Source organism: Impatiens glandulifera, chromosome 7 (genome assembly GCF_907164915.1).
Source record: "Impatiens glandulifera chromosome 7, dImpGla2.1, whole genome shotgun sequence".
Lineage (NCBI taxonomy): Eukaryota > Viridiplantae > Streptophyta > Magnoliopsida > Ericales > Balsaminaceae > Impatiens > Impatiens glandulifera.
In genome coordinates this window covers 36,231,584-36,353,046 of record NC_061868.1, presented here as the reverse complement: position 1 = coordinate 36,353,046, position 121,463 = coordinate 36,231,584, and the positions used below count along the sequence as shown (strand labels likewise).

The following is a 121,463-nucleotide window of genomic DNA, read 5'->3' as shown; positions in this document are numbered from 1 at the left end:
TCTTATACTTAAATTTTATACTATCTATCAAACAAAAAAATTATAAACCTATATAATTTATATAATGTCTTATACTTCCAACCAAACAATAATAGTCTATATAAATTATACTCTTTTATACCTCTTTATAATTTATATCTCCTTATAGTTTATACCTAATATGTTGTATCTCGTACCAAACGCAGCCTAAGTACACAATGTTGTTGTTGCTACTACAAATAAGACTTAGTAGCTATTTTCAAATTAAATTGTCTTAGAATTATCGTTTTTGTTGTGGTGTCTAAAGATTGTAGTGCTATTTTAACATTTTTATCATAATAATAAAACTTTTAACATGTTTAAAAAAATCGATGAGAGAGAAAATAAATAATATGAGTGCATCAAACAAAATTTATGTTTATTTAAATTATTACTTTAGTGAAGCTAACTTCATTTTTATTAACAAAGCGCAAATGAGTGAACGTAGATTCACTTTTATTTATAATGTAAATAAAGTGAAATAAATAGGCATATGAAAAAATTTGAGTCACAAGATAAAGGTCAATTGAGGGGTTAAGTTGGTGTCGAGGGGATAAAATATATGTTAATATTAATTTTATATTATACTTCATTTTTTACCAACTAAAAACAATTTTAAATTAATTAGATTTGAATGATATTAATTTTATCTAAAATATTTAAAAATAAATAATATTTTCTATATATTTTTATCTGCACTGGATTCATGCTGGTGGACATAAAATTTTGCCATAAGAGTATAAATGTTTCTTATTTTATTCCGAATAAAAGCCTCTTAAATTTAAGTAAGATCGTGTTAACTTTCTCAAATTAAAATATAAGTATTATTAATAAACAAAATTGTAAGTAGAGCTATAGAGATAAGTATTTATCTTTATTTTATATATTAATGGGTTTTAGATATTAACAATTTTATCTATTTTGAAGTGTTTCAAACATGACACTATTTCATTTATTAAAATTGTATTATTTATTTATATATATATGATTGATAGACAAAAGATATTTGAGGAGAAAATTGTCGTGTCATAATATTGCTGAAAAAAACGAATGAGTTGAAAGAGAAAATAAATAAATTTTATTAATTTTTGAGTTAATTAGATTAAGCTAGGGTGCAAATGAGTCGAGTCGAGCTCGAACCAGCTTGAGCTTGAGCTCGAGCTCGACTCGATTTAGTATTTATTAGCTCGATTCGAACTCGAGCTCGAACGAGTTTATAAATTTGAGCTCGAGCTCGACTCGACTATTTACCTACAAGCTCGACTCGACTCGAAAAGTTTGAACTAAAATTAATTTTTTCAAACTCAAGTTCGAGTTTGAACTCTAACTCGAGCTCGAGCTCAAACCAAAGTTTATTTTCAAAATAAAATTATCAAACTTTCATACATATTCAACATTTAAAACATGATATTTTAAAATAAAAATGTGAAATAATCATGACTATTCAAAAAGTTTAAAATAATAGTCCAAACTCCAAAAACATCACACCACAATTATTAATCAAAATTCTAAAACATAAAATTCCAAAATTAAAGTACAAAACAATATAAATTGTTTGAACATTTAATATATTAATCATTTTTAAGTCTGTTCTTCAAGCATAACACGTGCAACTACCTACATTCAATAATATAAAATACTTAAGTTTAAAAATAATTAATATAAAAAATAAATGTTAAATCAAATAACTAAAATTTAACTTATACTTTAAGAGGTAGATACGAGACAAAAAAAAATTGACATGTTTTATATAAAATATTATTATATATATTTAAATTAGGAAAAAAAACTAATTTAGACGTATGTATTTCAATTAGAGGTATGAACTAATAGGAGTTTATTTAAACGTACATACTATTAAAAAAAATTGGCCATATAGCTTAGTAGTTAATTTTATTTTTTTAAATAATATTTATTAATTTAATAATCATTTTTCTCTTTTTTATTTATTAATTAATCAATTTATTTATTTTTACTATTTTTTTCAATTCTTTTATTTATTAATTAATTAAGTCTCCTTTTACTATTTCTTTTGTTTTGTTATTTGATTATTTTTATTTTTTCTATTATTTTACTTCTTACTCTATCAACATAGATTATTTTAAAATTATTTGGTCTCTTTGAGAGACTAATACTTGAATATTGTAATTTATAAAATAGTTTAATATTTATTATAATATTTAATTAGCTAGTTTATAGAAAATATTCATTTGTTCTCTAATGTGATTTTTACTCCAATTTGCATAAATATGACGAGTACATAATTTGTGTTCAACTTGTGGAATAATAGTTTGCACAAAGTTACTTGAAAAAAAGATTATACAAGTAATTATTTAATAAAAATATTTAAATAAAATATAAAAATATTAGTGTATCAAATATTTGAACTACTTTATAAATTATAATATTCAAGTATTAATCCATAAAAGAGACCAATTAATTTTAAAATAATTTATATTAATATAGAAAAAACAGAATAATCAAATAACAAAAGAATGAATAATAAAAAGAGATAAATATATTAATTAACTAATAAAAAAAATAAAAAAAAAATTATAAAAAGAGATAAATGAATTAATAAAAAAGAATGAGAGAGAAAAAATGAATATTAAATTAATAAATATTAAAAATTTTAAAAACAGTTAACAATGATGGCTAAAAAATGCTAAATGAGCCAATTTGTAATAGTATATAAGTTTAAATGAATTTTTATTAATTTATACGTCTAACTAGCTTAGTATACCTACGATCTAAATAAACTTTTTTCCTTTAAATTATTTGGGTGCAGGTATAATAAAAATTTATTAACAAATAATCTATTAATTTTTTTATATATTAAAATATATTATTAATCTTATAAATTTATTTTTACTCTCAACCTATTATATATAATATATATACTAATATTTTTTTTGTTATCCCTTCATATTATATATAAAATATATATTAATATTTTTTTATCTTTTATTATATATAATATATTAATATTTTTTTATCTCTTTCAATATTATATATAATATATTAACCTTTTTTATCTCCTTTAATATTATATATATATCTACACATTTTTTTCTATTATTAATCGAACACTAATATAAATTAAAAATAATTATATATCAACCCTAATATAAATTAAAAATCATTATATATAATAATATTTAATATATTTATCCAACCTCTAATATAAATTGAAAATCATTATATATAATAATATTTTTTTCATTCCTTAAACATAAATTTCTCATAATACAAAAGGAAATCAAAGTTATCCAAAAGCAGAAACAATAACTATAATGAAAATAAAAATAGATAGATTTTAATTTACCGGCCTTGAGAGAAATATTGTAGATGAAAAATTACATGAAAAATTGAATCAATCTATAATGAATGAGCGAAAAAAAATAGTAAAAACAAAAAAAAAGATGAAATGGTGAAGAAGAAGATGAAATGATGATGATGAAGAAGGAATTTCGATAACCGAAGAAAAAGAACAAAAAGAGACGAAGAGTCGGTAGATTGTTACACCTTTAATATAATAATATAGATTGAGTCTACTACATGGGCTTTGAGAGAAAAGGGAAAAAATATTGTTTTAAATATTAATATTAAATATATAAAAAAAATATATATATTATATTATCAAACTCGAAAAAGTTCGACAAACTATCGAGCAAGAGCTCGAGTTCGGTTCGAATAAAAAATGAGTGAGCTCGGCTCGAACTCGATCAAAGTCAAGTTTGACTCAAGTCGAGCTTTGACCAAGCGGCTCACGAGTAGTTTATAAGCGGCTTGACTCATTTGAGGCCACATCTCTCCCTCAAATTCTCAATCTCTATATTTCTCATATATATATATATATATATATATATATATATATATATATATATATATATATATATAAATAATATGTTGTCTTTCTTTTACTTATAAAGATCATATTTAATTATAATTTTGAAATAAAAAATGGTACCAACATTGAAAATTAACCATTATTCGAGTACATTACTGAAAGAAAGAAAAAAAAATGACCCATCTTCCCAACACCAAAAGAGAAGTTTCATAGACAGAATTTTGTAAGCATGAATCAGCTTTTGAATGATCCCAAAGATTTAATATATAGCTGCGGCCCTAAGAACAATCTGGTGGTAGAAAGCTGCTATGGCCGCTCCGATGAAGGGTCCAACCCAGAAGATCCATTGATCATCCCAAGCTTTGTCTTTTCCATAAATCACCGCCGCCCCAAAACTCCGAGCTGGGTTAATCCCGGTGCCGGTTATTGGGATCGTTGCCAAGTGAACCATAAAGACAGCGAATCCAATAGGAAGCGGCGCCAGAATCGGAACGTGGGCTTTTCTCTTACGGTCGGCTGCAGAGAAAACAGTGTAAACAAGGACGAAAGTCCCAATAATTTCGGCTCCAAGTCCGGTGCCGGTGCTGTAGCCGTCAGCAAGCTCGTTGGCGCCGCCACCATGTTTGATATAGTAAGCCTTCTGAAAGGCCTTAACCAAGCCACAACCGCAAATTGCTCCCAAGCATTGAGCCACTATGTACATTACGGCTCTGATCAAGGACACCTTACGAGCCAATAATAGCCCGAATGTGACTGCTGGGTTTATGTGTCCACCTGTAAAATTATATTTAATTTAACTATTTTAGCCATATAGTTTTTTTGAAATTAAATATGCGACTGACTGACCGGAGATGCCTGCGGTGCAGTAAACGAGGACGAAAATCATGCCGCCGAAAGCCCAGGCAATGCCGAGGATCCCGACGCCGCCGCATTGGTCGGTGGCAGATTGGTTTTTGTAGCCGATGACGGTGAGGACAGTGATGTAGAGGAAAAGCAAAGTGGCTACAAATTCGGCAATGGCGGCTCTGTATAATGACCATTTTGTTAGCTCCTCCGGGTCAAACAGGGGTACCGGCGGTGGGTCTTGGTAATCTTGATCTCCTACTTCCATGTCTTTACCCATAGGAAGAGGAGAGAGTACTGATGAATCTTTGAAATCTTGAGTTACAATGAATTATAAATAAATGGTTACTATTTATAATATGTTTTTTTACCCACTCTTCTATTCTAGAATAGAGCTATCTTTCTATTTTTGTTCATTTCAATAATTAAATAAATCAATATATAATAGAGGAATTCTTTTTTTGATTTTAGTCTCATGCTCTTATCATTGAAAGAATAACTTTATTTTTATATCTTTATAATATTTTTCTTAATTTGGTTTGATTAGTTGTTTTACATTAGTTTAAATCATGTTTTAATTGAATTTTATCGTTAAATGTCTAAACAATTATCAAATAGATATAAGATTTGATACAGATAATCCGTCGGCAGAGATTTAGACCCAGTATAATTAATCACGCAGTAAGATTAAAAATTTATGAAATAATTGTTCTGTCAATGAGATTTTTATATTTATATATATATAATGCTTAATTTTTAAATTGTCTGAATTGCTGTTCGAGAATTATGATCGTTAATTTGGATATATATGTGGTAAATGTATATTTGAGTCTGATTATGGGTTGACCTACCTATAAACTGTTAAAAAAAAATTTAAAATGTTGTAGATATATTTCGAACTTGCAACCTAACAAAATAAATACAACTCTTTAACCAAATAAACTAATACAACTTTATATTTTAAATTCAATACTAAATTTGATAAACACGGAACATTTTAACAATATAAGTTCAACATTTTAACTAACTAATATATATATATATCAGTGTTCTAAATGGCGGTAGGCGGTGGCGGTGCGGTAAGTGACTACCTACTGCATAGGCGGTGCCTAAGCGGTTGAATATAAATATAAATAAATTTAAATATAAATATAATAAAGATGTTCTATGATTATTATTTTACAAAAAAGACATATTAATATTCTCTAGCATAGTAATATTTAACAAAAATAAGTATGTAAACATGATTAATCTTTTAAATCATCTATGTATGCACCATCAGTTACATTCATAATTCTCTTATCTTCAGACTCAAAATCAACATTTTTTTCATGCTCTACTGAAGAAGAGGTGAGGTGAATAAGATGAGAAACGGAAAAGAATAAGAGAAATGAATTGGAATGTAAAGAGTTGTCTCAAAATTTAAATAAATAATAGGAAATAAAGAGTTTTTTTATTAAATTTATATATATATTAATATTAGTAATTAATTATTTAAAAAATAATAAATAATTAAATAATCTGACCGCCTCATGTATAGGCGGAGCGGTGTTGGACCGCCTACCGCCTAGGCGCCGCCTATAATGATGCTTAATTTTCAAAGTGTCCGAATTGTCAGGTCGATAGCTGTAGTTAATTTGGATATATATGTGGGAGTAAATTAAAAATGTTATCACATTTTAATCTTAATTTTTTTTCCAACTTTTATATCATTAATTTTGCAATTGAAAGGGCTAGATGTTAGAGCATCTCTAGTGCATGACTTATGCCTGCATCGACATGGAAAAGGGCAGGTCATTGTTTTTTTTAATTTTATGCACGGTATGTAAAAGCAAAAAGAAGGCAGTGCCCTCAATGCCGGTCATGCCCAACTCTGACATTGTCATTATTATATAATATACTCTATAATATATGAATATTAGTTATATATTTAATTATACTAATTTTTTCTACTGTTTTTTTTTAAACATTATAATAATATTAAATAAATATATATTTTAAAATTTTCGAATAATATAGGAATATTAGTTATAATAGTATAAATTAGTTATTTATTTAAAATAATATAAATAAAATTCACATTTAAATTATTTAGAGAAAAGGGCGGGCAGAAACATTGAAGTGTTTTGCTCAAGTACAACATGTGCTCGCTTTCTGCTGAGGTGGAAGATTGATTTAACAAAATAAGAGGGCAAAAGTCTTGTGCGCGTTGGAGATGCTCTTAGTGCAATATGAGTTTTATTTTAAATCAATGAATAATAATAAATGCTTTTCTTTACCTAGTCTTCTATTCTCTACTAATTTATTCTACAACTATCTTTCTATTTTTGCTTTTTTAACTATATACATGTATATAAATAATGATAAAATTTCTATAAAAACCTTGACCCAAGATAGAAATCTGAAGATTTAAGAATCATTTATTTTTAATATATAATATACATAGATATAACTAATCATTTATTACTCAATATATAATATAAAATATTTTTTCCTTTTAATTAATTTATTAATATACAATATATATATATATATATATATATTTATAAATATTCTCTACTCATAATTCTATATATAACATTTCATACTTACCATAATTAGAAAAAAGATTTATTTCTTAATATATAATATAAATTCATTAAAAAATAATTTATGTGTTAATTTATTTTTCAATATTTCAATATATATATATATATATATATATATATATATATATATATATATATATATATATATATATATTATCTAATCATAATTATACATATATAACCTTTCATATATAATAGAAAAAAATATATCACTCACAATAATTAAATATATATATTTTATATTTATTTATTTCTCAATTTAATATATATATATATATATATTTCTTCATAATTATATAACTATAAAAATCCATATATAATAAATATTTTTTCTCAATTATTTTTATTTCTTTATATATATTGTTACATCAGATTAAAAAATTCTTTGATTCTGGAACAAGTTTGAGATTCGAGAATTTTAACCTCGATTTGCGTGTCAGGATTTATTTAAAAAAAACGTTATTTTATAAGATTCTAAATCATTTCTGATATATTTTAAAATTATTAAAAATAATTAATTTATATTCAAATTTAAATAATTTGAGAATTTGCGATAATCAAGTTACAAATTAATTTTTAAGAAACCGTTATTTAAATTAACTAAAAATAATTAATTTAAAAGATTATTTATTTGAAAATAGATCGCCAATTGATTTTTCAACTGGTATATGTGTACAAACATATATTAATCAGAGTTTTTTTAAGTTCGTAATTTGATGATACTCAGGAAAAAAGTTTTGTTTTTCATCCTCCTTACCCGTTTTAAAAACGGTCTCTACTTATAAATTTGTTTTTGAAAATTGGTTGTATAATGATAATTCTTCTGGTCATAGACATGTATAAATTTGTACGTATTTAAAGATTTATAACAATAATTATTTAAATGTTGGTACTTTATGTTTAAAATATGTCTTAAATCAATTAAAAAAATACAAAGAGAACATAGTTATCAATTAATCTAAGTCCAATGGTTGCAGAGAAATCAATCTTTTTTTTAAATAAAACGGTCAGGCATGCCCTTGTAGTAAGATCTCATATTAAGATTTCAGTCAATAGATGTTTTAGACCCTTCCAAATTGTTATTATATTAATAGTTTTTTCAATTAATTAGTCTCAATAGTAATAAATAATGAATGAAACTTATAAACATGCATTGACATGAGTGGGTCATGACAGCAAACCGGCCGCATTGATATGGACACTCGTTAGGTTGGATTGTACGCAACTCATTTTGTTCCATTTCTTTTTTTTTTTTTTTTTAGAAAGATTGAATTTTTATGATTCAAATAAAGTTAGTAGCTGAAAATTATGACAAAAAACAAAAGAAAATGAGCATCAAATTAATTTTTATTTTTACAAAAAGAAAGGTACATCTTACAAAAAAAAAAAAAAAAAATCTAGCCAAAACTGACTTACTAATTCGACTAAATAAATCAATTAAGAATCCTCATAATTTTCAGTAAAAAAAAAAAGCAAAGTTCTAAATTGAATATTTTTGAAAAAAAAAATATAGCCACAAGGTTAAGCACATAACTTACCTAATTTGCAAACACACTTAATTATTTAGCCAAACGTAAAAATTGTCGTTTGACAGGTTTGAACTCAGGACCTCTCAAGGAGACTCGAGATATCCACATTTTATTGTCGTTAGACTAGAAGAGATTTCAAATTGAATATTTTTTTTGGAAAAACGGTTTAACAAAATTTCATTAAAAAGACTAAAAATTAGGAGGGTTAAGAATCAAAACTAGACAAACCCTAGTTTTGATTATAAGATGACAAGCCCAACAAGTTATTTGGATAACCGCAAACCGAACAAGCCGTAACTTAATAAAGAATAAACTATATATATAAAAAAAAAAAAGCCTAAATTCTAAAAATGAGTAAAGAAAGTCCAAACTCAACAAATAGTTTTGCCCAAAATAATAATAAATTGGGTCACTTGTTGCAACTCATTGCATAGCTTATTTTTCTTGTTAATTTAGATTCTATATATACCCAAGATGTATTTATTTGATGTTTAATGCAAGATGTAGTTTTCATGTCACGGAAAATACATTCTACTACTATTTATAGTAGTTTTTTTTTTTTTGAAAAACGGGTAATTCTATAATAGTTATTTATTGTAATTTGGTATCATATTTTTATGACCAAGCATTCGTTATGGAAAAATAAGTCTCCCCTGTCATCTAGTTGGATGAATAAAATTTCCCAATTATGGAGCCATAGGGAACACATTATACAAATGTGTCATAAATACATATTTGACTTATTTTGTGACCAGTTATTCCTTCTTACTTGATTTTATAAAAGATATTACTCATTTTAGTTTTGAATTTTATTTTGATAAATATAATAAGTTATTTGAGATTGGTGTAGGAGCTATGTCTTTAATTATTATTTAAAATTTAATAAAAGTAAAATAAATATATTTTAATTGATGATTAAAATAATAATTAATTATGTGATAAAAATATATTAAATGAAACATATAAATAATTGAAAAAACCCAATATCAATTGAATTTTAGTAAACAAACTTGCATTTTAATTTTAAAAATATATTGATTAAAATTTAATATAATTTTTAAAATATTTTAAATAACTCAATTTATTTTTATAGCTCCAAACTAATTAAGATTAGTCAAATATAAATTATTTTTTATAATATAATGGAGGACAATATAATTTTATTTTCTTTCACTGAACTAAAGGGCTTGTTTAACATGGATTATTTAAGAGTTTTTATTGATTATTTTCAAAAATAATTATTTCATATATATAAGTTATTTGAGTTTTTAATTAATTAATTATTATAATATTTTTTATATTTGAAATTTATATAAATAAAATTAAATTATTTTAATATTTTCATTTATTAAATAAAAAATATATACGTAATAAGAAATATATGAAATTAGGATAAAAAATTTCAATTTATATATATAAATATATATATAATAATAATAATAATGCTTAATTTTCAAAGTATTTGGATTCTCGGGTCGAGAGCGGTAGTTAATTTGGATATATATGTGAGAGTAAATGAATATTTGGGTCGAATTGTCGGTTGACCCACCTATAAACTTAAAACTGTTAAAAATAAAATAAAAAATGTTATAAGTATGTTTCGAACTTGCAACCTAACAAAAACAAATAAACCTTTTAACCAACTAGGCTAATAAGATTTTATATTTTTAATTCAATATCAAATTTGATGAACGCGTGACATTTTAACCATATAAGTTCAACTTTATAAGTAACCAATCTCTATATATATAATGATACTTAATTTTCAAAGTGTCCGGATTGTTGGGTCGAGAGATGTGTTTAATTTGGATATATATGTGAGAGTAAATGAATACTTGAGTCGACTTGTAGATTGACTCGCCCATAAACTTAAAACGGTTAAAAATATAATTAAAAATGATATATGTATGTTTCGAACTTGCGAACATAACAAAACAAGTGCAACTCTTTAACCAACTAGACTAATAAAATTTTATATTTTAAATTCAACACCAAATTTGATGAGCACGCGACATTTTAACAATATAAGTTCAACTTTTTAACTAACTAATATATATATATATATATATATATATATATATATATATATATTATGATGCTTAATTTCAAAAGTGTCCAGATTGCCGGGTCGAGAGCTGTGATTAATTTAAATATATATGTGAGAGTAAATGGATATTTGGGTCGGATTGTGGGTTGACTATATATATATAATGATGCTTAATTATTAAAGTGTCTGAATTGTCAGGTCGAGAATTGTGGTTAATTATGATATATATGTGAAAATAAATAGATACTTATGTCGGATTGTGAGTTGACCGGTCCATAAATTTAAAACTGTTAAAAATAAAATTAAAAATGTTATATGTATGTTCTTAACAAAAACAAGTACACATCTTTAACCAATTAGGCTAATAAAATTTTATAATTTTAATTCAACATCAAATATAATGAATGTAGGACATTCTTAACCATATAAGTTCAATTTTGTAACTAAATATAAATATATATAATGATGCAAATGTGTGAAGATTGTTTATATATATAATTATAATATATATATATATATATATATATATATTAGTTAGTTAAAAAGTTGAACTTATATTTTTAAAAATGTCATGCGTTTATTAAATTTGGTGTTGATTAAAAATATAAATTCTTATTAACTTAGTTGATTAAAAAATTGTACTTATTTTGTTAGGTTATAAGTTCGAAACATACATATAATATTTTTTTAAACTGTTTTAAATTTATGGGCAGGTCAACCCACAATCTAACCCAAGTACCAATTTACTCTCACATATATATATCCAAATCAACCACAGATCTCGACCCGACAATATAAATACTTTGAAAATTAAGCATCATTATATATATATATATATATATATTAGTTAGTTAAAAAGTTGAATTTATATTGTTAAAACGTCCCGCGTTCATCAAATTTGGTGTTGAATTTAAAATATAAAGTTTTATTAGTTTAGTTGGTTAAATGATTGTACTTGTTTTGTTATGTTGCAAGTTCGAACACATGCATATATCATTTTTAATTTTATTTTTAACCATGTTAAGTTTATGAGCGGGTCAACCCACAATCTGACTAAAGTATCCATTACTCTCACGTATATATCTAAATTAACCACAACTCTCGACCCGACAGTTCGGACACTTTAAAAATTAAGCATAATTATATATATATATATAGAGAGAGAGTTTATGGGCGGGTCAACCCACAATCCAACTCAAGTATCCATTACTCTCACATATATATTTAAATTAACCACAACTCTCGACCCGACAATCCCGACACTTTAAAAATTAAGCATCATTATATATAGATATAGATTAGTTAGTTAAAAAGTTAAACTTATAAAAAATTGTTCCGCGTTCATCAAATTTGGTGTTAAATTTAAAATATAAAGTCTTAATAGCTTAGTTGTTAAAGAATTATACTTGTTTTTGTTAGGTTGCAAGTTCGAAACATACTTATAACATTTTTAATTTTATTTTTAACCGTTTTAAGTTTATGGGCAGGTCAACCCACAATCCGACTCAAATATTAATTTACTCTCACATATATATCAAAATTAACCACAACTATCGACTCGATCAACAATCCGATCACTTTAAAATTAAGGATTATATATAGATTACATATTAAGATGTACTAATTTGGTTTATAAATTTAATTAATTATAACGTTACAACTGAATTTGTTATTATTATTTAAACATTCTTCAATAATGAACAGCTCAATGGAATTTCAAACCTACATGTAATGACCAAAGAATGACAGCTAGAATAATGACACTCTAGGAACAGGGCCCGGCCCTAGGTAAAACAACCAATACACTTGCATATGGCCCCCACTTTTATAGGGCCCCAATTTTTTTTTTTATATTTAGTAATATTATATTATTAATATTATTTTTTCCTCTTTTTTCTCCTTTAATATTAAATATATATTATAAAAATAATTTTTTATCTCCTTTTTATCTCGTATTATAATATACTAATTATTTATATTTTATTTTATTAATTTAAATTTAAATTTTTTTTAATATTTTAGGGCCCCATAATTTAAATTTGCATATGGCCCTCAAAATCTCAGGGCCGGCCCTATCTAGGACGAGGTCAATACTAAGTATAACATTGAGTTACTAAATTATAGATTTTGTACTTGTGGATCAAGATGTTGCAGTAGTGTTGGTTGAGTTTAGATGATATTTATTGCTAAATGTTACTTGTTAAATTTGTGTAATTTGAATGAAAAGTGTCCACATTTTTGTTTTCTTTTAAAGGTGTAACCATTCACCATAGCATACAACACCAATATTCTAGTAGATTTAGACGAATCATTATTGAAGGACATGTATATATTCTTAAAAACTTTCGAGTTATCTTAACTAGTTCGAGCTAAAACATGTTGAAAATAATTTAATTTTTTATTCACATATACAAAGATGCGTCATGTTGATGACGTTCTCAAAATAACCAGGTTTAACTTTCAATTATCTGACTACAAATATGTAGTTGATGCACTAAAACAAATGATTTGACAGGTTTATGAGTTTTTAGTCTAACTAAAAAATTGATCATGTAAATTGATAATAGACTTTTGATCTTTATTTGTTTGATGTAGTGATTCTTGTTCGATTAACAAATGTTGAAAGTGAAGCTATAAGTCCTATTGTGACCGTTGTCTATAAGAGTCAATGGCTTACCGTTTGAAATGTATTTACATCGTTGTTATCTAAGCTTATTATTTATCTAAATTATATTATTTTGTTTATATGTGTTCTTATAGTGTCAAGGAAATTCAACTTATATTGTGGGGGAAATGCATCGTCAAGTTTTGATTTATCTAATTATGGTGAAGAAAATACGAATATAATTGTGATTCTTAGAGGATTATTGGTCAAAAATTATAAAAGTAGTTGCTTTGTATTCTAAGTTTATCCATATTTTTCCTAACTGTATCTCACAAAATTTTTATGATTTGCAATGTGAGTTTTTGTTTTCTTCAACTTCAACCACTAAAATTTATTATAATATTCAACACAAGTTAACTAACTACTAAAAAAAGTTTGCTTTAACTATTAAAAAAATGTTACAAAATACTTGTGTATTGTGCAGTATATTTTGGGAAGTTAATATTTAAATATTTAGTGCATATTTGAGTTTGGTCCAAACTCTCTTAAGATATTAGGTGAGAGATCAATAAGTGTGCTGCAACTTCAAAATTAAAAACTCTTAAATAATAAAACAATTGAAGATTTATATGCGTTTTTATTAGACAAATGGTGTACATGTATTTTCATTAAACATTATATTTGTGCTCTTAGTACATAATGTTTATATACATGTCTAGCTTACTTTATATAAATATATTTTAATCAGTAATGCACCATCATAGTGGAAAAACTGCAATAAAATTTGGTTATATTATTCATGCATTTTTTATCGTAAAAAGTTTCTCAAAATAGAAAGGGGTTTTATTGAGAATGAAGTTTTATTGTGATGCGTTGACTCAGATTTTGAATGAACCAACTCTAAGATATGTTACGAATTTTGTGTTTATATAGCAATTAAAAGTATCAAATGTTATGTTGTGTATGATGTAATTGTTTGTTATTTTATAAATCAGGTATAAAGTTGATTTTGAAGTAAATGAATTAATTGAAATTGCTATGTTTATGTTTGTGTTATTCGATGAAGTATGGAACAACTTCTAGACATATTAGCGTCATGTTTGTTATTTTTGAACTGTTAGGACAAAGTTATGCATCAAGTAGAACTATCCACATTGGCATGGGGACTAGGGTGGGCTTAAGCCCACCCCAAATTTTGTAATTTTTGTATATATAACCCATATAAGTTTTTTAATATATATATATATATATATATTTGAGAGAGATTATTATTTTGATTTGAGGGAGAGGGAGAGGGAGAGGGAGAGGGAGAGGGAGAATATTAGAGCTTGTTTAATTATTTTATGTTATTTTATTTGAGTTTTTGGATAAAATATTTATTTAATTTAACATTTACATCAATTAATTTTTTAACATTAATTAATTATTTTATCCTTTAAACTTTAAATATACTAGAGAGAAAAATTAAAGATTATATTAAATAAATGATATTTTATTATTTCATTATTAAAATAAATGATGAGATAGATGAACTCAAATGTAAGAAAATATTTAAATTTTGGATAAAATTATAAAATACATAATATCAAACAAGTTCTAGATGTATTCATTTTCTAAGAGTTTGTTTGATTATAATTATTTGGATGATAATTATTTTTATGATGGATTTGATATGGTTATTTGAGTATTTTGTAATTTTTAGATATTTTTTCTCTCAAACTATGTTTATTTATTTTATGTAAAATAATAGTTTATGATAAATAATTAATTTATTAAAATAATTAATAATATCGTAAGATATATTTTAACTAGGTAAAATCACATTATTGTACTTATTATTTTATTTTTTTTGGTTTTACAAAATATTAAAAAAAAATTAAGCCCACCTTTACAATAATTTGTGGGTTGTCCCTGCACATTGGCCACAAAAAATATGTTTTTTCAAATAAAATTAACAACCTACAATTTGAAGCTCAACTCACCTAACTTTACAGTTACAAATGATTTCAAAACTAAACAATAAAAAAAATAATGTCTAAGGTCATAATCATATTTTATACTTACAATTTGAATGATATTATTATAATTGTAAATATTTTATTTCAAAAGTTCATTTTATTTTTCTTTTGATAGCCTATTCATAAAACCAGGGTAGATAGCGCAAGTTCATCCAATCATGTGTAGAATAACTATTTACATGATATTTAAACTTATAACATTTTGGTCTTTATATTATTTATTTTGTAGGTTGTCCTGAATGTAATGCTAACTATGTTTGTAGTGCAAAATGATGAGTGCATTCTTATTTATAAGAGGCACAAAATATAACTTATATTTTATTTATAAGAAAAGTTGTTTGAAGGTTTTTTGTTTTTCATAGATTTAGTGATTCGTATATGTATCGTGTTCTCTATTTTATTTTATAAATATTTTATAGGTTTAAGATACAGATTTTCACGTTTTATGTTTCTACTTTATTCTTATGAATTTATTTTAAATTTATATATTTTTCTTCCGTTCTGTTTTGCAACTTAGATTCAACCTAGTTACATATAAAAAAAATAATATTAACCAGAATCAATTTAATTATAATTTTTTTGTTAGTTTTTTTTCTTCTAAAAATAAATATATAATAAAATATTATTTTTTTTATATATTTTTTATAATCATATAACTCAATTTATGAATTAAAATATTAAAATATTTTTATTTAAAAAATATAAATATTTTATCATTATATATTAATATATTTTTAATTTTTTTTATAAAAAATACCCACTTTCTCGGGAAATTGGACGAAATGACCCTAAAAATAGGCCTATTTGCCTCCGTGGTCATGTTTAATAAAATTTGATCTGATGACCACTTTTTTTTTTTTTTGACGAATTTACCCTTTTCGCGTAACGCTAAGTCACTTAGCGTTACGCTAAGTGGATTAAGTTTTATATAAAAACTCAAATTTTTTCATTTCCTTAATTTCTTTTCTCTCTCTTCTATCTTCTCTTGTTCGACGGTGGCGGCGAAGCGACGGCGAGGGCGCCTACGGAAAACAACATCAAATGAAAGATAAGTAAACTTAACCTAACCTGAATCGATTTTCATCATACACATCCATGTTTCAAACCCAAACTCTAACCCTAAATCGTTTAATCTATTCATATTGGTTAATATTTGTTTATATTTGGTTGATATTGGTTGATATTTGTTGGTATTTGTTGATATTTGTTGATATTGGTTGATATTTGGTTCATTATTCTTCATATTGGTTGATATTTTGGTTCATTATTGTTCATGATGATATTTGCAGCTCATTAGAGTTCCGTTTTAGGGAAGATTCGCGTCTCCCGTCTCGCTAAGCACTTAGCGATTCGTTAAGCACTTAGCGTTACGCAAAGCACTTAACGTTTCGTTAAGCACTTAGTGTAACGCTAAGGCGCGCATATGAAGAGGTTTGACTGGTTATCAAAGAAGAATCTCAGAGCAGGATATTTCTTATGGGCAATGATTGCATATGGATTAGGTATTTGTCACTATCTCTATCATCATACTCACAAATTCACAATCTTGTTGGAAAATTACCAAACATAAAATTAAAAGTGATTTTTCTTCCTTTGGTTATGATCCAGATAGTGTAGTTTTGGTTACTTCATTTGGTTATACTCATTCAGCTTATTTGTACTTTCATAATCAAGATCTTATTGGAAAATTACCAATTATTTTCTCTTATCAAGATCTAAATTATAGTTTTTCCTTTTTTACTTCATTTGATACCTCATAATTCATGGGTTGTTGTTGTCTATGCAGGCACTTTGTTCACATTGGGAAGAAAACGAGGAGATCTCATAATCATGTGGACTAGAGGAGAACCGGAGAGGCCTTGCCCACACCATCAACTTGAAACCTCTCAATAAAGATCATTCCTAACCACGAATGAGAATACTACTACTAGGCTGATGTAACTCTTAGAACATGTTCTCATTATATATACTTATATAGGTAGTTATATAACCTCTGTAATTTTGTGTCCAACAGTGTCCAAATATGCTTCTTTTTAAAAAAATTTTTTCATAAAAACAATGCTAAACACAAAGATTACATCGACTATATCTAGAGTTGTTATTTGTTAATCTGAAAAAAATACTGAATTCCAATCCAGAATGCTACACCAAGACAAGATGCTAGTAAAATAGCAACAAGAAAATTGAAAGTTTTGTTTAGTAATATAACATATATTTAAAAGTTTGGTTTAAAACATCATTAGGAACACTATGAATAAAGTTTGGTTTAAAACATCATTATGATTGTAATGAAAGTATGCAAAAAAAAAACTTTTAACTTGAAACATTGCATATGATCAAAGTAATTGTATCACAATTCACAACCAATTACTACAATTTATATTAACAAGTGCAATAGTTAGTTCCACCCTTTAAATTACTAGCAATATTGATGTCCCTTCACCATCTTAATGATAAAACCTGCCACCTTTCCTTCTGCCATTGCTGTCCAATAATGACCAAAATGCATTTGTGTCTTTAGCATGTGTACTAGGAGCAGCAGCAACAGCCGATGTTGTAGGTGAAACAACTTCCCATTCTACTCCACAAAGTGCGTTCGATTCCACCTCATTATTTGCCATTTATCGAGGCTTGAAGAGCACTCTAGATATAAGACCCCATAGAAAACAAAGAGAGTGACATATAAGATCTCAAAATGGTTTAGTACATATAACAATCTGAACAAAGATACAATTCAATCATGCAAGAAAGCACAAGATTTCCCTATAAAACATACCACTTGAAGCTTTCCATCTCTCTAAAGAGGAAAGTAAGACATCATCTAAAGCATAAGAAAAAAAACTGGTAAGGTATTAGTTGAAGAAACAATTAAAGGAACCACATTTATTTCATAATCTGGACCTTCCTCAGGTTTCAACTGACACATTAATTGAATAAACAATATTTCAATCTAGACTCTGCTTTTGGCCATAAAAGTCAGCATAAGATTTAGCTAAAACTGCAGATCGGGGTAAATAGATGTGATTGATGATTAAGAAAGAAATGAGAAGGTCTTAGCGAAACGCTAAGGCTTAGCGAAACGCTAAGGCTTAGCGAAACGCTAAGTCTCATCGTGGTGCAGATGCAGATTCAAAAACAAAAACAGTGATTCGAAAATGCAGATGTGAAGATGATAAACGAACAACAAAAACATGAAGATATGCTTGAAGAGAATAAACGTACCAAGTGGGATGCTCGTGCTCGTCGTGGTGCTCGTCGTGGTGCTCATCGTCGCCGCAGAAGCCGCCTCCTATAGAGAGAAGGAGGAGAAGAGGGGAGAAGAGAGAAGAAGAAAAAAAGAAATGAAAAAAATGGCTGGATTGTATTATATAGTAAGGGTATTCTGGACTTTTCACAGCGTCTCACTTCGCGAAACGCGAACTCCCTTCGCGTTACGCGAAAAGGGTAAATTTGTCAAAAAAAAAATAAGTGGTCACCAAATCAAATATTATTAAACCTGACCACGGAGACAAATAGGCCTATTTTTAGGGTCATTTCGTCCAATTTCCCCACTTTCTCAATATCAATAAAAATCCAAACTTTGTAAATAGTCTAGATTTATTCAAATAACTCCTAACCAGACTTGTTTTTTTAATAATAAATAATATTTGATATTTTAAAAATGTTTAGGGTTCATTTGATATTTTCAAAAGATAAGGAAGCCAATAAATATTAGAGTAAAGAATAAGAACTATTTTATTATTTTCCCAATAATTAAGAACTATATTTTATTGTTGAATAATTAATTTTGTTAGTAAAAATGCATAATTGACTTAAAACGACATCGCACCCACGATTTTTTCAAGCAAAAATGTTTTTTCAGACATTTCAAAAAAGACCAGAAAATGGAAATAAAAACAAAAACATCGGGGAATTGAGTCAATAAGAACCCTAACTAGCAGTCTCTCTCCTTTCTCTTTTCTCTTTCCTTCATCCAGCCATGTCTTCTCGTAGATTGTTATCATCTCTCCTCCGTTCATCAGCTCTTCGATCACCATCTAGATCTGTTCTTAGATCTCCTTCACCATCTTCAACAACTCGCGCTTCTCCCAAAGGATTCCTACTTAATCGTGTGTTGGATTATGCTAGTTCCGCCGCTGCTCAATCGAAGCCAGCTGATTCACCGCCTCCAAGTAAGTCTGATGGATCAAAGGGAAAGATCACTGATGAGTTTACTGGCGCCGGATCTATTGGAAAGGTCTGTCAAGTCATTGGTGCTGTTGTTGACGTGAGGTTTGACGAAGGTCTTCCTCCTATTTTGACGGCGTTAGAGGTTAAGGATCACTCGATCCGGCTTGTGCTTGAAGTGGCTCAACATTTGGGAGAGAATATGGTGAGGACTATTGCTATGGATGGTACTGAAGGTCTTGTGCGTGGACAGAAAGTGCTTAACACTGGTTCTCCAATCACTGTAAGTTGTATTCTTAATCTGTATTGAATGCTGATCTACTATAATTTATGGATCTTCACAATAAAGAATAAATTCTGGTCATATTTGCTAATGCTATATACATCTGTGTTGAATTTCGAGTCTGTATGTTAGTGTATATGTGTATGTCTTTTAGGAAATTGTTATTTTGATTATCTGCATATGCATTGGTTGCTGCTGTTCATTTGTTATTGCCTGCGGCATCAAAGAACAATTCAATTGGGTCCTTTCTCTAGATCTTCATCACTTTTTATTTATTTTGCAAGCATTTTTTGGTTCAGAAAATTCAAATATGAACATATGAGAAGAAGATTGCAAGAAATTCATGTATCATTGGCTTCCTATTGCACCCAATTTTTGAATATCAATATAAATTGTCTTTTAATTGTCAAAAGGATATGTATCCAAAATCAAATTTGAATATCAATAGGTTAATTGTTCCCCATTTCATATAGTGGTGGTTGTGGTTTATATATCTAATGTAACTTTCCAATTGGTTTCTTGTAGGTACCTGTTGGCAGAGCTACTCTTGGTCGTATCATCAATGTTATTGGAGAGCCTATTGATGAAAAGGGCGATCTCAGTAAGTAGCATACTTTTGGGACTATAAAATAAATAAATCATGTGTTGTTCTTCTCAGCCCTGTGTTGTTGTCTAATTATTGCTTGACCTTGTTCTTGGGTGCTCCTGTAGATACTGATCACTATTTGCCTATTCATCGGGAGGCTCCTTCTTTTGTGGACCAAGCCACTGAACAGCAGATTCTTGTTACTGGAATTAAGGTAATCCTATGCAGGGAAATGCTTCCACTTGCATTTTATAAATATTTATTCTCTCAGTTTCTTCCACATGTTTCTTTTCCAGTTGCATTTTTCTTCAAGCTATTATTGTTCTAAAATGTTAATGTTTGTATAAATAATGTTGAATGGGACTTCAAATAATAGGGACTGTGCACATAATAAGTACTTGTTTGATCTGCATTTCCATCAAAATAACTTATTAGATGTAAAGGGGAGTTATTCGGGTTATTTTAACCAACATATATTTTAGTTTTTAATATTTAAAATGTTATAAAGACTAAAAAATGCTATTTGGGGGTTTGTTTGACCTTTTCTTTCCCTAAATAAAGCGTTTAATCTATTTTACAAAAAGTCTTGTATAATGTAGAAGTGAATTGTTTGTGCTACTTGACTAAAATGTTCTTACTATTTAATATTTTAAAATTATAAAGAATAAAATAAGGGTTTGGTATTTTTGTTGATATGATTAGGAAGAAGTGATGGATGATTGAATCATATAATCTACATCAATCAAGAGCTGGTATTTCATTTAATCATTTGATGGAATAAGTGGTTGATAATTAAATTGGTTTATTTGGATTTAAATCCACATAAAAAGTCCCAAGTCTCGAACTTGTGACCTGAATCTACAACTCAATCATATGACATGTTGAATTATTGCTATTGATAACAAGTCTTGAGATTTACCAATGTACCCTTTGTAGGTTGTTGATCTCCTTGCTCCCTATCAAAGAGGTGGAAAAATTGGGCTTTTTGGCGGTGCTGGTGTCGGAAAGACAGTGCTTATTATGGAACTTATTAACAATGTTGCCAAAGCTCATGGTATATTTCTTTTGTATTATGCATGCTTTTATATTGTTTTTTTGCTTGATTGATACCCAAGTTGATCTAATTGATTACTTGCATAATTATATTATCCATCCACTAGGTGGTTTCTCCGTTTTCGCTGGTGTTGGTGAACGAACACGTGAGGGTAATGATTTGTACAGGGAAATGATTGAGAGTGGTGTCATTAAGATTGGTGAAAAGCAGGTGACTGCAAACTTTTTAATTTTCAGTTTCTCAATTGAATCATACGTCCCACTTTTTACTTATTAGATTGTTCACAATGTAATCATCAGGCTGAAAGCAAATGTGCTTTGGTGTATGGACAAATGAATGAGCCTCCAGGTGCTCGTGCCCGTGTTGGTCTTACTGGATTGACTGTTGCAGAACACTTTCGTGATGCTGAAGGCCAGGATGTGTTGTTATTTATTGACAACATTTTCCGTTTCACCCAGGTACTTTATGTTGTTTTAGTAAAACGGTTTAAAGGAGGAGAAAAATATTGAAACATTAACAAGATTATTTTTGAATTGTTTTTTATTAAACGGTTACAATACATCTTTATACAGGAGTTTTACACTAGAATGACAGCTAAATTCTATTAAGAGAACAAATACTAAACTGATTCTAACAAATCATCAGTTATTTATGTAATTTCTACATCCACTCCTCAAGTGGTAAGAGTCTTTAACAAAGAGGCTATGTTAGCCTCCTCCAGAAAAAGTCCTAAGTATTGTTTGGATTGGGTTATTTGAATAATCTTAAATAACCCACCATCTTTCCATCAATCCCCTGATCAATCACATCAATCAAACTATCAACCAAATTAGCTTTATCACTTTCTAAGAAAATATTTGTTACCCTTGAGTCTTTTTACCCAATACCCAAATATCCTCTATTTCTTAAAAAAATATTTGCCATTATATATTTGTACTTTCAAGTCTTTTTACCCAATTAACCTACTATTTCATAACCTCAATCCCAGCAAAGTCCTAGTAAAAAAAATTATTTGTCGTTTTCAGGCATTGACTATAACTGCTTTTGTTTTATTTTTCCTGACATTAATGATAATGACAATTACAGGCTAACTCTGAAGTGTCTGCTTTGCTTGGGCGTATTCCATCTGCTGTTGGTTACCAACCAACTTTGGCTACTGATTTGGGAGGTCTTCAAGAGAGGATCACTACAACCAAAAAGGGTTCGATTACATCGGTCCAGGCTATCTATGTTCCAGCCGATGACTTGACCGATCCTGCTCCAGCAACCACTTTTGCTCACTTGGATGCAACAACAGTGTTATCGCGTCAAATATCCGAGCTTGGTATTTATCCTGCAGTGGATCCTCTGGATTCAACATCGCGTATGCTTTCCCCACATATATTGGGAGAGGATCACTACAATACTGCTCGTGACATACAGAAGGTGCTTCAGAACTATAAGAATCTTCAGGATATCATTGCTATTCTTGGAATGGACGAGCTAAGTGAAGATGATAAGTTGACTGTTGCACGTGCACGAAAAATTCAGAGGTTCTTGAGCCAACCGTTCCATGTTGCTGAAGTTTTCACCGGTGCTCCAGGAAAATATGTCGAGCTGAAAGAAAGCATTGCCAGCTTCCAGGTCATTCATTCTTCTTCTTCTTCTTATTATTATTATCTCTTTTCTATGATTTCTTTTTGGTTGCCTTGCTTGATATGGGTTATTTGAAATTAATTCAAAATATTCCACTTATCAGTCGCATGAACCAAAATACACTTCCCTTTTTCTAATTTCGTTTCATAATCCCTAATGCTTTTTTACCCATATAATGAGCTTGTTTGATGTTGGATTATTTGAACATTAACTAAAATAATAATCCACTATCCCATCATCAATCAAATGATTCAATTCATCAACTAAAGTATAAAGTACCCCTCTATTCAATTATTTGGGTTAAATGACTAAAATATCCTTTTTATATTTAATATTTTAGATAAAAGAGTTAAATTGAATGACATTTTGATGGTATGTGATTTGATTTGGAACAGGGAGTATTGGATGGGAAGTATGATGATTTATCAGAGCAGGCATTTTACATGGTTGGAGGAATTGATGAAGTTATTGCCAAGTCAGAGAAAATTGCTAAGGAAAATGCATAAATTTAAACTTTCCTTTCTTTTCCTTGTCATTTCTGGTTTTCCATAATTAAATTCTCACTACTATAATAATTCAATGGGTAGGCAATGATTTTGCCTACAACCAAAAGTGTTCATTTTTTTGAGATGAAATTAGTTCTGCCTTATTTTTTCTCCCCATTTGTTTTTGCCTTCTCTCAGAATCTTTAAGAAAACAGAGAGTATGATAGTTGAGGCACCTTTTTCTATCTGCTTGTTACAGAATAATTAAAGGGAAGGAGAGAAACAAGGTGGTAACTCTGTAAATTATTAAACATTTTGTTTGTATTAATAGTGGTGTGTTACTTCTATTAATATAAGCAAACAATGTCTAATTGGTGGTCACACCTCATTATGGAGCAAGTGTTGTCATTTTTATTTTCTTGTTCAATTTTACTATATATTTGATATTCTCTTGTAAGTTAGGATGACAATTTTAATCATTTCCGCAGTTTTTTTTTTTTTTATCTAAATTGTCTAGTTTGAGGCGATTTCAGGTCAATGAGGGATAGTATTGATGTCCTCCGTTCCCAACACATCTTCGAAATAAAGAATAGGGTATAAAAAGAATTCCCTAAGTGGAACAAGATGGGAATGCCTGCATGTGTTGAGAATTTCAGATGCCTTTCCTTCATGATTTGTTTGAAATTGAAAAATCGTGTTATGAAGAGTCTGATACAGGTAATGGACTCATATATGAAGAAGATATGTTTCGTCCCAACCGAGTTTGAAAGCCAAAGCTTCAACTTGAACTTGAAAACTGCGGTGTGAAGAATATTTTTTTGAAAGCGAGAGCTTCGACCTCCTGCTGTTAGTATTTGATATGTGAATTGCACTTCATAATATTCCAATCTAGCTGAGTGGTTAATAATAGTTACATGTAGAAAGAAAAAGTAACATGATAGAAGAAGACAATTCAAAAAACCAAATTCATAATATTTATGAATCAATAACAATGGAAAGAAAGATATAAGACACAAATTCTCTATATTTCACTCTCAAAAGTAAACAAATGGTGTAACATTTCCTCCTTTTCCTCTCAAACAAACATGACCCATGATCATTGACAACCCTTTCCACTTTATATTTTCTATCCCTAAATCTCATCCACCTCTTCTAACCCAATCTCCCCGCCATTCAACGACGATGGTGACTTACAACAAAAGTAAAAAACAGCCCAATTCATATAATCAATAAGCAACACAAACGAGTACATCAATACCAGAAGTGGCCCTTCCCATATTCTAGAAGAACCATCTCCATAGCTAACCGTCTTCACTCTATGATCAAACAACCATTCAATCAACAACATTCCAATCGTCGATATCAAAAATAACGAAACACCCACTCTAATCTTACCTTCAATCACCCTTCTAGATTCAATCAATGCCTGAGAACCTGAAACCTCCTCCTCCAACACAGATACAACAATGGCCATGCTGCAAATTACTATAGCCATCGCCAAAACTATACAGAATACAATCCCCATCACCAATGCAACAAAAATAATGAAACCCGAACCAAACCCTGCAACTGATAAAGAAGTTCCTGCAGCTAGAAATAGTACGATGAACGAAACAAGGCAGCCGGAGATCACCATACATGTCCATATATACGTCGAAAGGATTGTTTTCCAGAGATTGGAGATTGTCGAGTAAAACATTGACCAGTCGAATTTCTTTCTCGAATAAGTGCAGTCAACTGAATAAACAACAGCTGCTTTTGATAATAGAGATACTGTGATGTTAAGAGGAAAACAAGCTACCCAAGATATAATCATCACTGCTAACTTTTGGCAAGTCTGTTGGATGAAAAGACTAGTGGGAAGTCCACTGGTTTTAGCAAGCGTGAACAAACTTATACTCAAGTTCTTTACTTTGGATCGATCGACTAAAAATTCTGATAATATAACAGCAGATACAGGGCATATGAACAATGCCATGATACTCATGAAACCAATCGAATTGAACCGGAGAATTCGAACTGTTTCTCTCAAAATATCTAATGCATCCATTGAATGTAGTAGATGTTCGGATCGGCCTACTACTACTACTGGGTTTAATGATTCCAACTCAAGATTTCGAATTTCTGAATTCTCATCCACCTTATCGAATCCTTCACTAACAGAACTAGTTCTAGGATTCAACTCCGCCATATTTAACGAGAATTCTCAAGCAATTCGCTAAGATCTCAGTAATGCAGAATAGTAAATAAATCTGAGGCAGATTAATCTATGATCGTACCTCAAAAGGAAGCAAATCCCGCGGTAATCAAGGCGAATATTCCAAAACCCTAATTGGTTTCTTACACACACGCAAATTGATCAATTCTTAATGGAAAATGGATCTGAAAAATGGGAATAAAAGGGTTACCTTGCGCGGCGATTGGGAAGAAATAATATATATTATTTGAGAAAGAACAATGTACACATATAACGGCGAAGATTCGGACGAAAGGGTTGCCGGATTTGACAAAGAGAGAGAGAAAGAAAGTCTTGAGTTAATCACCGACAGATTTTGCTATCTCTTTCTAAAGGAATTAATTGTCTTTTATTTTATTTTTAGAAATTCATTTTATTATTTACATACAACAATCAAACAATTATAATCATTTATAATATTTTGTGTATCCATGGTTAAATAAATGAGAAATTTGATTAGATGGTCTAGATTAGTTTTTTTTTGACTTTTTGATCCATTCATATAGAAAAAAAAAAACATAAACTGATGACACTTTTATATTTTATTTACGAAATTGTCTCTATCGCGAGACGCAATCGGCATTAGCGAGACGATTTTTTTTTTCGTCTCACGATTGCCGGTTGCGTCTCGTGAATGCCGGCGTTTCGCAACGGGGTATTTTCGTCCAAAAAAAATAAAATGTCACTAGCGCTTTTTTTTTTTTTTGGTTAAGGATTGACACTTTTTGCAATTAAGGAATATCTTCCAATCTCATCAAATTTCCCAAATAAATTAGGGCTAGTTTTAAGTACATAATACAAATATTCTAATCATGAGTAATTTGAGATTCATTCTATTATTCTAGTTTCATTATTTGTTTTATAAGTAAAAATAGAACTTTATGTTAACTATTATGTAAATAAATTTAATGTTTTTTTTTGTTAATATTAAAAAAATGTGAGGGTAAATACTGAAAAGTTAAAAACCCTTTGACTAACTTATAATGTCTTCTATCAACTAAAAAGTTATTGAAAAAAGACCTGATCCACGCACACGCACGAACCAGACCCAGGTGCTCAACAGGCAACCGGACCCAGACACGGAAGCCCGAACGGAAACTCTCATCGTGCGTCTGAAGGAACTCCGAATGCGGCTTCGTCTTCCTCACTTAAGCTCCTCGTTGACAAGTACAAGTAAAAACGGACAAGGCAAAATGAAGAAAAATTTAATTTTGCTTATAATTGACTTAGATGTGATGATTCAAAAGCCAAAATATAAAAATATGGTATTCATTTTCCGGTAGGGGCGGAGCCAGGATTTGAAACCTATCCGGACTAATTTTTTATTAAAAAAATTTATCCGGACTAGTTTTGTCGCCAATACCTTTTAGCGACGGGAAATAATCAATAACGACGGTAATATACCGTCGTTATTGATTAAATACATATAGTCTGTTTGGGGCTACCCGGACTACAGCCCGGGCCGGCTTGTACTTGGCTCCTCCCTTGCCTATAGGCAGTGTGAATTACTCAAATGATAAGTTTCAAGTTAAGGAGAGACCCACCATTAAAATTTTTTTGTCTTAAATTCAACTGCTTTAGTCATTTGTTTGAAGAAGGCTAACGATAAAAGGGACACTAATATCGTTTTGAAAAAGATAATAAAAGTAATAAACTAATAGTTATCTTGGGTTTTCTTTATATGATTGGTCTAATTAATATATTGGAGATCTTTAGATTAGTGGCTAGATTAGTGGATCTCAATGTTATAATCGTGTATATATATAGTTTACACTTTGGATTGAATAGAACAACAAATTGTATTCATGCATGGTATTAGAACCTATGGTTTTTCTCTCTTCCGTCGCGCCCTTAATCGTCCATTTTCTAATATATTATCTTCAATCACTATTTTACGTCGTCCCCAACAATTCATCTTCTGTTTATCTTCTCTTCAATCACTTTTCTTTTCCGATGACGAGTAACAAACAAGGATCTCACTTGGTCATTATCGTCTCCAACATCAAGAATCACGTCTCTATTGTTCTTGAGTTAAAAAACGTTCAATACACGACATGGGCAGAGTTGTTCAAGATCAATGCCCGTTCTCATCAGGTCATTCATCATATCATCCCATCGGTCCCTATAATACTACCTCCATCGACGGATGAAGAGAAAGATATATGGTTAACTCTCGATGTCACTGTCCTTTAGTAGATCTATGCAACAATCTCATAGGATCTCCTTCACACAATCTTAGAACTAGACTCTATAGTCGAGCAAGCCTGGACACGGCTACGTGGGATTTTCAAGATAATTGTCATTCTTGTGCAGTTTCCCTCAAGCAAGAGTTTTCCACCACCATCATGAAGGATTTTCTTGGGGTCTCGACTTATTGTCAACATCTCAAAGTCCCGACTGGTCATTTGCAGGACGTTAGTAGCCTAGTCTTGAACGACCGCCTCATATTACAGTTGGTCGCGGGCCTAGCGGAGGCGTACAACGGGGTGGCGACGTTACTCCGACATAGTGATCCTTTGCCTCAATTCTACCAAGCGTGATCCATCTTGATTTTAGAGGAATCTAGCTTGGCGAAGCAGGTGGCCTTTGGTTCGGCACCGACGTTGGGTGTAGTTTTTGTCTCCGACGCGTTTGGAACAAATGGGTCAGAATGTATTTCATCGTGAGGATCTCGATAGAAACAAAAGAAGAAGGGCTCTCGTAATGGAGTTGATCGGGGCAGTCTCAGTAACAAGTCTAAAGTTAGTCTCATTCTCTTTGGCCGCAACAATGGGATGGTCATTCAGGCCCACCATCATAGTCTTGGCAATGGCCATGGGCTTCTCCTCCATGCTCGTATCCAACGACTCTGTTAGAATATAAGATAAAATATATATAAGATATCATCACAATATTATATAAATTGTTATAATATCATTAGTATATTATATTATATTGTTAGTTTCCTTATAAACTCAATATAATGTCTATATAATAGACATAACTTATGTAATTCAATATAACATTATAATACAATCTCTCTTTATTCTTACATGGTATCAAAGCCAACATTTTGTCATTGAACACAAATTTAGTCTTCTGCTGTCTCCATCAATGGTTACCTTAGCCATTGATCGAGGGCTCTAATCATTATTATTATTATATTTTTTTAATAATATATTTTTCTTTCAAATAATTCTCTTAATATTTTTTTTTCAAATAATTATGTTGATGTTCTTACTTTCTTTGGAAATCGTATTCTCTAAATTTGTTTTCAGTTGTTGCTTTATCCCAGTAGTTAATGCCATATTTTTATTGGTGTAAATCCAATCATATGTGCTCTTTTACTAGTTATTTAGTCAAAACACCGACATTCTCTCGTTAGAATGTGTTTTACAGGTGTTGTTTCACTCAACATTCTATTCTCATGGGATTCTACCTTTTTTGCTAGTTTTTTAATACAACACACTTCCATCCCGTTGTTGGATGGATTTCGAGACTCGCGAGTAACTTCGGAGTTTATTCGGTTGTTGTTTCACCACAACATTTAATGCCAATGAGATTCTACCTCTTCACTGGTTTATTAGTCAACACACTGTCAGCCTGTTACTGGATGGAGCTTAAGACTTTATGAAGTTTGAAGAATACACCATCAACATTTCAATATCTCGTCTTCAACCTCAAATTGTTCAAGTATTTTCCATCTTGAGTTTGAGGATGGATGTTAGAATATAAGATAAAATATATATAAGATATTATCACAATATTATATAAATTGTGATAATATCATTAGTATATTATATTATATTATTAATTTACTTATAAACTCAATGTAATGTCTATATAATAGACATAACTTATATAATTCAATATAACATTCTAATACAATCTCTCTTTATTCTTACAGGCTCAATGAAATATACCTCCTTTCAGCTCTCGTCCGTCAATGCCACAACAGCAGTCGGGTCTCCTTGACCCGCGTCCGTAAGAATACATGGCTTAGTCTCCACCAACTCCGACGAACAATGAAGCAACCATATATATCCTTTTTATTACGTCTCCTGATCCGACATGGTATATGGAAACTAGTGCAACATCCTACATGACATATCAATAAGGTACTCTCTCATCTTATTTTAATTCAAGCATTAAACATGATACGATTCCAGTTTCGGGTATTGGACATTATTTCTTCATTGAATCATAAACTTACCTTGAATAATGTTCTCCATACTCCTACTCTTGTTAAAAATCTAGATTTTGTTTGTAAATTCACTACGGATAATTTTGTGTCTGTTGAGTTTGATCCTTTTGGGTTTTCTATTAAGGATTTTTGGACAGGGACGCGTCTAATGAGATGTGATAGTAGGGAGAATCTATATTCGATCACAATTAGGAGTCAGGTGTCGTCTTCTATTTTTGTTGCTTTGTCGCCATCCTTGTGAAATAGTCGCCTAAGTCATCTTGACAACTCTAGTTTTGAATCTCTTAAATTAAATAAATTAATTTATTGTAATAAACATGTTTCTCATATTTGTCATTCGTGTTTATTGGAAAAACATGTTCGTTTTCCGTTTAAGGCTTCTACTTCGATTTCTTTATTATCGATTTCTTTATTACAATTAGGGAGAATCTATATTCGATCACAATTAGGAGTCAGGTGTCGTCTTCTATTTTTGTTGCTTTGTCGCCATCCTTGTGAAATAGTCGCCTGAGTCATCTTGACAACTCTAGTTTTGAATCTCTTAGATTAAATAAATTAATTTATTGTAATAAACATGTTTATCATATTTGTCATTCGTGTTTATTGGAAAAACATGTTCGTTTTCCGTTTAATGCTTCTACTTCGATTTCTTTATTATCGTTTGACATTATTCATAGTGATATACGTACGTCTAATGTGTTAAGTTCTATGTGCCATATATATTATGTTTATTTCTCGATATTGAGATGGACATTCACATTTTGTTCATGAGAATGTCTCACGCGGTCAGACTCGAGTTCTTCATGTCCCAACTCGTTTTTAACTTGCGAATATCTTCACGAAGGGGTTTCTGAGAGTTCTGTTTACAGAATTTTAATCCAATCTCAGCATACATCATCCATCTACTTCGATTGTAGGGGTGTAATAAATGTAATGAACTAATAGTAGTTGGCCTAATTAATATATTAGAGATCTCTAGATTAGTGGCTAGATTAGTGGATCTCAATATTATAATCTTGTATATATAATTTACACTTTGTAATGAATAGAACACAATAAGTTTCTAACAAACTCTAAAAGATGTTAGTAACATTTTCCAATGAATCTCAAGAGATTTGGTTAAGTTTTCACCAAATTCATAAAACTCCTCAAGCTCTTGGATTTTAAAATTAATGAATAACTATTTTAGGCTAGTTGTGGTCAATTGGATAGTTCTAATAATCTATTACAAAATAAAATTAAGAAGATTAAACGGATGTTAATGATACACGTGGAACCTAGGAAGCTGTTGGATCAAGTAAGCAACTTATCTCTTTTTATCTTTTTTTTTTCTTTTTAAATAAGCACTTGTTTATTTTAGTTAGGGGTGAGCATAATATGGGTTTACCCAAACCCAACCCTAACCCAAACCCAAAATATTAATTTGGGTTGGTTAATATGGGTTGGGTTGAATATGGGTTGGGTTGAGTATGAGTTGAGTTTAATTTGGGTTGGGTTAGGGTTACCCAAATTACCCAAATTATATAAATTTAGTTTAATTCTCTATTATTAATCCAATATAAACTAATCATCTTCCAACTTTAAGTTAAACACGTTTTTGACATGTTTAACATATTTTTCATACGTTTAACACGGTTTGCACACATCTAACACGTTTTTAATATTTTTAACACGTTTCACTTATAACATATTTTTCACACGTTTAACACGTTTTTCACACGTTTAACACGTTTTTCACACATTTAACACGTTTTTCACACGTTTAATACGTTTTTCATACGTTTAACACGTTTTTCACACGTTTTCACATTTTAACACGTTTTCACGTTTTGACACGTTTTCACGTTTTGACACGTTTTCACATTTTTGACACGTTTTCACGTTTTTGACATGTTTAACACATTTTCACACTAATAACACGTTTTTCACGTTTTTGTCACGTTGAACACGTTTTTGACATTTTAAGTACGTTAAACGCGTTTTTGACAAGTTTAACACGTTTCTTTTACGTTTTTGGCACGTTTAACACGTTTTTAACATATGTAACACGTTAACACGTTTTTATAAGTTTAACACGATTTTCACGTTTTTGGCACGTTTAACACGTTTTAAACATATTTAACACGTTTTTGATAAGTTTAACACGATTTTCACGTTTTTGGCACGTTTAACATGTTTTTGACATTTTAACACGTTTTTGATATGTTTAACACATTTTTCACACGTTTAACACGTTTTTAATATTTATATCACGTTTTCACATTTAAAACATGTATTTCACACGTTTAACACGTTTTTACGTTTTTGGCACGTTTACCAAGTTTTTGACATGTTTTACACGTTTTCATACTAATAACACGTTTTTGTCACGTTTAACACGTTTTTAACATGTTTAATACGTTTAACGCGTTTTTGACAAATTAAGTACGTTCTTTTTACGTTTTTAGCACGTTTAACACGTTTTTAACATAAATAACACGTTAACACGTTTTTGATAAGTTTAACACGATTTTTACGTTTTTGGCACGTTTAACACGTTTTTAACATTTTAACACGTTTGTGATATGTTTAACACGTTTTTCACACGTTTAACACGTGTTTCACACATTTAATATATTTTTCACGTTTTTGGCATGTTAAACACGTTTTTGACATATTTGACACGTTTTTCACACATTAACATGTTTTTCACATTTTGGTACGTTTAATATGTTTTTGACATGTTTTTCACGTTTTTCACACGTTTAACATGTTCTTAACATGTTTAATACGTTTGTAACATTATTAACACGTTTTCACGTTTTTGGCACGTTTAACACGTTTTTGACATTTTAACACGTTTTACACATTTAACATATTTTTATCATGTTTAACATATTTTTTTGCACATTAACACGTTTTTGTCACGTTTAACACGTTTTTGGCATTTTTGACACGTTTAATATGTTTTTCACACGTTTGACATTAAACGTGTGAAAATGTATTAAACGTGTCAAAAATGTGAAAAACATGTTAAACATGTCAAAACATGTTAAACGTATCAAAATGTGCCAAAATGAGGAAAACGTGTTAAACGTGCCAAAAACGTGGAATATTTGTCAAAACGTGTTAAACGTGCCAAAAACGTGAAAAACGTGTGAAAACATGTTAAACATGTTACAAACGTGTTAAACATGTTACAAACGTGTTAAACGTGTTAATAATGTGAAAAACGTGAGAAACATGTTAAACATGTCAAAACGTGTTAAACGTGCCAAAAACGTGAAAAATGTGTCAAAATGTGTCGTAATCGTGAAAAATGTGTTAAACATGTTAAAAACGTGTTAAATATGTCAAAACATGAAAATAGTGTCGAACGTGTCAAATGTGTTAAACGTGTTGAATGTGTGAAAAACGTATTAAACGTGTCGAAAACGTATTAAACGTGTCAAAAACGTGAAAAATGTGTCAAAAACGTATTATACGTCTCAAAACGTGGAAAACGTGTTAAACATGTCAAAACGTGCCAAAAACGTGTTAAACGTGTCAAAACGTGCCAAAAACGTGAAAAACGTGTAAAACGTGTTAAAAATGTGAAAAACATGTTAAACGTGTCAAAACGTGTTAAACGTGCCAAAAATGTGTTAAAATATGTTAATCGTGTCGAAAACGTGTCAAATGTGTCAAAAACGTGTCAAACGTGTCAAAAACGTGTCAAACGTGTCAAAACGTGTCAAACGTGTCAAAACGTGTTAAAAACGTGTTAAACATGCCAAAAACATGAAAAACATGTTCAACGTGTCAAAAATGTGTTAAATGTGCCAAAAACGTGTTAAACGTGTCAAAACGTGTTAAACGTGTGAAAAATGTATTAAAAATGTCAAAAAACGTGTTAAACGAATAAAAATGTGTTAAATGAGTCAAATACATGTTAAATAAAAAAAATAAAAATAAAATAATTTGGGTTACCCAACCCATACTCAACCCAACCCATACCCAACCCATATTAGTAAATAATATGGGTTGAATTATGGGTTGGGTAAATTTAATTTGGGTTGAATATGGGTTGGGTAATACGGGTTGGGTTTACCCGTTTGCTCACCCCTAATTTTAGTTTTTCCCTTTCTGCATTTTTATCCCTGTACCTTTTATCTTTCTGTAAATTGATCATTGGTTTGTTAGGCCACATCAATAATTTGTTTGTAATAGAATTGATTGAGAATCTTCTAAGCACGATATACTCAGATAGATTTCTCACATAATTGGTATATTGAATGTTAAAGGAGAGTAGCTCCTTCTTTTCTCTCATCTTCCTTCTATAAAAAAATCAAGCTCACTTCATCTTCTTCGGTGAAGCATCATCTTCTCTTCTCATCTTTTTCTCATTATTGTATTAATTGGTATCAGAGTCACTGTTTCTAACAATGGTCAAAACCAGACATCAAGTAGAAAATGACTCCTTGCGTATATCCGTAGACTCGGTGGCACAGACTCTTGAGGAGGTACGAAATGGATTGAAACTAAACTTGGGTCGATTAAAGAATAGTTACATGTATTAACCAAGCGAGAAGGTCTAGACCACCCTAAAGAATCGGTAGAAACGTCAAGAGTAGGTCAATATAGAGAACGACAATATGTACCATTAACGAGGCTGACATAAGTGGACTTCCCTAAGTTCGATGGAGTGGACGTTGAAAGTTGAATTATATATGTAGAACAATTATTTAGGGTCGATCGTACCACATATGCATCTAAGGTACATATCACTCCTATTCATTTCTCGGAGATGCTCGAACTTGATACAGATCTTTTCTGTAGACCATAATTAAATAGTAGCGTTAACAGGGATAAATCTCAAGAAGTCGCTACTTAAGTAATTTGGTCTATCGATTTTTGATATCTCGATTAGGCAACTAATGAATCTGTAACAAACCAAAATTGTTCAAGATTACAATCTAAGGTACATGGTTATTTCTCATAAACTTATACACATAACTGATGAATATGTACTTGACTGTTATTTAAGTGGTATTAGAGAAGAGATTGCTAACTCAGTACGGTTGTTGCAACCACATTCACTAAACGATGTTATGAAAGTAGCTAAGATTCAAGAATACACTTACAAATCCCTTATGAGTATTGGTTACTTATACAACTCGAGTTCACCAATCTTACCCACACCCTCATACCCGAAATCTACCTTGTCTAATCATCTCAAACCACATCAACCTAACTCCTCTTACTCCTCCCCTTTCAACACGAATCCCAAACAGAGGTATATGCAGTAGATGGATCCCAAAGTCCTTGATGATAGAAGGAAGAAAGGTCTATGTTATACTTGTGATGAAAAATACGATTCAAATCATAGGTTTAAATAAAATTTGTTTATGATACTAGTGAATGAAACTAGGGAGTGTAAGAACATACCTGAAACCACTAATATGAACACTCTTATATATGTACATGCCAAACTATGAAGAACCTTCTATATCTCTCCATGCCATGTCTGGATCGAAAACTTTCAAATCCTAGGAATTAGTACAAACAAGGAACTCTCTGTACAAAGATCAACATAATGGAGGGTAATAGATTGCCTAAATTACTTTATAAATGAAATATGGCAGCATTAGTACAAGTAAGGAACTCACCCGATGAATGAGAATAATTCTTCGCGACTGCTGCTGTGAGTTTTCATGAGGTCCCCAAAGGCTTGACTAGAATTTTGGCTTCGTTTGAAGACCTATTTTAGAAACTCACTGAACTTCCACTAGCCGAAACTATGATCACCAAATTCCTTTAAAAGTATGTATGGAACAAATATGTTTAAGATTATATCGTTATCCTACATTACAAAAAGTAGAAATTGAGACCATTGTGGATTAAATATTGGGAAAATGATTCATTCAACACAGTCATGGTGCATTTGTTGCACCATTTGTCCTAGTAAGAAAGAAAGACTTATCTTGGAGGTGTGTACACTATCGCCAACTAAATACAACTACAGTCAATGACAAATTCCCTATTCCCATCATCGAAGAGTTGCTAAAAGAACTTCATGGTTCTAATTTTTTTTATCAAAATCGACTTCTGTTTGGGCTATCATCAAATTCCTATGAAAACAATCAAATGCCACAAGACAACATTCCACACACATAAATGGTTGTATGAATTCTTGGTAATGCCCTTCGGGTTAACTAATGCCCCATCCACCTTTCAGGTCTAATTAACTCTATACATAAACTATTTTTGAGGAAGTTCTTATTGGTATTCTTTTATGATATTTTGGTATATAGTCGCACTGGGAAGATCACACGATGCATGTTACTCAAATCTAGAGATTCTAAGAAACCACACTCTGTTTCTCAACTAAGGGAAATGTGAGTTTAAATGTATCTAGATAGCCTATTTGGGACATATCATAAGTAAGGAGGGAGTAACAGCTGACCTTGGAAAGTTGAAAGCTATGGAAATGTGGCCACCTCCTACGACGATCAATCAACTTAGAGGATTCTTGGGTCTACGGGATATTATCGTCGATGCATTCGAAAATATGGGTAGATATAAACTTATTAACAGTTTTACTAAAAAAGAGGAATTTTAATTGGACTAAAGAAGTAGGGATGACTTTTGAACACCTTAAACAATTGTGACATCTCCTCCTATTCTAGCATTACATGACTTTGTTATTCCATTTTTAGTTGAAATAAATGCTAGTGAAAGTAAAATCGGAGCAACACTAATGCAGGAAAAGTGACCCATTACATTTATAATCAAAACCCTACCAAGTGATAATAGCATTTCTTCAACTTATGAAAGGAGTTGTTAGCCCTCACATTTGATGTCGAGAAATGGATACCCTACATGCGATATAAATCATTCATATTTAAGACATATCATTAATCACTCAAATATCTACTAGAACAAAGAGTACAAACACTCATTCAAGAAAAGTGGCTCTACAAACTAGTTAGTTATGATTTTACAGTACAATTCAAATGTGGCAAAGATAATGTAGTAGCGAATGTTTTGTCTAGAAGGGGTTATGAAGTGCAAGGTGCTGGTATTTCACTTACCACTCACCGGTCATCTAGAGGATTAACCAAACATGGGCCACTAATCGTAATCTAATTAAAATTATCTAAGAAATCAAGGAAAGTGAGGAAGTTCATAAGGATTTTACCTTCATAGATGGAACATTGAGGAAAAATGGTAAGCTGGTGGTGGGCTATGATCCTGAATTTCGAACGATACTCATTGTTGCAATGCATTCTAATTTCTAGCCTACTGGTGGTCACTCAGGTATGCTTGTCACTTATAAAAAAAATTATAGCTTGTATATTATTGGGCAGGAATAGCACGAGACATTAAGGAATATATCTAGTCATACGATGTATGTCAAAAAATAAAGGAATAACGTAGGCTCCAAAGGGTCTTCTACAACAACTCCATATTCCTAATAAATTATAGGAATCAATATTTATGGATTTCATAGAACATTTACCTAAAGTCGGGGGAACTGTGATTTTTGTGGTGGTTGATCGCTTATCCAAAATGGCACACTTCGTGTGCTTACACCACCCTTTCACGGCTAAAAATATTGCAGAAGTATTTTGGACAACGTCTTCAAACTCCATGGAATGCCGTTATCAATAATAAGTGACCGAGACAAAAAAATTATCAGCATGTTCTAGCGGGAGTTCCTCAAAATGTAAGGTGTGCACCAAGCCCTTTTTTTAGCTTACTACCCACAATCTAACGGGAAAACGAAAGTCGTCAACCATTACCTTGGGGTTCATTCGATGTTAACCCTCTAGGCAGTGCCCCCATTCCATTTATTAGCTAACACGTGTATCATTATGTTTAACCATTAACCCAAGTAAAAAGTAACTATAATTTATCTTCTTCTTCAGTTAAACTTAGTAAAGGTAAATATCAACTTTTAGCCTCGCCTATACTTCTTCTTCTTCAGCTAACTCTCCGTCTGCTACTGCTCCCGTTCGCCGCTGCTCTAGAATCGACTTCGTCTTCAGTTAACCTGTCTATCGTCTATCGCTGCACCAGAAGCGGGATTCGGGATTCTTCGTTGCTGCAATAGAATCGTCGTCCGTTGTCGATCGTCTTCGAATCACCGCTAGATGATGATCAATATAGAACTCATATGTACGTATCATCTCTTAATGATGTTTTTTAATTAACTAGTTTCCTAATCTATCAAACAATTTAATATTATTGTCTTGTTTTAGGGATTTCTATTTTTATGGGCATTTCCGTTGAAAGAATATAGATGTAGATAGGATCTCAACAAAGTGAAAGGTATATTTATCTCTATTTATCTTTGAATGTCTTAATGAATGAGTTTTATCTCCTTGTGATGAAGCTTTTAGGGGAATTTCATATCTGATTTGTAAAAAATTGAATTAGATTTGATTTATAGGTTGTTTATTATGTGATTAATTTTTTTCATTTTAAGTTTTTATGTTTTAAATTTTTGTATGATTTCAGAAAATCAATTGATTTCTTACTGAAGATGTATCTAATGTTCTAGATTGTTATTACATAGACCATTTGTTAATTTGTTGATTTAGTTGTTACTTATTTTGAATAATGCTTACATAAATATATAAATTGAGATCTCAAATGCACATTTAGATGGAATAATGTTTGTATAGGGCATAATCAGTTGGTAAGATCTTGATTTCTATCTGATTTTCTTGCAATGTTTGTTTATAGATGGAATATTGTTTACATAAATAAATAAATTGTTGCCATTCCAGCCTATTATGCACATTTAGTGGAGCCAGATTTTATACTGAACCAGAGATCCATGAGAATGGGACCAAGGGTGGTTCACAACTGCCAAACGGTGTGTCAGGAATTCGGCATCTACCGACCCTTAAGGAGAATGTGAAGAGAGTTATGTTTTGCTATAGAGGACTTTGTGTGTATATTATTTATATATGTAATGTAGTGGATACGAGCTATTAATTAATAGTTACAGGTTCTTTTTGTTTAACAGCACTGGTTTTTAATTTTTCATATTTTTGCATTCATCTTTTTTGTTTAGCAGCACTCTCTACATTTAATGAATTGAGCATTTTCAGAAATGAGATGTTTTGTAGTATAAATTTTAGAAACTATATAAGTTTTGATCATTTAATAACTGGTAATAATAAAAGAACCATCATCACTATTAACATGATCAAATGAGAAAAATGCTAGGAAAACCCAAACTATGACAAGTTCATAATTTTTGCTACATAAATATGACAAGTATTACAAATCCAGCTACATAAATATAACAAGTATTACAAATCCAACTACACAAATATGACATAAATATAATAGAAATATGACAAGTTCATAATTTTGTTTCATAGCTACACAAAAATCTAGCTGCAAAAGTAGAATAACATGTTTATAAATTTTAGCTGATAGGTATGCAAATCCTAAAGTAACACATATTAAAAAAAAAGATATTGTTGATGATAGTAATTTAAATAGAAGGTAATAGTAATCAAACTATAAATACCTCACACAATTTTAGAGAGCACTAAGAATAATACTAATACGCTTCTTCAGTTATCAGGATTGTGCCCTTAAACATTAAAAAAAATACTCATATTTAAATAAGTTTAATTTTTTTACAACATTTCTTATTTGTGATGAATGAGAACCCCCAAAGTGATATGAAGACCTCAAAAATTGTGATGGATGAAAACTCCCAAAATGAGGACCGCCAAGCTGCATTTAAAATAAAAAATAAATAAATATAAATTTTGATTGTGCCCAAATTCATCATTAAAATTGAAAATTATAAAAAATTAGTTACCATATTGAAATGATAATTGTGTCCATATGGAGATATAAATTGAGGAGGTGTCGACATATATTGCAATAAAGTGGAATTTGAGTGTTGTTGTGATGATATATAATTCATTTCATGTGTGTTTGCGGCATCTTGTGAATTTTAACTCTTCTTTTTTTTGTTCTTTTTGCACCTAACAAATCAAAGAAAATTACAAAATTAATGGTAGATTAACTATATGATGAGTACATGAATAAAGTTATGAAAATGAAAACTTACTTGAAATTTGAGATTTTCCCTTTCCTTTTCCTTTTCCTTTTCCTTTTTTGCTTTTAATATCTCAATGTCAGTGTAATATTTGCATTTGTAACTCCTTTTGCTTTAGCAGTGAGTGACTTTTTTGCATATGATATATTGTGTGCTGATCTTAACAAATGAATTTGATCAGGTGCAAATATCTCATGGTTATGCTCCATAAAAAATCTATTCACCTTCCATTCACCCTCTTTCTCCCTTGTAATTTTCAATTTGGATTTGCAGTTAGTTCTAGTGACCAGTTTTTGATAAACTGTAACTTTATTACTAGACCTTTTTTCGTCTTTCAACCCTTGACATGAACAATTAAATTCCTTTGATTGAAGCTCGTTAGTATGAGGAAAACATCTTTGATCACCCTTTCTCACACTAAATCATTTGGCATGTGCATATTAACAATATAATAAATAAACATCTTCAAGATTACTCACAATCGTACCCACTAATAGTTTACTCTTCAAGACATCAACAACAGAGTTCTCAGTTTTTCCTTCAATATTGTATGGCATGGATAAATTTGAGGCTTCTTGACTATAATGTCTCTCCAACTTTTCAAGTGACACTAAGTTATCTTCCATTTTAAATCAAGAAATCAATTGATTTTCTGAAATCATACAAAAAATTAAAACATAAGAACTTAAAATGAAAAAATTCAATCACATAATAAACAAGTTGTAAATCAAATCTAATTCAATTTTTTACAAATCAGATATGAAATTCCCCTAAAAGCTTCATCATAAGGAGATAAAACTCATTCATTAAGACATTCAAGGATAAACAAAGATAAACATACCTTTCACTTTGTTGAGATCCTATCTGTATTTATATTCCTTCAACGGATATGCCCATAAAAATAAAAATCCTTAAAACAGACAATAACATTAAATTGTTTGATAAATTAGGAAATTAGTTAACTAAAAAACAGTATTAAGAGATGATACGTACATATGAGCTCTATATTGATCATCATCTAGCGGTGATTCGAAGACGACCGGAAACGGACGACGATTCTATTGCAGCAACGAAGAATCCTGAATCCCGCTTCTGGTGCAGCAACAGACAGGAGACAGGTTAACTGAAGACGAAGTCGATTCTAGAGTAGCGGCGAACGGGAGCAGCAATAGACTGAGGGTTAGCTGAAGAAGAAGAAGCATAGGCGAGGTAAAAAAATATATTTACCTTTACATGAGTTTAACCGAAGAAGAATACAAATTATAGTTACTTTTTACTTGGATTAAGGGTTAAACATAATGATACACGTGTAGGGAATGGAGCACTTCCCAGAGGGATAACTTCGAATGAACCTACCTTGGGACATATCTGCGTTGTATGATAGGACAACGCCTGCATAAGTATGATAAATGGATTCTCCTTGCGGAATGGTGGTACACCGCCAATTTGGACTCTTAAACTCTTTCGTAGTCCAATTTCTACCTCAAATTTTCGATTTTAATTAAAATTAAAATTCTCAAGTTCTCAAACCTTCTTACCACATTCAAGTGAGCCTATGGACTTCATTTTCATTCAATTTTGACCTCAAAGTCCCAATTTCAAATTATTTTAACATCCTTAAGACCAGTTTGGTTCATTCTTTCACCAAACGGCTTCTTCAATTAATTTGAACCTCTAAATCATTTTAGAAAAATATAAAACATACAAAGTGGTCAAGAATATTATTCTTAACTAAAATAAATAAATAAAAATTGACGTTTTATAGGACTTGTTTGGGAAATTCTTTGATATCATAACTCAAGTTCTTCAACTGTAAAAATCACAAAGCAAATTTATGCATGCTCTTAAAAATATTCTTGACCACCACAAAAAATTTCAGAATTTTTGGGATACGTTTGAAAAAACACCTAACTTGGCGGTGTCAAAAACATAATTCTACAACTCCAAAAATTTCATGGAAAATTCCTACGTGCTTCTAAAATTATTTTTTGCCATTACATGCACAGATCTTTAATCATACAAACTTGAAAATTTCATTTCTCTTTCTTGATGGCGAAACGTTCTCAACTTTTTTATTTTAACATTGTCTAATATTAATGGACTCCTAGACTTACTTCTAGGAAAGGAATAAAGATATCCCATTTTAGATATGGGTTACGATACTCACGAGAGTAAAGAGTTCTGAACTCAGAACATAAGTGTAACAATCTTTCAAAACATCCAAAAGGCCAACTACTTCAGAGTGTATAGACGGTTCATTTAGGATGGGCGTGTGGGCCATAATGCCGATGTCATTTCTCACACGTAATCAAATACTGAACTCTCAAAATACGAATACTATAACCTTTTTTCCTAGTTTCTTTGAAAAGAAAACTAATGTGTCGACTCTAAAGTCAATTAGATCGATCCAATCAACAAATATTTTCTTTAGAAAATTATATTTTTGGTTTTTCATCTTATTTTAAGACGAGACAACTTTTGAGATAGTGATTTTCTCGTTAAATTTTTACGAGATTCGAAAAAAATGTATGCCAAAAGATTATCTAACAAAGCAAGACAAACAAAAACAATGTTTTCTAAAATAGTACTTGGGATCCCCTCTTCTAGCCTAGCGGCAACAAATGTGGATATCCCCAGCCTCCCTGAGGTCTTGGGTTCGAGCTCATCAGGCGACAAGTTATATACTAATTTGGAGTATAAACTGCCTTAAAGACGATGTCTCTAAAATGTTATGGTAATTTTTTTTATATATTTTGATAATTATTCTAGAGAATTATATTTTTATCTTGTTATTAAAATATTAATAAAAAATTTGTGAGAAAACACCATATTCCATTTATATTGGAATATAGGGAATTATTTTTGGCTTAAAACAAGATTAGAGGGGACACGTGGAGCATATAAGTGGTTGAGAAGTTTATACACCCGCGGTGCACATTATCAACCGGCAGTTAGACAGACTTCCACCTCTCCTACCTTCTTCCACATCTGGCGGCGCCGGCGACGGCGATCTGTAGACTAGACTCCGGCGGCCGACTTCTCTATTATTATTACAATGACCGTTACTCTCTCTCTATCTCCCTCTCTTCCTCACCTCAGTTCCCATGCGAATTTCAAGGGTTTCCCATCTCCACCCATGGCTTTTCTTCGCCACCTAAATCGCAATCGTCGCCGCTTCTTTTCAATCGCCGCTTCCGTCCGCGAGGACACCACCGTCTGGACACCCGCTTCCCTCACCGGCGTCTACCCCGCTGCCGATTCTCTGTTCCATATCACCATTAACGTGTCCGATTCGCCTGATATAGTCTCATCTCACACTAGGGCTGGTCAATACCTCCAGCTCCGTCTCCCTGACATCGCCAAACCATCATTTCTCGCTATTGCCTCGCCACCGAAGCTGGCGGAGGCGAAAGGGGAGTTTGAATTTCTGGTGAAGAGTATTCCTGGATCGATAGCCGAGCTTCTTTGCGGACTTAGGAAAGGGGATGTAGTTGAATTGACTCAAGCTATGGGTAGAGGATTTGATATTGATCAGATAACGCCTGCTGAGGAGTACCCAACTGTTCTTATTTTTGCCACTGGTTCTGGAATCAGGTCAGCTTTCTAACTTCTCCTTCAGTTTTTCTCCTAATTCCAATTTCAACGCCTATGCAGTTTCTTTTTGTCAAATATGTATAATGGGAGAGATTCATATGAGAGGTCAAAGGTTCGATCTTCATATGTGAAGAAAGAAACCTGATCATTATTGGTATTACTTGACTACATAATCTATGAAATTGATTCTATTTAGGTATGTTAATGTAATGTTTTTGACCCAATACTTAATAAGATAGTTATAACTAAATAGTCAAAGTTCTTATGTGATTTTCTTTCTGTTTGGGCTTCATCCTGGACTTTAGAGTTGTCTTTCGCAATTCAAACATGACTACATTGGTGTTTTAGGGTTTTTGTTTGCATGAATATTAAAGTTCAAGTTTCTGCGAGAATTTCTTTCAAAAACTGATTCTACTTTCTTTAATATCAGTAGAAACTCGAAAGTAAGATCAGTAATGACAATAAGAAGAAAGAAATAGCCTAAAGAAATCAATCTAGTTGTGCACCTGATTTTTGAATAGTTAGGCTGGTGATGATTCTTTTTGAGGATTGATAGCCTGACTTATTCAGGATTTTATTTGCGGGTGATGTTCCTTTGAAAGTATTCTATCGATATCATTATATACTTGGTTGAATTTGATGATTTGATGTGTTTCTTAAGATTTGTGTAATTTTGGAGAAAGAGAGGACTTGTGTTTTGTTCTTCACACCTCCCATTTTTTTGATATGAGCTTTTGTTGAACTTGTTAAGGAAGTATTATGGTCTGTTTGCAGCCCAATTAGATCACTGGTTGAGTCAGGGTTAGGTGCAAATAAAAGGGCTGATGTGAGGTTATTCTATGGAGCTAGAAACCTTGAGAGGATGGCTTATCAGGTAGAATCTATTGATTCTTTGTTTGTTTCTTAAAGCAGAATTCATGTTTTTTCTTTGTGGGTTAATATAGGAGAAATTCAAAGAATGGGAATCTTCTGGTGTTAAAATTGTACCAGTATTGTCACAACCTGATGATAATTGGTCAGGTGAACGTGGATATGTACAGGTTAGCCATTTTTTTTACCAATTGAGAGCTAATTTAGCTGTTTCATTGATTGTAAATTGTTTTAGTATGTAGTAATTGTTGTTATGTCGACAGGCTGCTTTTGCTAGAGCTAAAAACATCTCTACTCCTCACGGCACTGGAGCAGTTCTCTGTGGTCACAAACAGATGGCCGAGGTTTGTGTTTGTTAATGTCCCCATTTGGAAAAAGAGACAAAAGTTAGAGACAAATTTAAAAATTGATCTTCAATTTATGCAACTTCAAATGTTTTGCTTCTCCGATTGTTCAAATAATTGCTGTTTCTTCTTGGTTGCAGGAAGTAACTTCTCTCCTTGTAGCTGATGGGGTTTCAACCGAGAAGATATTAAAGAATTTTTGACAAATATCTGGCGGCCATGATCAAGATCATCATTAATTGTGTTGTTGTTCATTAGCATCAAGACGAAGATAGAATTCCCCCTTCATTCATTCATTCTCTCATATAAATTATGACAATTGATAGTCCCCAAAGCAAAGTTTTGTATTTCTCCCAAAATGTTAATTGTATCTTAAAAAATTATTTAAAGTTTCTAAATACAGTCTTTGCAATAAATCAACCTGAGATTCATATCATGATATAACTAATATATGTAGCTAGAATACATGATGTCTTACAAAAGCTTCAACAATAGATTTACTCTATAAACAGATTAAAACTCCACCAAAGAATACAAAAACATCAACAAATCTTGGTGGGGAGACTTGAATGATTACTGAGTTATATCTAAATTGTCAAACAACAAGGAATGGCTAAGAAATTGTCACTTATTTGATTTCATGAATAATTGTGCATTATTTAATTGGAGCTGAAAATACCTAAATTTACTTGATCAAATAAGTCATTTCAGCCAGGTTAAAGCGAATAAGCGATGCGGAACAAATGATTTCCAAATGACATAAAAGCGAAGATGAAGTTAGCAAAATGAATGTTAAACTTGATAATTTACTATGTTTTTGAGAAATCAAGAAAACAATCTTCAGTATCAGTTTGATAAAGGTATCATATCATGATGATTTTAGAGGAATGTTTTCCATAACTTCTAAGACATAGAGGAATCGGTATTATGTTGCATCGTGGTGAAAGTGTTTAGAACGAGTACAATGAAATAAGATAAGTAACTCACGTATAAAATGCTTCAAAAAGAGAGCAAAAGGGATCCCGATCAATTGTAATGTACAGAGCTCGGGCGTGGCTTGGCCCGGATTCTGGTAGATCTTTGTCACTGAAGCTGATTCGGATAAGCCAAAGTAACGTCCATTTGGAAAGGGTTTGGAATTTGACCTCCCCGCGGGTCATGGACTCCTTTTTCTGCAGCATTGCTTCAATGATCTTAGGAGCACTGGCCGCCATAGCCCAAACGAAAGTGAAAAGACTTTTAGCTCATAGTTCTTCAGAAAGGCATGGGACTTTATGGGCATTGCTTGAGCATTTTTAAGTAAAGACTGACGAACTCAAGTCCAATTCTTCTACGTGATGGTACACTTTCTTAACCCGCTACTTTTGCATTAGCTCCTAACGGTTTAAAAATGATCACAAACCAATTTTAATTGAAAAATGTTTTTGTACACAAAAATAAATTTAAGATAATTAGTTTGTTTAGTTCATATTTTTATCAAACATTTTTAAAAGAAGAATCAAGATGAAAATTTCAATTTTGTTAATGAGAATTGATATAAAACAAATGTAGAAAGTTATTTTGATATTTAAATTTATAAAATAATATATTTGAATTTCAAAATAAAAAAATGGATAAATGGAAGGGTAAAAGAGTAAAATCACCAGTCTTTCGTCTCCTTCTTCAAGACTATGAAGCTTCCTTCCTTACTCCATAAGAAAAAAAGAGTACAGTGTTTGAATTTAGATACAGATCAAAGTTTTAGTATTCTCAATTCATTACAAAACTCAATCTATTACCGATCGATCGATCATGGCAACTTCATCATCTTCAACAGCGATATCAAACATCATGCTATCCATCAACGAGAAGAAAACTCAACAATTAGATCTCTACCGACCTCTCAGAAACTACATCGTCTTCAATTACTCCGAACGCGAAGCACAAAACGTCGACGACGATCTCCAAACCCTAAAACAGATGCGTTCCGAACTCGAACGCGGAATCGGTGCTACAAACGACTCTATTTCCTCCCGTCGCGACCTTCTCCAAAGCTACTACCGTGCTCTCTGTGCAGTCGAATCTAGATTTCCAATCTCCCCTGATAAAGACCATGTCAACGCTCTCACTTTCATATGGCATGATGCTTTTAAAAACAAACAGAAAGCTTCGCAGCAGAATATTCATCTTGAGAAGGCTGCTGTTTTGTTTAATCTTGGAGCTGTGCAGAGTCAGGCTGGGTTAACTTATGATCGGTCGTCGATTGAAGGGAGAAGGTTGGCGTCTCATGCGTTTATTGCGGCAGCGGGAGCTTTTGCTTTCTTGAGGGATAATGAGTCGTCTAAGGCTTCGATTGGGAGTTCAACTACGGTGGATATATCGGTTGAGTGTGCTGGGATGTTGGAGAGATTAATGTTGGCTCAAGCACAGGAATGTGTGTTTGAAAATACTATTGCTAAGGGAAGTACGCCAAGCGTTTGTGCTAAAATCTCTAGACAGGTCAGTGTTTTTCTCTATTGTTCATCGATTATATGATGTCAATTTGGTATTCATTATGTTTAGATGTCAATGCTGGAGGTAGAAATGTCAAATATTGAATTTTCATGACTTTATTAATTTAGCCTATTTGGAATCATGTAATTTTCCTTGTTTGTGACTACTGTTGAGTTTGAAGCAGAAGCAACTTTTTCTTCAGTAGCGGTTATTAACTCCATTGGCGCATATTCTCGTTGAAAAACATCATTTCACTTTGTTCCCATTTTGTCTCCTCTCCATCAAGTGTGGGATTAGTTGGCGGAAGGGTAAATGGGTAATTAATGAAAGGATCGTTGGAGCCTTAGAGGGCGATAAGGCTAAGTGGAATGAGAAAGGTTTCCTATGAGATGGGAAATGAACTTTTAGCCCCATATGGGGGTTGTGAATAAGTGATTGTCTAATGAGCAAGGAGTATCTGTTATGTATTTGATAACCAAAGTCATTATTTGATAAATAATACCTATGATTCAGACTCAATAGAATTTGATCAATCCAGGAATTTTCTGGTAATATTTTCTAGATCCGAAACATATTAGAAGCAAGTAATCTTTTTCAAACTGATTTTAAGGTAGGAGCAGATTTTCAAACAGAAGATGCTTTTGATGTAGCTTCCAAATAAACCAAATTACTAGCTATATCTGTTTTGACTGGTTCAATACTTCACTGACATTATAATGCTATAAAATGGATTTTACAGGTTGGAATATACTATGAAGAAGCTTTGGGAGCCCTGAATGTCGCCCCCCTGAATCAGCATTTTGACAAGTCTTGGATCTCTCATGTTCAATTAAAAGCTTCTATATTTTATGCAGAGGCTTGTTATAGGTATGGTATAGAGCTTCACGAGAAAGAAGAGATAGCTGAGGAAATTTCTAGGTTGAAGAGTGGGGTTAGTGTTTTATCTGAGGCAAAAAAGGCATATGCCAAAGGTGCTGCACAACAGCTTTTGGATGCTATCAGTAAGTTGGAAGCAAATTTGAATAGGGATTTGGAGAGAGCGTTGAAGGAAAATGACAGGGTTTATCTCATGAGAGTTCCACTTCATAGTTCTTTGGCACCTTTACCTTCATTCTCACTTGTGAAGCCTTTGGCAATGAACGAGGTATTGGATCCAAGCAAAGACAAGATGTTTGCTTCTCTTGTTCCCGATAATAGCGCAAAGGCTCTATCGAGATACACTCAAATGGTTGACGATGTTATTCGAACACAAGCTGAGAAACTGCAAGAGGGGAGTGAGCTAACTCGTGTGAGGTTGAAGGAAATGGACTTGCCCGATTCAATCCTTGCTTTGGAAGGGCATAGTACTCTTCCAACTACTCTTAAAGAAGATGTGGAGGCTGTTCAGATAAGTGGGGGTCCGGCTGGCTTGGAGTCTGAGTTACAACAACTTAGAGATTTAAAAAGGGTAAACCAGGAGTTTTTGGTGCAGACTGAAGAGATATTACAGAAAGAAGCTACAGAAGATGCCCAGTTTAGAAGCCAATTCGGAACACGATGGACTAGGCCTCAGTCAAGTACACTTACCAAGAACTTGCTTGACAGGCTAAATAGATTTGCTGGAAATTTGAAGCAAGCTTCAGAAAGTGATGTCCGCATTGAGCGATCAGTTAGAGATCATTTACCTCTTATGTCAATCCTTAACAAGCATCCGGTAAATATTTATATTTTACAGTGAGAGCTTTCTTCAATCTCTCTCTTGACCTTCAAATTCAATTTGAAAGGATCAATATCTGTATTTCGTATTGATAGTGGAGAAATATCGTACTAACATATACACCCAAAGTAGCTCAAATGGTTAAAGTCTTGAACTAAGAGGTTGAAGTCTTAGGTTCAATTCTCAATAAGAACATCATGATTAAAGTGGGGTGGGGTCACGGCAGTGTGATGTTGTGATAGCCTTCTCCAAGAAAAGACGCCGGTCAAAAAAATAATACTAACATGTCTAAATTGATGTTTTCAGATTGAATCTGCCCTTCCTACATTGTCGAGGCCCATTATGTCACTAGATGCAAATGAAGATGCTGTGATTGGGGCCTTAAAGCAGAGCTTGGTATGTTCAATTTACTCCATATTTTTAGTCCACAAAATGCAGTATTAATATTTTTCTAATGAAGATTGCTGCCCTTTGTTTGTGATGATTTCGATCATTATCTTTTACAAAATAATTTCTTCAAAATGAAAATGACTTCATTTTACCCTCAGCCCTCTTATACCTCTTATACAATTGATGGTCCAAAATCACTCATAACCTTGATCTCTTTATTTATTTCAATTTTGTTTAACTTTATTACCATCTCTTACAACAAAAAATCACATAACAAAATTAACCAGAATACAGAACAAACAACCTTCCAGATTCAGGGATATCCTTATTCTGAATTGTATTACATACTTCTGTACTGATACAGACTGGGATGGTTGAATATTTTCATGTAATACTGATGATCCACATAAGAGTAATTTGATAAGAATTAGGGAAATGTTATGAAACCCTAGATATGAAGGGTTGATTGTTTAGAATATAGTATTAACCCATATATAATGCATAACAATTGTAAACAAATAAGTTTTGGAATAACAAAGAATCACAGTTTCTGACTCTCTCCTCCTAAGTCTCTCTTCTTTTTCCTCAACTTGTTTTTTGAAACCCTAAAATCCTAATGTGTCTTTTTCCTCAACTTCTTTTACACAATTTAGAATTCAGAATCACAGTATATGAGTTGCTACAGTATTATTCTTGGAACACTTTGTAATTAAGTGAGGTTCTAGGGAAGTGAAAACACTTAGGACCAAGATACCTTTCGAAAGAATGTTGATTGGTACTTATATGATGAAAGAGAAAATATTTTTATTGGAATGATAAGATGTAGATAAGGGTAGTTTAGAGATGGTAGAGTCGTAGAGTTTAAAAGTGACCGGAAAGACCCAAGTGGTCTTATAATTTGGACGTTCATTTGATAGTAATGATGGAGGGAGTAAATGAGAAGTTCCATGAAGATCTATTGATACAATCGCCTGTTTCCTAATATAACTTATCAACCTTGTAGTTTTGCTGAAATTGTCCTTCAGAAACTTAGAATTCATGTTCTAGAGTTTAACTTCCTCAGAACTTATCATCTAAGTTGGTAAAATCATAAGAATTGCAGCTTGTTGCTTCTCTACAAATATAGCAATAAAACCAATTATGATTCATTTGACTCAGGGATCTTGTTAATTTTACGGGTAGTAATTATCCAAATTAAACATATGGGTTTCAATTATTGTAAGTTGTTAAACGTGACCTCCTTATTTGGTGGAAATAGTGCTAACAATTAAAATTATATTTGGCATTTTCTTTTGCTTTTCCTGTATTGAACAGTGATTCTCCATTTTGACTATTTCTTTCATGTTTTGACTACTTTCCCTTCTTATTGTAGAGGCAACTGGAGAATCTTGGTGCTCAACGAGCAGGGATTGAAGACATGCTTAAAGAGATGAAGAGGAAGGTATATTTATTACACATTTCTCCCCGACCCTGCTTTTCTTAATAGGAGTGCTATGATTCCATTCTTTGTTCTTTCTCCGTTCGTTCTGATGAAAATCATTTAATAACAGTTGTTTAAAATCACTTAATTATTTAGATTTTAGTTCAAATTAAGCTAAAAACATTGTACTTATTTTTTAAGTTACAAATGAATTAAATCGGTAATTTATTTAGAGCGTCTAATCGAAAAATTAGAAGAGTAAATAGACTTTAAGTATTTTTCGAGTACTTGGAGTTTAGACAACATTTATTGTTTAGAGACGTAACAGATTCGGCACTTACAATTCAACATTAACACCTAATTTTCAGTTTTATCAAACACATTTTTTGTTTAAAGGTTCAAATGTGGCTACCTTATATCTTTCACTTTCAGGAGTGCCAATATTTTGTAGCTATAAATTTGAAACTGGGTAGGAGCAATTGTTTTTAGTTTACAGCTTGCAGTTCTCTTTACTTCTAATCTGCACGCCTGGAAAGTTAATACTATCATTATCATTTCTCAGCTGTTAACATTCTAGTCTATGTTGTTAGCTACAAGTAACTGTATGTTGTTAGCTACAAGTTAGGAATGTTAATTGCTTGGCTGCTCTAAGATGTGATGTTAAATCCATCATCATGCATGACTTTTTATTGTTTATATTCTGGACTGCAACTTTGATATATTGACATGTATCTGGGGCTTCAGGATGATATATTGCCGAAGTTGATGTCCTCAACTGGATCACATGATGATCTTTTCAGAAAGGAGATAGCAAAATATGATCCAATTTGTAATGAAATTGCCCAAAATATCGAGGCACAGGAACAACTGTTGCGGCAGATTCAGGTTCTTATTTATTCTTTCTCCATATCTGAAAATACTTCTTTTAGGTTAGCTAGCATGCTTAGTTTATTTTTGTTTTTATGTATGTTTTATGATTTCCTTTTTTTTTGTGTGTTTCCAATAATGTAGGCCCAAAATGATGAGTTTGCTGCTGTGTTTAACCTTGAAGATTACAAGGGTATGTACTGAAGTTTATCTGCATGCTATTTTATATCTGAAATAAATATCCTAAGAAGTGATGATGGAAACACTTATAACTTATGTTTTTGTATCTGGATCTGGATGAAAAACAACAATCAAACAATTTCAGTCATTGTTTTTTTTATACATATAAAATGCTAAGTTGCTACACTGTTGGTAAATTATTGTCAGCATCTAGAGAGAAGAGCTACAAGCAAATTGAGGCAGGGATAGCGAAATACCGCGAGATTAAAGAGAACATTAACGAGGGGCTGAAGTTCTATGTTACTCTTCAGGCATGATCTGAACACCTATTTATTTCAGAACGAGAAACTACTTTTCATGGCATGAACTGATAACAGTATTTAATTTTGTGTAAATTTGCAAACCAGGACGCAATCACAAACGTGAAACAACAGTGCAATGATTATGTGATGACTAGGAATATCCAATGCAAAGAAATGATTGAAGACGTACAAAGACAAATGGCAGGCTTCAGTTTCCAAGACAAGAACAACAATAACAATAACTATCCTCATCCAGTGGGACAATCTCATCAAAACGCAAGATCATCACCACATCCAATAGATATTGGGAATAATCCTAGCCGTCCCATAACATCATACTTTCAACAGCCACAAGCACCTCGTTACGTCCCTCAGCAGCCGCCTCCACCTCAGCAGCATGAGTATGGAGCGGCACCGCCACATCATCAGCAGCAGCCTCCTCCACCTCCTTATCATTTGCCATCTGGCGGTCCTCCCTACCCTCCTCCACCTCAGCAGCAGCAGCAACAGCCGGCAGTGAGTAATCATCATGAGTATGGGCAACCTGCATATCCTGGTTGGAGAGGCCCTTACTATAATAATAATAGTAATGTTCTTCCTCAGCAGCAACAATCGTCGGGTTCTTTACCTCGACCTCCTTACACTTATCCTCCTCCACCACAGAACCAAGGCGGCAGCGGTTATTATAGGTAAAACTCGAGGTATGATTCTGTCTGTCTGTTTGTATTAACTATTACCCCAGTGTTCATATTAAGTTGTGTTAATGGATTTTGGCTCACTGCCTACTTTTCTTTGTATATTTACAATTTGAGTGATACCTAACAATCATATTTCAGATAGTATTTTAGTTTAGTATTTCAATCTCTTTTTAACAGTTGTCTAGTTTGATTTGATGCTTTATGATAATAATAAGTTGAAGGGATCAAACTCAACCTGATTTAATTTGATTGTTCATTTACATAATTATAATTCCTTGATCATTTGTTTAATCTAGGGTTTGTATGTTTTTGGGGGTCCCACACGTAACTGCAGCTCTCTTTCTTATTAATCATTTTTAGGTTTAGTTGCCTAACGTACGCTACGCGTACCCTTTGAGGGATTCTGTTTTGTTTCTTTCTTAACCAGCTATCAAATATTACTAAATAATACACTTTCTCATCATTGCACTTCAATATATCTAATTCATTAATCAATCAATTTTAAATATTATCATCAATTTCTATTTTCATCTCTCTAATATTAATATTAATATTAATATATATATATATATATATTATTGTTTTGCCTTTCCTATGAGAGAATAAGGATCCTGGAACATAATTACTTCACTAGGATGTCAAGGGTCTTTAATTAATTAAGGATGACAATTTGAAACCTCCCTATACTAATCGAATAAAACTGTCTCGTTTGAGGCAATTTTTTTCCGGTTTAATCGGTAATTGACTGGGGTGGGACGAGGATGGTATTTGTGTCCCCGTCTCGATTTCACTTCGATTATTTCGATCATGTCTTGAACACTAAAAATATAATTAAATATATTAAATCAATAATATATTAATTTATTTATTATATTTTATAAGAGTTTAAAGTTTATTTTTTTTATAATAATATAAAATTTTAATATATTAAAATATATATTATATTAAAAAGACTGTTTATATAATTTAATTATATAAAAAAAATATTTATTTTTGAGAATATGATATAAACGGTGTCCCGCGGAGGAATGAGACGGGAATGAAACTAAAAAAATTTCCGAAATAAAAATGGGACGGAAATGTTAAATGCATTTCTCACTCTGAACCGCCTCGTTATCATCTCTATCCAGAAATGTTTTTCTTGACACAAAACTATAATTTAGTATGATTTTTTAATGATATATATAATTAGTTTCAATTTTAATTATTATTTTTTAAATGTGATAAGAATTGTTACAAAACATTAACTTGAAAAAGTTTCATTATTTTTAAATATATATTCCTATTAGTAAGTCAAATAAAAAGGTTAATAAACATGTAAATTATAATGTTTTAATGTAACATTATAAGATTTATTGAGAGGTGAATAAAGACAAAAGAAGCCGAGTCAATTACTTCACATCCAAACACACCACGTTTCACTAGACATCCCGGCAAGATAGTTAATGTATGTTTTTTTTCTTCATTATTTTGTTAATATTTAGTATTATATATATGATTGTGTATTTTAACATAAAAGACACATTATAGTAAAAAAAATAAAACAAAACTCAAATGAAACCCAAATAATTTAGTATTATAAGTTTGCAAAAAAATCTTTACAAAACAAAATTTCATTAACAACAACAAACTATATATTTATTGAAATCAATAAAAATGAAAAAGTATCTAATAATAATAAATTTTGAATAAGAACCCAAGTGACAAGTACGTACGGTGTTTATTACTCAATAATAATAATAATAATAATTAATGGTAGGAGGAATTGAAGACGGTGGTGGTTGAAGAACACGTTAAGATGTTTACTATATAATTTGGAACTTACTTTAACTATGATCCCTTAATATTAATTACTACTCACTAACTATCATATTCATGTTATTTCGAACTGAGTGGGCTTTAAAAAAATTTAGAATAGGCTTAAAATAATAACGAGAAAAATTTGAAAAAAACAAGTATATAAAAATAAAGTTTTATCATTTTTTTAATAATTAGATAAAAAAATCAATAAATTATATTAAATTTTTTCAAGAAATTAAAGATAATTTCATATTTCTACAAAAAAAAAAATTCGGGGTGGGCTTCAGCTCACCCGAGCCCCTACATAGATTCGTCCCTGGTCACATTCATTGTTATAGTTTTTATTTATCACAATCTCCCTTTACCAATTATATTTCAAAATTCTCAAAATAAAAATACAATTTTTTAATATTTAATATAAATTAAACTGTTTCCAAAATTATTATATTTTTATTTAAATTAATAATAATTAATGTGACAAAAAAATATACTTAAAAGACTGCTAGAATATTGACTTAATACACTATATTAAAAATAAAAATGAAATGAATTGCTGGTATAATTGCAATATATATATATATATGTTAGGTTTTGGGCACTTTAAGGTAATTGCTGGTATAATTGCAGATTATAGAGAGACCTGTGAGATATAACCACACTCTTTTGTTTGATAAGGTTATTTGACTTTTTATTTTATATAATTCATGGGTATTATTATTTTATCAGCAAATTATATTTATTTTCTTTATATTTAAACAATATTTTTTAAATAATTAACATCAAGATATGTTTGACTTACACATTTAATTTTTTAAAATTAATAATAATTATATTAGGTGCTTAGTGGGTTAATGTTTTTAAATCACATTCTTAGTTCGATTTATTTAGATACATATTCCTTCAATATTTTTATTGTTATAAGTCTACTCAAAAAAATATATAATTATCAAGTCAACCATATATTTAATTTATGAATTCATCCATTAGTATAATAACTCTTTGACATAATTTTTATAAAAAAATATTTAATCACTTCATTCACATTTTTATTTATATCTTTACTCAATTTATTAACTAAAAAGATTTTCTAATTTTTTTTATATTTATTATTATATATTAACTCTTTAAAATTTTATACCAAAAATATCAACATCCCCATAACTACTGCCAAACAAGTTTATGCATTTTTCTGATATTAATTTATTTTTATTTAAGGGGTAAACGGTTTGGTTTGATCGATTTATTGATCGAAATGAACATCCAAATTATTGACGTCGGTTTACAAAATTTCGCTGGTTTTGTCGATTTAATCGATTTAATCTATTAACAGATTTGTTTAATTATATATATATATATATATATATATATATATATATATATATATTTGAAAATTATGCTAGTAATTAATGAATTATGTTACCGTATTTTATTCATAATATTTGTATTTGTTCATGTAATGAAAATATGTTATATGAATAAATACAAATATTATGAATAAGATCCGGTAACATAATTCATTAATCACTAGCATAATTTTCAAAAACACAAATCTAGTATACCTAGTTTTTTTTTTTTACTAACCATCACATTAAAAATGAGTCAACAATTTTACAATTAAATTTGTCTACCACTCATAATAGTTAATATTTTTAATAGTGCAGTAGCAAGTCTTTAAGTTCATTATATTATCTAATTAATTATTTTGTTTAAATATATTTTATAACATAATAGTTATATTATATTATTCATCATTATCGGTTTAAAATTCGACTTTTTTATTGTCTTATTTAATATTACTTTTCAAATATTTGATCGGTTTAAACCGTCTTAATGGCATGGAATCGACAAACCAAACCGTTGGAATCAGTACAATAAAAAGAAAACTGTAATGAATTTGGGTTTGGCTGGTTCGGTTTGATCGATTTATTTATCCCTTAATATTATCCAATCAACTTAAATATTAAGTACTTAAAATTTAAATATATTTATTTCGTTAATTCAATTTTTTTTATTTATATGAAGTCATTCCATACTTAAAATTAAATATTTTAATTTTATCAAACACTGAGTACAAATTTCAAATTCTAAAAATGTCAGGAAAAGTAGTTTATGATTATTAAAATTTATGAGTTTTTAAATTTTGTTTTAAAATGTTAGTTTTAAGTTGATTTAAATATAATAATCTTTAATGACAATTTCAAGAGTATATATCAGTCACAATTAAAGATAAACCCAATAAATATTTACAATGCATCTCTAAATAAATAGTAATACTCATGGCCTTCATAGTATGACTAGTCTACTTATTTAAATATATATTATTCATAATATAATATGACTAGTCTATATTGATTTATTTATTTATTATTAAATTTTATGGACATATATATATTTATGGTAGGCATAATATGACCCGTTTCAGCCTGTAACCGCGTCTACCTAAAACATAAGACATGTGGGTTTTTCATCTTTTTCCTTTTTTATTCTTTTTTTTTTTAGAATTAATTTTTGGGATAGAATTTTCATTGTCATCTACCCAAGCTCAATTTCTTCTCTTTTTCCTCCACCATTCTCTCTCTATATAACTTAGAAAAAAACCGATCTTTCTTTCAATTGAAATAAAAAACCAATCTTTCTTTCTCTCTCTAAAAAAAACAAGAAATGGGTAACTATTTGTCATGCACTTACATCTCTCCAAAAATGAGGATACCAAAAGCAATCCGCGTGATTCTTCCCGGCGGCGAAATCAGGCAGTTCCGGCAGGTCATGAAGGCGGCGGAGATGATGGTTGAATTTCCAAGTTTCTTCTTGGTCAACTCTAGGTCGTTGACTATTGGCCGGAGATTTCAGCCGCTGGCGGCGGATGACGATTTACAGTTTGGTAATATCTATACAATGTTTCCCATGAGAAGGGCACATTCGATGGTTATGGCAGCTGATATGGCCGTGTTTTTCATGGCCGGAAATGCACCGGCGAAGAGGATATTGGGAAAAGTGTCGCCGGAGACGGAGGTGGTGGCGGCGCCGGAGAAGGAGGAGGAAGTTAGTCAGCCACGGCTGAGCTTGGATGGATGTGAGGGGTTTCCGATGCCGGAGTTAAAGTATAAATTGGCCATGTGTAGATCAAGAAAACCTATGTTGGATACAATTACCGAAGAACCCATCCGATCTAGGTGATGTTTGTTTAGATGTAAGGGTAAAAGAGGGAAAAAAATATAGAATTCTAAGTTATGGTTTTTAATTTTTGTTTGTTTTCATTCAATTTTAAGAAGACAAATTCAATGTCACACACATATATATATATATAGTTGTTAATTGAAGGGTATTCTATGGTTATATGAATTTGGACCTACATTTTTGTTTATTTGTGAAAAAATGGGTGACAAGTTTTTTAAATAAAAATGCTTGTGTGTATTATTCAATTATAAATATATGTAATATATAGAAGATCAACAATTTCAGTTTTACAAAGGTATAATCACAAATTGTCATTCATTATACAAGCAAAACATTATAATATAATCTAATTGAAAACAAAATAGTAATCAAACTTGTATGAGACATGAATTTATATATATATTTCAATGGTTATTTGGCTAGATAGTTCAGATTTAATATCAAATTGGACTAACTATGAATTGTTCTATATACGAAGTTCGAATCAACAAAATTTTGAGATTTTTTTTAAATGGACAAAACGTTATCATATTATTTTTTATTTTTTTAAAGTAATTTGTTACATTTTAAAATAAAATAATATTTAGAGACGTATTTTACGATATTTTTTAAGAATTGAGTATTATTTTTGGAATTTAGACATTCTAATTAGTCAAAGTTGATTTTAGTGATTAAAAAGGAAAAAAATTGAAGAATTATATATTTTTATTTCTTTTTCAAAAAACTTTATAACGACATAATTTGTGTAGGTTTATCAATTCAGACGTATTTGTATTTTAAATTAAATATTTATTTAAGATATACTCGTTCAAAACTGCCGAATAGAATGTTATAAAATATGTAATATATGAAAATAATTGAAAAAATCGAATAAAATCGAAAAAATAGAATTATTATTTTAATTTTACAAATGATAATTAATTCAAAAAAAGAAAATATTATATTTAATTAAGAATACAGTTTCATTCGTTTTGAAAGCCTCAAATGACTAAATTTTTTAATAGTTTAAGTTTCGTATGAAACTTTTGCGAGTTCGAGCACTCAAATTATTTCATATGAAATAGCAATTGGCCTATAATATATTCATTCATCACAACAACAGGATACAAGTGAATCAATGCCAAACCATATAAATAAATAAAAGATATGAATATGTTTAATTAATTTATTGATAAGTCTAAACAATAAAGCCAAAATTTTGTCTTTATTTTATTGGAAAAATTAATAAATATATCCGGCTCTCAACTTTCACGGGCGGGCCAGGAGTGTTTCTAGAAAAATGTCAAAATATTTCAATTGTTTTCTCATTCATTTTTTTTGAAAGTTGCTAGGAAAAAAGGCTGATTTTTACCAAGTATTTATAATAATGTGGTTGCTCTAAAATAAGTCAATTTATATATGAGCTTGAGTCTTCTCCATCAATTGTGGATTTTAATAAATAATTAGAGATTATTTTATATGAAAATGATAATTAGTATAAGATGTTAATTAAGAGGTTTATCATCACTATAAAACTAAACATGACCATGTAAATTAAATAAAACTAATTATAATAATATAATTATTTGATGAGATTATAAAACCAATTTAAATACAGAGCTTATCCCAACTATTCTCAAAGACCCATTCACGAAGAAATGTTTCATGGCCTCTTGCCCTAAAATGAATTTGGGAGTACATTTCCAATTTTGTTTATTTTAAGTTTAAACTAAAAAAACCGAAATTCAAATTCAATTCAAATTCTAATATTTTAAATTTCATTTTCAATTTCAATTCTAATTCTAATTTTAATTCAAATTCAAATTAACTTAAAATAATTACTAATAATTTTATTTATAAATAGGTAGTTTTAAAGTTTGATTCAAAGATAAACTTGTTTTAAAACTAATATTTTATTAAAATTATAGTCATAATCAAAGACAGTTTTAAAAATTATAGTTAAGTTGTGTTTATAAAATATAAAAAAAATGGGATGAGTTTGATAAAAAATATAATTAAAAAGAATAGAATAAAAAAGTGATTTAAAACATTATCACACTAACACTGGTTAGATAAGAAAATAGTTATTTATTATAAAATATTATTTGAACATAGGCTCTTTCGATTCGATATCAAATTATTTAAAAAATGAAAGAGTCAGCAAAAATTAATAATGTGAATAATTTTAAAAAGTTAATAATTTGTTTGATAAAAAAAACTTATAAGATATTAATATATATAATAAAATAAAAATTAATAATTTAAAATAAAGATATTTTGGTTGATGAATTAAGTTATAGAATAGATAAGAGGGAGAGTCAAATTTTATTTGAATTATTGAAATAACCAAGGTCATACAAAAAAAACACAGATAAATAGACAAATATATATATATATATATATATATATATATATATATATATATATATATATATATATATATATATATATATATATATATTATGTGATTAATTGAAAAAATAAAATAAATTGTGAAAATAGAAATATTTTTTATTTTTTATTTTTTCATGTACTTGGGGAATAGGTTTAATCCCCTCAAGCCCAAATATAATTCATTCTCTTTCTCGTCATAATTATAATATTTTTTAAAATTTTGGAAGTAAAAACTAAATGATTTTGTTTGTGATTTAATATAAAAAAATTAAATTAAAAAAGAAAAATTACATAAAAAACATAACTTTTATAATTTTGTAGACATTGCTATAAAAAAATTACCAAATAAGTTCAGATTTGTGATTTTTTTTCAAAATAAAAAAGTTGAGCTACCATATCAGTCCCACGAGGTGTAACGGCTGGTAAAACCTTTTCTTTTCACTTTGTGATTTGTATAATAATAATAAAGAAATGTAATAAAATAAAAGAATAAAATTTATAAATTTCAAATAGAATTAAAATTTAAATTCTAATTACAAATCAACGGTTCAAATTACAGCTCCATACCAATCTGGTTGAAAATACAATCAAAGACCCATCAACACATTAGAAATTTACAAGTATTTTTGTGATTTTTAGAATTCTTCACCATTTTTAGGGGTAGAATTTAATAAGCACAAGTCCATATATGATAACTTTTCCATGGCAGAATTGTCCACATATTGACTTCATTTGAAAATACAATTTTTAGGGTTCATATTATGCTTTGAATTTAACTTACCCAGAGATAAGTCAAGATATGTCTTCATTTCCAAGAGGTCTTCAAGATTTGAATTTTATGAAATTTTGTATTTTCTTAGTCAAACTGAATTAAAATTTGAAGTTGGATCCTAATTAGTAGTAGAAAACTTATTTTTATAAACTTAAAGTTATGGTTTAAAAGTCTGCTTTCTTTCTTCCGTTTTTCATTCACATTTGTTACATTGTACCATTTTTACAAATATTTTATACTTTCCTTTGTATGATTAGTATAAAAAATGTTTGATTTCACCATTGATGATGACTAAAAACTATGAAGAACACACTATATGTAGCTCAACTAGATTAAGAACTCCCTGAACGAAGAAAGGTTATGACTGTCGATTTATTCGTTAGCCAAAACCAGTCCGCTCGATACAAAAGTAGTCAAGAAAATCTGCTTCAAAACAACTATAAAATTCAACAAACTTCAGAACTTCATTCATACACTGTTAATATTAGTTTCTGATATTTGAGCAAATTATGAAGTAAGAACAATAGTAAATTACTAACTACTGATACAAATTGTCAAGTATCAACACTAACAATACAACTATCAAATATTATCAATTTCAGCAACTAATTTCAGAAACAAGTACATCTTGTGAATCTGAAGGAATATTGGACAAACCAAAGAACTTTGAATGAAAGAAGACTCTGAAATCTTAATGGCAGAAGAACAGAGACACAATATGTAAAAAGTCAGCCATTAGTCTTCTCAAGTTGAACATTTGACACAAGCTGTAGAATTCCCAAGTTGTATCACACAAGGAATAAGAAATGATATTTTTAATCAAAAATGTCAAATTGATTAAGTCACCTCAAATTCAAGAGATATAGCCGGTCAAGACAAAAGAGAGACGAAGACATTTGGATAAGGTTTAAAGATAAGAAGAATGCATGTATATCCATCCAACCATTGCAGCTAGCTGCTATAGGGAAGATAATGAAAAACCCTGAAAGATGATTGGATTGTAATACAACACAAACACAATCTTGAATATGGGTAATAGCAAACGATGATATCAAAAAACTGCAGCAAAGAAATATAGTGGTCGTTTTCAAATAGATTGGTTAGTGTACTAGTTTGAACCAAATTCATGGTTTACACAACAATATCCCAAAATCATCATACATAGGCTATCTCTATCACAATGCAAGACCTAGCTAGCTAAGCTGACCTATGTTTTCTTAAACTCACAATTCAGATTTGTTCTTCAAAGTAATACCACGTTCACCGGCTATGATAACGGTTGTCGCCATATCGATAAACATCCCATGTTCAACTACTCCAGCAAGCCTTAAAATAGCATCACTTGCAGCCTTCAAATCACCTATGTCTTCTTTCAGATACAAATCAACTATGAAATTATTGTTATCAGTTACAAAAGGTTCGCCATTTTCGCTAAACCTTCTAAGCTTTGCAATACAACCCGCCTCCTTAAACATCTCCTGTAGCCTATCAGCTGTAAACTTCCAAGCAAAAGGAACAATCTCAACAGGGAGAGCAAGTTCACTTCCACCTAAATGCTTCACCAGCTTTGATTCATCAACGATAACTATAAACTTCTTGCAAGCCCCTTCCACCATTTTCTCTCTTAACAAAGACCCACCTCGCCCTTTAACCAAATTCAAATGGGGATCAACCTCATCTGCACCATCGATTGCCAGATCGATGGTAGGATGAGAATCAAGATCTGAAAGAGGAATACCTAGAGATAATGCCTGTTCATGAGTCACCTTCGATGTGGGTATTCCGATTATATCCTGCAGCTTCCCTTGACGAAGAAGCTCCCCGATTCGATTAACAGCATGTTTCGCCGTCGATCCAGTTCCTAAGCCCAAAACCATGCCGGATTTGACGAACTCAACCGCCTTATGGGCTGCGATTTTCTTGAGATCATCTTGGGTAGGAATTACCCCAAGAATTGAAGATGGGGATGGAGGAGAAACAACCATTAGAGCATCGATTGGCTTGTCGGATGTCATGTAGTGAGAGTAAGCTAATGCCATATCGATACTGTACCCTCTTCTTGAATGAAATCAATCAAGAGAATGGGGGGTAAAATCTTGATGGGTTATGATGAAAAAGAAAAAATCCGGAAGCTTTAGTTGCAGCAAAGGAGGCAAAGAATAGGAGAGAGAAATTGAAAGTGCAAGAATTAGGGCTTCATTGGGATGCAAATATATAGAGAGATAGATAAGAAAGAAGGGTTTCTCTTCCTTCCAACCAAACACGAAAGGATTACGAAGCCGCGGAAAAAGGCGAGATTGAAAGATTTTGCGGTGGGAAAACAAGATTCTCCAGCAATAACGTAAGGCTTGTTTGATTTACAATTTTAATAAATATATTATTCATCTTGTTTCAAATAATATCTTAGTCACATTAGGTTGGCTTGGGCTAAGGCCTTATATTTAGACCTTTTTATTTATTTATTAAAGTCCAAATTTTTCTTTATTATAAATAAAAGTATAAAAATATTTATATCTTTTTAATCAATTTTATTTTATTTTATTTTTTTTATTTTATTTTATTCTAATGGCATTAATTATCTTTATTAATTTGTTATTGTCGGTGATTTTATAATTATTATTAGAATATGTTTGGTTTAAAATATATATAAGGTATTTATTATAGAATATAGTAATATTATTATATATAGTTTAAGAGAAAGGATAAGTCTAGAAAATTTGGGAAGGGAATCAACTGGGTGGTGATGATGCAATTGGCTGAAAAAATAAAAACAATAAAATCTCTTTTTTTCTCATTTCTATATGTATATATTTTAAATATATATTAATATTATTATATTATAAATAATCTAAATACATTTAAAATTAAAATTTCATTATAAAAATTATATATCTTTTAATTAATAATAATTATTATCTTATTTTATAATATTTAATTGAATAATAATAAAATTATGTATTCTATATTATATATATATTAATATATATATATATATATAATCAATCAATAATATCTAAATAAAATAAATTCACAATAAAATATATTAGATTACTTTCTATATATTGATTAAAATCTCATTGTTTATAATCTAAGTTAATATTGTTCTTACAAAATGATAAAAGAAAATCATTTAATATACTAAATTCTATACCATATAACAAATGTTAAATTTAAACCAAACAAATATATTATATATTTCCTTATAATTTATATCTCACACAAGTTCAAATTTTATATCATATACATGTTTAAAAGATAAAAAAAAAAAAAAATTATTTTTATATATATTTATTATATAAATTATCAGATTATTTAGACTTGAATGGTAGAGTTTGGTTGTAAGTGATGGTATTTTGGACTTACCATCAATTTGTTTTTCTATTATTAGACTTAGAGAATATTTTGACAAATAGATGAGATTATTAAAAAAATATTAGATCAAGATGTTTTGCCAAATACTTTTTGTTGTGATTTATTTTAATTTCTTTTTTTGTCAAATAACATATCTCTTAAGTTTAAACTCCAAAATAATAATTAATTATTTTTAAATTAATATATTTATATAGTTATTTTTATTCAACAATATTGTTGGAATAGACTAAATTAATTATATATATATAATATAAATAATATTTTAAAGTTATAAGAAAATTAATATAATAATAATATTATAATATTATAATATTTTATAAATATTTTATAAATATATTATTCTATATAATAACAAATATTATAATAAATATTGCACTTTTGAGAAAAATAAACTAATATTAAATATATTATAACAATATTCGTTATAAATTAATCAAAATATATATTCAAATCAACAATAATTACTTTTTTTTAAAAAAAAAAAAAAAAAAAAACAGTTAAAAAGTTGATGTTTCCATGAATTATAAATGCTTCAGCACAATTTGTCAAGTTTCTGTAAAGTCTATTTTTAGGTCACAATTTTAATATTTATTATTTTCCGTGAAAAAAATAAAATTGTTTAGGATTGAACTATTAACCTATGATGTATAATATTAACATATTAATCACTACACTATTTTATTAATAAAATCAAAATATTATGATAATATTTGGTTTTCTTAGGTGTAGTTCGGATTCAGGTTTTAAAATAACCTAAAATAATTATTACAAACAGGTTCGGTACTAATTTAATATTAAAATAACAAATTCTGTTTTTTTCAATATTACCCTATCTCTTTCTTTCACATACTCCTCACATTTATTAATTATACAGTTTTTCTTTTTTATTTATTAAAATTAAAAGGGTATTTTAGTCTTTTAGAAATTATTTTTAATGATAAGATAGATAAGAAGTGATTGATTTGAAAAGTGTTTTGGTAAAGATTAAAATAAAAATCTAACAAGAACAAGGCCCTAAAAATAAAAATAAAATAATTACTATGATGATCTTTGGAGATTTAAAAAAAAAAAAAAATTTCCAAAAAAAAAGTATTTGGGTTGTTCATAAAGTGTAACATATTAGTTGAAATTAAAACCATTTTGGTAATAATATTTATTATATTTTGGTATTTTAATTAAAACAATTATAATAATATGATCAAATAAATAGTTGAGGATAAGATAAATTTAAAAAACCACATCATCCATAGGTAGGAAATAGGAATGGATTACATTTCCTTTTTAATTTTTAGATTCAATGCATTCATTTCATTTGGTAAGTATACCGGTTTTAGCATATCTGAACCAAAATCACAATTCATTTCATTTGGTTGGTTTTGGATTTAATCGATTTCCTTCTGCATTTACTCTATATTATCCACTTTCATTATCCTAATTTTCTTTTGAAAGACTTTATTATTGTTGAATAATGTATTTCAAGTTTCTTTTAGTAAGAGATTATAAACCAGAACAAAACATAATAATAAAAGAAGTACAAAAACAAGTAGGGAGTAGGGAGTAGGGAGTAGGGAGTAGGGAGTAGGGAGTAGGGAGTAGGGAGTAGGGAGTAGGGAGTAGGGAGTAGGGATGATAATTATAAATCGCTAAGTGAATTTTGATCTGAATTGTACCGTTAAAATCGGTTTTTCTCCGGTTTAACCAGTAATTGACCGGGATGAGACATGAGGGTATTTGTGTACCCTACCCCAACTTTATCTCGATTTTGTCCCGAACACTATAAACACAATTAAATATATAACATTACAAATATATTTATTTATTCTTCCTATTTTATAATATATTTAATTGCATTTCTTTATAATAATATAAATATTTAATATATATAATATTAAAAAATCCGTCTATATAATTTTATTAAATATTTTATTTTTATTTTTTTAAGAATATGATATAAAGTTGTCCCGCGGGGATTCTCTGAAATCGAACGGGGTGGGGATTGTAGTAAAAAAAAATTCTTAAATTAGAATGAGATGAGAATAATAAACGCATTTTACGTCCTGATCCACTTCATTATCATACCTAGATACGAGTTATCGACTCTAAAAACACCAATAAAAACAACTAGTTCAACCTAGTCTTTTGAAACTTATTCAACAAATCAAAATACATATTAGTTTTTAAATACATTAGGAAATGTTTCTATACACTAGTGTATATTAAAGATTATTTTTTTAACTATGGATCATGCCAACAAAAAAAAGTTCATTTCTAGTTGTAATGGTTACTCAACTAATTTCCAACATTCACTTCTTAAGCTAAATATGTTGTTAATAGAACATTCAATAGTTGAAAATTGTTGTTTGTAATGAGATTGTGAATTTATTGTATTTTTATAATATTAAATAAATATTTTATTTCGCTTGTAATTCTCATCATTTTAATTATTTCATCATCAATTAATTCCTTTTTTATTATTATTATATATTAATACATTTAAGCTTTTTACTAAATAATTAAACTTTTCATAACTTCCATTCATATAAAGAATGAATTATTTAAATAATCTTAATTAGAACAATGCAATTCCAAAGTTATTTATTTGAAAGTAGTCCCACATCAAACAAGCCCCAAGGGTGTGACATTAATAAATATATATATATATATATATATATATATATTTATATATTGTGGGTTGTGACATGAAAGAAATCAAAGTTGAATTACCAATGCAAATTTGCAAGCAGCAGCCAAAGAGGATTAATCAATTAAAAAAAAGGAAGGCATGAAGCTTGCTCTTAATTAATCTCTCTCTTTCCAATTTCCGCATATGCTTAATCAAATCCTAACCACCGGATCTAGTTGAAATTTAAGCATGACATATTACTTATTATAATAATCATTTTGCAGAAATCACTACAAAGGTACAAATTACACAAAATATTTTACATTAGATAACAAATCATCCTGACTTGAGTAATTAGAATTGAAATAATTTGTAAATAAATTTTGAGTGGATTTAAAGTAAATGATAAAATTATGAAGAAATTTGAGAGAGAAAATAAGAAAAGAAAATGATGTCTCATATTATTATTATTATTATTATTATTATTATTATTATTATTATTATTATTATTATTATTATTATTATTATTATTATTATTATTATTATTATTATTATTATTATTAAAATGATTTTCTACATTCTCAAAATACACTGCCAAAGAACATGATAATTGTTGATAGAAAGAGAAAGTCCACAATAATGAAAATCTCATATGAATGGAGGTCAAACATGTATGCTTTTTGCAATACTTTTTAACATGTTAATACTAAATGTGTAAAAACAATTGAGGAAGAACATAAAATCACGAAAACCCATGAAGCAAAAAAACAGGAAAATGAAACGAAAGAATCAAGAATGGAAGAACATATTGTGAAAGTCAAAGATAGTGATAAAAAAGACAAAAATGAGGAAATTGCAGAGGAGGAAAGTAAGAAGGATTCTAGGGAAAAAGAAAGCAGTGAAGGAAAGAAAGTAAAGGGAATCAAAGTGAAGAGAAAAAGAAAATTTTATATAACGCGAAAGATCATAATGGAAATGGAAGATGAACCTCGAGTTGTTGTTGAGGAAACTCAAGAGGAAGATACCTAAAATTTCAAAGCTGAAATAGAGAATTCTAAAATCGATAAAGAAGATTCCAAAACCAATGTGGAGTCTAAAGTTGAAGCCAAAGATAATGAAGACAAGAACATATAAATTCAAGTTGAAGATAACAAAGATAAAAGCCCTAAAATTCTCAAAAACAGTTATTTCTATCAAATTAAAACGGGCTCGTACAAAGAGAGAATTCAAAATGAGAAACAACAATACTCATCATCATCTTCAATACAACTTCCTTTCATCGTTAGAGGAACGGGAAAAGGAAGAGGAAGGGGAAGAAGACCTCCCAATGAAAATGGATGGCATGAGAAAATGCTAGGCTGACATAGTTAAATTTAAATGTAGTTTTTTCTGTTTGTAATCTCTGTTTTTTTAGAATGTATGAATGTTACCAATAAGTTTTTTTAGGGTCTTTTGATTGTCATCCTTAATCATAGCTAGAGTTTGTCTAGCTTTGATTTTTAACCCTCCCACTTTTGGGATTTTAATTAAATGGTTTTAACCGTTTTCTCAAAAAAAATGTTTAAAATGGTTTTCTATGTCAAGTGTGTTAAATGGGCTTTTGAGCCCTAGGGTTTTATAACTTTGCCTATAAATACCCCTTTTAACACTTTGCAAATGATACCACTTTTTCAATCTCACGTGCCCCTAGGCTACCACATTTTCTCCACAACCGAAACCCTAAGCAAACACCAACCATTATTGGGTTGTGTCATAAATTTTGCTTAGGAGATTTCTGTTTTTAATTCCCAAAGCAAAAGAGCAGCCTCATTGTAAGCCCCTTTGCACACACCTTGTATTAGAATTAGAATTTAAATTTTATTTCTTATATTTAAATACAAATTTCATGCATGATTTATTTTTTAAGTTTACTATTTTGATAGAAGTTTAAGATTTTATTTTTTTGTGTGTAAATATATAACATAGTTAAAAAAAATATCAAAAAAAAAACAGCAAGTATAAAAAAGGGTAAAAAATTTTTTAGTCTTTTAAAAAAAATACAATCTGTTATTTTTTATTTAGTTTATTATTTGCGAAATGTTAGATCTAGGATTTAATTGTATATTGTTAATAATCTAGTTATGTTTAAAAAAGAAAATTTCAAAATATATATATTAAAAAAAAAAGAAATTTGTTTTGGATTAATTTATTGTTTGTATGACATTAGAATTATGATGCATGTTTTAAAATTTTCTAGAAATTTTTTATGCAATTTGGGATCCATTTGGATCACCATATATTTTGTTAGATTAGGATTAGGTCGAAAAATCGGTAGAATATCAGGTCTACTGCTTTAGGACCAAAAAAATTAGCCCTAGAGCGCATCAGAAAAGCATCTCACCGGTAAAACTACACCCTGAAGCGTACTCGGGTGCCACCCGACCAAGGAGCCTCCCTACATGAAAAATCTGATGCTTTCCCGACACTTCCAACGCTTCTGGATGCTTATGTGCACATAAAGATCGAATAAACTAGCCTAGCTCTGCGCCTATGCTAGTTTTCTGTCGCTCAGGACCCTAAAACTAGACCCAACCCTTTTTATGACCGAGAAAACCTAGTCTTTTTCTTGCATCCACTTATTTTAAGACTTCCTTAGGATTTTATTATATTTTATTTCCTTTATTAGCCATTTTGGGTTGCAATTTGCATCTAAAAAGGACTTACTACTCATTTAGGACCGAAAAGGAGAGCTGCTGCAGACCTAGGACCGAGGATTGCTGCATCCGAAGACTGAGGACCGACGTTTTTCTGCACCTGGCGACCGAGGACTGCTACTATTTTCTGCTAGAGACCGAAGACTGAAGTTTTTCGCACTTTAAGACTGAAGACTGATGTTTACTGCGCTTGAAGACCAACATTTTCCACACTTGGCGACCGAAGATTTCTGCACCCAAAGGCTGAGGACCGCTACTACTGATCATAGGACCAATGTTGGCTGCACCCGAAGACCAAGGACCGACATATAGTACAATTTTCGACCGAGCTGGATTTGCACATCGGCTAAAAATTAGGTATAGGATCGTGGGTGCTAACCATGGTCCTTTTGCTTTAATTTTCATATTTTTTGGGTCTTGTTTGGTTTGGTTGGTTTTATTGTTTTATGTAAGTTTGCGATTTATGTGATCCTAGGTTAGCTTAAAATTAATTTTTCTAAAATGTAAAGCGTAATTTTTTTTTAAAGAAATGTCAAAATTAACTAGTAGAGACTTTAAGGGTGTTGTGTGACATAACGTCTAAAAAACCTTATTCCACACGTAAACAAACGCCGAACTTGCATCTCTTAATTTCCTAAATTTTGAAATTATGTGGCGACTCTCTAGTCGCGAGGATCAATTAATATTGAAAAAAGTTAAAGTAGGCCTATGACATATTTCCCATTAAAAACTCTCAATCTCTCCAGATTCGACGAGAATGTAAGATATAGAGTTGTCTATAAAGCCTTATTTTTTTTAATCTTAAAATTTTCAAACATTAAAATTAATTTCCCTCACGTTTTCAAAATAAAATTTTTAAAGAGCGTCCTAAAACTTTCAAACTAGTGTGATCGATTTTAAAAAACATTTTGATCGACTAGTTGGAAAGTTTTGGGACGCTCTATAAAAATTTTATTTTGAAAACGTGAGGGGAATTAATTTTAATATTTGAAACATTTAAGTTTTAAAAAAAATGAGATTTTATAGACAACTCCATATCTTACTTTCCCATCGAATTTGGGAGAGATTGAGAGTTTTTTAATGGGAAGTATGTCATAGACCTATTTTAACTTTTTTCAATATTAATTGATCCTCACGACTAAAGAGTCGCCACATAATTTTAAAAATTAGGAAATTAAGAGATGTGAGTTCGGGGTTTGTTTACGTGTGAGAAAAGATTTTTTAGACGCTATGTCCACAACGCCCCTAAGGTCTTTATTAGTTAATTTTGGCATTTATTTGAAAAAATTATTACGCTTTACATTTTAGAAAAATTAATTTTTTGCTAACCTAGGATCACATAAATCGCAAACTTACATAAAACAATAAAACCAACCAAATCAAACAAGACCCAAAAATATGAAAAATAAAGCAAAAGGACCGTGGTTAACCTCCACGGTCCTATAGCTGATTTTTAGCTGATGTGCAAATTTGGCTCGGTCAAAAACTGTATTATATGTCGGTCCTCGGTCCTCGGGTGCGGCCAGCGTTGGTCCTATGATCAGCAATAACGGTCCTCAGCCTTTGGGTGCAGAAATCTTCGCTCGCCAAGTGTGGAAAACGTCGGCCTTCGGTCTCCAAGCGTAGCAAACATCAGTCGTCCGTCTTCAATTGCGGAAAACTTCGGTCTTCGGTCTCCAACAACAAACAGTAGCGGTCCTCGGTCACTAGGTGCAGAAAAACGTCGGTCCTCAGTCTCCGGATGCAGAAATCCTCAGTCCTAGGTCTGCAACAGCTCTCCCTTCTGGTCCTAAATGAGTAGTAAGTCCTTTTTAAGTGCAAATTGCAACCCCAAAAGGCTAATAAAAGAAATAACATATAATAAAATCCTAAGGAGGTCTTAAAATAATTGGATGCAAGAAAAAGACTAGGTTTTCTCGGTCAGAAAAAGATTTGGGTCTAGTTTTAGGGTCCTGAGCGGCAGAAAACTAGCATAGACGCGGAGCTAGGCTAGTTTCTTCAGTCTTTATGTGCACAGAAGCATCCAAAAGGGTTGGAAGTGTCGGGAATGCGTCGATTTTTCATGTAGAGAGGCTCCTTGGTCGGGTGGCACCCGAGTATACTTCAGGGTGTAGTTTTACTTATTTGATGCTCTTCTAATGTGCTCCAGGGCTATTTTTTCGGTCATAAAGTAGCATACCTGCTATTTTACCGATTTTTCGACATAATCCTAATCTAACAAAATATTTGGTGATCCAAATGGATCCCAATTTACATAAAAAGTTTCCAAAAAATTTTGAAACATGCATCCTAATTCTAATGTCTTACAAAACAATAAACTAAACCAAAACAATTTTTTTTTTAATATTTTTGAGTTTTTCTTTTTTAAACCTAACTAGATTATTAATAATATACAATTAAATCCTAGATTTAACATTCCACGAACAATAAACTAAATAAAAAATAGATTGTTTTTTTTAAAGACTAAAAAAGTTTCTGCCCTTTTTTATACTTGTTGTTTTTTTGTTATATTTTTTTTAGTTTAACTATGTTAAATATTTACACACAGAAAAATAAAATCCTAAACTTTTATCAAAACATTAAACTTAAAAAATAAATCAAATAAAATCTTAAACTTTTATCAAAATAGTAAACTTAAAAAATAAATTATGCATGGAATTTGTATGTAAAGATAAGAAATAAAATTTAAATTATAATTCTAATACAAGGTGTGTGCAAAGGGGCTGCTCCTTTGCTTTTGGAATTAAAAACAAAAATCTCCTAAGTAAAACTTATGACACAACCCAGAAATGGTTGGTGTTTGCTTAGGGTTTCAGTTGTGGAGAAAACTTGGCAGCCTAAGGCATGTGAGATTGAAAAAGTGGGATCATTTGCAAGGTGTTAAAAGGGGTATTTATAGGCAAATCTATGAAACCATATACTCAAAGACCCATTTAACACACTTGACATAGAAAGAGAAAACTATATTAAACATTGTACAAATGTTTTAAAAACAATGGAGCAATCTCCACTTGACATGTCATTAAATATCAAGTTTTCATCCAATAGGATTTAAGTTTCAATTAATAATGATGTAAAACTTGGTCATTAAAAAAAATGACCAAACCTTCACGCCTCTCTTTAACACACGGCTGAATCTTTATTGGCTTTTGCAATTCCCTCCCATTTTTTTAGCAACTTCTTTTTCTTCTTTTACCGCACTTGATCCTTCACTTTTTTATACTAACGGTTGTGGAGAGATTTCACGTTCTTCAATCGTTACTTTTTTTGTTTGTACCGTTATCCCCTTAACACACCTAGGGGTGCAAACGAACCGAATCGAACCGAATAATACAAAAAAATGATATTCGAGCTCGAGCTCGAAAATTATGAATGGTATTCGAATTCGATTCGAACTTCGAAAATTCAATAAAATTTGGCTCGAGCTCGATTCGAAATAAAGTTCGAACTCGAGTTCGATTCGAATTGTTCGAACCGTTCGAATCATAGCTCGAAATAATTCAAATTCGAGTTCGATTCGAAATATGTGAACATATTTGAATTAAATTAAGTACAGCATAATAAACATTTAGAATTACACCAAAATAAGAAAGTGCATTTAGTACAACTTTCACCATTACATTTTTATCAAAAAAAGAACTAAGTCCACCGTTATATTTTCATCCAAAATACACAAAAATTCCATGAGAAAAAAAGCTCAATGCTTTCATCCAAAATAAACAAAAGTCTCATGAGAAAAAAAGCTTCATGCTTTCACCTCTTCAACCTATACAAAACCAAATAGATAGTCATAAATTCATAATAATATAGCTAATTAATTAACATGAACTTAAAGGATACTCAAAGGCAAATCACTGGCCATGCAACTAGAATATGTTTCTTAGGGCCCAAATTAGCTTAGAGTTCAATATTGGGTAATACAATTGCTTACCTTCAAAATATAGGCTTAGAATGGAGATGGATATTAGGCTTTGCATCTTCTTTGATTCTTGTCTGTTTTCATATCAGTATTAATTAAAGATTAGATTAGTAAATTCAAATAAAACATTAAAAAATGTATGAAAGTTATAAATTTGTAATACAATTGCTTACCTTCAAAATGTAACTGATTTTTTCAAGTTCCAATGATCAATTTAGTCTATAGGTAGATCAATTGTCAAATGTTGTTTATCAGCCTACAAATATAACGACAAATATAGTTATCATTTAGTTTTCAAACACTACTTTTTAATTCGATAAAGAGAAATAAATATAAGCAAAGCAAAACAATCATTACCTTAGTTTTTTTGTCACTCCATGTCGTTTTCGACACCAATCTCCACCGCACATCAACATTTCGACTGTTGTAGGAGCTAAAGAAGCACAATACTTATCAATAACACGACCTCCAGCACTAAAGGTTGCCTCTGAAGCTACTGTTGTAATGGGAATTGCTAATATATCTCTAGCCATAGTTGACAACACCAGAAATTTGTATATATTGAGTTTCCACCAACTAAGAGCATCAAATTTATTACTTGGATCATGCCTGTGACACCCTTTCTCTAAATACACATCCAACTCAGATTTTTCAGATAGTACTGTTTCAATTTCTTTCAAATAAAAGAGAATTAAGACCATCCTGAAGAAAGGCTAGTAATTTCTCTACTAGTTTGACTTAACCTGCTGCCTTGAGATTCAGAACTAGTTGTTGAACCTTGAAGATTTTCAGCAGCTGCGTCTGAATATTCTTTGTAAATTACATACAAAAGCCTTTGAACCTCTCTAATATTACTTTCTAATTCAAATGGGGTATAAAGTTTAGGAAAAGTGAATTCTAGTGCTCGCATTTTTCATCTAGGATCCAAAACACAACCAACCGCCATTAATAAATTGCACTCACCTCAATATTTATCAAACTTTTCCTTCATTTTTTGCACCATTTTTCTAATAAACTCTTCTTCGTAAATGGATGTTCATGCATTAGGATCCAACTGGCAGCTGCTTCTTTCATGCGTTCCATACAAAATTTGCCATCAAGTAACAAAGGTGACATAGTTGTGTCTACAATTTCGAAGCCTAACAATAGTTGTTGTTGTTTGATTGTTTCCTGAAGCTTCTTTTTAGACTCCAAGTGTTGACCACAATGATCTAAGTGTCGTTTTAAGTGTGATGTAGTGCCTGACTTTATTTTTGCGAGGAGTAGATGACAATGTTTACACTTGTATTTGTCTTCAACCTCAATCATATCTGACCATACTTGAGATCTTTTCTGTCTCTTAGCCTTGTGTAATAAATTATCATTCTCTATCACAATATCCTCTTTAGTTGCAATCTCATTTGAATCCAACGAAGCTTGAACGTTGGCTGAATTTGCTGCTGGAGAGGAATCAGACATACCTGAAAAAGTTAATCATCAAGACATTAGAAAATGTAATAATGACAAGGATGAAGCTCATTAGGCAGAAATTAGGCATAAAAGCTCATTTATATAAGGCTTTGAATACAATCTGTATATTCACTAAAATAAATCCCATATCCTGGAGTATAAAATTTAAGAAGCACAATGAAATCAACCAACATAGGAAGTAAAACGACATTAGGTATCCAAATGTGCATGGGGAAAAGGTTGAAACATCATCAAACATGACTAAGAATGAAGATATAATAGTTTCTGAACTGCAAAAATTGTTTAATGACAATAAAACAGAGAGTGAGGCACAATAAATAAATAAAAACGTGGAGCATCAACTATCATAGAAGATGGACTGATTGAAATAATACCTAATAGGGAACTACTTAGTATAAGTAAATGTCTTAATGATTTGTACAGTTAGGTTAAAAATAACAAAAACGAGTGTTCATATAAACCCTTATGCTATTATAGCTCTTTCAGACCAACAAAAACAGGAAACAATGACTAAACAAATGAAAGTGAGGAGAAAAAGGGGATGCATACCTGGGATGGTGGATTTGGATCGGTGGAAACCTAGGATCGGTGGAATTTGGATTTGGAGTCGATCGGTGGGATGGTGGGATCTGGATTCTGGATTTGAAGTTGGATCAGTGAGATTTGGATGGTGAGATGGTGGGATGGTGGGCCGCGGAAGAGTTTGACAAAAATGTGGAGAGAGGATAGAGATGCCCTAACAATGTATAAACTAATAAAAATATATATATATATATAAATATTAAATGAAATTTCGCGAGCGGCTCGTGAATAATCGAACAAAATAATTTGGGTTCGAGTTCGACTCGAAATATTATCGAACATATTCGAATTCGGCTCGAATTCGATAGATTCGAACTCGAATCAAATATATATAGAGCCGTCTCGAAAAGCTCGTGAGACAGCTCGGTTCGTTTGCACCTCTAAACACACCCCTTCTTCCTAAAAAAAAGATTTTATTAAAAAAAACATATAAACAAGTTTATTTTTAATTATTCATACTTCTAAAAACAATTATAATTATAATAAAAGTGCTAACTAACTTATAAAAAATAAAATCGCAAAACATAATCTAACAACTAATATAACAAATTAAGAAAACTAATCTAATTAATTAAAAAAAATAAAAAAATATACCTAACGTCTTTTATAAAAACGTTAATATATATTTTGTAAAATATATTTTTTTATAAATATCCAAGGTAATTAATTAAATAAAACCTTAAATATTATAAGTATAATAAATTTTCTAATAATTGTAACATAGACATATTACTACCTTAACTTATTAAGAATTCAAAATTAATTATTTTTAAAAATTCAGTTGTTCTAAAAAAATTGAAGACTCAAGACTTTTACGCTAAATAAATATTCAGGAAACAAGAAAGAAAAAATATTAATATTTTTCTTTTATAAATTAGTTTTTCAAAATTATAAAACTTTTTATTTTGTTGTCACATAATAATGTTAGATGCGACAACAAAAAGTAATGTTCATCATTTTAACAAAAATATTTTTTTTTTCAAATGGCTAAAAGTATTAAAGTTTTAGCTTAAAATGATACGGTTCAAATTCCAAGTTGCATCATAAAATCGATTAAAATCCAACCCAAATAATAATTGAGTAATTTTTAAAAATAGATCATACATAATTAATATAAAAATAAGAACTTACTTTTAAAAATATAATTCCATAAAATGGTGAGTCGCTCATCTAAAGCAAAAAAGCATGAAGCATATCCCTTTTTGGTTCCATTTTGGATGGACAGTAATGGTCAAGGCACCTTTCTTTCTTTCTTTCTTTATTATTATTTTGTGATCGAATTTGTTCTTTTCCCATTGAATGATTAAAATCAAATAATGGAAGAATCTTGTATATGACTGAATAAAACAGTAATATTATGTACCAACAATGATCGGTGATAATAGATGAAAATAGATACTTGTATGTCTAATACCTTAATACATGTTGTTATTCGATTATCGAGTTCTGATATTTTAAATCGGGTTTGGTTCGGGCATAAGAGGGGAAGAAGGTACTTGATCGGGTACTAAATCCAAATCTAATACCTGACTATATTAATATTAAAAATAATGTTTTTTTACTAAAGTTTAATGTGTGACTTTTCAAATACTGTATATTACAAAATATTATCATATATGGTCTTATACACATTTCACTTCAAACATAGTCATAAATACACTAGCTTTAAATGTTTTATGTTCCCAAAAATAATATTTCTCTACGTCAATCTTAACTTCAACTTTTATTTTAACAACAAAATATTACTTTTTTCTTCATTCTTCATGTTCAATCTTCAAATATTATTAAATTTAGATTCTTTTTTAGATGATTAATTATAATTTAGCACCATTTTTCGACGTTGTTTATCAATATTCGGTTAAGGATAATTTTAATTGACGCTCATAATTTTTGATAGAAATTCTTTCGACACTATTTATTAGTTCGTTCAATTCGCTATATTTCAAAATCGTTTATAACTCAAATAAGTTCGTTCTTGAGTGACACCTTAACAAATTGCATGAAGGTTAAATCTTGTTTTTATAAATTGTTTCTACAATTTAATATATATATCATCAATTATTTGTATTAATTTTGAGATTTTATTTTGTATTACTTATTAATTAATTTCCTATATATTTTATAAATTGTTCATAGTATTAATTTTTATAAGAAAAAGTATCTAAATAAATAATAGATAGGCGAGCTAATTGATAAGAAACCGAATCACACAATTATAAAGAAAATATTTGAATTTAAATTTGAATTAATACAAACAATCCCTGATTTCCAGCTATATCTTGAATGCTCAATTAATTATCTTTAATAAAAACAACAAAATAAGCTTTCTATTAGGGCTTTTCACAAATAAAAAAAATGAAACAGCTAAATGGGATAGTGAAAGTTTGGAATTTGGAGAACTATAATAATTCAAAGCACAGTTGTCTTGGTCTTGGGCCCTTTAGATCAAGCCCGGTCTAATTTCTCCCTCACAGGCCTGATCATTTATTTTAATTTTCTCTCACATGTAAGGTATCAATTCACTCAAAATGGTTGTTTAAATTAAAAAAAATACTTATAATTAAGATTTTATTTTAAAATAATAGTAGTTATATATTATTATTATTATTATTATTATTATAATTATATATAGGGGCGTCTAGTGTGATTCTTGTGACATTATAAAAAAAACTGCATTATGATAAGTTGTAGTCGTATGTGTTATAAGGGGTGAAATCGACGACTCACTTGCTCTTACATTGTCAATGGTGGCTAGTATGTGGAGTGCGATTGAAATTCATTATGTGATGTTCGAGTTTTTAGATAGTTGCTATAAAATTTAGATTGAGTTGGATGATACGATAATAATACATATTTGAGTTACAATCTCAATTATTTTTTGGTGAACAATACACTAGTAGAAAAGATGTATTTTATAACTAATAAGACCGTTACAGATAATAGATATTAGTAACGACTCTAAGAAAAATTGTTACTGATACCCAGTTTGTCGCTTTAATTTCCGCAACATGGGTATCTATACCGACTTTGTAGAGTTGTTATAAAAACGATAACAATATCAGTAAGTCATAGATATGTTACTAATAAATATATCAGTAACGGCTATATGGCGACCGTTACTAATGTTGCTGCCATATTTGTAACAACTAAGTATATAATCGTTACTGATACTCATCAAATGAACATCTATAACGAAGACAGGCCCGTTACTAATACTCTTATTTATAATTAATTAATATTTTCTTCTTTCTTCTCTTTTCTTCTTTCTCCCTTTTTTTTTGCTGACGTTCGATGTTGCTCGTCGTTCATTCACTGTTAGCCGTTCACCGTCTTTCGTCGTCTTCCGCTCGCCGACGTCCGTCTTCCTATTGTTACAGTAAACAATCTATCTAAAAAATTAATAGTTACAGTATAATATTGTTTCAACAATTCCTATTTAAGTTATTGAATTTGTACGAGAGAGGACTATCAAACATGTTCCTAATTTTGCTCACGTATTTCTCCACACGCATACAAAGAAACCAACTATGTAGGATCCAACTCCGGAGGTCCCCACTATTATTTCTAAGAAAGCGGTAAGTCGTGTTTATAAGTTTAATTTGAAACCTATATACATTTGTACTAATAAAAAATTAATTTATGTTTGTAGTCTGCGTTGCGCACTATCATAAAAGAAGATTCGAGACAGAATAAGCTGCAGTTGATAGAGTACGCGTTCGGGTCTCAACGACATGGTAGAGTAGAGGATATAGGATCCGACGTTATTTAGAGAAGATGCACACGGGAGTGCATCGAACAGTCAACGCACTGACATGCGGTAGTTACGTGATGAGAACTAACGATGGCAATTTTTAAACGTCCGCGAAAACCAAACCGATTTTTTTTGTTTGGGACGGTTTTTTCTCGAAACCGAACAGAGATAGGACGAGGATGATATTTGTGTCCCCCGCCCTGCCCCAATCTCACCCCGATTTTGCCCCGAACACTATAAACATAATTAAATATATTAAATCACAAATATATTTACTTATTAATTATATTTTATAAGATTCGTAAGTTTATTTTTTTAGAATAATATAAAATTTCAAAATATTATAATATATATTATATTAAAAAATCCATTTATATAATTTTATAGTATAATTTTTTATTTTTTTTAATATTTTATTAATGGTGCCCCGCGTGGATTCATTGAAATGGAACATGGCGGGGATAGTATTAAAAAAATCTCCGAAATAAAAATAGGGCGGGCATGGTAAATACATTCTCCATCCCGAACGGCTCCATTGCCATCCCTAATGAGAAACGGGATCTATAGGAGGAGATGTAGAGGATGAGGGAGGAGCGTGCAATTGAGAGACATCAGTCACAGGAAGAGCGTGAAGTTGAGAGACATTAGCTACGAAAAAAGCGTGAGAAGATGCGGACTGAGATGTTGGAGATGAGGGAGCAAATGCGTGACGAGTCGATGGAGTTGCACAAACATATGACCATGATATTATCCATGTTATCCCACCTTCCCCTCCCCCTCCGACTTGAGATTAATGTATTTTATATATTATTTATAAATATTGTTAGGATTAATGTATTTATTTTTATTTTTTACAAAACAGCTATTCATTATTGTTTACATGGATAAATAATATTACGAAACAAAAAAATTAGAAAATAATTACTATCAGTAACGGTGGTCTAAATATAAAGCTTTTACTAATTGATAAAATCAATAATAATTGTCCCATAACGACATTATCTTTAGAGAGTTATTACTGATATATATAATAGCATTACTGATATTAATATCTATAACGTCTATCAAATACCGTTACTAATACTTTTTATATCAATGACAACAATTTCAGTGACAAATAATAACGGGAAATAGGACCGTTGCTGAATCTTATTAGAAACGACCTTTTCCTTTTCAGTAACGGCTTTATCCATCACTAATGCCATTTTTTTACCAGTGATATTTATAGTTAGAGATAAATTGTCGAATTTTTAATGATCATATTCGTTCGATGCGTATTATTTATAATGTTATTATTATCACGCTTTCTGATATTTTTTTTATAGAAAGCTGGTGGAGTAGGTAATAGAGTTATTCGTTCTTTTTAATTTATGAGCTCGATGATATGATGGGTAACGTGTTTATATTATTATTAATATTATTAATTTTTTTACTCTTTTTTATTTTATTTTCTCATGTCATTTTTGACATTTTGTATAAACCACTTCTATCATTTTTAATATAAATAGAACATATTAATTTATATATATATATATATAATTTAAATAATAATAATAAATAAGTGACACTTAAATAAATTATAAATAAAAAAATAATTATATAAGTTCATCTATTTAAAAAACTAATATTTTTTAAATATGCAAATATATTTTTCTTTATATATGTAAATTAGTAAAATCGAAATAATTTATCCTCTAAAATTTTAAGATCATAAATTTAAAATTGGTAAAGTTTTAATTAGTTTAAGAGTTTATCTAAAAATTAAAATGGTTAATATTTTAAAATCTTAATATTTAAGAGTTATATTGAAATTCTATATATCATAACCCTACTAAAACACATCTCACAGTACAAACAAAATAGGTAAAACTTAGATATAGTTTTTTTTCACTTTTCTATGAATTTAAATTAGATAATGGATTATAATAATTATAAATAAAAATGTGTTGTATGGAATAGATTGAGCTTGATTATAGTAATTGATTAGTTAATGAGACTAATTTAAAACAACCTAGATCGGATAAGGCATAGGGTATGTTGTGAGTTCCTATTTACTACTTGTAATCTTCAGGAATCGTTCTCTCCGTAGGTTACGTGGCAATACATAAAATATTGCGGGGAGACTTGATGTTCGATACGTTTTAACTTTGGTTTGCGTGCCAGACTTATTTTAAAAGAAAACATTATTTTAAAATAATATCTAGGAGCTTTGAAATTAATTATGTAAAAATAATTAATTATGTTCAAATTTTAATAAGCTGGGGATTAAATAATAATTTGGTTAAAATCCGGTTTAAATTAACTAAACACAATTAATTTAAAAATTATTTATTTGAAATCAGAGTCGCCAAATAATTTTATGGAAATTAATAAAATGTGTATAAACGTATTTATACTAGAATTTCTGTAAGAGGTTCGTATTTTTGGTTACGTTCGGAAAAGGGCTTACGCGTTTTGTCATCTGCGCCCGTCAAAGGACGGTTTTAATATTTTTTAAAATAAACAAAGTCTGTCTATTTAAGATTTATTTATAACATTTATTTTCTTTAATTAGTAGTCTGGAGACTTACTATAATAAGTTTAGATTGCGTAAATAATTATACAAAATTATTTAGAAGGGCATACTTGCGATTACGTTGATATAATACTAAGTAAAAACCCTAAAAATATCATAAAAGTGTTAGAATTAAAAAATAAATTCTAAATATTTAAATATTGGTTTAGGAAATATCCCGAAAATATTTAAATATCATTTTTTGACCTTTCGGAATTATTTAAAAATGGATTCGGGTTCCAAAATTACACAAATAATTTTAGATTTCAAAAAGATGAACCAAACAGGCCTTAGGAACGGAGTCATAGGGTCCAGGTTCAGTTTTAGTGATATGGGCTCATACGGGCTCGGTCTAGACTAGGGTGGTCTAGACTAGGGCTCGGGAACATGGTTCAAGGGACCGGAAGGCTCGGTTCTGGGTTTGAGAGGCTCGATCTCGAACTCGAACTGCTTGGTCGAGGGACTAGAAGGCTCGGTCCTAGGGTTTAGGAGGCTCAATCCTAAACTCAGGTTGCTCGGTCATATGTTTAGGAGGTTTGACCCCAAGTCTAGGTTTATCGATCGTGGACTTGGGAGACTCGGTCCCTAGTCAGACTTCATGGTCCAAGGTTAGAAACCTCGGTCGAATGTGTCGGTCCTTTCTCAAGAACACCGATCATCGGTCTCGGTGCTGACTCAAGAACATTGATCCTTGATCTCGGTGCTGACTCAAGAACACCGATCCTCGATCTCAGTCCTAACTCAAGAACATCGGTCCTTGGTCTCGGTCGGTCAAGGACTCGGTCGTCGGGGACCGAGTGTTCTTGTTTTGGTCATAAATTACCAAGGTTATAACTTTTGATACAGATCATGGAATCATGATCTATAAGTTGCAGATGATTCATATAATTATGAAGAACAAAAGTCATAACCCTAATCCTGATTTTTCAATTTTTACATAGATCAATTTCTAAAAACTATTTTTAGGTGAAAATTTGGGATCTTTTGAATTACGCCATTTAAAATTCTGATTTTTATTTCATTAGCTGTGAAATGATGAATATAGTTGAACGCAACCAAAACAAGATCATAACATCATTGTTACAGTTTTTGAAGATAAAATCAAAATCTATTTTTTTTTTCAAAAACACAGTTAGATCAAACCTGACCAGGACGATGTTACAGTCATCTGAAAATTATCATAACATGTTTATAAACATGTTTAGTAACTATTTGAATAAAAAAAACAAGATTAAAACTCAAAATCATGAATTTTCAAAAATCCAGCTTTACAATTCAAATTTTCATTTTTTGAATTTTATTTTGATTTGATTGAATCTCTTTCAACAGAAAGCTCATATAACATCTAGGGAATGATTCTAAACAAAGAAATTACATAATTAAACCCTAGAACAGATCAAACCGAATAAACTTGAAAATTTTGAAAAAAAATCAAATCTTCAATCACAAATCGATATACAAAGGAATGTAAGCATATCAACAGTTGGAGAACACTCTTGGGATGTGTTAGAAGCATTTACGAAGCCTGAATCGGAGTTGTGGTGACCGGAAAAGATTTTCACAAAATATCAGTTTGCCGGAGTTCCTTGGATCTTCGATTTGTACTGTAATATTCAATAAATGTTTGATGATTTAATAGAGTATCACTTATAGGGTATTTATACCAAGTTAGGTCGGTTGAAGTGATCGAATTCCACTTCAAGTTTTTGCTTCTAAAATTCTTATCTCTAATTCTATTTAAAATCGTGGCAGCCTAGTTCTAGGGCAAGGTGTCAATCATAGTTATAGTGTTAATGATCACGAAGATAAGACGGACATGTGGGAAGAAAATTAGAGGATTAGGTGAAGAAATAACGGAGCTATCCTTTCTGAAAGAAATGCCCGTCTTCGTCGCGTTTTCAGCGAGTGTCCCAGCTCGGCGAAGAAGAATACCCAAAATAATGTTGTTTTGTGGTGTCGTTTGGCATTTCGTCCGCGTCTCTGCGATCTGGGCTAACGATGATAGCCATCCCTTTAGTTGATCTAGTGGAGCGTGCGCGCATTGGCTCCGTTACAACGACTGTGTGGTGGGTTTCTGGGCGCTGAATGAAAATCCAACGCTAATATGATGGCCTAGAATTCTACTACATTAATTAAACATAATTTTGACTACACATGATTATTAGTTTTATTTTTCATAATAGGGTTATTTGAAATCGAATTTTAATCAATTTCTTACGTTTTTCTTCACCAAAAAATTCATAAAAAATATTATTGGAAACATAATAAAAATTATGTCTATTATTTTTATTTTTGGGTATTTTGGGATATTTATTTAATTATTTTAAGCCATAAATTATACATAATTTATGTTTAAAATCATAATTAATAATTTCAACCCCTTCTTGAGTTTAATTTGGGTAAAATAAATACAATATTTTAATCTCATATTATTTTTGAATTTTTATTTAATTTTTTTAATTTGTATTTAATTACACAATAATTAACCCTAACTTGAACTTTAATTATTATTTTTTGTGTTATTTTGAATTTAAAAATTCAAATTATTATTTTACTATTATTTAAAATAATAATATTTATTTATAAAATATGGTAGTAAAATCTTCTTAATGCTTTACAGAGGGTGCATATTATACTCATTAATAAAAACTATTTATTTCAAAATTTCAGTTAATTCTAAACAATAATATTTGTTTGTACATATTTGTGTTATGAATAAATTGTTTTAAATCTCCTTTCTCCTTTTATTTTTCTTTTATTCTCTTCCACCTCTAGTAAGGAAACTAACATAAATTATTGTCTTATAATTTATTTTTATAATTTCCAAAACTTATTATTTTCATTAGTTATAATAAGGAAACTCACATAAGTTTTTGTTACCTATATTTTCTTGAAACTTCCTAATTTTCAAAATCTCTTATTTCCCTTCATTTTTTCGCTCATCTATGTCGTTTTTCTTTATTTTTTATTACCTATAACACAATAATAATAATAATAATATATATTTAATTTATTTATTTAATGGTTTTTTATTTATACCATTTAAGTTTTATTTAAAAGTTGTTATAAATTTTGGAAAATATTTTGTTAGATCGGAATTTTTCAAAATTAAAATATTGCAGTGTAAAAAATAAGTGTCCACAACTAAGATTTTGTCTCCTAAACATGTTTCTAATATCATGTTAAAATAAAAAATATATTGTATTAAATGTTATTTAAAATTACATTAAAACATAAACTTCGTACCTCTCTTAGAATATATCTCTATTGAAATGGTCTAAAATAGAGGTTTTTTTAGACTGTTCGAGACGCGTAGTTGTTCACTTGGAGAGTCCTAAGTTGTTCTTGGTGTTGGGACAACATCTACTTCAGATGTTGCATCTCTCGACTCATATCTTCATACTCCTTTTTATCGTTTATGTTGAATAGATACTCCTCTTTTAAGTATTCCATTCTCATAAATCAATGCTTCAAGTTTTTCCTTCAACGTGTTAGTCTCTTGCTGAAATGTTTGGACTGCTTGATAAGTTGTACAAGAAATAACATACTTTTCAAACACCTCGAGAGCTCGAGAAGCGCGATTTTGGGCATCATCCATATTGGAAGCGTTCATCATTTCCGTCACAAAAAGTTTGACCCAATCTCCACCATGCATGGTACCCAGATCCTTACTAGAAGGCACATGATCAATTGAAGCTTGTAAATGAGTCTTATCTTCATATGTAGCTTTGGGTTTTTCTCCAACTAGGTTCATGTTCTCAGCTGACCCCAACCTCAACTGTAGGTCATTCAAACTTCTAATGGCCAATTCAAGATCATTATCACATTCTTTTAGCACCCTTTCAATAAACTGTTTGTCCATATTAGTGAAGAGAGTTGAGAGATGATCAATGACCAAAAAATAAGATGAGGAGGATCCATCTATAGCCCTCTTTAGGAAAAGTTGGACAGGAGATGAAGGAGAGCAGCGAATTCTCTTAGAAACATGCGATAGATGGAAGTTCCTCGAAGAAGGAAGATCTCTTGCCGCACACGATGGAAGACATGTTTTAAGAACTATATGCCTCCACAATGGCAGAAATCTCCTTTGTTTTCTCTTATTCTCTTCCCTTTCTTATAAGGAAACCAACATAAGTTCATATTTCCAATAATTCATCTCGAAACTTTCTAATTTTCCTAAATTTCTTATTTTATAACATAAGGAAAATAACATAAATTCTTGTTTCCTATAATTTATCTCCAAGTTTCCTAATTTTAGAATTCTATTATTTCCTTTAACTTTTTCAGTGTATATATGTGCCGCTATGTTTTTATTTTCTGTAAAACAATAAACAATATTAATACTATATATTTTCCCTTAACCTATTTATTTAAAATTGACTAGTATAACCTATGTCCGTGAATAATATTTTCATCCTATTTGTGAGTTCCTATCACCTATCCATGTTATAAGAAAATTATGTGTCAAAATTTTAGTTAATTCTAAATAAAAATATTTGTTTGCACATATTTGTGTTATGAATATTTGTTTTAAATCATAGAAAATACCATCCAAAGTGTAATGTTTCTAACGATAAAGTGTGAGCTAAATTTGATAAATAAAAGTTGAATGTTGTCAAGGAATATGCCCAGCTATCAATATCCTTGCCACATGAAACATAACCGTCGCTGCCGAGATAGGGAGGCTTAGAGCCAAAATCACCAAGAAGCCCACCGCCGTTGCCGGTCGAGTCTCCAATAGCCACGACTGCAACATCCCCATCACGTCGCAAATGAAGGCGTCGTAGTCGCCGTAAACTTGCTTCTCCCACCACATCCATTCCTCCGGTGGCGACTCGTAATTCTTGTCGGCCAGCTTCATCTCGTGAATTCTCATTCTCAGAATCAACATTCCCTCGTCTACCATGTTCTGCCCGTCGTTGTGGTTGTGGGATTCTCTTCTCATCAAGGTGATCTTCCTCGCCGGAATTAATCTCTTTTTACTCTGGATGACAGTCTTCCGGTGTAAATGTAATGGCCGGGAAGGAAGGAATGAGGACGTTAATGCCATAGTTTTTTTTGAAAAATATTGAAAGATTAAAAGGTTGGATTTTTATTTTGGAATAATAAGACTAAATACACAAACATATATAAAGATTTGGCGCATGAATCAACGGTGGGTCACGTAACCGTGTCTTTCAGTTTTTGACACACACATGATGTCATATGCGTGTGTTTTTATTTGATTCTAAACAAACACATGTCACAAAAATATAAAAATAAAATAAAAAATACAAAAGATGTTAACGTCTAAAAAGATTATCGAACTCGTAGATTCTCGAGAAGGACTATTAGTTTCTCAATCGACTTCACTTGCTTTTTATAACAAATATTATAAAATGTTGCAATCATAATACTATAAATGATATGTATCGGACGACTACGATTATTAAAGATTCCACGATTTTTTTCTAACGAGAAAATCTATTATAAATTAATCGGGATGTTTATTCAAAAATATAAATATATCATATTATCTTTAATTTTCAATCCAAATTTCTCAACAACTATAAAGATTCTATATAAATAAATTTAAATACAAGATAAATAAATAAATAAATAAACACTAGATAAATAAAAATAAATATAATAATGAGAAAGAAAAATAGTTTTTTCTATTTCTTTTTTAGTATAAAAATAGAAAGTTTAGGACTTTGGTCAATTAATTATATTCGTATTTTGACTTGTCTTTTTCTTGTTTTATATATAAAAACAAACAAAACCAAATCTTCATAACACAAAATCATAAATTTTGAATGTGGGTTTAGTTATCTAAATGGTGGTCGTATTTTGAATGTATTTATTAGATTTGAATTATATGATAAAAGAAATGAAGGTAAATTATTTTGAATTAAATCCTAATAATCCATATATATCAAACAAGCCCAAAGATTTGTTCATTGAAACCGTCTTTCATGTATTAAATAATTATTATTAGCAGCTTCTACTCAAACTTTTCTAATGATGATTTTTCAGCTTCTAGAAAGATTTTTTTTATTTCCTATTATTGCAAAAGTCTACCTTCTAGTTCTAGATACATTTATATATAGGGAGAGAAATAAGTCAAAATGCATGTGTTAATAATAATACATTATCAAGGTTTTAGTATTTTTATTATAACATTTAGAATAGATGGCATCAAATAGTTTAAAGTTGTTATTACTTATTTTTATAGATAGAAATATCATGTTTATTTATAAATTAGTTATTTCTAACCCTAGTAAAAAATAATCAATAGCAACGGAATTTGGCAACGGTTTAAAATAAATAATTATCAATAATTTGCAGTTATTATATACCGTGACCAAATTTTATATTTTTTTTAAAAAACAATTGTTATTTTAAATAAAAAAAATCTAATTAAAAATTTTGAGCTACATATAAATTCTTAATTATTTTATTATCCCTTCAGTTAGCCCCTCTTTTTCACTCATATATCTCCGATCAATCGCATTGTACGAAAGTGAATTAGTCGTCGTCGGAGCAGTGAATAACATTTCCAGTCATGAGTAAGGTATGATCTATCATTTTTTGCAAACCTCATTTACAATCATCTGCATAATTTATAATTCTGTATCATTGACAAATCCAGCTGCTATAGATCCCTGCTCTTAGTTACACCTTGTTGTTTTTCGGTGCCTATGATAGACTAATATATTTGTGTGTCTGCTATATTCTTGAACGTCAATTCAACGAGCGAGAATATAGCAGACACACGAATATATTTAAAACAAGACGGATGAAGAGTCTCTCATAAGAAGCAAGGAGCAAATTAGAGCGTTAACTACCAGCAGCGCTGACAAATCCAAGTTCTTTGAATTAGAATTGAACTTCATCAAACCCGAGTCCAAATTTCTTTATGCCGTGCGGCCACTTTATATTGAAATGATTTTCACATCCAATGTATTTAATTAATTAATGTCAATTAATGTGTTTCTCTCTACTTTTTTTTAAAAAATAATATAAAACAAATTTTAGAACTATATAAAAATAATTAAGTAACTTGTCTCCATGAAGCAATTCATTAATGCGACCATAAATAAAGGAAACTCAACACTTAACAATTTAACTCATATATATCGTTTTATTTTATTTTAATGATAATTAAATAAATTCTTTAATTGTACCTCTAATGGGGACCTTATTTGAATACATTTGAACCCTAACCTAAACATGGTATACAACTAACTCAATGTAAGTAATAAAACTGGACAAATTTATCCAGATTTTTATTATAGAGCTCCATAACTTCAAAATAAAGCTCTAATCTTAATTCATTTTTATTTATACATCCATCTAAAGTAAAACTCTAATCATCTTATTAAACCAAACAAAAGACTTGAGTTAGAGTCTACTTACTTGCCTCCATTGATCTGTGGTGTATCGATAAATCAATCATTCATTCTGTATGTGCAATATCTCCTTTAAACTCTCCTCCCACCTGTAGCAGATAAAAAAAAATGAATAAATAAGAAAATGAAGAAGAACCCAATTCAACATATAATCCGCACCTCCTCCTCCATGTAATCAATCAATCAGAAACCCTCAAGTGTAAATGGATTAAGAAAGTCTGCTGGAGCAGATTCAAGTTCAACCCCCTCCAGATTTTGTTCATTACCTTCTTCTTCTTCTTTTTCTTCCTCTTCTTCTTCTTCTTCTTCTTGTTGGGATTCTCCATTCGACTCCACCACCTGTTGTTCTTCGGACACAACAGGCTCGAGAAGTAACCGGGGGGATGGTTCAGTTTCATCCGGAGGAGTTATTGATGGCTCTAGAGGTTGGTATTTGGGTTTGTTTTTCTGAAGGAGGAGATAAGTGGTCCAATACCAGAACATCACTATTCTACTTTGTGCTATAACCGTATCCCTAATCTTTGTTCCTCCAAACGACAGCCGCTCTAGTGCCTGCAATCGTAAAAACAAAAAAAAAAACTATAAAATATAGAAGTTGTTCATTTCATAAAATATATATCCTCTCCTCTCCTTTTGCCTAACCTGTTCTCCAAATTGTACATCAAATGAATTCTGATGATTAAACTGAAGTCCTGTAAATTCATTTACACAAAGACCTTGGAATGCCCTGAAACCAAAATAATTTCATTAAAATTGAACTATGGGAGTTTAAATTATAATCCATGATAAAGAACATACCGTCCTATGAGGGAAACATGAGGGATCCAGCGGAAGATTATAGGAGTGTTGTCTGAATTAACATAGTACCCACCAAAAACTATAAACACAGTCATAAGTGATGGCCCTAACGCCATTGCTGCTTCAGTTGTCGGGACCATAGCTCCCACGGTTAGACCCATGGCAGATGCAGCAAATGATTCAATTGTTACTATCCCACAAAACTTCCCATATCTACATTTCACAAATTATTTCAGTAAGCTCTAGAAATATTCCAAGATTTGAATCTGGATATAGATGAGAAAATGCCTCTCATTAAAAAAAGAAGAAAAAAAAACTACTATTCTTTTTCATTTAAAAGGAGATTAAGCAACCGAATAGAATGATAATTCTTGTAAAAAGAATTGCACCTTGATAAGTTTGGATGTAAGCGAGCCATAGGGTAAAGAATGGTTCCAAACAGTAACGGGAAAGCTGCACCAACAGGGATTTCTGCCAGCAACTTAGACAGAAGATATGGCCCCAACGAATAAGATCCTTTTGCTCGCTCCCTATCTACGATTGCACGCTCTTTAGGAAAGACACCAACAGTCTTTGTTAGTGCAGCCATAGCCGTGTTTATGGCAGTAACCTGAAGGAGAGACATTCAAGTGAAAAAGATTCCAAACCGATTATAATATATAAACCTGAAAGTTAGAGAAACTTAGGGAAAAATATGAAGTTTCTCCAGGACATGACATAAATTCTCAGTTTTAGAAACAATTATTGTTTTTGTTTTTGAAATTAAATTAAATCATAGACAAATTCAGAAGTTCATTAAATTTATGTTTCTATTTCTGGAAACCAAATGAGGTTAGATACCTGAAGCAATCCCATTCGGTCCTGTATTGACGTCTGAGACTGTCCCATTCTCCAAAAAACAGATCCAAATATAATAGCTGAAGCGATCGACATCCTCGCTCGTACTTTATTTGTCGACCCATCACGAGAAGCCTGATCATCATTAAAACCACCAAATTCAGAATATTCCAAATGCTAACAACTATTTGCATATCAAATAAACTGGACAGAGAAAAAGACCTGCATCCACGCACGTTTGAGGAGCAACCGAAACTGTTTCCACCAATTTCCTTTCTTGTTGGGATCATTCCTTCTCAATGACACGACATTTTTAGACCTTTGCCTTGTTGTAAGTGGCGTTGCATATAGAATATATGGAATTTGCTGAGAGAATGCATCAACAAGCCCATCTATCCTTTTTCGAGAGGAGTAGACACTATCAGTGGAACTGTAGTCAATCGAGATTAAATCTGCCAAAAATTCAGCAGGGTTGACATGATCCGGACATGTATACCTGTAAATAATCATCTATCAGTTAAATCACAAAATATCATATGCTTTAGATCATACCAATTAAATCTAAATATTGAAATCAACAAAAGGCTGGAAAGGATGACAAAAGGAAGTAAGGCAGTGTTTTTTATAACACAACTTATCACTTAATCTACATAATTAAGTACTTATTTGAATTAAGCTTATTTACTAAGAGTTCCCCTCTGGACCTGAGAGAAGAGAAGGTTCGCGACCCGATCTCCTGCACAGATTCTCAATCAATATGCATTGAATGAAGGAATTGGTCGGCCAACTTGATGAATGACTCTTTTATCCTCTCAAAAAAGCAACTCACACATCATAAATGTTATTTAACTCACTTAATTATTAAGATTCAACTCAAATTAAGCTAAAATATGGCTGAATTTGCTATGAATGACCTAATTCGGTAATATAGTAAGATGATGCAAAAGACAATTTTAACCCTTGTAAATTAATCCAATTATGTCAATATAAGGCTAAAATAATCTTTAAGTACTTCCCTGACATTAGTTCCACATTTTATCAAACCAACTTAGATATCAAGTAAGTCCAGTTCATATATTTTCATTTAATTATTCAACATTTCTAGACACTTAATTAATTATGTATTAAAATTCAGTATTCAACAGTTTGTTTTCAGTTTTAGCAATAAGACGAGAATAATGTATCTGCTATATTGTCTTAGTAACAAATGAAGATTCTATTCCCTATCCTATTGTTCGAGTGAAATTCAGAACGGTTGACAACTTTTAGCATTACCTTTAGACTCCATAACTTTTAGGAAATCCTTAGAGAAAGTGTAATAATAAATACCAAATTTGGAGCTTTTCTAGTATTCTATTTTTAACTTAATCTGCTACTCAATATTATTCTGTTCTTTTCTCATGAATGGACTTGGAAAATCAGAATATTTTTTAAAAAGGTCAGCTTTCATTAAGCCTTTGGTTCTATCAGAACACATGAACTTTTGATTATATCAGAAATTCAGAATGCATGAATCTTTTGAATCTATCAGAACCGCAACTTTTCCCTTCAAATATGACTTGGAAAATTAGAATAAAAAGCAGAAACTAAAGCATTATTAACATCTATTGCATATAAAGATATATAACTTACCCCATATTTGCAAAATAAGCCAATGGTTCAGAACGAGCAGCACCACTGTAGACTAGTGCACCTTCCGTGAGTAACACAATGTCGTCGAATTTGGCATAAACTGAACCTCGGGGTTGGTGTATAGTGCAAATCACAGTATGCCCATCCTCAGCCAACTGTCTGAGAGTTTCCATTACCTTCTCTGCCTGGAAGGCATCAAGTCCTGCAGAAGTTACACTTAGTTTTCAATTTTCATATATGTACCTAAAAGAACATGGCTAATTGATTTAATGCTGCCTTTCTGGGATGATTTTACAGAAAGAATGAGAAAAACAAAGGGTTCATTAGGTTTCCATCCAGGTTTAGATCTCATCAAACAGAAATAATGCAAGCCAATTGTTAAAGTATTTCTTAAGTATGCTATATCACAAACATTACCTGTTGTAGGCTCATCAGCAAAAATGACAGATGGGCTCGCGATCATTTCGCATGCCATTGATAAACGTTTCTTTTCACCACCACTGATTCCCCGCACTTTTGCATCCCCAATACGGGAATCAGCACAACTGACCTTTAAGGTGAAATTCACATAGAAAATGAAAGAAATATCAGAAGTTGGCAAAAAAAAAAAGAAACTCAAAACTCTTTAATATTCAACTCCTTAGGAGATTAGATGCATACCAAACCGAGTTTAAACAAAAGATTGTTGACATATTCATCCCTCTCTTCAACAGATATTATCTCCCGAAGTTGGAGCTCAGCTGCAAGAGACAACGTTTCTCGAACAGTCAGCTGTGAGAAGAACAAATCCTCTTGTCTCACATACGCAAATCTGAAACCAGATTAATATGATGATAAAAATGTTAAAATAGACGAAGATGTGATTTATATTCATACAACCAATCTTACTTGTATGCTTTGTTTGAAATTTTCCTGCCGTTGATTTCAAATAGGCCAGACAAATGCAAACGAGGGGAAGCCACTGTTTGACCTGCCAGAACATTAAGTAGAGTAGTCTTCCCCGAGCCTGATGGTCCCATGATAGCAAGCAATCGTCCTGGTTTTGCCTCCCCACTGACGTTCTTAAGTAAAAACCTTATCTACAGGTAAATACAAAAACATTCACACAATATATACAGCCAAACGTGCAATTTCATAGCCAATTTAAATGTTTCTACTAAAAAGTGGATTGTAAGTTCATGAATGGTTCATAATTTAGAACAGATAACAACAATGCCAGCAAATGAGATACTACTAAAAAAACAAACAAATGCATAAACCATGAATCCATGAATCCATGATACAAATGAGAGAAAGGAAAAAGAGAAAAGGCTCACAGATTTGGAAGATTTATCTGAGAGAGCACAGGAGATGTTACTCCACCGAAGAGTAACCGGAGTAACTTTTCCTCCGCTGTGCACTTCCTCATCGTCGAATCCTCCATCGGCGCCGTCGTCATCGTCCTCAGAATCTGTTTCCGGAAACTGAGACAGCTTAGGACCAGAGAACAAGCGGAACAAGAGCGCGAACGCAACGGCACCGAGGACCTGGCCTACTCCGCCTTTCCCGCCGATGCCTACTATCCGGCCGACGCTTTTCGCGCCATTTATCAACACCATTTCTCAATCACCTTCAGCCACAGCAGATTCTCCAGTCACTCAGTTCAGTTTTTCACTTTGCGGTTATACGTTCGATCGGGAGAAAAGATTCTCCCCGTAGAATATGAATTTTCTCCGGTGCTAGTAAGAAGCTCCACGGATGTCAGACACGTATCCCGTTATGAGGATAAGATGGGCTTCAATCAATTTTGCGAGGCCCAACAAAAAAAAATTGGGTAGATTAAGAGCTTGTTTGAGGAAGGGTTATTTGGATAAATCCTGGGTTTTGTCCAAATAATTCTTGTATGATGGAATTGATAAAAAACCAAGTTTTTTAAAATTTATACCAATTTTACCCTTTCTATATATATATATATAATATTTTGTAAATGACATAATTTAATTTATATGAAATTAAATAAAATTTTAAAATATAATAAAATAAATATTAAAAAACTTTAAATATTTTAATATTATTATTAATAAAAAAAACTCTATTTATTTATATATTATAATTAATAATACTTTTTTTAAATAAAATAATTTTATTTATATTAAATTAAATTTTGAAATATAATAAAATAAATATTAAAAAACTATACATATATTAATATTAACTTTTATTAATAAAAAATAAAATTTTAATATATATATATATATATATATTATAATTAATAATACTTTTTTTAAATGAAATAATTTAATTTCTATTAAATTAAATTTTAAAATATAATAAAATAAATATTAAAAACTATACATATATTAGTATTAACTTTTATTAATATAAAAATAAAATTTTAAATAAATATTAATTTTATAAATTATTACTATTAAAATTTAAATATTATATGAGATAATATAATATGTTATAGTTTTATTTATATTATAAATTTATTTTAATTATTATAATTAATTAAAAAAATTAAATAAAATAGTTTCAGTGGTCTATAATTATAATTTAAATGTCATTTAATTTTATTGTTATTATTTTCTTAAATTACATTATAATATTTTGATTTTATTAAATTAAAAAAAAATATTAACTTAAATTAATTAATATATTTATTTAGAATGAGTTTATATATATAAAAATAGAATAAATTTTTTTATAAATATTTAATTTATATGAGATATATTTATAAATTAATTAATATATATGTTATTCAAATATATTAACTTTATTTTTTTAGTATAATTATTTATTTATTTGAATTATTTAAATTTTAATAGGGTATGTTATAATTGAATTTATATTGTGATTTTATTTTTATTTGAGATAATTAATAAAATTATTTAAAATGAAATAATTTTATAATTTAATTTATATTAAAATAATTAAAATATAAATAAATATTATATATATTAAAATAATTTTTTATTAATATAAAAATAAATATTTAAGTAGAGGGTAATTTAGATATTTTAATTAATAAAAGGATTGATTTGAGTGATGATGGGATGGTTGGGTTTTGGGATAAAACCTGGGTTTTATCCCAAAAACCCAAAGATCAAACGAGGCCTAAGAATAGGACTACAAATGAGTTAAATTATAAATTGACGAGTCGAGTTAAGCTCAAATTTATAAATTTGTTCGAATCGAGCTACTAAATATTTAATCGAGTTGAGCTCGAGCTCAAGTGGTTTGAGTTCGACTTGACTTATTTGCAGCTCTAATTAAGGGTAATCACAGTACACATTTGGTCTTAATTTTGATAAATTTGAATTTGCCTAATATATCGAAAGATATTATAAAATCGAAAGTATGTTCATCAAAGCTTATCTCTTTTAGTAACCACAAATGAACGAGTTTTGTTTACTTTCATTGACTCAGGTATAATCTCTTTATAATACTTCGGTTAGGGGGAATGGTAATACAATACAAGAGGTCGAAAATCGGGTTCTTTCTAAGGATGAAACCCGATATTAATTTTATATCAAAACTCTATATACAACCCTATATATTTAGCAAAAAAAAATTTAGTTCGAATTAAGTCGTCAAGCGATTGAATGTTTATCACCAGTAGTGTAGAGTAGTATACTTGTATCTAAGTATGTTATAATTTTATTTCTAATATTTTTTAACTCAACATTTTATTAATATATTGTTTACAATATGGTCATGAAAGGATGTTAATTGACCGTGTCTAATTTAAATAATTGATTCTTGATTCAACAAATTTCTATGAGGAAAAAGAAGAAAGAACTGATCAAGAAGTAAGCAAATTTGTCTTGCAACCAAATTACATAATTACTCAAAAAAACAAATTGGTCTAAATCTTTTTACCAACTAGATTGGCACATTAATATTTTATTTTCTATTCTTCACCTTTAAACTTGTTTTGACATATTCAATTCTAGTTCTATTTTAAAAAAGAAATCTCAAGAAAGCAGCTAAGAATCCAATTCTCTTCCAAATACTAGTAATTTTGTTTTGAGAAAAAGAGTATATTGATGGTCTCAAATAAATCAAACACCCTCAAACATATGACAATTTAATATTTACCTAATATTTGTACTTTTTAATTAAATAAAAGATTTGTTCGTCCTAAAACATTAAAGATATTTAGTTCGATTTTTATTTTAAAAAAAATTAATACAATGAAAAGACAAACTATTAAACCATTAAAAAGAGGTAAAAGACAAACTATTAAACCATTATAAAAAAGCAAAAGACAAACTATTAAACTGAATCTTCATAGTATGATCTTTCGAAGTTAATAAAACCAAAAGATCTTTCATCTTTCGAAGTTAACAAAACCAAAAGACAAACAACTAAACGAAAAGACATTATGATATCGATAAAAGAGCAAATTGGTTTATTCAGAGTTGATCTTGGTCCATCTGTGTTTACATCCCATGCACCAATACATATTTGTCATCGGCTCACCAACTGGTCCAAATTGAAATTGCTGATAATTTGCTCTTCCAAAGCCACATTTTGGGCAAGTCACTTGGCAAAGTCAAGAAAATAAATAAATAAAAAAGAACAATTCAATCAAAAGCTATAATAAGATTAAACCAAATACCTTCAATTTGTGGTGAATTCTGTATTTCTTCTTGGGAGAAGATAGGTTCAATTTTCTCAGGCTCAGGTTCGAAAAACACTACCTCTTCCTGCAAATAATTTAATTTAATATGAAGACAATATTATAAGTAAGTGATAAATATTTTTACCTCTTCTTCTAAGTCATAAATGTAAGGGCACAAGGGACAGTTGAATCTATCCAAGTTTAGGTTGAATCGAAGAAGCAATCCACATGTTGGACAAAATCGCAACATTTTGTATTGCGTTTTGGAGAAGAAATTAAAACCGGCCAAGAAAGAAACAATAGTAGAGAAGAAATGAAATGAAGGATGTAAGAAATGGTGTTCTTGTTATGTTCTTGAGATTGAGGACTTGGGATGAAGATGAAGTAACAAACAGAATATATATATAAGTAGTTAACACTTAACAACAGTTACTCATTGGTTCTGTTTATTTGAAGTTCTTGCAATAAGTTGGTTAGTAAAATTATTATTTTTTTTAAAAAAAGATAATACAAATTTTATTATTTCAATTTTTTTTTGGCTTAAATAACTGAAAAAACGGTGAGAACACTCCTATATAAAAAAAAAAAAGATAATAAATTTTAAGTTATGTCATATTTTATAATAAGTTAAAAAAAATTAAAAATAATCCTAATGTATATTAACTAGGCCAAGTTTGATTCATTATTTAAACTTCGCATTTAATTTAGTTTAGTTTAAAACAAAAATTATAATGAAATACATTCTGATTTTAAACTTAAATTTTTTTCTAGTTCTATACTTTATATTTAAATTTACGATCTCAAAATTTTATTCTTATCTCTCATAATTTTTTAATATCTTTTTATTCATTTTCATTCAAATTTTCTATTCATATTCTCTCTCATTTATAGTCTCTTTACAATACTTTTTATATTTATAATATTATTTAATAATTAATATATATATATATATATATATATATATATATTTAAAATAAGTTGTTTGATGCTAAGTAGAACGTGGAGTTTGTTTGATGTGAGTTATTTTGAATTTTTATTAGATTTGTTTTAAGAAATTATTTTGCTGTTAAATGTGGGATTTTGGTAAAAAATATAAGAGAACTCTAACATCAAATGAGGTCATGTCTAGCTTGAAACTTTTATTGAATATCTGAAAAAAATATTGTTGTATATATTTATATATATATATATATATATTTAACTAGGAATATTTTTGAATTTATTTTTTATTTAAAATTAAAATTTTATAAAAAAAATATAATAATAGTATTTTAATATTTTAATTAATGAAAGTGATAAAATAAATTGATAAAAATAATAATATTATAATTTTATTTAATTTTTAAATAAATAATAAAAAAACATTATGTTTCGAGTTTGAATTATTCAAATAACTCAAATAAAAATTAAATATCACTTTCCTCCCCTTTCATCTATCAAATTCATCGATTCATTAATTAAAATTCTAAAATATATTTTATTTTAAATTATTATTTTTTTAATTTTATTTATATATATTAATACTTTTAAGTCATTTTATTAAAAAAAATATATTCTCAATTTATCAAAATTATTATTATTATTATTTATTTTATTTTCTTACAAAATATCAATCCTATTCTACCTTATTCTCTTTCCAACAAATCCATTAAAGTTCCTTTCAAACCATAAATTCAAATAGTTTGTTAAATTGCTAAATACACCTTTTCATCAAAAACAAATTTTCAAATAAGATGTAAAAGGCTAAAAAAAGGTGTGTGGGGCCCATTGGTGGCACGTGAATAATCAGAAGTTTTATAATAATTTGTTTAATCACATCAAAACTCCTTTTTCCCTCTTCTCCTCCTCCTCGAAGATTGTGTTATATTTCAAATAATTTGTTTTATCCATTCTTACTTTTTTGTGCTTTTCTTTCATATTACTATACCAGTTCATTCCTGTTAAAGAACCCTAAAGATCAAAATGAGTACTAAAGATGATGAACAAGAACAAGACTTTAAACTCCTCAAAATCCAGGTATTATATTTCCTCTCAAGCTTTTTATCACATGCAAATGAACTAAAGGAACATTCTTTATCATATTTGAATAATGTTTGAATAGACATGTGCACTAAGAGTCAACATACATTGCGATGGATGCAAGCACAAGGTTAAGAAACTTCTTCAAAGGATTGAAGGTGATCTTTAAATAATGTTTTTGTTACATTCTTATTAGATTTTTGTTTTAAATATTCAATATACATATTTAGGTGTTTATCAAGTTAAGATAGAGGCAGAGCAGCAGAAGGTAACTGTTTCAGGAAGTTTAGATTCAACTGATTTGATCAAGAAATTGATCAAAGCTGGTAAGCATGCCCAGCTTTGGTCTTCTGATCAAACCCAGAACCCAAAAGCTAACCTTGTGATCAAAGATGATGATAACAAGGCCTTCAACAAGAACCAGAGGAAGAGAGAAAAAGTTGAAGTTGAAGATGATAATAATGGAGATGAAGAGGATGATCATCATCAGTTCAGGCTACTCAGGGAGAAGATTAACCAGATGGCCAACAATGGTGGAAATAGAAAAAGGGTGGCTAGTAATGGTGGCCGTGGCTCCAATGGAAATGAAAAGACCATGGGGGTGTTGAAGATGAACAATAATGGAAATATTAGTGTTGGGGAGGGCAAAAAAGGGAATTCAGATGATATTAATGCCATGATGAGTCTAGCTGGTTTCAATGGAAATGCATGCTCTGCATTGGGAAACAACAACAACTCTAATGGGGTGGTGTACCATCAGTCATCAGGGAATGGTAATTTGACTCAAATACCCTCAGCTGGCCATCCAAATGCCTGTTTTGCCACTCACCCATATAGGCAAAATCAGATTTCTCCCAACATCCCACCAAATACAGGCTACTTCATGTACAATTACGATTGTGCCCCTCATCCATATAATCAATATCCAATTTATGGTACTGGTGATTACCCTTCTCCACAAGTGTATAACTACTATGAAGAGGATAACAAGAACACTACTGGTTGCTCTATAATGTAGAAAATGATGAGGGACAAGTTGGGGATTTTACCAAGTGTGTTAGTTGTTGGTGTAAAAATGTTTTTTAAGTTATGGCTTTTGGGTAGGGGAAAATGTCTTCTTGTATGTCAAGAAATGTTAATTTAATGGGTTGTTGTTAGTTACATGGGTTGCTTTTCCTTTGCAATGTTATCTTGTCTTATGTAATGATGGTTATTTAAAGGCTTTTGGCATACATATCTATTTTTGAAAAAACAAAATTATAATTGAATTTATTTAAAACTTAGTATTTATTAAGGGTGATTTTGTTTTCATTTAATATGAAATATTTGATTAAATTAGATAATTTTTTTAAGTGAAATTTAAATAAAAGAAGTGATTATTTGATAAAATTTTAAATTAATTATTTGAAATTACTTTTTATATAACTTTTTTCTGATAAATAAGATTGATTTTGATTTTTAATAGAAACATTTTATTTGTTATTTCTTAGCAAATAAAATATTTTGTTATTATTATTTTTTTTCTATTAATTTTTATCGGTTTAATTAAAATGACAAAATATTTGGTTCAATTTTCAAGAAAACTAGATCTTATTATTATAATAGTGAATTAACAATTCCAAACTCAAAATCATATTCTAAAACAACACAACTCTTCATTAAACTCCTTAGACCATGAACAAACAATCCTCTAAACCCGTAATTCATCCAATTCAACTTTCTGTATTCAAGAAAACGGATTATCAACATTTCAAACATTTCCTAAAATGGTGAGAAATTTTGTAGATCAAAAAGACTCTTAAAATTGAGAATTTACGTAAAATCGTTAATAGGTTGTAAACTCGTAAAATTTAGAATTTATATAAAATCGTAAAGTTTAATTTTAAAAAATAATAGTTATTATATTAAATATTTTATACCTATCCAATTTTAAGAAATTATATATTTTCATATAAAATTAATTAAAAAATAATAATAAGTAAATAATACTCAAAAAAATTATACTTATAAAATTAATTATATTAATTAATTAATTTAAATAACTAATACCTTTATTTATTAAATTTTAAATATAAATTTGTTTTTTTTAAATAAAATCGTATAAAATCGTAAAATCGAAATTATTTATAAACTCGTAAAATTTTATTATCGTAAATTTAAAATCGTAAAAGTTTACTTATTTAAGAGTTTACTTAAAACCGACTCGTTAATTTGATATGAAATCATAAAATCGTAAAATTTTAAAAGTTAATTCGAGATTTTAACCGCCTTAGTGAGTTAATTTAGTATATATTGATCACAAATAATACAGGTACATTTCAAATTAACCTTCTTGCTAAAGCCCGAAAACAATGGTCCAAGATTCTAAGACTCAGAGTTTCAAATTGGTAAAATCGTATTAAAGAGATTAGTCAAATTTAAATCGACAAACAATTAGAGAATCACATTTGAAGTATATCTAATTAAATCAATGAATTACATAAAATTATAACGAGTTCAGAACTTACTACTTGATGATTGATTACGTAAAAGAGAGTTAAAAAACAATCATAGGATCTAATACTCACCATTGGTCGGATTAGAATCCGTTCCTAACGCTCTCTTTGGTCCACAATTGTTGAAATATGATTTTTCTGATTATTTTTTTTTCAATAAGTTCTTATTTACTATAATACATCTTCAAGTTTTTTTAATTTTTTAAATATCTTATTTCCCTCCACTCCTTGTATTGAAAACCTTATAATGAAACAAGTAGATGTTACTGTTTCCTAAAATTCATTTCGAAGCATCTTAATTTTCGAAATCTCTTATTTCCATCCACTTTTTCTCGATCTTTATATTTTTTTCTGCGTTTATTTATTTATTTTATTTCCTCTAAAACAACAAACAATATTAATACTATATATTTTCCATTAGTCTTTCATTTAATGGTTTTATTTATATCATATAATTAGTTTTATTTAAATATAGTCTGATAATTAATTAATTCAGGATTCAATTGAAACGACAACATTTTCCGAACTATTATTTGTTTAAATCCAGTGCAATGAGCCCATATATAAATTTTAGAAAATATTTTGTTACTTCGATATCTTTAAAAATTATAAACTTGAGTGTAAAAAATTAGTGTCTACAACTATTATTTTATCTCCTAAAAACATAAACGTGATTATAATACCATCTTAAAATAGAAAAAAAAAACATTATATTGAATGTTATTTAAAATTACATTAAAACAAACATTAAAACATGAACTTCAAAATTCCCCTAGAAGATATCTCGATTGAAATGATTTAAAATAGAGGTATTTGGTTGAACTTGCTCGAGTTGCATTTTGAGAGCGTAGTTGTTCACCTCGAGAGTCCGGAGCTGTTCTTGGTGTTGAGACAAAATCTTCTTTAGATGGTGCATCTCTTGACTACTATCTTCATGTTCTTGATGTTTTTTATGTTGTAGATTTACTGCTCGTTTAAGTATTCTATTCTCATAAATAATTGCTTCAAGTTGTTCCTTCAACAAGTTATTTTCTTGTTGAAATGTTTGGGCTGCCTGGTTAGTTGTGCGAGAAATAACACATTTTTCAAATAACTCGAGAGCTTGAGAGGCACGAATCCTAGCAGCATCCATATTGGATGCGTTCATCATTTCCCTTACAAAATGATCAACCCAATCTGTACCATTCATGATAACCGGATCCTTACTAGAAGACACATGATTACCTGAATCTTGTAATTGTGTTTTAACTTCGATTTTTCCTCGAGGTAGGTCCATAAGATCATTCAAACTTTTAATAGCCAAGTCAAGATCATCATTACATTCTTTTAGCGCACTTTCAAATCCTGGCTCCGCCCCTGTATGAGACAAAGGAGAAAGGCGAATTCTCTTGGAGACAGGCGTAGATGAGAGTTCCTCGAAGAAGGACGATCTCTTACCGCATACAATGGTAGACATGTTTGAAGAACTCTATGAATTCAAATAGATCAAAATCAAAACAAGTCTAGAATTTGTATTATATGATGAATGAGTACTTACAAAGAGTGGTCGGATTAGAATCCGCTCCTAGAAGCTTGCTTGAAGAATCACAAAAATTAGAATAGCTCTTTTAACTCCACAATGATGGAAATCTCTTATGTTTCTCTTTTTTCACTTATTATCTTCCTCTTTTTATAAGGAAACTAACAAAAGTTTATGTTTCCAATAATTCATCTCAAAGTTTCCTAAATTTTCTAACCTAAATTCTTGTTTCCTATAATTTAACTCGAAATTTCCTAATTTTTGAAATGTCTTATTCCTGCGCATGTGTATCACCAACAATATTAATACCCTATATTTTCCCCATAGCTTAACAGTCACGCAAACGTGTATCAAAATGCAAATAAGTATTCCTAATTAGAAGACACATATTAGTACTAAATAAAAAAAGAGCATCGAAAATACCTAAACAAAAATACATGTGTCTCTTCCCCCATACCTTATCTTTCAAAGATGCATTTCAATTCAAAGTTTTTTATCACCATATATCCAATTCAAATTTCTTTATCACCATAAAAATAATAAATACTCAATCCAAAATAAATGTTATCTTATAAATAAATATATCTTGATCAAAATTCTTCTTTTGTTTAATGGTTTTCTAAAAAAACAACATATTCTCTCAAGGTCTCAAGGTTGACCAACTTGTGATTATTTATTTCAAATCAATTTATATTTTAGGTTGGTATTTTCGTTCATCTCCACATATTCACTTAACTTTTCTTCTGATTTTTTCAAGCACTTAATGCTCCACTAGATCGTGGGTAGTTCTAATAACTGGACCCAAGTGATATTGGAGCTCTCATTGTGCTTGATCGGCCTTCCAACTTGGGGTGTGCAAATGGGTAAACCCAACCCATATTATCCAACTTATATTCAACCCAAATTAAATTTGGTCAACCTATTATCCAACTCATATTAATAAATAATATGGGTTGGGTAATCCAAACTAAATTTTAATTTGTAACATTATTATTACGTTTTTTCTCGTTTAATATTTAACACGTTTTTGTTTCGGTTAACACATTTTTATTCGTTTAACAATTATTTGATTTGTTTTACCTAGTTTTATACGTTTTTGACTTATTCAACATGTTTTTAACTCGCTGAACTAATATTTGATTCGTTTGATATGTTTTGACTTGCTTAATGTTTTTAGTTTTAACAAGTATGTAACTCATTTTAATCTATTTCACACGATTTTGACACGTTTAACACGTTTTTGACATGTTTAACACGTTTTTCACACGTTTAACACATGTTTAGTACGTTTAACATGTTTAGACATGTTTAACACGTTTTGACATGTTTAACACGTTTTGACATATTTAACACGTTTTTGACAAGTTTAACATGTTTTTGGCACGTTTAACATGTTTTGATACGTTTAATATATATTTGTCACATTTAACACGTTTTGGCACATTTGACACATTTTGACACTTTTATCATGTTTTTAACATGTTTAACACATTTTGGCCCGTTTAACACACTTGTGACACATTTAACATTTTTGGTCCGTTTAATTTATTTTGCTTCGTCTAATATGTCTTTGACATTATTATACATTTTTTTAATCCGTTTAACATAATTTTGATTTGTTAATTTGAAATTAATTTGATATTTTAATTAGTAAATTAGTTGAAGAAATAATACGTGAGATTAATATGGATTATTTAAATAATAAATAAATAATTCATATTAAATAAAGTCTTGAATATGGTAAACTATGTTAATTTTCAAAAATAAATTAATTCATTAAATAATTTTAGAACAATAGTGATATGTTAGTTTTGTATGGCTAGACTGTAATTAATAAATATATTATTAGTGAGTTTTAAAATTTTTAATTATTTTTCATTTTACTATAAAGAAAATCAACGTAATAAAAATCAAGAGAATATATTGGAGTTGAAAATTTTAGTTTATATTGAATTGATAAGAGAGAATTAAAATAAATTTATTTAATTTGGGTAACCCTAACTCAACCCAAATTAACTTACTCAAATTAATATTTTAGGTTTGGGTTAGGATTGGAGTTTGGGTCCCAATATATGCTCACCCATACTTCCAACGTAATCTCACTCCTCACCATAACACTTATGCTCAACAATAGGTTCCTGAGCAATCAAGTTATTCGCTGTAATGCCACTACTAATGTGATTACTAATATCATTGTCAAGGCGTTGAATTCCTTCCTCAACTAATAAAATTATATTCTTATCATTGGACATAATGAATATAGTTCGATAATTAATCCATAAAGCAATATACCTTTCTCGAGAGTTGAACTCGAACCAAAATTCACCGCAAAGAGAGCTAGGTCCATGATGACGAAGACAAGTAACGACATAATTTTTTTAAGTGACCCAATCCCAACTCGATCCTTTGACGCTTACCGTTCTTGATCTCAGAGATTGTCACCACATTCAATCGCTCTATCACAGTAACAAACTCAAAGGATTTTGAACTTGTAGCCACCATCTTTGAACAATTCCACCAAATTGATCGTCTTTCGTTATTCACCTTGTCCGCATAAGATGGAGAACCAACCTCCCGAGAAGCGGGCTGCCCCACTACGTCCAAACATCCCCATCGACGATCCGCACTTTTCGCTACCCCAACCTGAATACAACCAATTTGAGGAACCATTGATAATATGTAAGATGATTGATATTTTAAGGTGCCAAATAATTTTAATTATTACTTATTCAATAATCAAACTAAATGACTACCCTTTTGTAAGTTTTAATTCGAATCCTATTTTCTTTTTATTTTACCATTCAAGAATTTATGTGTTAATTATAATATTTTCTTTATCAGTTAAAATCCATTATCTGTGTGAGATTATTGAAGTATTCAAACTCTTTGGGGGTAGAAGAACTTAGTTGTGTCAACTTAATGCAACTCTTATTAGACTTTTATTTTATTTAAGTAATATTTTACTTAACAAAACTTAAATGTGGCCGCTTATATTAACGTGTTTGTACAACCTTTATTTTTTTTTTCTCATAACAAGTTATTTATTTTAATTTTGGATATTTGAACATCAGTCCCTATCTTATTATATGTCTACCAGGCCTTATTCGATTTTGGGTTATTTAAATAAATAAAAAATAAACATCACTTCACTCTATCTTATTTATCAAATTAATCAATTCACTAACTAAAATACTAAAATTTTCTTATTTTAAATTAATCAAACTTCTTACAAATTTAGAAAGACTTAAATTGATGTGTATGTCATAACTTATAGTATTAAATTTGTATGTTTAAATAAAATCACTTTTATCTAAAATAAAAAATAATAATAATAATAAAGTTATAAATATACGTTTTGTTTCATATAAGAGAGAAAATAAAATTCTTTATTGTTTCTTTTGTTTAAAGCAATAATTCAGCAAAAATAAAAATAAATTATAGCTAAAACAATTAAAAAAGAATCTAAAATTTATGTATATACACATGACACTGGTCAAAGCTCACCAAGTAATAACATCAATAGTTAAAATTGAGTTTGATCATATCAGCACTAATGCATCGAATCTCATCAGAACTTCGTAGTTAAGCGTGCTTGGACGAGAGTATTATTAGGATGGGTGACCCCTACAAAGTTCTTGTGTCGCATTCCTTAAAAAAATACATTCTTTTCTAAGATCATAAAAAAACCTACTGAGAGAAAAACTCTTGAGATTTCCGCCAAGAATTTTCTGTCGATGGAATCTTGAATTTCATCCCCAAATTCGTGCACATTCTCATATTCAACAAGAATCGCATCGGAATTAAAATCATCGGCAGATTCTACACAATTGGCACGATCGACACGGTCGACACAGTTAGCACGGTCGCGTGATTTAGTTAAATTGATAGTCGGTTACAAAAAACATGGTAAGAGTAAAGATCGACGACACGTCTGGCAGATTCGGCACGACATGTACGCTGACACGTTCGATACATCGAGGAAAAATTGTCCAGGGCTTGAATAAAGTCGTTTCAAGATTGTTTCTCTGACTTTTATCCTCTGTTCTGAAGTCTTTTTAGAATATGGGTAAAAGGAAAAACAACAAGGTGAAAGAAGTGCATGACTTTGTTCTTAAAGGAGTCAAAGAAACTGCAAAGAAGAAAATGAACAGAATAGTTGTAGAAGTAATTAACGAAAAACTGCAGAAAAATAGCAAACACCCAATTGCTGTCCGAAAGCTTTTGGAAAATAATGCATGGATCAAGGAAAAAAAAGAATGAGTTTGGATGATAGGGTATAATTAAAGGGCCAATTTATTGTGACTAAAAATCAAATCACCAAACTCCTGATACATGCTAAAAATGAGAGATTGTACTTAGCAAGGAGAAAATACAAAGCACAACAGTCTAGTTTAACATTCACTATCTCCAAGATTTACTCAAGAAGGATAAATATAAAGTGATAGTAAAATGATCTGTTACAACAATGAGGGAGTTAATGAAGGCTTCTAAATCAAAGACTTATACTATCATAAGTAATTCTACATGGAAAATCAATGAAGTCTAGAAAAATAACATTGAGAAAAAGGCTGAAGATCATGCATACAAAGGAAAATTTTACTTGGGCAATGTACAGACAAAAGTGGAGGTACTGAATTCTCCTTTTAAATTTAAATTGTCTGTTGTAGTAGAAGAAAATTGTGTTAGGAAATAGAAATATAGTAGTGGGAAACTACATAGGAAAGAATAGAGTTTCCTTCATAATCACTAAAGAGACACTTATGACGCAATGAGAGGAAAATGGACTGGAGAAAATTTCAGCATATGTACATGATCTCTACTTTCTTAAATTTAAGAAGGGATAAAATCTAGATTAAATTTTAAAAAATGGACATACATATATTGGATCCAACTACATGAGGTTGGAAAGATGGTCTAGAGATTTGAACTTATTAACAAAACCTAAGGAAACAACTTAGATATGGTTCAAACTTTAGAATATCCCTACACACATGTATAATGTAGAAGATCTTAGTCATTTTGCAGATTTATTGAGTAAACCATTATATATGGACTCAATTACTGAAGGATTTCCTTTGCTATAATTAGCATTGAGGTGCATCCTCGAAGCACATTGCCAGATAAAATGACATTGGTTGAAAGGAAAGGAAAATATATTGTCATGGGAATCACTTATGAGTGGAAGCCACACAAGTGTTCATTCTGTAATATTTTCCAACATGTCAGTACAAAATGTGCTCAAGCTAAGGAAGAAGAGTAAAAAATACTGAAAGACCAAGAATAAAAAATGCAGGAAAATAAAATAGAAGAGTCTACCAACAAAAAGAAAAATATGGAGTAAGAGTAGGAAGTTGAAGCTCATGAGGACTCTGAAAATGAAGAAAGCAATGTGATTGAAGAAAAAAGGGTAAAGGGGGACTTTGATACTTAGATTAATCAAGTTGAAGAAAATGATACCAAGACTGAAACAGAGGATACCAAAGTTGATACTGAAGGAAACAAAGACAAGAATCTTGAAATTCAAGTAGACGACAATAAAGATAAAACCTTGAAGTCTTGAAAAAGAACTATTTCTATCAGATTAACATGGGTTCGTACAAAGAAATATGACACAATGGGAATAAGCATGCCTCATCATCTTCTTCAATTCAATCTCCTTAGTTCGCAAGAGGAAATGGAAGAGAAGGGAGAATAAGGTCTTATGAAGCAACATGTTTATATGGAAATAAAGACTTTGATTATGTTAGTTAATATCTGTTTTTGATTGTATTCATTTCATTTGTAATTTCTGTCGTTTGTTTTGCAAAAGCTACTAATTAGTTTCTTTAAGATTTTGATAATATCATCATGTAATTATAGTCATGGTTCGTTTAGTTTTGATTCTTAACCCTCCCACTTTTGAGATTTTAATTGAAACAATATTAATCATTAAAAAAACCACATTAACAAATTATTCATAAATTATTTATTTATTTTTAAATAATTAAATAGAGTGCATTTATATTATGTTAAAAAATATTACTTTTTCAAAAATAAAATAAACAGCTTTGTTTGGAAAGGAGTATATTTGGTTTTGAAAAAAAAAAAAAGTATATTTATCAATAATTTGTATAATATTATTGATAGAAATTCATATATATGACTTTATTTTTTTAAATAATAAAATAGGAAGCATTTATAATTATGAAAAATAATAATTTCTCAAAAATAATAATATGTCTTTGGAAAGACATAGATTTGGATTTGAAAAAATAATTCAAATTATTTAAAAACTTTATTTTTTTAAAATAATAATAATTTAAATGTTAGTTTAAATAAAATAAAATTATGAAATATATTTCTTTATATATATATATTTAATAATTTAATAATTTGTTCTAATTAGATTTTTAAGAGAGCAAAGTCATATTTTCAACTCAAACTTTTTAAGATTGAGTGGAAATAATAATTTTAACAAAAATCTCTGTTTCACTCAGGATCAAACTTCTTTTTGAAGCATTAATCATGTTGCTCTACAAGACTTGCTAACTGGTAAGCTTTCTTCACATATCAAATATGTGTGATTTAGTCTTGGAGCATTAATATGAATTTTGGGTGAATTTGTTCTAGGGGATGAGCTTCTCTTAGACTCCTTCCCTTACAAAGAAATTCATAATGGAATCTTGTGGGAAGTTGAAGGAAAGTCAGTACAACAACAACTAGTTGCAGTTGTTACAATTTCAAATTACCAGTTTCAATTTTGTGTTGGTTATTACAGTGGGTGGTAAAGGGTGCTGTAGATTTTGACATTGGTGCCAACCCTTCTGTTGAAGATGGTGGTGAAGATGAGGAGGGTGTTGATGATCAATCTGTCAAAGTTGTAGATAAAGTTAACACATTTAGACTTCAGTTTTTTTTTTTTATCTCTACAATACTATACATGTGTCCAAGATCCAATGTTAGTGAGACAAACCAATCAAACTCTTAGGAACAACCTATTTGATATAAGGTAGTTTGTGGCATGCATGAATAAGTTAATCAAGGTGTTGATAACCAAGTTGGATGTTGATAAGACTAAGGTATTTAAGAAGAACATTGAAGGAGCTATCAAATTTTTGTTGTCCAAAATCAATGACCTACAATTGTAAAACAAGACTCTTAATTTGTTATTTTAGAGATTTTGTATTTGATGCAATCAACATGAATTGATCTCCAAATCTGAACATATTTTTCAGTTTTGTTGAAGAGAGCATGATCGACGATAACACAATTTTAGGCACTGTACTTGTTATTTTGTCGCATCATATTTTAATTTGTTTTAATAGTTTTATGTTATTTATAAGATTTTATTGCTGTTGTGCGCAAATAATGTACAAAAGGAGGAGTAACTGAAATAATTAAACATAAAAGTAAACAAACAAAAAAATCAAGCAAATAGAATTTTATTTAGTTTGTTAAAAATTGAAGCAATATCTTGGACATTCAAATATATCATTATAAGTTCTTAAATAATGGCCAAAACATCTAATATAGAAATAGATGAAGAAATTGACTCAATAATAGTTTGTACTATGTATGATAAAAAGTTTGTATCATATGTTCTTTTCAGTTTATGGGAAAGAATCTTTTTGACGGAAGCTACAAAACAATAGCTCCTTTTTTAAAATAACATTATTGCTATGAATGGACTCATTCTAATTATCATCAATTTAGTCTTTGAATTTTGGATTAATTAAATAACTGAAATTATTTGATGAAAATATTTACATATACATAACAGAAAATTAATTTTTTAAATACAGATATTTTTTATATTTTAGTTGATAATTGGTTAATGTAAAGATAATATGTTATTTAAAAATGATTTAATAATTAAAATCGAATAATTAAGACCTAAAAAAATGAATTTTTTAAAGAAGTTAAAAGTTTTGTCTATTGCAGGGTCGCCGTAAGGTTATAAGTTAGGCGACTGTCTGACTCTCTCCTACGATATAGGTTAACATAACATATTTAACGAACTAAACTATATTATTTTTTTTTTTTTTTTTAAAATATACAATTTTATTATATATTTAATAAAACATAAAATATAACTACTGAACAGAAAAAAATCTCTTAGGACACCCCAATCCTCACAATGGATAATGGCCTATTGTCTGTGTTAAAGTTTGATTAAGTTATTTTGTTTCACATAGTGTGGTGGAATAATCCCCTCTCATTGAGGAATACAAAATTTTCATTCATAAAAGAGGATTTTCACAAATGTGCTATGATGGAAGGAAATGCTTGACAAATAAGTTAAGAGAACAAATTCTCAAATAATGTGTAACCCTAATACGCTTGAGTCACACGTGCACACGCAATATTACTTTTTGAGACACTAACAACAACTCATTATTCTTATATTTGTTTCAATCTAGTATTTTCAATAAGAATCGAAGTTGAGATGTTACAAAATCATGATGGTCGAACACTTTTAACCTGAGGTATTAGTAATGGTTATTATCTGTTCAATTTATTATCTCAAAGACTTGGACATCTCTAGTCCTTTGGATGAATAGGTTGAAAAGAGACTTCCATATTGCATATTTAGCTTTCCCCAATTCTATTTCTTGACTTCCTTACTAAAATGACTTTTCTAAATTTATGAAAAATGTCTTTCAACAGCTAGCATGTATTTTAATGAATTTCTTTTTTAATTGGCCTTTGACAAGCTTTTATTTTAACTATTTTTAATTGAGATATTTCAATTAGTCCACATTGTTTGGGGCTTGAACTGAGAAAGGTTGGGCTAGACCTTCAACTGGGAAAAAAAATGACTATGCTTAGCATTGGTAGTAATAATATTATTTTTTCTTTGAGAACTTAATCCCAACGCAACTCCTTAATATTAGAAAAATCTAATCATTATAATAACTCTTTACAATTTCATCATAAGTTAATTAAAAAAGAAAAACCGTCACAAAAAGACAAAAAAACGATTATGCACGTATATGTCCCCTCAAAACTCGATTGAGCTATGTGAACCGGGTTGAGCCTTTCGTATAATCACGGTTAACATCGCTTATTCAAAAATAGTTGAAGTCCTTTCTTAATCTACATGTCTCTTTGTCCCACACAATTCTTTTGTTTTTTGGGTATTTTTTTGCAATCTTTTGTATTCAAGAAGTAGTAGAAATAGGGGTGCTCTGTTTAATTGGCTCAACTTTAAACAATCCTTTGTGTGAGTCCATGGAGTTGTAAACATACTTAGATACCAACCTCATCAGTTGCAATGTTCTGGTCATTATTTCACAAACATCATCCCACTATTATATATTCTCCAAATTAGATATCAAGTGTAGTAGTGTTAGAAAAAAAAATAGATTAAACCCTAAACAAAATCGATGAGTTGAAAATCCAAAAGTATTGCCTTTAAGTCATTGGAATGATCATATAGAAAAAGCAAATAAAAGTTGTTAAAAGTATAAAAGGAGACATGATGATTATCTGATTTCATTGAAGTCATCTATATCATGATAAAAATAAAGGTCTCACTTTTCTATTTGAAAGGAGACAAGTGAAAGTGACTATATTTTTCTATTATTTGAAAAACAACTTTTAATTAGTAGAAAACAGTTATCTTTGAAAATTTTCAAATGATTTTAAATAAATCAATCATTATTTATCTATTCTCTTATAATTACGTTAATTAATTAAAATAATAAATACTTTCTATTTTTAAAATTATATATTTTATTATTATATAATAATAATTTTTTTAAATAAATTAAAAAAAAAACAATAGCTGCAGAAGTTTCTTTTTCAATCATGATAAATATAAAATAATTTAACTTATTTCACATTATTTTTTTTTTAAATAAAACTATTTTCATTATTCCATCATTTTTCATGTCCAAACAAATATAATTAAAACTTATAAAAAAAAAAATTGCGAGCTCAATTGAATTGAGTCGATAGGTCCTTATCCCGATTATTTTTTGTTGAACTATTTGACTCGAAAGAAACCTTAAGACTTTCAATCATCTTTGTTGACTGATACGTTTACTGCACAGTGCTGTTATTATGACGATAAGGGAGATGTTTTCTGGAAAATCGGCGGAGGTGGTCAGTGAACTCAATGATCTTCTTTAGAATCTCCAAGCTCGTTAACGTTAAATTTTATGTTATGTTCGAGCATTTTTCATTTATATTTTCATTGTTGTTTTCAAATGGTCAATATGGCTGTGTTTCAGATGTGTTGGATGACAATGTGAACATTCTTATTTTTGTATTACTTGTGTTGCTATGTTTAAACTATTATTATTGTATTAACTTTTTAAAAAAATCAAATAATAATTCGTACAAATTGTTTTAATTTATTTCACATATAAAACTGTGTTATGCATATAAAATAATTTAGCATATTTCGCCTCATAAAACAATTTTTTATTATTATAATTATTGTTTTTTATCCTCATCAGTTATAAATATATGAAATAGGTAATCTATAGTTATAATTTTTATTAAGCACAATTTGATAAAGATGATCATCAAAATAAAAATAAAAACAAAGCAAAAGAAAAACAGAATGAAAACAACTACAATTGATCAACTACATTAGAAAAAAACAAGATGAAGAAAATAAATAAATAAATAAATAAAGCAACAAAGGAAAAGTGTCAACTTAACTTATGAGGCCATGATATTATCCATCGCATCTAAAACTAGGTTGCAAAAATATATATCATTCTCTTCAAGTGCATTTATTTTTTAATTTATTTTATATTAAGTTTTAGTTCCCTAAATTTGTTTCTTATATTAACTCGATTGTTTACAATTATAACTAAGAAATTTATATAATCACATTCTAGGTGGGAACAAAAAATTAAATTTAAAGAGGCTTGAATTTATATAATCACATTTGGACTGCACTTAAGCTTAGTATATCACCTACCTAGATTCATCCCTTACCCCAACCAAATCATATGTCTATACTAATGAAAGAACTTGTCAAAATCTTACAAGCCTTTCCTTGTTTTTAAAAATGTCGTCTTTTATGAAGTTGGGGTCATAATTCAAACTTAAAAAAGAAATTTTTATTCTATTACACTCAGTTTAAAAGTTCCATCAAACCATGAATGTTAAGTCATTTCATGTTTGACAAAATGATAAATGTAGGTAAATGTACGTGGGTAAGTGTGGTTGTCTCGTCTTTATCGAGACATAAACAACATCTACTAACAATATTGACCAAGATATACCACCCAAAAAGAACATCTTAAGGGTCTTGGAATTCCAAATCTTAACCAAAGAAAATTAAAAAATATTTACTTGCTAAAGTGATCACTACACTTATTAACAATTAAATCATTATTTTCGTGCTAATCACATCACATCTTGGGAATAAGGCATATATATATATATATATATATGGAATTTTCAGATTCTTAATTGTCATTTTGGAAAAAGATACGTCTAATGGAAATCATTCATCACCAGGTCTAGCATGCAGGGAAATCGGTTAATATGATGGAAACTAGCGATAGTATTTTAAAGTCGCTATTGGTACAAAATAAAAGTTGTGGTTCCAATTACTGTCGTTATTTACCTTTAGCGAAATATAATTAAGCAATAACAGCATTATCAACACTGTTTTTCGTCGCTATTGTCGTATCTTACTAATATTCTTGTTTATTTTGGCCCAATAGCAACAAGAATACAACCGTCGCTATTTTCTTCACTTATCCTAAAATTATTTAGATAATCTTTCATCATATCTGGACCAGTAGAATTAAAATAATAATATTGGTTAATTTGAGAGAGTGATATTTTTTTTAAATATTTAAAATGAATTAATATATAATGATAAAATAAAAAATGACAATTTAAAATAAAAAGGTATTTAAGTATTTTGTTTAATTAATTGAGTTATATAACGAATGAGAGAGTAATTAAATAATATTTGATTATGTTAAAATTATTTAAATAATCCAACCGAAAACCAGTCTAATATTAGTTCTTTGTGGTCTAACCTCTTATCTTAATATATGTTCCTTTTTTTTACATTAAGATAGATTTACTTAACTTTTCCTTTCAATTGTTTTTCTTAATTAAATTTGATTTCAAAAATAAATTTGAAGTCATTACAATGTAATTTAGTTAATCTTAATAAAATAAGAAGTAATTTATTCACTTTTGAAAAGTGAATAAATTAAATGGGAGCCTGAAAAATTAAATTGTCCATATCATATCATGACACCCATTTTAATAAATTTTGTGTTTTACAAGTACCTTCCTTTGGAAAAACACTACCAAGTGATCATATATATATCCAGCTTAAAACACTACCAGTTTTTTTTTTTTTTTTTTTTTGTATCCAGCTTAACGATTTTATTTGGAATATAAGGATATATTGTCAATATATACTTACCGAATATTTGATATATGTGGTACTCGACAATCAATCAAGTTCAAATATTTTAAATAGGTTTGGGATTGGAATTAAGAGGAAGCAAAACATGTACCTAATACCTTATCCAATTTGATTATTATTATATATATAACATGAAATATTGTGGGTTGTGCATAGTAATCCTATTCTAGTAAAACTTATAAATCCTATCAACAAAGGTCTCTTCATTTGCAATTTGATAAATGAAAAAATAGGAAGCAACTTGGAAATTTAAGCATTTAAAAAGGTAATTTTATATCTATATCTAAATCTATCACCTAGTTTCATGATTTCTATGCTAAATTGATAAGATTGTTAAATTATAGTTAATAAAAAAAATACATGTTAGATGCGTGAATTGTTACTAATACCGAAGGAGATAACACACATTATTTCTTTAATCAGTCCACACGAGCTCAGTTAGATCTTCTTGCATTCGACTGCTAGGATGAATGAACAAGGGTAGCAATCATTATTGCTTGATTGGAAAGATTGTAATCTCAAATGACTTACAATACTTTTCAATAAAAGTGATTGTTTTTATGCCTCTTACGGTTCTGATTCATCTCTCAAAAAGTTTTGGCCTCGTTATCATATAAACAAGTTGTAAAATATTTGTAAAAATATGATTTAAAATATTGTAACTCCTTTCTTAGTTAACTTTTGATTATATAATATATTATTTCATAAATAAATAATATATTATTTAAGATCATAACATCATAATTAAATTATTTTATTATATATTATTTATTTTATAATTAAATAATATTCTTTTAAGATCATAATTCTATAATTAAACTCATTTAATTATATATATTATTTTATAAATAAATAATATATTTTTTATTAATCCTATCTAATATAATTATTAATAATATCTAATATATTTATTAATAATCAACTAACACTAGTAAAAAAAAGATCAATAACGACGGTAGTGGTCGTCGGTATTGTAGTATAAACCGTCGCTATAAATAATTAGGGACAGTAAAAAAGCGGTCGTCAGTCGTCGGCATTGAGCTTGTCGTTATTGCAAAAAAACACATATAACGACCATTTTAGTACCGTCGCCATAGAGCACTCTATAACGACTTCTCTTACCGTCGCCATAAAACACTCTATAACGACCACTTTCACCGTCGCTACAGAACACTCTATAGCGACGGTCATGACTTTCGGTACAGTGAATTGAATAACGACCATTTTTACCGTCGCCTTATAGAAATCTATAGCGACAACTCTTACTGTCACCATAGAATGCTCTATAACAACAATATTTACCGTCGCCATAGAGGACCCTATGACGACAACTCTTACTGTCGCTAAAAATTGTTCTTTGGCGACCACTCTTGCCCTTACCATTGAGTACCTTGTTTGTAGTATCATTTATAAATATTAAAACAAAATAAATAATATTCTTAAAATATAAAATATTATAAAATATTTAATTTCAAGTTTTAAAAAACTTTTTATTAACTTACCATTTAAAAGTAACAACTTTTAAATAAGGTCACAAATATTTCATTACTACAAAAAGAAAATCAAAATTGCTTTATAATTTACAAATTTTAAGTGAGACAAGTGAGAAAGTTTTAGGAGAAAATTAATTTGCTCCATTTCACACTTCAAATGAATTCTCCTTCAAGCACACCAACAACATCTACTTTGTCCACCTGAACCAAACAAAAGAGAATTATGCAAAAATCTTAAACAACTATTGAATCAATCTAGTTTCACGATTCTAAAACACAAAGATCAACTATATAATATATTTCTTACACATGTTGATACATAAGTCCTCTCAAATCCTAATATCAATATAACATTCATGATCATTTTATTTACTCGATTCTGAACCTCAAAGATCAACTATAATAAAGATACGTTAATAGAGATAAAATAGATGTGAGAAAACCTAAGCAAAAAGAGCAATACACTATAAACTCCTAGTAAAGCAATAATGTCTCTTCCATTTTGAGTCAATTGAGATTCCTATTATAATTATGGCCTTACATCGACTGTTATAAAAAAAATACAATCCATAACTTACAAAAACAAAAGTCTTCAATACTTTAAAAAAAATCTTTATCTTTCTAAATTTGAAGTATTTATCAATAATAAGAAAAATAATTGTAACCAACCAACATAATAGTGAAAACACCGCTAAAACTTATATAAGTTAAAATAACAAAAATTATAAAAGAATATACATATTAAGCTATTAATCTATTGAACAATGAAACTTCTTGAATATCATCCAAAATGAACTTTTCTATGAAATAGTTTCCCATTAGATTAATGTCATGGAAAATAGTTTTTCTTTCTAAAATAAAGGGATGTTCAGATCATGCTTGAAAAGTAATAGAACTTCATCCTAACTTAATGTTCTCCAACCTCAATTTGCTTATAGCTTTTCTATCTAGATGCTGATAATAAATTCCCAACAATGTAGAAATTTATTATTTATTATGTATAAATAAACAATGACCCTATATTTGGAAATATTTTTTTTATTTTTTATTTTTCCTTGAGAACCAGATTCGTTCGAAGACTAAACTTAGTCACCACAATGACTGAAATTGATTGATTATTGTTTTACATTCAAATCCAGATACAAAAATATAAATTATAAGTGTTTGCATCATAACTTCTTAGGATATTTATTTTAGATATAAAATAACATGCGGATAAACTTTAGGTACTTACCCTTATAATCTTCAAGGTTAAACATAGTAGCAAACTCATCATTTGGGGCCTACATGATTGGAAACACACAAAGAAAATGAAATTATAAAACATAATAAGAATATACAAAAATAAACTAAGCATGCTAGCTAACCAAAAAGAAGTGTTTTTAGATATGGAGAGAGAATAAATAAGAACTTGTCACAAAAGTTGTTCCAATGCCTCGATATTTTGGGCAATTTCATTACAAATTGGATCATATTTTGCTATCTCCTTTTTTAAAAGATCATCATGTGATCCAGTTGAAGACATCAACTTTGACAATATATCATACTGAAGCCCCAGAAGCATGTCAATATATCAAAGTTGTAGTCCGGAAAATAAACAATAAAAATCCATGCATGATGATGGATTTAACATCACATCTTAGAGAAGCCAAGCAATTAAAATTCGCAACTTGTAGCTAACAATAACATATACTAGAATGTTAACAATTGGGAAATAATAATGATAGTAGTAATTTTCTAGTGTGCAGATTAGAAGTAAAGAGAACTTCTAGTAGCAACCTAAAAATAATTTATAGCTACAAAAATATTGACACTCTATAAACCAAAAATCCGTTTGATAAAACTGAAAACGAAGTGTTTAATGTTGAATTGTAAGTGTCGAATATGTTACGTCTCTAAACAATAAATGTTGTCTAAATTCCAAGTACTCAAAAAATACTAAACGTCTGTTTACTTTTGTAATTTATCTTTTGGACGCTCTTAATAAATTATAGACTTAATTCATTTGTAACTTAAGAAATAAGTAAGATTATTTTAGCTTAATTTGAACTAAATCTAAAGAATTAAGTGATTTTAAACAACTTTTATCAAATGAGCTTCATTAGAACGTAATGAACGAACAGAGATAGAACAAAGAATGGAATCATTCATATATAGCGAAAAGCAGGGTCAGGGAGAAATGTGTAATAAATATACCTTCATCTTTATCTCTTTAAACATGTCTTTAATCCATACTCGTTGAGCACCAAGATTCTCTAGTTGCTTCTACAATAAAAAAGTAATCAAAACATGAAAGAAATAGTCAAAATGGAAAATGACTGTTCAATACATGAAAAGCAAAAGAAAATGTCAAATAAAATTTTAATTGTTAGCACTATTTCCACCAAATAAGGAATGCACATTTAACAACTTACAATAATTGAAACTCATATGTTTATCTTGGATAATTACTACCTATAAAAATAACAAGATCCCTGAGTTAAATGAATTATAATTGGTTTTATTGTTATATTTGTAGAGAAGCAACAAGCATAAATTCTTATGAGTTTGCCAAATTAGATGATAGAGTTGGAGGAAGTTAATTCTAGAACATGAATTCTTAATTTCTGAAGAACGATTTCAGAAAAACCACAGTGTTGATAAATTATATTAAGAAACTGGTGATTGTATCAAAAGATCTTCATGGCACTTCTCATTTACTCCCTTCATTGTTATTATCAAATGAATGTCCAAATTATAAGACCCTTGGGTGTTTCCAGTATCTTTTAAACTCTACGCTCTATCATCTCTAAACTATCATTATCTATATATTATCATTCCAATAAACTGTGATCCTTTATTATTCGGGAAGGATTAGAAAAAACAAGTTCAAGAAAAAGAAGAGAGACTTGGAGAATTTAGAAGGAGGAGAGAGTTAGAAAATGTGATTCTTTATTATTCCAAACCTTATTTGTTTACAATGGTTATGCATTATATATGGGCTAATACTATATTCTAACCAATCAACCCTTCATTTTCCTAATTCTTATGATAATACTCTTATGTGGATCATCAATATTACATCAAAATATTCAATCAACATAGTCTGTATCAGTACAGAAGTATCTAATACAATTCAGAATAAAGATATCCCTAAATCTGGAAGGTTGTTTTTTCTGTATTCTTGTTATTTTGTTAAATGTTTTTTTGATGCAAGAGATGGTAATAAAGATGAACAAAATTGAAATAAATAAAGAGATCAAGGTTATGAGTGATTTCGGGCCATCAATTGTATAAGAGGATAAAATGAAGTCATTTTCATTATCGAAATCATCACACCCAAAGGCTAGCCATCTAACCCGGTTTGATTAGCTGAAGCATTGGAAATCCTAATGCTCTACACATAGTCTAATTGTCCATTCAGTCAGATTCAATTTGTTAATAATGGAGAATAGATCACTTTCTAAATTATACAAAAACCATTAATAGGTTTTTGAGACACCTAGTTAGTGATACTACATAAACTCAAGTCGTCTCAAACTTCATAGGACCTTCTTACTACAGGAAACCAAGTCAAAAGAATATCCAAGTCTAGTTTTATGACCTTCAGCCAAACGTCCTTCAATATGGACAATCTTTTTTGTAATTCATTGATATGTTTAACTCGTAATTTGTACAGTTAGGCAAGTCAATCATACAAATTGAAGAAACTGAAATCAATATAATCTAAATTTAAGTCACATACACCTCTAACTTATACTTAATTCAGAAATTTTCCTATCTTTCTAGAGGATCTAACAACATTATATAGAAAAATGATAGAGGGAGTTGCAAATAGAAACATGGAGAAGCTTACTTGGACATAATCTGAGTATCAAGTTCCATTCTCATGGGAAAAGTTGAGCCATAGGTGTTTACAAGCACTATCCTCTTCATCTCCTCCTGCACCTTATTCACCTAAGAAAGAAGCGTGCACATACGTAGAGATGTTAACCGAAGAACACGTTTATATTTATTACTAATCAATATATTAAACAATATAATCTACATACCAATTGCTGTGCAGATTCAATAGGATGAGATCCAATGATATCGTTCTGAACGCTTTAAAGTTCAAAACGAAGTATGTCATTTTGGAATCCTCCAACCTCGTGATCGATTTTCTCTGTTCTCGCGGCTTCCATGATTGCCTTCTTCTGCAAA

General features: G+C 29.7%; 12 protein-coding genes, 1 long non-coding RNA gene and 3 pseudogenes across 14 annotated transcripts in view; 8 read left to right on the top strand and 8 right to left on the bottom strand.

Moving 5' to 3' along the window:
• Positions 1-3,982: 3,982 nt before the first annotated feature.
• On the bottom strand, positions 3,983-5,015 carry LOC124945386 (annotated as a pseudogene).
• Positions 5,016-19,420: 14,405 nt separating this feature from the next.
• Positions 19,421-23,869, top strand: LOC124944701 (ATP synthase subunit beta, mitochondrial). The gene is made up of 8 exons (XM_047485029.1): positions 19,421-19,948; positions 20,474-20,549; positions 20,660-20,748; positions 21,471-21,588; positions 21,695-21,798; positions 21,888-22,046; positions 22,675-23,211; positions 23,619-23,869. Exons 1-8 carry the CDS (start codon positions 19,478-19,480, stop codon positions 23,727-23,729), a joined length of 1,665 nt encoding a protein of 554 aa, XP_047340985.1. The 5' UTR covers positions 19,421-19,477; the 3' UTR covers positions 23,730-23,869.
• Positions 23,870-24,659: 790 nt separating this feature from the next.
• Positions 24,660-26,258, bottom strand: LOC124945269. Its single transcript, XM_047485669.1, has one exon. It carries the CDS (start codon positions 25,897-25,899, stop codon positions 24,841-24,843), a length of 1,059 nt encoding a protein of 352 aa, XP_047341625.1. The 5' UTR covers positions 25,900-26,258; the 3' UTR covers positions 24,660-24,840.
• A 1,848-nt stretch (positions 26,259-28,106) lies between these two features.
• Positions 28,107-28,484, top strand: LOC124909820. The gene has a single exon (XM_047450454.1). It carries the CDS (start codon positions 28,107-28,109, stop codon positions 28,482-28,484), a length of 378 nt encoding a protein of 125 aa, XP_047306410.1.
• Positions 28,485-43,100: 14,616 nt separating this feature from the next.
• LOC124944813 (fruit protein pKIWI502) lies at positions 43,101-45,422 on the top strand. Its single transcript, XM_047485156.1, has 5 exons — positions 43,101-43,772; positions 44,547-44,646; positions 44,717-44,812; positions 44,906-44,986; positions 45,127-45,422. The coding sequence occupies exons 1-5, from the start codon at positions 43,234-43,236 to the stop codon at positions 45,187-45,189; spliced, it is 879 nt and encodes a 292-aa protein (XP_047341112.1). The 5' UTR covers positions 43,101-43,233; the 3' UTR covers positions 45,190-45,422.
• A 1,295-nt stretch (positions 45,423-46,717) lies between these two features.
• Positions 46,718-53,162, top strand: LOC124944649 (vacuolar-sorting protein BRO1-like). The gene is made up of 8 exons (XM_047484958.1): positions 46,718-47,464; positions 48,198-49,151; positions 49,461-49,550; positions 50,917-50,985; positions 51,709-51,849; positions 51,976-52,024; positions 52,219-52,322; positions 52,419-53,162. Exons 1-8 carry the CDS (start codon positions 46,778-46,780, stop codon positions 53,004-53,006), a joined length of 2,682 nt encoding a protein of 893 aa, XP_047340914.1. The 5' UTR covers positions 46,718-46,777; the 3' UTR covers positions 53,007-53,162.
• A 4,249-nt stretch (positions 53,163-57,411) lies between these two features.
• Positions 57,412-58,148, top strand: LOC124945999. The gene has a single exon (XM_047486547.1). The coding sequence runs from the start codon at positions 57,473-57,475 to the stop codon at positions 57,986-57,988; it is 516 nt and encodes a 171-aa protein (XP_047342503.1). The 5' UTR covers positions 57,412-57,472; the 3' UTR covers positions 57,989-58,148.
• Positions 58,149-62,193: 4,045 nt separating this feature from the next.
• LOC124945791 (probable ribose-5-phosphate isomerase 2) lies at positions 62,194-63,332 on the bottom strand. The gene has a single exon (XM_047486287.1). The coding sequence runs from the start codon at positions 63,170-63,172 to the stop codon at positions 62,357-62,359; it is 816 nt and encodes a 271-aa protein (XP_047342243.1). The 5' UTR covers positions 63,173-63,332; the 3' UTR covers positions 62,194-62,356.
• Positions 63,333-85,506: 22,174 nt separating this feature from the next.
• LOC124909819 lies at positions 85,507-86,542 on the bottom strand. Its single transcript, XM_047450453.1, has 2 exons — positions 86,535-86,542; positions 85,507-86,206 (listed from the first exon to the last, which is right to left on the bottom strand). The coding sequence occupies exons 1-2, from the start codon at positions 86,540-86,542 to the stop codon at positions 85,507-85,509; spliced, it is 708 nt and encodes a 235-aa protein (XP_047306409.1).
• Positions 86,543-86,677: 135 nt separating this feature from the next.
• LOC124909818 lies at positions 86,678-87,147 on the bottom strand. The gene has a single exon (XM_047450452.1). It carries the CDS (start codon positions 87,145-87,147, stop codon positions 86,713-86,715), a length of 435 nt encoding a protein of 144 aa, XP_047306408.1. The 3' UTR covers positions 86,678-86,712.
• A 2,186-nt stretch (positions 87,148-89,333) lies between these two features.
• LOC124945043 (ABC transporter G family member 7) lies at positions 89,334-94,504 on the bottom strand. 2 transcript variants are annotated; one of them, XM_047485409.1, is made up of 12 exons: positions 94,072-94,504; positions 93,644-93,834; positions 93,416-93,566; positions 93,173-93,305; positions 92,756-92,957; positions 91,346-91,619; positions 91,127-91,258; positions 90,676-90,896; positions 90,287-90,499; positions 90,131-90,215; positions 89,647-90,040; positions 89,334-89,579 (listed from the first exon to the last, which is right to left on the bottom strand). In XM_047485409.1, the coding sequence occupies exons 1-11, from the start codon at positions 94,351-94,353 to the stop codon at positions 89,672-89,674; spliced, it is 2,253 nt and encodes a 750-aa protein (XP_047341365.1). In that variant the 5' UTR covers positions 94,354-94,504; the 3' UTR covers positions 89,334-89,579; positions 89,647-89,671. The 2 variants fall into 2 exon arrangements, with proteins under 2 accessions (XP_047341365.1, XP_047341366.1); XM_047485410.1 differs by having other exon boundaries at positions 89,334-89,577; positions 89,755-90,040.
• Positions 94,505-99,277: 4,773 nt separating this feature from the next.
• Positions 99,278-100,535, top strand: LOC124910763 (heavy metal-associated isoprenylated plant protein 37). The gene is made up of 3 exons (XM_047451439.1): positions 99,278-99,377; positions 99,463-99,538; positions 99,611-100,535. The coding sequence occupies exons 1-3, from the start codon at positions 99,324-99,326 to the stop codon at positions 100,396-100,398; spliced, it is 918 nt and encodes a 305-aa protein (XP_047307395.1). The 5' UTR covers positions 99,278-99,323; the 3' UTR covers positions 100,399-100,535.
• Positions 100,536-102,647: 2,112 nt separating this feature from the next.
• Positions 102,648-103,460, bottom strand: LOC124909817. The gene is made up of 2 exons (XM_047450451.1): positions 103,413-103,460; positions 102,648-103,343 (listed from the first exon to the last, which is right to left on the bottom strand). The coding sequence occupies exon 2, from the start codon at positions 103,329-103,331 to the stop codon at positions 102,648-102,650; it is 684 nt and encodes a 227-aa protein (XP_047306407.1). The 5' UTR covers positions 103,332-103,343; positions 103,413-103,460.
• Positions 103,461-106,925: 3,465 nt separating this feature from the next.
• Positions 106,926-107,043, top strand: LOC124910938 (annotated as a pseudogene).
• Positions 107,044-107,456: 413 nt separating this feature from the next.
• Positions 107,457-113,488, top strand: LOC124909815 (annotated as a pseudogene).
• Positions 113,489-119,405: 5,917 nt separating this feature from the next.
• LOC124910773 overlaps positions 119,406-121,463 on the bottom strand; it is a 2,381-nt gene continuing 323 nt past the window's right edge. The window contains exons 1-3 of the long non-coding RNA XR_007096459.1: positions 121,313-121,463; positions 121,117-121,217; positions 119,406-119,546 (exon numbers count right to left, since the gene is read on the bottom strand). The exon at positions 121,313-121,463 is cut by the window's right edge and continues 323 nt beyond it. This is a non-coding gene — a long non-coding RNA (uncharacterized LOC124910773). The remainder of the gene's footprint in view (positions 119,547-121,116; positions 121,218-121,312) is intronic.

What these genes read in the sequence shown, in the direction of transcription:
- LOC124944701 (XM_047485029.1), top strand. Translation starts at nt 19,478, where the DNA reads ATGTCTTCTCGTAGATTGTTATCATCTCTCCTCCGTTCATCAGCTCTT. An exon ending in ACACTGGTTCTCCAATCACT is followed by an intron (nt 19,949 to 20,473) that starts GTAAGTTGTATT and finishes GGTTTCTTGTAG; the next exon opens with GTACCTGTTGGCAGAGCTAC. An exon ending in CAATGTTGCCAAAGCTCATG is followed by an intron (nt 21,589 to 21,694) that starts GTATATTTCTTT and finishes TCCATCCACTAG; the next exon opens with GTGGTTTCTCCGTTTTCGCT.
- LOC124945269 (XM_047485669.1), bottom strand. Translation starts at nt 25,899, where the DNA reads ATGGCGGAGTTGAATCCTAGAACTAGTTCTGTTAGTGAAGGATTCGAT.
- LOC124909820 (XM_047450454.1), top strand. Translation starts at nt 28,107, where the DNA reads ATGGTTAACTCTCGATGTCACTGTCCTTTAGTAGATCTATGCAACAAT.
- LOC124944813 (XM_047485156.1), top strand. Translation starts at nt 43,234, where the DNA reads ATGACCGTTACTCTCTCTCTATCTCCCTCTCTTCCTCACCTCAGTTCC. An exon ending in GTGAACGTGGATATGTACAG is followed by an intron (nt 44,813 to 44,905) that starts GTTAGCCATTTT and finishes TTATGTCGACAG; the next exon opens with GCTGCTTTTGCTAGAGCTAA. An exon ending in GTCACAAACAGATGGCCGAG is followed by an intron (nt 44,987 to 45,126) that starts GTTTGTGTTTGT and finishes TCTTGGTTGCAG; the next exon opens with GAAGTAACTTCTCTCCTTGT.
- LOC124944649 (XM_047484958.1), top strand. Translation starts at nt 46,778, where the DNA reads ATGGCAACTTCATCATCTTCAACAGCGATATCAAACATCATGCTATCC. An exon ending in TTAAAGAGATGAAGAGGAAG is followed by an intron (nt 50,986 to 51,708) that starts GTATATTTATTA and finishes CTGGGGCTTCAG; the next exon opens with GATGATATATTGCCGAAGTT. An exon ending in AGTTCTATGTTACTCTTCAG is followed by an intron (nt 52,323 to 52,418) that starts GCATGATCTGAA and finishes TTTGCAAACCAG; the next exon opens with GACGCAATCACAAACGTGAA.
- LOC124945999 (XM_047486547.1), top strand. Translation starts at nt 57,473, where the DNA reads ATGGGTAACTATTTGTCATGCACTTACATCTCTCCAAAAATGAGGATA.
- LOC124945791 (XM_047486287.1), bottom strand. Translation starts at nt 63,172, where the DNA reads ATGGCATTAGCTTACTCTCACTACATGACATCCGACAAGCCAATCGAT.
- LOC124909818 (XM_047450452.1), bottom strand. Translation starts at nt 87,147, where the DNA reads ATGGCATTAACGTCCTCATTCCTTCCTTCCCGGCCATTACATTTACAC.
- LOC124945043 (XM_047485409.1), bottom strand. Translation starts at nt 94,353, where the DNA reads ATGGTGTTGATAAATGGCGCGAAAAGCGTCGGCCGGATAGTAGGCATC. An exon ending in TGCTGATGAGCCTACAACAG is followed by an intron (nt 92,958 to 93,172) that starts GTAATGTTTGTG and finishes TAACTTCTGCAG; the next exon opens with GACTTGATGCCTTCCAGGCA. An exon ending in TCAAACGTGCGTGGATGCAG is followed by an intron (nt 91,259 to 91,345) that starts GTCTTTTTCTCT and finishes AATGATGATCAG; the next exon opens with GCTTCTCGTGATGGGTCGAC.
- LOC124910763 (XM_047451439.1), top strand. Translation starts at nt 99,324, where the DNA reads ATGAGTACTAAAGATGATGAACAAGAACAAGACTTTAAACTCCTCAAA. An exon ending in TTAAACTCCTCAAAATCCAG is followed by an intron (nt 99,378 to 99,462) that starts GTATTATATTTC and finishes ATGTTTGAATAG; the next exon opens with ACATGTGCACTAAGAGTCAA. An exon ending in ACTTCTTCAAAGGATTGAAG is followed by an intron (nt 99,539 to 99,610) that starts GTGATCTTTAAA and finishes ATACATATTTAG; the next exon opens with GTGTTTATCAAGTTAAGATA.
- LOC124909817 (XM_047450451.1), bottom strand. Translation starts at nt 103,331, where the DNA reads ATGTCTACCATTGTATGCGGTAAGAGATCGTCCTTCTTCGAGGAACTC.